The following is a 144,179-nucleotide window of genomic DNA, read 5'->3' as shown; positions in this document are numbered from 1 at the left end:
TTCCCATTGAGCCCTATGGGGGCTGAAATGGGAATGGGGAATGGTTTTTTCAATGGGGACTTACCAGTCCTTCCAAGGTTGGAATGGACTGGTAAATTCCCATTGAACCAGGTCAGACTCGGTACCGGTATGGGAGGTAGTCATGGCGCAAATAGCGCCATGATTACCTCCATACTCGGAATGAGGCCCTCTGTGTTACCATCATTGTATGATTTATTATTACAATCAATATCACAATCATATATATGAATAATTACAAATTGTATCAATATATTCTGTGGGGTACGTTTAATGCCCTAGACAGAAACCCCCTTCAAAACAAAAACCGCATTGAAATATTGCCACAAAAGCGGCTGTGCTTTTCTTTTCCTGGCACATGTGTGGTGAGCATTGTACACTGCCACCCAAAGAATGGCTCTTCATTTGCTTTACTTTTAAGTTGCATCATAAGGACAAGACCTGCATTCAGAATGGCTCTACATTTGCTGTTCTATCCTCTGAAATCCTAAAGCTGTGCCCTGCAATTTGTTATTTCATTTAAAACACCACAAAGTTGTGCACCCATTGAAACATACCCCTGCATGCTTTATTTCACCTGATTGCCAAAAAGTTAGGCAATACCTTTAAGAACCGCATTGTCTACTAAAAAATCAGACGAGAGGCAGAGAGTTCTGCTTTTCACTCAACACAGCTTTTTGGTTCCTTTTGCTGTGAACCATCGCGGTCAAATTGCAGTAAATGAAAGAAATAACGTGGTGTGTCTTTTTCTATGTCAACATCAAAGATATTCTGTGCAGCATGCTTTTGTGTCTATAAACCAACAGTATATGCAAGCCCCCCCAGAAGATTAATTGAAAGTCAATCTTGTGCCTGGCAGAAATCGCATTTGTTAACTTGAAATGAAAGGAAATGAACATACGTGTGAGTCTGCTCTTTTGAAAATACATAAAATGCTGTCTAAAACTTAAGTGTGAAATGACAGCTTTTGTGCGCCCAGAAATGTGATTGAATATGTGGGTGGGGGTTTGGGTTATATCATTTACATTATATTTGTCCCCAAAAGACTTGGTTGCTTAGAAAAGACTCAGAAACCCGGAAAGCTGGATTTTTGGCCCAGGCACTGAATTCAATGGCCAGCCCTGCCTCCCACTGAAAAAGAAGTCGCATCCATAAGTGAACCGGCCCACCATGACAAATGAAAAGGCACAGAGTGTGAGGATTCACTGCCCTGCTAGACTAGCAGGCAGCCCTGGGAGAAGGAACAATGAAAGACAGTATGGCTGGTGCAGCATAACCAAGAGGTGCAATTTCCTCCTGCACCCACCCTGAAGGAGGAACTGTCAAACTTCAAAGGGGATCATAAAAGTCCTTTGTTGTAAGCCAAGCCTGGCAGGGACAGTTTGCTGTGGGGGTCTGCAGCACCACCCACACATGTGACAAATCCACCCAATTGACATTAAAGAAAGCCTGTATTTTAAGATATATTTCCCAGCACCCTAAATAAGTAACAATTTTGTAGTATGCCAGTTTTCCATCTGATTTTTTGGTGAATGTAAAGAGACTAAGTACATGTTTCTAGCACTTGGTGAACTAAAATGGCCATGAAAGACGCATTTCGGGGTGGATTATAAATGGAATGAATATGAAACTAGGTGAGAAGATCTGGTTCGTTATTGGGAATACGTGTAGTCATTGGCAGAATTTTAAATATTATGCATTATATAAAAATTGTGAAAATGTGCCAAAGGGCGATGCAACCTCGCACAGAGTCAGCGATTGGATTGTCCAATTCCCTGTGACCCAGTGAATCCGCATATCTACTTCTCATGGTAGTGGCTAGTATAAATTTGCAGTTTTGATCTGTAACTCATTTTTGGTAAAAAGTAGGCTGGTGTGACAAGTTAGACTACAAATATGCAATTACCACTAACCTGAGCACAAGGCAAGTCCTTGACAGCATGAAAATCCCCCTGGGACCTTTACAAACCTCTGCCTGAAGAGAACAGGATTCAGATGTTTGCAAAATCCCCAGGGAAACCATCTGGGGGAAACAAATCCTATTCTGGATTAGCGATCGAAGATTCTGGAATTTCTTCTATGTTTGGACCTCTGGATGTAGTGTGCCGGACTAGTTTCTCCAATGGTGGGAGCAGGAACTAGCTTCTAGACTCTGACTTAAACAATCTCTATTCAGCAAATGCTGAGGCTATGAAGGTGCAGAACTTCTTTCCAATAAGAGATGGCTAAATGGAAACAGAAGATGTGTAAGAGAGCGGACTACCCTCACTCTGATCTATGGCTATTCACCCCTATTCTACTTACGGGTGTACTTCGGTAGAAAAGCTTGGCAGTTCAGCAGGGGCTGAGTGATGATTAGCGGAAAAGACACAGGCCTCTCCTATGAAGTGGCTGCGAGTAGAAATAGTTTAGCTTTTCGGCTCGATCAAGGATAGCAGGTAAGAATCGCATGTAAAGTTCCCTACCAGGATTTTTCGTTGCTGAGTTTGAAAGATGAGAGGAAATGGAAGCGGGACTTCCATGTTGGGGACATAGACTGGCAAGAGGTACTGCGCCAGTTGGAAGACTGAGAGGCTGAAGCGGACATGACCGTGAAGTCAAAAGAGCTGCAAACAAGAAAGCCAGATAAGCATAGGATGATGCAGGAAGTAGACATTGGAGGATTCCTACGAACGAACTTACAGTCAGATACGTCAGATACAAGAGTAGCAATGTGTCGATTCCCAGGAACTGGCGGAATATAAGACATCACATGATCCCAGATAGACAGAGTCCCTTCCGAAGCAAGAGTGGACCGAACCTCCGTACAGACCCGGCAGGGCCCAGTGGCCATGTTGGATTTCCATATGCTACCAGTGAATCGAATATGGCCTCGGCACCACCATGACCAGTGGCTGTAATGAGACATAACAGCTGGAGAGACAAAGAAAGGTCATAAATGCAAACACCCACATGATGTTATTTCCCCTGAACCAATCGGCTCAGGGGGAGGGAGAGGGCTGGTAGGCTGTCCTATCACAGGGTAGGAGTAAGTCCAGGGACTTCCCACCAGATTGTAAATGTGATGATGTAATTTTGGCTATATAAGGGGGAGACAGAGAAACACCAGGGACTCCCAAGACTGACTCACTCAAGAATAAAAATCCATTCCAGATCCAGGAAGCCAGATACATCCATCCAGGCAGATCTATCCATTTATCCAGATCCAGGGAGAAAGAAGAGGAGGCAGCTCATCCCCTCCTAGAGAGTGCAGTGACCAGACCATGCCTAGCTGTCCAGCATTCCATCCAAGAGAGTCCAGTGAGCAGATCCCTTGACCCAGCAGTGCCAGTGAGCAGATCTCTTGGCCCAGCCATGCAGAGTGACCAGATCCCATGTCCTAGCTGTCCAGAGACCTCACTGGCTTTCCGGAATCCCAAACTCAAGCTTACATTCTAAATAGCGCATAACCCCAGTTCGCCTAACTGCATATCCCACTCTATTGGCCCTTACATCCCATTGAAATCCCACCCTAGTCCCAAATTGCCAGTATAATCCGTTCACCTTTTCACAGACTAATCTGTATTAGCCTGTGTATGTTAGTGCATCCCTTTTCATAAATCTTTCAAAAGTCTGTATAAATGCCTAGCATTATTTGTAAGTACATTAATTAATTCCCCCATCAACAGATTCACGGTGGGTTGGTTGACATTCGAAATCAACCACCTCATGTCAAGTGCCTTTGTTTAATAATTATAGCCATTAAAATATAGTCTCAACAAAACTAGCTGTTGTCTAACAAAAACCGAATTTGCCAATGTATTGCGTGCCTTTCTACAATTTCCAATTTGCCTCTTTCCCATAGAAAAACCCAAACGGTAGTTCCAGTAAGAGTAACCGCTTTCTATCAGAATCCCATCTGTTATGTGCCTCTGCTCCTTGTCCTGAAAACGGATATTTGACTTTTGGTAGCCCAGCCGTTTCAGTGGCTGCCTGTCATCCCCACGCCTGTGTAGAAACAAATTATCTCCTTTAGATGCTAAGCATCCCTCTGCCTTTCTTTGTTTATTATATTTTGTTGTGCTCTTTTTATTCATATGCCATCGTATTGTCACTGGTTGTTTCCTTGGTACTATCAGTTTTTGTAGCTTTTATTTTTATTTTATGGCTTATAGCACAAACCTATCTGAAGAGCAGCAGAGTTCTTTACAACAGGATTGTGCCAGAATTGGTGTGGCATTTTATATATTAACATAGTACAGTAGGTGGAGGGATTGGTGTGGCATTTTATATATTAACACAATACAATAGGTGGTAGGAGAGAGGGATTTTTATTCATCCAGCAGGTATTGCTTAAAGAGCCATGTTTTCAGTGTTTTGTGGAAATGGAGGATCCTAGGGACATTTCGAGGCTCTACCGGGATTGAGTTCCAGATGGTCAGGGTGTGACAGGAGAACAATTGCTTACAAGTCTATTCTTTTTGCGTTAGCTTTGACTCCAAATGGTTGATCGTTTTTCTACATGAGGTGCGAGAGCCATAGAGGTGTGGAGTTTAGCTGCCAAGTATATTGATGTTCTATTTGAGACTCATTTGCAGGTGATACATGCAGTTTTCTTTATGATCCTGACTGGGAGGGAGAACCAGAGAAGCATGGGCAGTGTTGAAGAGATACAGTCGAATTTGCGAGCCCCTGTAATTAGGCAGGCTGCATTATAGTGTACTGCTTTGAGGGAGGCCAATTGTGCGATTGCAAGCCCAAAAAGGAGGGCATTTCCCCCATCGATGTGTGAGATAATGAGAGCTTGGACCAGCGTACGGAATTCGTTTGGGGGAATGTGAGCTTGATTTTGCGGGTGTTATCTGTAATCATGTGGTTTGTGCCATTTCGGCTATGTGCTTTTGTAAAGAAAAGCTACTATCAACAATGAAGATCAGGGATTTGGCCGAGTTGACATTTGAAGGGTGAATCCTTCAAAGCACATGCAGTCCTGTCACTGATGCACTAGTTGCTCTTTTGTCGAGGGGGGTGATGAGGACACATCCAGTCTTTGTCGGGTTCCATTTAAAGTAAGCATTTGACATCCATATTTGGATAGTAGCCAGACATTTGTGGAGGTGAGCAATGTCCTGTGGGCCACTGACCTTTAGTGTCATCAGCGTACTGATGGATGGGGTCATTAAAGATAATTCCCAAGGGTTCCATGTATAGATTGAAGATGATTCTCTTTCCATGGTGGCCATTTTGGAAAATGATTTTCCTTCCTACAGCGGGACGCTGCCGCTGTAGGAAGAAAAATCTATTTTTAGCACCCCGGGTTCTCGCTTTGGGAACCAGGGGTGCTAATGACCATTATGATATGATATGATATGGAATTTATAACGCTCTTTATAATGACCTTTATCCATTATTGCAGGGGCTGCAATGGAGGATAATGGTCCGGAGCCATTTTTCCTTTGAATTTCATAGGTTTTTATTAGTGCAACTTAACCATAACGTCCCCTTAACAACGTCTTTTCATTGAATTGTTTTATTGGTGCAACGTAACCATAATGTCTCTTTAACAAAGTTTTTCTCAGAGAATTCCATGGGTTTTTAACCAGTGCATGCTATTTTCCTACAACTTACTAATATCTTACTTACCCCAATATAGCAACGTTTGGGTACAATTTACACCATTTCACCTTGAAACTCTGGCATTTCTCATCCTTCTAGCGTCATTTTTAACACTTCTATACTTTTTCAACTGTGCTTCCGTCGACCTCTGTGAAAGTCTGACATCACCGTGGACCTTCCAGACAGTGCCACGTGACCATACTTAGACTCAATACATTTTTCCAACATTTCCATCGCGGTCAAATTGCAGTAAATGAAAGAAATAACGTGGTGTGTCTTTTTCTATGTCAACATCAAAGACATTCTGTCCAGCATGCTTTTGTGTCTATAAACCAACAGTATATGCAAAACCCCCCAGAAGATTAATTGAAAGTCAATCCTGTGCGTGGCAGAAATCGCATTTATTAACTTGAAATGAAAGGAAATGAACACACATGTGAGTCTGCTCTTTTGAAAATACATAAAATGCCGTCTAAAACTTAAGTGTGAAATGACAGCTTTTGTGCGCACAGAAATGTGATTGAATATGTGGGTGGGGGTTTGGGTTATATAATTTACATTATATTTGTCCTCAAAAGACTTGGTTTCTTAGAAAAGACTCAGAAACCAGGAAAGCTGGGTTTTTGGCCCAGGCACTGAATTCAATGGCCAGTGTTGCCTCCCACTGAAAAAGAAGTCGCATCTATAAATGAACCAGCCCACCATGACAAATGAAAAGGCACAGAGTGTGAGGATTCACTGCCCTGCTAGACTAGCAGGCAGCCCTGGGAGAAGGAACAATGAAAGCCAGTATGGCTGGTGCTTAACCAAGAGGTGCAATTTCCTCCTGCACCCACCCTGAAGGAGGAACTGTCAAACTTCAAAGGGCATCATAAAAGTCCTTTGTTGTAAGCCAAGCCTGGCAGGGACAGTTTGCTGTGGGGGTATGCAGCACCGCCCACACATGTGACAAATCCACCCAATTGACATTAAAGAACTCCTGTATTTTAAGATATTTTTCCCAGCACCCTAAATAAGTAATAATTTTGTAGTATGCCAGTTTTCCATCTGATTTTTTGGTGAATGTAAAGAGACTAAGTACATGTTTCTAGCACTTGGTTGAACTGAAACGGCCATGAAAGATGCATTTCGGGGTGGATTATAAATGGAATGAATATGAAACTAGGTGAGAAGATGCAGTTTGTTATTGGGAATACCTGTAGTCATTGGCAGAATTTTAAATATTATGCATTATATAAAAATTGTGAAAATGTGCCAAAGGGCGATGCAACCTCGTACAGAGTCAGCGATTGGATTGTCCAATTCCCTGTGACCTAGTGAATCTGCATATCTACTTCTGATGGTGGTGGCTAGTATAAGTTTGCAGTTTTGATGTGTAACTCATTTTTGGTAAAAAGTAGTCTGGTGTGACAAGTTGGACTACAAATATGCAGTTTCTGCTAACCTGAGCAGAAGCCAAGTCCTTGACGACAGGAAAATCTCCCTGGGACCTTTACAAACCTCCGCCTCAAGAGAACAGGATTCAGATGTTTGCAAAATCAACAGGGAAACCCTCTGGGGGAAAGAAATCCTATTCTGGATTAGCGATCGAAGATTGTGGAATTTCTTCTATGTTTGGACCTCTGGATGGAGTGTGCCGGACTAGTTTCTCCAATGGTGGGAGCAGGTACTAGCTTCTAGACTCTGACTTAAACAATCTCTATTCAGCAAATGCTGAGGCTATGAAGGTGCGGAACTTTCCATTTCCAATAAGAGATGGCTAAATGGAAACAGAAGATTTGTAAGAGATCAGACCTCCCTCACTCTGATCTATGGCTACTCACCCCTATTATACTTACGGGTGTACTTCGGTAGAAAGGCTAGGCAGTTCAGCAGGGGCTGAGTGATGATTAGCGGAAAAGGCACAGGCCTCTCCTATGAAGTGCCTGCGGATATAAATAGTTTAGCTTTTCGGCTCGATCAAGGATAGCAGGTAAGAATCGCATGTAAAGTTCCCTACCAGGATTTTGCGTCTCTGAGTTTGAAAGATGAGAGGAAATGGAAGCGGGACTTCCATGTTGGGGACATAGACTGGCAAGAGGTACTGCGCCAGTGGGAAGACTGAGAGTCTGAAGCGGACAAGAAAGTGAAGTCAAAAGAGCTGCAAACAAGAACGACAGATAAGCATATGATGATGCAGGAAGTAGAAATTGGAAGATTCCTACGAACAAACTTACAGAGCGTCAGATACAAGAGTAGCAATGTGCCAATTCCCAGGAACTGGCGGAATATAAGACATCACATGAGGGCTCGCGAGTACGAATACTGACCGACAATACAACGGCCATGTTTTATCTGAGGAAACAAGGAGGGACGCGATCAAGAACTCTTTCCATAGAAGCCCAGAAAACATGGCATTGGGCATTAAAGCACGAAATTTCCATCGTGGCTCATCACCTTCCAGGAGTGAGGAACTCCCAAGCAGACTCCCTCAGCAGAAGCATGGCCCAGGTACACGAGTGGGAAATGGACACAGGTCACCTGATGAAAGTGTTCGAGAAATGGGGTCACCCCCCTCTGGACGCCTTCGCGACCAAAGACAACAAGAAATGCGAGCAATTCGCAAGCAGATGGCCTCAAGAGGGCTCCAGGGGGGAGGCATTCTCCTTCCCATGGATGGACATGTTCCTCTATGCTTTTCCCCCGTTCCCCCTCATACGGAGGACAATACAGTGGATACGCAGATACAATTGCCGGGTAATTCTAGTGACACCATACTGGCCAAGGCAACCGTGGTTCTCCGACCTGCTTCACCTGTCGCTGGAACATCCCATAGGGTTTCCGAAAGCCCCGAACCTACTATCCCGGGACAAAGGCACGGTGTGGCATCACGACCCGGACAGTCTCAACCTTACAGCCTGGCTCCTGACTTTTCGGAGTTCGGTGCTTTAGACGTTTCGGAAGATTGTCAAAAAATTCTGCAGGCGGCTAGAGCCCCTTCTACAAACAAATCCTACTCCTATAAGTGGCGGAGGTTCTGCGAATGGTGTAGGGGACAACAGGGCCTACAACCGTTGTCGGTAACGGCGGAAAAAGTTCTACCTTACCTGCTCCTTTTGGCGGAGAGGGGATTATCCTTCGCATCGATAAAGGTGCACCTGGCGGCCATCTCGAGGTTCACAAGGAAAAGGCAGTCGTCTCCTCTATTTAGCGACAGACTTGTAAAACACTTCATGAGGGGTTTATTTCGAGTTTTTCCCCCGGAAAAACGCTTCCCCCCGACTTGGATTCTCAACACAGTGTTGGCAGGCTTAATGAAACCGCCTTTTGAGCCTGTGTCCACGTCCGACATAAAATTCAACTCGTGGAAGTTGGCATTCTTGATTGCTATCACATCAGCTAGAAGAATCTCGGAACTGCAAGCGCTGGTCGTAGACCCGCCATACCTAAGATTCTTTAAGGACAAAGTAGTCCTGGCAACTAATCCTATGTTCGTCCCAAAAGTTCTGACAGTGTATCACAAACACTCGTCCATTGTTCTCCCTACTTTCTTTGCCACATCATCATCGGCAGCAGAAAAAGCTCTTCATACCCTGGACGTTAAGAGGGCTCTGAAATTTTACCTACATCGTACACAGGAATTCAGGTCTACTAGACAACTGTTCGTCGCATATGGTCCGTCGACGAGAGGAAAAGCAATCTCTAAACAAGGATTGGCTCGATGGGTCTCATCGACGATTGCGTTTTGTCACTCTAAGGCCGGAAGGCCACTGCAAGGACATCCTAGAGCCCATTCTACAAGATCGATGTCCTCCTCAACAGCATTATGGGCAGGAATTCCGTTGACGGACATATGCCAAGCTGCGGCATGGTCAGTGCCCCACACGTTTACCCGCCACTACTGCCTTGCCAGGCAGCATGCGGACGAGGTGCAGATGGGAAGAGCTGTCCTGCGCCATCTCTTTCAATAAGGAAAGCTCCACGCTGTGGAGAATCTGTTGTCTACCTTTTTAATGATAGTTTGTTTTAGGTGGATAAGGTTATATGCGGTAACTTACTCCTACTATACATATGCATTGTGTAGTATGTTGAGGGTATATTACATTACATTCTCACCGCCGTCTCAAGTGTTACTGCTATACAATCTATTCTAAGCATGTGAATCCATGAAAGATCCAATGCTGGAGAAGGGAATAGTTTCTTACCTGTAACTCCATTTCTCCAGCATTGGTATCTTTCATGGATTCACATGTGCCCGCCAACCTCCTCGGAATGTAATGTATTTAATTGATAAATTTAACCCTTCCTACTTTGGAGGGGCCGAAATCTGAAGGGGAGCCGCGGGGGCGGGCCTCTTATACGGGGACGTCCTACGGAGCATGCGTAGGCGGGTCCTAAAAGGACGTAGATAGGACACAAAAGTGTCGGAAGTTTTCCTATTGGAAAAGGCTATATATGTGTACCGAGGGGTCCCAGTCTGACGACGGGGAATATTCTAAGCATGTGAATCCATGAAATCTAAGCATGTGAATCCATGAAAGATACCAATGCTGGAGAAATGGAGTTACAGATAAGAAAATATTCCCTTCTCCTGCCTGGTCCAGGTTTGGCTGAAAAATTTCGATGAAAATGTCTAATCAAACGCGGTGCATGAATGTTCTCACTAGGTTCCCAAGATCTGTCTTGAGGGCCGTAACCCTTCCAATCAACTAGATAGTATAGTTTGGATCTGGTATATTTAGAATCCACAATTTCCTCCACTTCGAATTCGGGTTCTCCATCGATCATTATGGGTTCAGGTGGTGGCTTAACTTTTGTACCCGGCTGTACTTGTTTCAGAAGTGAGACGTGGAATACTGGGTAAATAACATGTTGGCTGGTAATGCTAGTTTAACAGCTGCTGGGTTGATGATGGCTTGAACAGAATAAGGTCCCAAATAGCGAGGACGAAAAGTCTGGGTTCCTTTTAGAGGTATATATTTTGCGGCTTGCCAAACACTGTCTCCTACCTGATAGTCAGGGGCTTTTTTCCGATGTTGGTCAGGGCTGTCTAGTTCGGAAGTACATGGATGTCTGCCGTAGAGGGTGTAGAAAGGTGTTTGACCAGTACTGGAATGCAAGGAATTGTTGTAAGCATATTCGGCTATCCATAATAGATCTCTCCAGGTTCCTTGGACTTGGTGCAGCATGCACCGTAGGTATTGTTCGAGAGTCTGGTTGGTCCTCTCTATTTGACCATCCGTTTGGGGGTGATGGCTGGTGGATAGTCGGATGTCGATTTGAGCCATAGAGCAGCACTTTTTCCAGAAGCTAGATACGAATTTGCTGCCTCCATCAGAGACCAGGACTGAAGGGAATCCATGCAGTTTGATAATGTTTTCCAGGAACACTTTTGCTAGATGGGATGCATCCGGGAGTCCTTTGAAAGGGATAAAGTGTGCCATTTTCAAATACGTCTACTACTACTAAAATGGTGTTGAACCCTTGGCTGGGAGGTAAATCGGTAATAAAGTCGAGAGAAAGTGTGTGCCATGGTGCAGGAGCAATTTCTAATGGTTGCAGGAGGCCAGCTGGTTTTTGTTTTAGTGACTTGTTTTCTGCACACACCCCACAGGATTGAACATATTGGATGACTTCTCGACACCAAGTGGGCCACCAATAATTGCATTTCACTTTGGCTAGGGTTTTGGCAATTCTGGGATGACCTTCTATCAGAGAATCCTGATAGTCTGAAATGATTTGTTGTTGTAGCTCTGTTTTAGGCACATACAGGTGTTCATCAAAATATGGCAGTTGATTTTTAATGGTGTATTGTTTTCATTTGGTATGCCATTCCAGTAGTTCGTTAGGGGTTATTTCACGTTGGATCAAGTTTCTAAGCTCAGTTTGTGTTAAAGCTGTGGTGAGGCCTAAGAGCTTGTCCTCAGGAATAATGGATATTGGATCTGAGGTTGCATATACTTCCTCATCGATGCCCATGCGAGATAGTGCGTCAGTTTTTCCGTTTCTTACGCCTGGTCGATAAGTGATCACGTAGTCATACTCGGCGAAGAAAAGGGCCCATCGTAATTGGCGTGAGGATTGTGCTTTTGCTGTTTTTAAATATTGTAGGTTCCGATGATCTGTGATTACCGTGACCTGTGATTGCCTGGTCCCCAAGAGGTAATGTCGCCATGCCTTGAAGGCAGATTTTATAGCAAGCAGCTCCTTATCGGTGATGGCATAATTGAGTTCAGGGGGTGTGAATTTTCACAACCAGAAGGCCACGTGGTGCAGTTGGCCAGTTTCAGGGTCCCTCTGAGAAGCATCCGTTTCCACGATATGAGAAAGATTCAGACGAGGATGTCGTAACATCGGGGGCTGAAGTGAAAGTTCTTGGAAGGCCTTTTCAGCGTCTTCTGTCCACATTAATTTTTTATTGTTTTTTCGTAGAAGTAACGTGATCGGATGCACAATCTGAGAGAAGTCTGGAATGAACCGACAGTAGAAGTTTGCAAAGCTCAGCATGCTCTGTACCCTTTTAACAAGGTCGGAGAAGGCCATTTAAGAATGGCATCCACCTTGTGTACATCCATTCGGATGCCTTTCGGAGTAAGAATGAAACCAAGAAATTCTACTTCGGTTACGTGGAAAAAGCATTTTTCAAGTTTTGCATATAGTCGATGTTGGCGCAGTTTGGCAAGGACAGCGCGGACATGCTTGACATGGTCTTGTTTCGAGGTTGAATACACTAGGATGTTGTCTATGTAGACCAGGGCGCAAACATCGATCAATTCCCTTAGGATGTCGTTCATAAAGTATTGGAACACCGCCGGGGCATTACAAGGTCCGAAAGGCATTACCTGGTACTCAAACAACCCATATTTGGTACGGAAGGCCTTTTTCCATTTAGCTCCTTTTTTAACTCGGACCAGGTGGTACGCTCCTCTGAGGTCTAACTTAGTATAAATCTGGGCATCTTTGACTTAATCCAGCATTTCGGGAATAAGTGGCAGGGGGTAATGGTTCTTCACGGTGATCTGGTTCAATGCGCGATAGTCAATACAGGTTCTCAAGTCCCCTTCCTTCTTTGGTATGAAGAATAGGGGATTGGCTACCGGTGATTTAGATGGGCGAATGAACCCATTTGTCAAGTAATGGTCCAGATAGGATTTTAGATGCTGGTTTTCTGGTTCTGTGAGCGCATAGATTCTGCCACAAGGGATCTGTGCACCAGGTATGACGTCAATCTGACAGTCATAGGACCTGTGCGGTGGTAATGTATTAGCTTGTTCCTTCTGGAACACATTGTAGAAATCTTGGTATTCTTCAGGTAGAGTACTATTTGCGCCAAGTGTAGATATGCCAATTCTAGGTCTCGTGGGAACATTGAAACTGGATTTGTTTTCTTGGAAATAACAGGTGGAAGCGCAATCACAAGGAAAAGTCAATTTTCTTGCACGCCAATCTATCCGAGGGTTATGAGCAACTAACCATGGCATCCCTAATATTAGCTGAAACTCAGGTGCCTTGATGAGATCAAAGGAAATTGATTCCCAGTGTCCATCCTGGCACAGCAGGGTTATTCCTGCTGTACATTGGGTTACTGGTCTGGAAGCAATTTCTGTCTCATCCACCGTGGTTACCTTTTCTGTGTTCGGCTTAAAAAATAAGGGAAGCCCCATCTGTGCGGCCAGATCTCGATCAATGTAATTCCCAACTGCTCCGCTGTCTATGTAAGCTTCAATGATATGCATCCTTGAAGGTTGTTGGTGATTGATTAGGATCACTGATATTGCAAAATGTGAGGTCGGTGGCTCATTCTTCTCACTCGACAAACTGACCTCTACTTTTGTCGAGCTAGGCAGTTTTATGACTCCTTACTCTCATGCTTTTCTGTAGCTCCCACAATTCGCTTGGGGAGTTTTATCGGACAGTCTTTTAGGAAGTGCCCTTATTGTCCGCAGTAAAAACATAACTGCTGTTGCCTTCTTTTGTCTCTTTCAGCTTTTGTTAACAGTGGTCGTATGCCTCCGATTTGCATTGGCTCTGTAGTATTCTCTGACGTGCGTAGAGTTGCATCCTTGGTTCGAAGATACACGGCCCGTGTATCTGATCTGGACAATCTCCTTTCCAATCTTGTAGTCGATAATCTAGTTGCACCACCAGGTTGATAAATTCACTACAGTCTCTAGGTGGATCAACCACCTGAGCCAAGACATCCTTCAAGTCCCCTCGAAGGCCTCGGTGAAACAATGTGGTTCTCTTGTCTTCAGGCCACCTGGTTTCAGCCACTAACCTATTGAAGGTTGCTATGTATGTTAGTAAGTCTTGATTCCCCTGCCGGAGTGATAAGAGTTCGTTGTCTACAGCTTGTTCATGGTTGTGTCGAGCAAAGAGCTTTTCCATTTCCCTTTGGAAACCCCCAAAGTCACGTAATAACGGATCATCATAGCTCACAAGCGTCACTGACCAGTCTGCTGCACTACCGCTCAGATATGATAAAATAAATGCTACTCGTGCCTGATGGTTACGGAATGTGCCCGGTCTGCAGAGGAAGTGAAGACAACATTGATTCATAAATGCAGCATACTTCCTTGGGTCACCTGAAAACCGTTCTGGCGGTGCTCACGGTATTGCTCCGGGTAAGGTGATTTGTCCTGGAGCGGCAGATGACGTGGTTGCCTGTGCCAGTGGATTATTCCCGGGTAATGGAGCTTGTCCGGCCTGTGATATCAGTAATTGCCTGCTGATTTCTTCGGTGCAATACTTGGTGACGACAAGATCCCTTCACAGGGTATTAGTCTCTTGCCTAGCCGAATGAACTTTGGCACGTAATTGTCCTAATAACTGGGCCAGTTGGTCTATTTCTGAAGTCTCCATGGCGCCCAGGTGGATAATTTTATGGAGGCTTCGCGTTCTGTTATGCTCCCCTGGTATCCAGGGGGACGCCCTTTTGCCCTGGTTGCCGGATTGACCCTGGACCCTTCCCGATTCCAGATAGCGCCTTCTATGGAGGTCAGGCCTGAAAACACAGGAGGACTGGATTTAGGAACAGATTTCGTTTCCTCCCCCTTGCCCCCTGGATTCAATCTGAAGGCCCACTCCTCACCTTGTTGTGATGTCTGGCGTGCTCTCCGTCCTGCCTTCTGTGCAGGGGCACATAGTTCTCTGTGGGTTTGAGCGACCGAGTTAACTTCACTGGTGCTAACCCATTCAAGTGTCTTTAAGGAGGTAAGTCTGGTTATAGCAGTCTTAAAATGTCCTTGCTTTCCTTTATTGTGATTAATGTATTTTCCTTATTTATTCCCCCTTAGGTGCACAGAGGTTCAGTGGATGCGCAGCTTGGATCGGGCTCCTACCAGGATGATGGACGCAGGAGCGCATGATGGATGGTAGGTTAAGCGCGAAGTGCAGCGCGGTAATGTCTTCTTTTGCTAACTTGTATTCTTTATTCCTTTTCAGGTCGCAATGGTCTTTCTGGGCGTGTGAAGATTTCCGGAGCGGAGCGGCCAAGAAATGCCCAGCCAGGTGAGGTTCTCGTGATTACTGCCGTAAATGCCGAGAGTAACCTGTTTTAACGTTGCCCTTCTTTCTCTCTCCCTCCAGGTGCTTCGTTCTGATGCGTGCGTGGTATCCCGATGATGCTGCCGACTGGCTGGAAGACTGCAAGCAGCAGGAAGACGGATAATCGACGGATGGAAAGTTGCAGGTATGCTGAGGCTGCTAATGATGTTCTTTTGTCTCCTCTGCAGGTCTGCTGTTCAAGGATCACCGGATTCTGGTCTCTGGACACGATGAGCGTCACGCTGCTGGCTGCAGAATAACGCGAAGCACGTTTAGTAACTTGGGTGTGGTTTATATAGCCATCTAGTAAAGTAGTCCAGGTAAAGTAGTCTGGGCTACCACACCCAAAACACTGCACCTCACAGTTTGGTTCTAGGAACTAGGCTTTGTGGGTGCCTCCATGTTGGCTGCAGGCCTCCAATGAAAAAGTAGTAACTTCAAGACAATGTTCCAATCTGAACATGAGCCTGGTGCCAAAGGCGCCAGGACTGATTCCAGGAGAGTCCATAAGGATAGTACAAGGCCCTTGGGGCCCCAAACGAACCTTGAGTCTTAACCCTACCTGGCATGTGGCAATACATCATAAGGATTGACTTTAGAAGCAGCACTGATTGACATTAGTCACACAGTGTTTAAAGAAAGAATGTCATATGTTGCACTCTCACATGTAATAAATATTGAAGGTTTATTTTGATAAACTTTGACAAATGTAAAGTTACAGTTGACATTTCATGTATTGAAGAATATGATAGGTTACATTTACTGTATGCTCCTCACCTTGACCTTCTTGTTCTTGCAAAGCATATTACAAGAAAACATAAGCAACAGGTAAAGCTACATTCAAACAAAGAGGTTACTCCTAAGTCTACAAGAGAAGACAATCTACCAGTGTTGAAAAGTCAATCAAATATGACATACTCCCACTGTAGATATAGTAATAAAACAAGGGTTGAATGTTATTGCAATGTAGCTTTGAGCATGTTGTTTCAAATAACACCACCGATACATGCATAAAATAGCTTCAACGGTAGAGAAAAGGTACGCAGAGAACTTTCTATTCTTAAAGTATCAGTAGATGAAAGACCACACAAAACATACATTCGGCAATGCCAATCCAAAATGTAGTGGCTGCAGAAAGTGCAAGAGAACATTTCTGTATCTTCCAGCCCCAGATCAGAAATGTGTACATTTTTCTGATCTAGTAAAAAAAGCATACCATGAAATGAGATGCAGTGAGTGTGGTTGTTTATTTGATTATTTATTTATATGGTGCACCAAACCCGAGGGTATCTGGGCGCAAGAGGTTACAGGTATACATTAGGCTTGAGGTTACAGAAGTTTGCATGGAGAATGTACATAATGATACAGCAGAATATACAAAATTTGTATCGGTTACACACAAGTTGATACATGTACATGATGAGGTTAATATACAAAGTGCGAAGGATAATCAGTGAGAAGCAGGAAAAAGGGAACACACTTGGGCTGACAGAGGCAGAGGTTACAATGTTAGGGTCGAGTGTCAGCAGGTGAGCCGAGGAGTCATATGTTATTAGTTCTGAGCCAGTTTGGAGTACTGCGCCTAAAGCATTGGAATGATTGTTCCACTCTCAAGGCATGAGGTAGTGCTTTCCAAGTTTGCGCCGCCATAACTGTGAAACTGCTTTCACATGCTTTTTTAGTTAGAATCTGGGCACTACCAGACAAAAATAGTTGACTATTCTGGTAGGGCGTGATGTGGATTTTTTTACCATTCTCTCAGTGAGGTAAAGTGGTGCAGCATTGTTAAGGTATTTATGGGTTAATGAGACCGTTTTCATCAGAATTTTGTCATTGATGGACAGCCATTTGTTTTGTCTCCTCAGCACCAAGATGTGCTTTTTCCTAGATAGGCCAAGTGCAGTTCTAAGGGCATTATTCTGGAGGATTTGGATTTTGTTAACAATGTACTTACTTGCACCCAAGTACAAGGCATTGCAGTAGTCCAACTTCGAGAGGATGAGGGCACTGGCTAGGATGGCGCAAATTTCTTTTGATCGGAATGGCTTGAAGGCCCTAATTAAATTGCAAGTGTAAGCAGTGGTGGAGGCCATAGCGTTCACTTGTTTGCTTAGGGTTACAGCTGAATCTAAGTAAAAACCTAGAGTTTTTACCTCCTTTACAACTTTAATAATATTCCTGTTGATGTTAAATGATGCATATTTGGTGCTAAGTTTGTTCAGGTTAGCAACGGTACCAAGTATCAGGAGCTCCGTTTTATCATCATTCAGGCATAGCACATACCTGGATGATGAGATAAACGTTATTCACTAAGGACATGTCCTTGTCATAGTTTCCAGAGAGAGGTATGAGGATCTGGGTGTCATCTTCGTAATTGGTATAGATGACACTCAGATGGTCCAGATCATCAAATAATGGCTTTGTGAATATGTTGTACATTGTTGGTGAGATGCAGGATCCGTGCGGTACGCCACAGGTTGTTGGGATGGGGTCTGCAGCCGCTGTCAAAGAGAAGACTCCCATGGTCCTATTGTTTAGAAAGGATTGGATCCATGCTATGGCGTCCTGGGAGAAGTGGGTCGCAGAGGCCCAGTATTTACAGAGTACTTTATTATCCAACAAATCAAAGGTGGCCGACAGATCAAGGAGAAGTCGCATGGCCGTTTTCTCTTGATCCTTAAATTCATCTATCTGGGTCCTTAGATCGATCATTGTCGTTTCTGTACCATGTTGTGGCCTAAAGCCCGACTGGCTGGCACCTAGGAGGTGGTTAGTCTCTATATACTCCTGTATCTGATGGTAAAGTCACTTTATCTAGTATTTTAAGCAGACATGGTACAGTTGTAATCAGCCTGTAATTTGTAGGAATAGTTGTGTCCAGGGATTTTTTTTTAGAAGGGGTAAAACCCATGATTCTTTTAGGTTGCTAGGGACAGTACCTGATGAGAAGGATGCGTTAATTAGTCTAGAGATAAACAGCGCCAGGTCTCTGACAGCGTCTTTGATTATCTGAGTGGGACAGCAGTCTCCCTGACATCTAGTAGATTTGAGAGAGGTAATGATTTTTTCTAACTCGGGGATGGAGACTTGTGAGAATCTGAACTGTTGTGGTGGTTTTGTGGAGTGAGCTGGAGTTTTGGCGTGAATGTCTGGGTTGGGAAGGTTCACTTTTTTATCCACAATTTGGTTCTGTAGTAGGGCAATTGTATTTATTAAGACATTCTGGATAGTACACCAATGTTTGTCCTTCAAACAGTAGTCTGAAGGAGGGATATGAGTTTCCATTTCTCTTAAGATCACAAATAGCTCCTTGGTATTTAAGCTTGCTTTATTGATCCTCTTGTTAAAGGTATGCTCTTTAGTACGTATTGTTTCTGTAAGTGGTAGAAGTATTAAGCAGGTTTGTTTTGTTTTCCTCCGAGGGTAGCAGTCTCCAAGTGACTTCCAGTTTTCTTTTTTCAGCTCTAAGGCAGTGGTCGAAGTGAGCGGGAGCGTTTGGGAGCGGTGCTCCTCTACTTTTTTTAATTAAGTTTTGCCGCTCCTATACTTTTATTTTAAAAAGAAACCGTTCTGCAATGGTTTCATTTTAAAATAACAGTGTAGGAAGAAGTTGAAACGTGCACTTTCAGTGCACTGCACTCAGCATGCCCTTAAACAGCAGGCAAGCGTGTTTGGGGGTTTGTATTGTGTGTGGGAGAGGGCAGGGCAATGGGGTTTGCGAGGAGCAGGGCAGGCTAGCAGGGAAACATAGTTCCACTACTTCTTTTCTTACACTTCGACCACTGCTCTAAGGGATTTCAGTTGTGGAGTGAACCAGGTGGTCATGTGAGCTCTCGGTTTACTTTTAAGCATCTTTAGTGGGGCGATTAAGTCTAAGGCTTTAGTCATGGTGGCATTATAGGCATATACTTGGGTGTCTGGATCACAATGAGTCAAGAGTAGGGACAATATGAGGAATAATCTTATCCACCGTGATATTCTTTTTGTTCCTGGTGAGGAATGGCGGTGCAATTGGGTTTGTTTTAGTAGTCGGGCTGTTGGATGCTAAGGTAAAAGACAACAAGAAGTGATCTATCCATGATTGAGGGGTAATAGGTGTAATTGAGGTTTTGCAGTTTAGGTCAGCCACCCAGTCTAAGGTTCTGCCTTTGACATGGGTAGGCTGAGTCACTCTTTGTATGAGTCCAAATTCAGTGAGTGCATTCGACACTGCAAGAGCTTGTTGGTCTTTGCGATCATTAAAGCCAAGGTTGAAGTCCCCCAACAGTAGTATTTGAGAAGACTCTTTAGTATTTTCAGATAGTATTACAGAGATATCCTCCTCGAAAGAACCAATGGGCCCAGGTGGTCTGTACACTAGAGGTATTGTTAATGGCCGTGAACTGGAGATGGGTAGTTTAGCCATGAGGAGGTCACAGTATTTGACTAGTGGTGTGGGGGCTATTCTTATAGCTAAGTTAGATTTGGCGATGAGGTCACTGTCTCCGCCTCTAGAGTCAACTCTGCCTGCTCTTATGATATATGATATTGTAATTGTCATGTACTGCTAGAGGAAGGGCAGGGCCTGCAGCTGCATGTAACCAGGATTCTGTTATTGCTAAGAAGTCAAGGTTATCTGCCATGATCAGGTCCGCTATCTCTGAGGTGTGCGCCACCAGTGATCTGGCGTTAATTAGGACACCCTTAATGTTTGGGGTGTTAGTAGTTGTCTGACAGACAATATCTTTGCTCTGGCTTACTTTTTTACTCATGGTATTGTGTATTGTGGGATTCTGTGTGGTTGGAGTAGCGAAGTTGTTGTTTCTAGAGTTAGTTTTGGGTATGGGGTTGGTCCCTTTATTAGGATGGCGTGTGTTGGCTAGGGTACTGATTGGTGGCTCATATAGATGTGGTAGTCTGGCACGAAGAGTGTTATTTCTAGTGGATAAGGAGCATGGTCTGTGAGATTTGATGGGGCGGGGTTAGTCATGGGGTGGGAGGGTGAGGGGATGTTCGTATCGCTAGAGTGCTTGGAGAGGTTTAATATCTAGATGCAGCATGGGTAAGAATCTCGTGGGGTTAATAACCGGTGATTGAAGGTCAATTTCTAGCGGGGGAAGGAAAAGGGCAGGTCTAATCCCAGCAAAGGACGTTTTGTTTGTCATGGTCAGAAAATGTTGGCCTATGCAGTTGGCGCCTATGATTGTGGCTTGCTGTTGTACGGCTTTTACAGCACACAGTAGTATTAGCAGCAAATCTGTGGAGGCATGCATCGTTAAGGTGGAATGTTACGATGGTGGACTTAAGGATGATAGCATAGAAGAGGGAGCATTCAATAGTACGAAAATCCCATATCATGTTGTGAAAAGAGACATTATGCAGTAATGTGGGTTAAAACGCAATGCTGTCACAGTTCCATAGTGCAAGTAGCAGCAATAAACTCAATAGATGAAAAAGCAGGTTAACTCCAGTGTCCTAGAGGGGCCACGTTCTTGAGGACCCCGCGCAAGTGTAATGCAGCGCGAGTTAGCATGTGGATAGATTATATGCAGATGACACGAGTCAAAGATAAAAGAATGTACATCAAATCAAGATTAAATTACAACGTTAGTGCGGCACAACCAGCAGTTATGAGTTAAAATCAAGCTAGACAGTTACTTGCAGATGTGTAAGGCACATTCAGTTATATTGGGATTGCTGTTGTGGGATCGATCTATTGGCTGTGCGCTAGTTACCACTTACTAATTAGTAGTACTCGATTGCATTTACATAAATAATTATGGCACAGGTGGCTGCGAGTGGACTACTTCCCACAAACTTCCCACAGAGATTGGAGTCAATGAGTAACAGAAAATCAGGTTTGGGAAGGTAACTCGCGCTTTAAACACCCCCAAATGTTTTTGATAGTCAACTGATATAAAAATGATATCACTGCAATAATTCAGATAATTAGTAAATAGATGTTTTATTCTTCAGAATGTAGACAGCCGCCACGTGTTTTGACCCCCCATCGTTTTCAAGGCACACTAGTATCATTAATATTCCAGTCCCTTGATGGGAGTAACGTGTTGTCACTAGGTCTGGAGTGACCACCATATCCGAATGCTTCATATAGCAGTACTGATCTTTCCGTATAAAGTGATTCTGTAGTTTGGATTCAACAGGTCCGTTATGTATGGGAAACTTGTTGAATTGATGAATGGCTTCAATAATCTTGAGTTACGCGCTCAATGAAAGTGTTGCTTACAACAATTGAAATGTTTCAGTTGTCATTCCTACTCCTCAGATATTACAGGTTGGATTCCCTCTCATATTTTTAACGTGGCTGATGCCCGCAACGGAATGCCTGGCAGCACGTAATTTGAATCATTGAGCGCGTAACTCAAGATTATTTAAGCCACTTATCAATTCAACAACTTTTCCATACATAATGGAGCTGTTATAGGTCGCAGCAAGAGGCCAGTGTGGAGTACACATGAGCAGTTGGTAGTGGTCGAGAGTCGGCCGACCGTACCGCGTTTAAGCAAAATCATGGCACGCCAGTCTCAGAACGATTAGAAGGAACCAAAGGAATGCGTGTTGACTTTACACAGGCGTATAAGCCATGAGAGGGAGATAGGCAGTGAAGGTATATACATGTAGTAGGGGGGTGCCGCTTTCCGTTGCACAGATTAGTCAGGGATGATGAATGCATGGATAAGCTACTTAGAGTGTTTAGAATGCACAACAGTATAGTTGAAAACAAGTTCTAAGCAGAGGAAGCAGCGCTTACCGGCAGAGCTAATGATTTGGATGACAAAGCTGTAATAAGTCCAAGGATGACAGTGTTCATAGGTGGGCCTGCTAAAAACAGGGCGTTGTGGTGGCAATTGGAAAAAGGTCATGAGACGGGCAGAGTGCCTAGCTTTGGCGACTGGCAACTCTGGCCTTTGGAGGTGGCCCGGCTTCTCGCCTCCCGGCAAATAAGGGCAAAGTAAATAGTCCTGTGCAGCCAATCCGGACACAATGATGATGTGGCTGGCTGAATGTAGAGGGGATGGACAGCCTGGTATTAAACGGCGGCCATTTTTGAGAGTGAGTGCCCTCGTGTTTCCTCACACGCTGGGGCGAAGACAATGATCAGGGCAGGAGAGTGCAGCAAAAACAACGCTGCAGAATCAATATGCAAGATAGCAGATGCGTGTTTGTTAATAAGCATGCAATCTGCGATTTTTCAATAGTAATGGTTGTTGATGTTGAAGTCTGCTCCATAAAAGCCCACAGGCTTACCTTTGCAGGGACATGGACCCTGAGAGGATTTTATCCACTGCTCCTGCAGGGGTTGGGAGCTTCTGTTCCTGGGGCTGCTGCTTCTGGTAAATGTTTGTTATAACTTACAATTAACACTGCAAAAACAAGTTTATAATAAGTACCTTTTAATAATGTTTCAACAATATAGTATAGATGGTAAGAACATTATCCCTGCTCTGTTAAACGTTGTAAATAGTCAGGTTTCCATTTGCAAAAAATATTTAAAACATGTGCAATCATTTTTCATGAGGGGACATCCATTCACTGTGGACATGTTATAATATGGGAGTGTACAGAAATAGATGGCTTGTGTGCAATGACTCTATAGTAGCACACCAAGCTAGATTGCCAAAGGGTTTAAAGAATGCTTACTTAATGTTGCTAGAACCTAAGTTTTAAAGTATGTTGTATATTCATTGTGAATATAAATAGGACATTTAAAAAGGTAAAATAGGTAATAAGTAATTTCTAAAAATGAAAGAATAGACATTTAGTAGGTTGGAACATAAAATCATGGTAAAACAAATGTGTATTGTAGATAGTCGTATCACACTTGGATTCGAGTCACATTTATTCAATTATTACTTCTCTTCTGGAATTAATCCATAGTTATAAATTCCTGTATTTTGCCTTCAGGGTTTCACACATTTTGGTTTGTTTTCTGTGTTGTTTTCCAAATAAACATTCATTTTTTATTTGCGTTTTTTGGATTGCAACTAGTTAAAATGTAGAGGCTGTGTGTTTCAGAGTATTGGACCTGGACCGATGATAGACAGAATCTAATTAGTGTGTAAATAATACTTTTAGTAAGGAAAATCATGTATAGAAACTGGATGTATTAGCAGTAGTTTTTGTATATAGTAGTAATGTTTTTAAGGAAATGTTGAATGAAATCATGAGGATTAATAATATTGTTTTAGATAATTAATATTGGAAAAATAGAAAACAGATTTGATGTAAAAGTAAGATTTAACCACAGATTTTAGTGAGTCGAGGTGTTTTTCGCTCCAATGAGAAGATTCTTCCTTTTCAATCAAATAATGAATAGTCACAACCTTAATTGGTTGAGTACTAAAAATATATTCATTATGCATACAGAACTATTATTTAAAAAAGTTACTACTGTTTTTTTATACTTCCTTTGAGACATATATTCAATTTTCATTTACAGATGTCTTGGTGAGCAAGCTCACAAAATGGAGTAGAAAAAGAAAATGTTAGTTAAGAAATATTGTAAAACATAGGGCCTCATAACGGGTTTGGCGGTATAAAGGGCACGGCTACCGCCAAACTCGCTACTGGCCCCGGCGCCCGCGAATGGCCCATTACCAGCCCATCACGAGTTGAATGGGCCGTTAATTGTCCATTCGTGGGTGCCGGTATGGCCGGCCTCCCGATCCCCATTCTGCCCATAGGGCAGAATGCGGGTCGGGAGCATGGTTGCACCGGCACCGTTAATAACGCTGCCGGTGCAATCACGAGTTCTGCTCGCGGGTGCCGTTCTGCACGCCTGGTCAGACCACGCGTGCAGTCCGGCACCGGCAAGCAGAACTCATAATGTGGTGGAGGATGTCCGTGAAAAAAAGCAAAACCAAAAATCATCATCCAAAGTAATGGTGTCCAAAGTCACTGTCCACAAAAGAAAATCCAATGGGAAATAATAATTGAAAGCCATTGCTCCATGGGTAAATTGTGAAAGTGAAATAAAATCCAACAGTGAACTATGTACAGACGAACAAGCCAGGGTCCATTGTCCCAACCAAAGAAATGAAACCTATCTAACAACACTAACTAATAAAATAAACTATATACAAAAATGTGGCCAATGTCCAAACGGTCCAAAAAAATCAAAAAACAATGGAAACCTAACACTAACTACATAACTATTTACATGGGCAGCGGGCTAGTCCAACGGCTCACTGGATGTTGTCATGGGCCAGGGCATCATCGAACTCATCGAACTCCTGTTCAATGGCTTGGAGGCGGGCATGTTCCCTGGCCCCGAGGTCTCGCAGGGATAAAGCAGTGTCCAGCTCCAACTCCCTGCGAAGACCCTCGAGGCACTCAGCCCGCCTCAGCGCCCTCAGCATGGAGTTCTCCGCCCTGACCATTGTGAGCCGTTCCTCCTCTGCCCGCTGCCGCTCCGCACCTATCTGCTGGCCCAACCGCTCCCACACGGAAGCCACTCCCATTCCAGGGTTCTCCTGCCCTCCGGCCGATGCCTGCACCCCTGATGTTGATGGCCCCGAGCCATGATGCCTCCCACGTCGAGCCTGCCGCTGCCTCCGACGCAACTGCCTGTGCCAGCACAACGGCATCCAGGCTGATGGAATCCACCGACGCCGTCGTGCACGTGCCCTGCCCGATGATGCCGTCACATCCTCCATCTGCTGGGGTCCAGTTGCTGGTGTGTCCACCCCTGCTGGACCTCCGACTCCCGACTGTGGCAGTGATGGGATCCCCACCAAGCCGGCTGCATTGGTCGGGGCAGGTCCACAGGGGGCCCTGGTGGCATCTGGGCCGGAAGACGGCATGGAGAACGACTGGTGCATAGTCTCCACAGAGGAGGAGAGGGTCGCCAGATTGGCCGACACATGTAGGAAACCCCCGACCATGGCCGATCCCAACTGGGCCACGTCGGCACGGTGCTCTCCGACGTGATGACTTGCATACTCCTCCCGGGACTGGGATTCCATCGCTCCACAGCCCAGCCCCAGGACCCAGTTGCCCACCCACTCCTGCCTCTGGGGTTGTCATGTCGGGCACTGCAACATCTGGCACCACTGACAACCCCCGGCCAGAGAGGCAGAGGGGCACCAGCTTCAGTGCCACCGAAGTTGGTGTCCTGGTGGAGCAAGTCCTGGGGCAGTATGATGCCCTCTTCGGAAGTTCCCGTGCCGACAAGGAAGGACGGACTCGGATCTGGACTGACATTGTGACTGCCATCAACGCGGAGGGGGTGGCAGTCCGCGACTTCCAACATGTCAAGAAGCGCTGGGAGGACTTCAGGTCCAGGACCCTGAACAAGGCCCGGTGCCTCTTGAAGGCAGCGGATGCCAAGGGGCGCCGGGGCCACTTGTCAGAAGAGCAGATGAGGGTCCTGGAACGCATATCCCCAGCGCTCCACGTCCAGGTCCTTGAGAGGCAGACCCGTCTGGAGTTGAGCGGTAAGTGTACATGCATCCTGATTGTGAGCTGTGCACGTGGTGATGTTTCAGTAGTGTGCAGGTTGCACATCTGTTTGTATGGGGTCGAGTATGGGTGGGGGTGTACAGGGCTGTGGGGCTAACACATGCGAGAGCTGTAAAGTGAGAGACATGATGGTGCTTGTGTGTGTAGGCCTGCATGCCAAATGCAGTTGTGTGGGCACACATGTTTGGATGAATGTGTATGTAAGTAGACATGTCCGTGATGTCACGCATGTATGTTATTTTCAGCTGCATGTATCAGCACTGTGTACATGTGCATGTGTGTGTATTTGACAAGGGTGCAACAGTGATGCAACATGGATGTATGTGACAGCGGGATGTGGAAGCCTGATTGGCAGATGTGACATGGATGCCCATCTGAACACTGCGACACTTGGCAGAGGTGTACACATGCATGTAAGTGTGGTGGTGTGTGTACATGTGTGGTGCACTTCCTGTGTTGCATGTGATGTCTGGCTCAGCTTTGCCTGCTCATGCTGTTGTATGTGTATGGATGGTGCTGGCAGTTGCGATATGGCTGTGGTATGGCTCATGTGTGCGAGTTGAAATGACATGTGTGTTGGGGATTGTGATGGCATGTCTGAGGTTTGCCAATGCCACTCATGTACAACTGTCATGTGTGCATGTGTCCATTGTACAGTGCCCTGATGCCTGTGTTTTATTTCTCTCTGTCTGCAGCGTCAACTGATGAAGAGGGCGGAGAAGGTGCTGTGGAGCACAGCGGCGGGGATCCCACCGCCAGCCGGAGACGCAAGGCCCGGCTCCCCTGCCATGTTGTCATCTCGTCGGGGAGTGAGGAGTCCGGTGCCGCGTCCCAGGCCACAGCTGCCGGGGGGAGGTCCAAGAGGCGGAGGTTGGAGTTGGACTCCTCGGCAGCAGAAGGGGCAGCTGGGACCCCACGGGGCCCAACGGGGGAAGATGGCACGGAGTCATCCAGGTTGGTGGGGGGTTTGGTGGAGGTGCAAGCCACAGAGATGGGGTCTGGAGGTGGGGATCCCACTGGTGCTAGTGGTGCAGTGCAGGACCAGGGACAGGAGGCAGCACAGGCCGCCGCAGAGGTGCCTGTGTGCAATCCTGTCCCTGATCCTGTCCCTGCATCATCTTGCACCAGCAGGGATGCCTACGTCCAGACCCGTTTTCAGGCAGGGGATGAGCAAACGACAACTGGCCTTCCTCTGCCTGCGGACGTGGCTATCCGGGTCCGGGTTGAGCCTGTCCTGACTGGTGTGGCGTTGCGTCAACGGGCCGTGCGAGGTGACCTGCAGTCCTATCTCGAATGGCTCGTTGACCACGTCAGCCTGCTGGGACAGGTCACCCAGGCCGGATTCCTCCGTTTGATGGGGCTTGCTACAACCCCCTCCTCAACTGAACCCCCTACGCGCCAGTCGTCCTCCTTGCCATCTTCCCACCCATCAGTCACCTGGGTGCCCTGTGGAGCTGCCTCTGACGGTGCGGCCAGGCTGGTGGAGGAGGCATCCCTGCCACAGTTGGGAGTCGGACGTCCAGTTGGGTGACCACATCAACGACTGCACCCAAGCCGGCGGAGGATGTGCAGGCAGCAGGAGGCAGTGCACGGGCAGAGGCACAGCAGCAGCAGCAACGTGGTGGGAGCCATGAAGGCTCGGGGCCTTCAACATCGGAGGGGCAGGCATCGGCCGGAGGGCAGGGGGACCCAGGACAGAGAGTGTCTTCCGTGTGGCAGCGGTTGGGCCACGCCCTAGATGCGGAGCGGCAGCGGGCGGAAGAGGCACGGCTCACAATGGTCAGGGCGAAGAACTCCATGCGGAGGGCCCTGAGGCGGGCCGAGTGCCTCGAGGCAATCCGCAGGGGGTTGGAGGTGGACACGTCGACGGCCCTGCGGACCCTCGGGGCCATGGAGGAGGACCGCCTCCGGGACATTGAGCAGGAGTTCGATGATGCCCTGGGCCGGGACATCCAAAAGTGAGCCGTCAGACTAGCCCGCTGCCCTTGTACATAGTTATGTAGGTAGTGTTAGGTTTCCTTTGTTTTTTGATTTTTCTGGACCTTTTGGACATTGGCCACATTTTTGTATATAGTTTATTTTATTAGTTAGTGTTGTTGGATAGGTTTCATTTCTTTTGTTGGGATAATGGACCCTGGCTTGTTCGTCTGTACATAATTCACTGTTGGATTTTATTTTTCTTTCACAATTTACCCATGGAGCAATGGCTTTCAATTATTATTTCCCATTGGATTTTCTTTTGTGGACAGTGACTTTGGACACCATTACTTTGTATTATGATTTTTGGTTTTGCTTTTTTTCACGGACATGCTTCTTTTCATTTTTGTACATTCCCATTTCTGTTTCTTTATTTTTGAATCTATTTATGTTTCCTTTATTACATATTTTTTTATTGAACTTCAATGTGTAGTATCATCTCATTGCTTTCATGCATATCATGATATGGGTTTTGAGATTCACCGACACCCATTGGGTGTATGCGAGGGACATGTGTTTGTTTCGAAACTTGCAATTGGTGTTCTGTCATGTGATTGCCATTTCTGAGTGGGTGGATGCAATACTGGGGTGGGTGTTTTGCATTTGGAGGCTGACCATAGGGACCAGGGATCTAGATTGTGATGACATGTTGGCTGGGGAACATGAGTTGGGGCCTGCTGGCAGGTGCCCCACAGTGCTGGGGTGTGGGGGTGGTGGGAGACATGGGTGGGGGCCTGGTGGAGGGTGCCCCACAGTGCTGGGGGGTGGGGGTGGTGGGGAACATGAGTTGGACATGGGTGGGAGCCTGCTGGCAGGTGCCCCACAGTGCTGGGGGGTGGGGTGGTGGGGAACATGAGCTGGACATGGGTGGGGGCCTGCTGGCAGGTGCCCCACAGTGCTGGGGGTGGGGGTGGTGGGGACATGAGTTGGACATGGGCGGGGGCCTGCTGGCAGGTGCCCCACAGTGCTGGGGGGTGGGGGTGGTGGGAGACATGGGTGGGGGCCTGGTGGAGGGTGCCCCTGGTGGCTGGGGTTGCAGGGGGACATGCGTTGGTGGGCAGTAGTGCAAGTTGACATGTGGGTTGGCTGGGGGGCATGGCCATGGTGGATGGGGTGCCTGCAGGACATGTGCAGGGTAGGCCCCTGTGGTGTGAGCCACCTGCAGGGGCCGTGGAGGGTGTAGAGGGAACACCTGGGAGGACCCACACGTGCAATTCACGTGTGGTGCTCCCCGCGCACCCCTGTAATACACGTACCTTGATGGAATCGCATGTGATACTTTCCGCGCACCCCTGATATGCACGTACCCCGCTCAATCGCGTGTGTAACTTCCCACGCAACCCTGAAATACACGTACCCCGCTCAATCGCGTGTATAACTTCCCGCGCACCCCGAAATACACGTAGCCTGGACATTCGCGTGTGGAACTTCACGCGCACCCCTGTAATGCACGTACCCTGATGTAATCGCGTGTGATACTTTCCGCGCACCCCTGATATGCACGTACCCCGCTCAATCGCGTGTGTAACTTCCCGCGCACCCAGAAATACACGTAGCCTGGACATTCGCGTGTGGAACTTCCCGCGCACCCCTGTAATACACGTACCCTGATGGAATCGCGTGTGATACTTTCCGCGCACCCCTGATATGCACGTACCCCGCTCAATCGCGTGTGTAACTTCCCGCGCAACCCCGAAATACACGTACCCCGCTCAATCGCGTGTGTAACTTCCCGCGCACCCCCGAAATACACGTGCCCCGCTCAATTGCGTGTGTAACTTCCCGCGCACCCCTGAAATACACATACCCCGCTCAATCGCGTGTGTAACTTCCCGCGCACCCCCGAAATACACGTGCCCCACTCGCACAGGCCCAATTGCTGTATGTTGCCACTTTTGTAATGCACAGGGACGCTACCGCCTGCCTTCGTGTGGCGGACGTGTTTCGGCTTGTGCGTGTCTTTGGCTGTGTGTGGCTTTGCCCTATTCGATTCCATGAATACGTGTGGTTCGAGTGCGTGTGGGCGTTCCGTCTGCTTCCCTACAGTACATTGTAACGCTCACCTGATTCCCGCAGAGGCGCCAGTCTTGACTGTAACACACGGTTGGCTCTTTGGGCTGGACCTCTGTGCACTGTATGTCTGACTCGAAGAGTAAGATGTCTGCAGATAGAAAATATGGGATTAATGAACTGGGGTTATTGGATGCCTCTCTCCTCTTCCCTTTCTCTTCTCCTGTAGAACCCCAAAGGTTAACACCCTCACCTTAGGTAAGTGAACGCCGAGCTCTCCATCTGCCTCGGGGCAGGGTGCCGTAACCAGTTTCTTCACTGGATAAGGGTGCAGGCCTCTTGACCTCAGAGGACTGCTGTCCGTTGTTAACTGCACGAACGGTAAGTTCTGGGCACTTCAAATGTCTTAAAAGTCTTTTGTAATGATATCTCTTGTTTTGCAGGGTTCCGGCGAAGGCGGATGGCGGGCTGATGAGAGTTGAGGATCGAACCCGCGTGAGGAATAGAAGCGCCTGGAAGCACGTAAGTAAGCGCTTGTATCCTGCTTCACGATGCGCACTAACTGTCCCTTTTATCTTGCAGGTACAAGTTCGGAGCTTTAGAGAAGCTGAAGGGTGCTGGAATACCCACTGGATTCGGCGTGGGAAGGAGTAATGGCACGTGAGTAATAAAGTTGCCCAATGTCTTTAAACGCACCTTCTTTTGTCTTTCAGATGCGGGATGCTGCGCCGAAGGCCTCCGGAGCGTGCGAAGAGCTGGTAAGCTTTTGTCTTTCAGATGCCGGAATGCAGTGCGAAGACCTCCGGAGCATGCGAAGAGTAGGTAAGCCTTTGTCTTTCAGATGCCGGAATGCAGCGCGAGGCGTTGGTGACAGCCGATGGACCAGGTAAGAGATGCGCTGCCACTGAAGACCGTAGTGCTAACCTGTTCTTTCTTTGTCTTTACAGGTGCTGCTGAAGACTGGATTCCAGGATGGTAAGCCTTTGTTCCCTTAGGCCCAGGATCAGAAGCAGAAGACACAATGATCGTTCTGCTGCAGAGAATGCAGAATAACGCAAAGCAAGATTCATCCATCGGGTGTGGTTTAAATAGCCTCCTGTAGTGCTTAGTGTCTCCTTCCACAGCCACGCCTAGGTAAGAAAAGAGTTCCTGCTTTCCAGAAGAGTTCCAGTGTTCTGAACCTAGGGAGTGGCTCCTGCCCCACCCAACAGGAAAAGTAGTCCCAAACAGAAGAGGATCAGGGGTTCAACTGGCAGGTAAGTAAGCAGCAAGGTCTGCTGCAGGTAAGTCCACCCAAGCATTATGAGCCCAGCGCTTCCAGCGCTGGGACTGGGCATCTTTATGAGCCTGGTGCCACTGGCGCCAGGACAGGGTCCAAAAGGTCCCAATTGGGACTGGCTGGCACTCGGAACCGGGGTTATGGGTCTGCTTCCAAGAAAGTCGGGCAAATCCTGATCTTTTGGAAGCAGAGATCATGACAGCACCCCCCCTCAAGGCCCCTCCCAAACCGGGCCTCTCCGGGGGTTTAGGCTTGTTAGGAAATGTTCGATGAAATCTTTTGATTAGACGAGGCGCGTGGACATATTCTGCAGGTTCCCAGGATCTTTCTTGGGGACCGTAGCCTTTCCAGTCAATCAGGTAAAATAGTTTAAGTTTGGAGATCTTGGAATCCAGGATGCTTTTGACTTCAAACTCGAGTTCTCCATCAACTAGAATAGGTTTTGGAGATGTAGTTAGTCGGGTTTGAGGTTGCACGGGTTTTAATAGAGAGACGTGGAAGACCGGATGTATCTTCATGTGAGGGGGCAAGTCCAACTTGAACGCTACTGGATTTACTATGGTAGTGATGGAATAGGGACCAAGGTATCTTGGGTTGAATGTGCGTGGTCCTTTTAGAGGTAGATATTTGGTGGATAACCAGACTTGATCTCCTACTTGATATTGGGGGGCTTCCTTCCGATGTTGGTCTGCTCCTTTCTTGTATTGTTCTTTAGCCCTTTGAAGGTGAGAAACGGCTTCCTTAAAGGCTTGGGTGATTGTAGAATGCAGGTGGTCTACTGCTGGTGTTCCAAGATCTTGGAGTGGATCCAACTCCGAGGTTCGAGGGTGACTACCGTATAAAAGAAAAAACGGGGTCTTCCCAGTTCCCGAGTGGACAGAGTTATTGTAGGCATATTCGGCTATCCAAAGGATATCTTTCCAAGTTTTTTCAGTTTGTTGTAGCATGCAGCGCAAATACTGTTCCAGAGTTTGATTGGTCCTCTCGGTTTGTCCGTCGGTTTGAGGGTGGTGGCTGGTCGAAAGTCTCACATCAATTTGAGCCGACCGACAGCAACTTCGCCAAAAATGAGAAATAAATTGACTACCTCGATCCGAAATTAGAACTGAAGGAAAACCGTGCAGTCGGACGATGTTTTCGAGAAAATCTCGGGCCAGAGTTGCTGCCCTTGGTAAGCCTTTGAGTGGAATGAAATGCGCCATCTTGGAGAATAGGTCCACGATTACTAGGATCGTATTGTATCCGGAGCATGGAGGTAGATCGGTGATGAAGTCCATAGAAAGCGTATGCCAAGGGCGAGGCGGGATGTCAATAGGGCGTAAGAGGCCGGCTGGTTTTTCCTTTTGACTCTTGTTTTGGGCGCATACTCCACAGGACATTATAAAGTCTCTGATATCTTTTTTCCAAGACGGCCACCAGAAGTAGCGCTTGATCTTTTCCGAGGTCTTGGTCGTACCGGGATGTCCTTCCATTAAAGAATCGTGATAACAAGAGATTACCTTTTTCTGTAAATCTGTGCTGGGCAGGTATAACCGGTCTTGGAAATATAATAGGTTGTCCTTCACCGTAAAGTCCTTTCCCTGCAGATGCCAATTCTGTATGTCTGCTGGAGTTACCAGTAGCCTGGCTTTATCCTTAACTTCCTCTATGGATTGTGTGGCGATTACACCTAGAATTCTTTGTTCGGGAATGATAGGTACAGGTTTAGGATTGATCAAATGTTCTTCCACTCCCATCCGAGAAAGGGCATCAGCTTTACCGTTTTTTGTACCAGGTCGATAGGTAATTATGAAGTCAAACTCGGCAAAGAATAGTGCCCAACAGAGTTGCCTAGAGGATTGAGCTTTTGCGGTTTTCAAATATTGCAGGTTTCGGTGATCTGTAATCACAGTAACGGTGTGTCCGGCCCCCAGAAGATAATGCCGCCAAGCCTTAAAGGCAGACTTGATAGCTAGAAATTCCTTATCAGTAATAGTGTAATTGATTTCAGGAGGCGAGAATTTGCGGGACCAAAATGCCACGGGATGCAACTGATTGGTTACTGGGTCCTTTTGTGATAGAACTGCCCCCATGGCAAGGCTCGAAGCATCAGTTTCAACGATGTAGGGGAGTTCTGGGCGAGGATGTTTTAAGATCGGTGCAGAGATAAATCTAGTCTTCAAATTCTGGAAAGCTTGTTCCGCCTCGGTAGACCATTCAAAACGTTTGTTTTTCTTTAACAAGGCGGTGATGGGCTGGACTATTCGAGAGAATTCGGGGATAAACCTGCGGTAAAAGTTAGCGAAGCCTGACATGCTTTGAACACCTTTTACGGAGGATGGCGATGGCCATTTGAGAATTGCATCGACCTTTGAATCCATACGCACTCCGCTAGGTGATAATATGAATCCCAAGAATTCAACTTCAGTCACGTTGAAAACACATTTTTCCAACTTAGCGAAAAGTTTGTGTTGACGCAATCTCTCGAGGACCATTTTCACGTGTTTCCGATGTTCAGTTTCCGATGAAGAATAAACGAGGATGTCGTCAATGTAAACAACAACACACACATCTATGAGCTCTCTGAGGACATCGTTCATAAAATATTGAAAGGCGGCCGGGGCATTGCAAAGTCCGAAGGGCATGACCTGATATTCAAATAGCCCATACTTGGTGCGGAAGGCCGTCTTCCATTCATCGCCCTCTTTTACTCGTACCAAGTGGTAGGCTCCTCTAAGATCCAGCTTTGTATATATGCATGCTTTTCTGACTTGGTCCAGGAGTTCAGGGATCAAAGGTAACGGATATCTATTCTTAACGGTGATCTGGTTCAGGGCGCGATAATCTATACAAGTTCTAAGGTCCCCTTCTTTTTTTGGAACGAAGAACAAAGCTGAGGAAGCAGGGGACTTGGAAGGACGAATAAACCCATTCGCTAGGTATTGATCCAGGTATTGTCGGAGGTGAAGATTCTCAGGCTCGGTGAGGGCATAAATTCTACTACAAGGAGGAGTAGATCCAGGTATCAGGTCTATCTGGCAGTCATAAGACCTATAAGGAGGTAGAGAGTTAGCCTGATCCTTCCGGAAAACATCTTGGAATTCTAGGTATTCAGGAGGTAACTGAGGAGCCTCCGAGGAAATTGCTGCCAGTGCAACACCAGGTCGAGGGTGACAAGTAGAGACACATTCTGGAAACTGAACCGTTCTTGCTCACCAATCGATCTGAGGATTGTGCTTCTCTAACCAAGGAATTCCTAGAATAATCTGGAACTGAGGGGCCTTGATCACATCGAACACGATCTTCTCATGGTGTCCATCTTGACTTACTAGCGTCACTTCTTGGGTGGTATGTGTTGGGGAGAAGCTGGACCCCCCCCCACTCCAAGTGGCCCCCGAAGCCTTTAGCCGGTTACGCGTTCTCCGGTGGTCTTCAGGTGCAGGCGAGGGTCCCACAGCTTCCTTGAGTCGGCGGCAGGGAGCTCAGGTCAACGCAGGGCTTGCGCAGGCAGTGCTCATTTACCCATGTTACAATGAGCAATGAGCCTCACAGAGGGCACCAACTTGTTGGGGAGAAGCTGGACCCCCCCCCCAGGGCAGTGGGGGGCCAGCAGCCATACCCTCACCAGCTATGGGAGGCCCCAACACCTCCCATATGGCCCCCAGAAATGCAACAGAGTCCCAAGCAGGCAGCAGCATGTTTCAAACTGCATTTATTTCTGGGCAAAGAAAAAAAGGAAAAAAAAAAACACAAAGCATCGTGCACATCGCGAGTTCAGGCGCCGTCTTCCCCCCGGGGCTGGCTTACAAGCCAGCTTTATAATCACACTGCAGGCTGACCTCACAGAATTGGATCAGCTCCCAGAAACCTATCTCCTCCTGCTATTGGCTGCAAAGTGGTAGGTTACCTATGTAGCCCTTATAGAGAGCCTGATAATTGGATATTAACCTCTTGCGTCAGTGGGTTGATTTAGCTGTGCCAGCCCCCATTACCTAATTCTAACTTGTTGCAATGTGACTTTGTTCCCATAACTTTTTACCTGAACAAGCAGTTCGCACCAGGGCTCTGGGCGCTGGGCTGCGCCATTGTTGTTACAATTCATGTTTCAATGTTGTGCGAGTCCTTGAGAAAATGTCTTTCTTTCCCGGAAAGAAAAAAAAGCACACTGGGTTGCCGTGATTTATTCGCATTTGTGGCAGTCTTATCTTGAATGTGTGGCCTTGGCAGTTCGGGGGTTTTTGCGAGGAATGTTGATGAGGCTCCCGCAGCCAGTGTTCAGTGAGTGAAATGAACTTGGCTGTAATTTTCCTGAAACATGGCTTTACACTGTGCATTTAGACCATGTTAATTCATATAGGCATTTGCAAGCCTTTAAACAGGGATTTTTGTGTTTGTAGATTCTGATATTGCAGCATTGATTCTAATGTAGCATGGAAGTTGCACTGTTGGTGAAGTGGGTGTTTCAGCATATTTGTCACCCATGGGTGCGCTAGGGCCTGGTTCAAATGATAAGTGCGCTCCTTGTTCTTCCTGCTGTTCTTCTATATATGCGCTTGGGGTGAGGGGGCATGGGTTTGGTCTCGATTTTCCCTCTTCAGTCCCCCCTCTGGTCGACTTTGTCGACCACACCACCAAGCAACATTCACCTCCTTCCGGTCTGCATATCTTTGTCAATTCCTTGAAGTGTCCATAATTTTCTGCATTGTTGTTGATGAACAGTACATATATGAGTGTTCTCCTTCTGTGTTCCACCACACTCACTTCCCTTCGTACTTCCTCTGATCGCAGGGAGTGGCCACCTTTATTACTGCTGGAACCATGTTGCACACCGCTATCTTCTCCCTTAGTCCGGCTCTTGCTTTCACCATGTCTCTTATTTGCATTCCGATAACTTCTTCTGTTGTTCTCTTGTAATGTATCTCTATCTTGCACAATGGTGCTGTGCTCGGTACTAGTCCTTCCGTTATCACCTTCAATTAACCAGGCAGTCATGATGTCATCCCTTACCATGCAAGCACTAGCTAGTTCTTTGCTTTCTCTTTTCAGATGCAATTTTTGCTGATCATTCTTTGGTATGCTGGTACTTCACCCAATCATTCTTCTGTCTCGCTCGAGAAGTAATTCCCCCCTCTTTTTACTTCTCTGTCTGTTTCTCTTCTTCTGTTGTTTTCCATCTTTGTTAATGTGTCACTCTTCACATCTTCCTTGGTCATCACCAACAAGGGCATGCTGATGCGCACCAATGAACACTCTCCTCCCCAATTCAGTGGTAGTTTCTCTTGATCTTTGGATGCATGTGCTTAATAGTAGTCCATAAGCAGTGATGTTCCTGCTCTCATCTCGCAACTTCTCTCAACCTTCTCGCATCCAGAATTATTGTCCACTTCTTGTCACTGATGTGCTGGTAACATAACGTTGGTACCTTAACATTATACGTCCTTCTTCAGTGACCATCTTTGCTCCTTTCTCTCACTCCGTTAGGCACTTATCATATTTTTGTCTCTTTTATTTTATTTTTTTCTTCTCTCTTTTTGTTTTTCTTTCTTCTTTTATTATTTATTTAGTTATTTATTTATTTATTTTTTTCAATCTCAATGTTGCTGTCTTCCCTTGCAATCTTCTTCGCACATTGTCATACATGGGCGTCGTGCTCTGCTGTAGTAATTTCTGTTGTAATCAATTCTCTTCCGGCATATGTTAAAGAACAGTCAGGACAGCTCTCTCCAGTGGTGTCCCTACCAATTTTGTACATGTGTGCATGTTGTTGGTCACTTCTGATATGTGTGTTATGTGTATGTTTTACTCCCTTTGTGTCTGCCTTTAACTCTCCTTACTTTAGCAGCAGCTTTTCCTCACCTACTGACGCCGTAACTCTTCCTGCTTAGGTTAGGGAATGTTAGCGGGGGATACAGCGGTAATGCTCACTATTACATATAATTTTCAAAGTACCACCCCCATTATTTCGTTCATCATTAATAGTCCCATCGTGAAGGTAAAAGTCCTTATTTGCGTGCCCATAACCACTTACGCTGCTGGGTCCTTGCAGCTGATGAGATGATAAAGTTGCCCGCCTGAAAATCGCAAGAAAGGCGTTAATACGTTAGTACTTGTTAGTAACCTCAAGCTCCGCGAACTAAACAATCACTAAGGGCAAAAATCAAACCTCCCCCTGGACATTTCGTGTTTTCAGAATTTCTCAATATGGGTAGGGAAAATCTTGAGCTGTTTATTCAATGGAAGCAAAGAAATATACTTCAGGGAAACATGCTCTAAGGGGTCTGAGGTTCTTGATAGGGTGGGCAATTGAGTGGGGAATGCTACACAATGTTTTAATCAGTAGGCCTCACAGTTTCTAATGGAAGATAACATTAAGGAAATTTCCTACACATTTCTAACAGCATACATACGCAACAACCTGCATGTGCGGGGAAAAGAGAAGAAACAAAACAGTGTTACAGCTGTAGGTGCAAAAAATGTAATATGAAACTCAATTAAACTTTGGAAATGCGTGTGTAAGTCCCTATTCTAGTTGCTAGTGTGCGTTGGACCATAGGATGGCCATGTTTCCCTAACTCGGGAGTGTTCGTGCTATTTTGCAGTTCATGAAAATCTCTTGCGTTGGCCCTATTGATCGTTGCTCCCTCGTTGCCAGGGTGGCCACCGCTTTGTAGGGCTTGACGCCTTACACTTCTAACAAAGTCTGTCAGGAGGGGAAAATGTCCCACTGTAGTCCATAGCCATTGGGTGTTGGTTGTCCGTTGTCTTCAGGCCTGCCCTGGGTCCTTTATATCTAGCGAGAAATGAAATGGAAGCGCTTGAGACCTGAGAATTTACATATTCTTCAATTTCTTGACCTAACCTCTCTGCACTACTCTCACACTATTCAGTGTCCTAGTGGGAGGAGCCAATGGTACACCTATGCACCATCCTGTCACCACCTGGTGGCGTTCAATGGCGGTCTGACTGTAAATTATTACACAATTCGGAATGTGCCCAGAAAATGGGTAGGCACTTAATTTATGTGAAGATACTCATTACACACTTCAATCATATATATGCAATTTGGGTGCTAGTGTACAAATGGGCCTTTGGATCTTTATATTTACTGTGCTTTTGTTGTAAGCGATTTATAGTGCGTGCCTTTGTCCCGTGGGGCATCAGGCACTGACAAGCTAAATAGGGAAACATCAGGGTGGTAAATTTGTCATATAGGGTGGCTGTGTTTCTAAATTAAGTGCACCATGTTACTTAGTTAAGATAATCGCAGGGTTTTTAAATCCTTTTTTTTCTATGGCTCCTCTCTCACTTCTCAGGGCGTGCCTCGCAGTGAACTGCAGGCACTTTAAGCTGGTACTAATGAAATCCGCTACCAATTATTCGCTACCTGTCTCTCCCCCCTCTTTGTATTTATTTATTTATTTCCTCTTTTCTTCCAAACCCAACCCTCACAATTTACTCCCACTCTCTCTATCCCACCCCATGTCCACTTTTTAAACCCTACCTACTCTGTTAATTACTCATTTAGTCTAGTATTTTATTACTCCACTACTGTAATTACTGTTACATTTAAACAATATATTTCTCCCCCCAATATCTGCTCTCAAATTTTAATACAACCATCATTCTCCAGTTCGTGCAGCAATGACCTCTTTCCCTATGTGTGTTGGCTAATGCATTTGTGCCAGTGCTATTTTCAAAAGCGCTAGTGGCATTACCACTTGCACTGTCATTTTGTCGCCAAATTAATTCTGTTGGGAACATCGATCATCCACCCTTTACCCCTATTTCTCTCCTCCTGTGGTGAACTGTCAATGAAATGTAGGCCTCCCCCCTCAAGTGCACCTTCTTCCACCTTGTGTGTCTCATTTAATTGTTCTGTGTTAATCGTGTATTCATGAGCCCAGTCACCTCACTGAAAGATGTGTGCTCAAAATGTAGCTGAATGTACTCTCTTGTGATGCGCTATCATTATGCACCCCCCTCTGTACCGTGCACCCCCATTATGCTTAAACAATCTTCCTCACTTTCAACATGTGTATGTCTGGTGTTTAACAAGTTATGGATTTCTCTGTTAATAAGGTGGTCATATCCACATTGCTCATGATGTCACAAATCTTTCTTCCCTAATGCATGGCCTAGTCGCCCCACTGTCACCCAGGAAAGAAAATGTTTTGATACCTATCACCACCCCTATGCAATTGTCCTCTGCATTATTAAGTGTGCGTGAGTGTGTGTGTCAGCGCGCGTCTCGCCCGCTCTGTCGGGGAGGTGGAGCATGAGTGTGTGTGGCAGAGTGAGTCAAATCAAGTTTGCCTTGGGCTGTCCTATTAGCGGTATAATGTCAATCTATGTCCTTTGAAAAGTTTGTTCCCCATCAGGAAGACCCCTCCCAGTCATGTAACCGGTACCATTGCTATTGTGTCAGTGTTCTGTATGGGTGCTGGCTGCTGTGCAGTGCCCCTGTGTTGTGATTCTAGTCAGTCCTGGGGTAGTGGTGCTGTCATTTGTTGTGTCTGTACATGTAGTGGTAACAGTACCTGCGTTGGTGCTTGTGGTGTCTGCTGAAATGATCCCATCCTGCCCCATGTATCCTCCCCACATGGGCGGTGCATATTGTGGTGATTGTTGACACTACTATTGTTATTCTTGTGCGTGTGTGTTGAGGCTGTTTTTAACTGCCCCTCCCATTGCATACTTTAATAATTTATTTTGTGCCTACTTATCCTCATCTGCCTTTCTCTGCCCCTGTGTCATCAAATATTACACTCCCGGAGGTTCAGAAGGGTGAGTCCCCTCTTCCCTCTGCTCGCGCTGTTTCAGCATCAGCTGACCCCTCGCATCTTCCCTTTCCTTCGTGCACACAGTTCAACTGTAGCCATGTGCTTTTAAAGCTATTCCCGTGTAAGTGCTGTGTATGTGTGTCCGTAGCGATTGCTGCACGCTTCTGGAGAAGCCGCCTATGAGTAACCATGGTCTTTTTAATTTACCTTCAGTACTTTTGAATCTTTGCACACTATGTTTTACTGACTTATTTCGGCATGGAAGCTGTGTGCATGGAAGCTTCACAACAGGTGAAGGGGAATCGTTTCTGTATTGTGTGATACATTTTACCTCTATTCAATTCGAAAATTTCAATAGTCCGCTGTTCAGGGGGCAAAAGTTAGAAGATAATTGAACATTTTTCAACTTCTGTGAGCCTTCTTGGCTCCGCACCTTAGCCAGTGCACTCCACGTGCAGCCCATCTTCACCAAACCATTGCCTTCTCCGGCACACCCCCACAATCTTGCGCATGTGTCTTCCACACACCGCCTCTGGGTCACCTATTCTCCAAATCCAAAACCACACCACTATCTCCTCACCATCAAAACTTTGTGTCCTATGCATCAATCTGAAGGTGACGTCACCAAACTAAAAACACAGTGCAAATGAACAGACAAATGTGCATACACAGAACAATAACCCATTTCTCCCAACCCCACAAAAATCCCAACATAAAACCCCACAATCCCCACAGCTGTCTTCCTGTCTCAACTGGAACAAGGTAAACCACAATAAAACTCTTATAATTGGACTGCACACGCTGCGTCGCCTAGCGTGTGATACGCTCCTCACCAGGGGACCTTAACCAGCCAACTATCTTCCGCACTCGGGAACAATCTAGCTACCTCCTGCGGGGAAACATCATCCACTCACTGAACTAAAACGCTCAATTAGCAGGGAACCTCATCTACTCATTGATCTATAACGTCAATTCATAGGAAATCCAGACCCCGTACATGAAATCACCATCCAGACCAATCAGCGTGGCACTCCTGTTCTATATGTAGGGAGTCACTACCCCACCCAATAGGCTCAAAAACACAAGAAGGGACCACTGCCACAGCCCCAGTCCCAACTACAATTCACGTGCCGATCACCACCAATGCGCTGAATTTTGCGACAATGTACAATCACCCACCACCCAATTTACAATCCCTCCCTCAGTTTCTACCCAAACAAAAGAACTTAACATTTCTGCAACATACTGATCAACAATGCATCATAATACTTTAAACATTTCCCCCCCTCAAAGCCCATGTTGCTGGTTGACTTACATTTTCCTATGCTGCACTGGCAGTTGCACCGCTGCTGGACACCCCCTCAATGCGCTTCACCGGACCCCTTCTCCTGCAGGGCTCTCACCTGCCCTCAAGCGGGGTATTTCCAAGTGGCCCCCGAAGCCTTTAGCCGGTTACGCGTTTTCCGGTGGTCTTCAGGTGCAGGCGAGGGTCCCACAGCTTCCTTGAGTCGGCGGCAGGGAGCTCAGGTCAACGCAGGGCTTGCGCAGGCAGTGCTCATTTACCCATGTTACAATGAGCAATGAGCCTCACAGAGGGCACCAACTTGTTGGGGAGAAGCTGGACCCCCCCCCCAGGGCAGTGGGGGGCCAGCAGCCATACCCTCACCAGCTATGGGAGGCCCCAACACCTCCCATATGGCCCCCAGAAATGCAACAGAGTCCCAAGCAGGCAGCAGCATGTTTCAAACTGCATTTATTTCTGGGCAAAGAAAAAAAGGAAAAAAAAAAACACAAAGCATCGTGCACATCGCGAGTTCAGGCGCCGTCTTCCCCCCGGGGCTGGCTTGCAAGCCAGCTTTATAATCACACTGCAGGCTGACCTCACAGAATTGGATCAGCTCCCAGAAACCTATCTCCTCCTGCTATTGGTTGCAAAGTGGTAGGTTACCTATGTAGCCCTTATAGAGAGCCTGATAATTGGATATTAACCTCTTGCGTCAGTGGGTTGATTTAGCTGTGCCAGCCCCCATTACCTAATTCTAACTTGTTGCAATGTGACTTTGTTGCCATAACTTTTTAGCTGAACAAGCAGTTCGCACCTGGGCTCTGGGCGCTGGGCTGCACCATTGTTGTTACAATTCATGTTTCAATGTTGTGCGAGTCCTTGAGAAAATGTCTTTCTTTCACGGAAAGAAAAAAAAGCACACTGGGTTGCCGTGATTTATTCGCATTTGTGGCAGTCTTATCTTGAATGTGCGGCCTTGGCAGTTCGGGGGTTTTTGCGAGGAATGTTGATGAGGCTCCCGCAGCCAGTGTTCAGTGAGTGAAATGAACTTGGCTGTAATTTTCCTGAAACATGGCTTTACACTGTGCATTTAGACCATGTTAATTCATATAGGCATTTGCAAGCCTTTAAACAGGGATTTTTGTGTTTGTAGATTCTGATATTGCAGCATTGATTCTAATGTAGCATGGAAGTTGCACTGTTGGTGAAGTGGGTGTTTCAGCATATTTGTCACCCATGGGTGCGCTGGGGCCTGGTTCAAATGATAAGTGCGCTCCTTGTTCTTCCTGCTGTTCTTCTATATATGCGCTTGGGGTGAGGGGGCATGGGTTTGGTCTCGATTTTCCCTCTTCAGTCCCCCCTCTGGTCGACTTTGTCGACCACACCACCAAGCAACATTCACCTCCTTCCGGTCTGCATATCTTTGTCAATTCCTTGAAGTGTCCATAATTTTCTGCATTGTTGTTGATGAACAGTACATATATGAGTGTTCTCCTTCTGTGTTCCACCACACTCACTTCCCTTCGTACTTCCTCTGATCGCAGGGAGTGGCCACCTTTATTACTGCTGGAACCATGTTGCACACCGCTATCTTCTCCCTTAGTCCGGCTCTTGCTTTCACCATGTCTCTTATTTGCATTCCGATAACTTCTTCTGTTGTTCTCTTGTAATGTATCTCTATCTTGCACAATGGTGCTGTGCTCGGTACTAGTCCTTCCGTTATCACCTTCAATTAACCAGGCAGTCATGATGTCATCCCTTACCATGCAAGCACTAGCTAGTTCTTTGCTTTCTCTTTTCAGATGCATTTTTTGCTGATCATTCTTTGGTATGCTGGTACTTCACCCAATCATTCTTCTGTCTCGCTCGAGAAGTAATTCCCCCCTCTTTTTACTTCTCTGTCTGTTTCTCTTCTTCTGTTGTTTTCCATCTTTGTTAATGTGTCACTCTTCACATCTTCCTTGGTCATCACCAACAAGGGCATGCTGATGCGCACCAATGAACACTCTCCTCCCCAATTCAGTGGTAGTTTCTCTTGATCTTTGGATGCATGTGCTCAATAGTAGTCCATAAGCAGTGATGTTCCTGCTCTCATCTCGCAACTTCTCTCAACCTTCTCGCATCCAGAATTATTGTCCACTTCTTGTCACTGATGTGCTGGTAACATAACGTTGGTACCTTAACATTATACGTCCTTCTTCAGTGACCATCTTTGCTCCTTTCTCTCACTCCGTTAGGCACTTATCATATTTTTGTCTCTTTTATTTTATTTTTTTCTTCTCTCTTTTTGTTTTTCTTTCTTCTTTTATTATTTATTTAGTTATTTATTTATTTTTTTCAATCTCAATGTTGCTGTCTTCCCTTGCAATCTTCTTCGCACATTGTCATACATGGGCGTCGTGCTCTGCTGTAGTAATTTCTGTTGTAATCAATTCTCTTCCGGCATATGTTAAAGAACAGTCAGGACAGCTCTCTCCAGTGGTGTCCCTACCAATTTTGTACATGTGTGCATGTTGTTGGTCACTTCTGATATGTGTGTTATGTGTATGTTTTACTCCCTTTGTGTCTGCCTTTAACTCTCCTTACTTTAGCAGCAGCTTTTCCTCACCCACTGACGCCGTAACTCTTCCTGCTTAGGTTAGGGAATGTTAGCGGGGGATACAGCGGTAATGCTCACTATTACATATAATTTTCAAAGTACCACCCCCATTATTTCGTTCATCATTAATAGTCCCATCGTGAAGGTAAAAGCCCTTATTTGCGTGCCCATAACCACTTACGCTGCTGGGTCCTTGCAGCTGATGAGATGATAAAGTTGCCCGCCTGAAAATCGCAAGAAAGGCGTTAATACGTTAGTACTTGTTAGTAACCTCAAGCTCCGCGAACTAAACAATCACTAAGGGCAAAAATCAAACCTCCCCCTGGACATTTCGTGTTTTCAGAATTTCTCAATATGGGTAGGGAAAATCTTGAGCTGTTTATTCAATGGAAGCAAAGAAATATACTTCAGGGAAACATGCTCTAAGGGGTCTGAGGTTCTTGATAGGGTGGGCAATTGAGTGGGGAATGCTACACAATGTTTTAATCAGTAGGCCTCACAGTTTCTAATGGAAGATAACATTAAGGAAATTTCCTACACATTTCTAACAGCATACATACGCAACAACCTGCATGTGCGGGGAAAAGAGAAGAAACAAAACAGTGTTACAGCTGTAGGTGCAAAAAATGTAATATGAAACTCAATTAAACTTTGGAAATGCGTGTGTAAGTCCCTATTCTAGTTGCTAGTGTGCGTTGGACCATAGGATGGCCATGTTTCCCTAACTCGGGAGTGTTCGTGCTATTTTGCAGTTCATGAAAATCTCTTGCGTTGGCCCTATTGATCGTTGCTCCCTCGTTGCCAGGGTGGCCACCGCTTTGTAGGGCTTGACGCCTTACACTTCTAACAAAGTCTGTCAGGAGGGGAAAATGTCCCACTGTAGTCCATAGCCATTGGGTGTTGGTTGTCCGTTGTCTTCAGGCCTGCCCTGGGTCCTTTATATCTGGCGAGAAATGAAATGGAAGCGCTTGAGACCTGAGAATTTACATATTCTTCAATTTCTTGACCTAACCTCTCTGCACTACTCTCACACTATTCAGTGTCCTAGTGGGAGGAGCCAATGGTACACCTATGCACCATCCTGTCACCACCTGGTGGCGTTCAATGGCGGTCTGACTGTAAATTATTACACAATTCGGAATGTGCCCAGAAAATGGGTAGGCACTTAATTTATGTGAAGATACTCATTACACACTTCAATCATATATATGCAATTTGGGTGCTAGTGTACAAATGGGCCTTTGGATCTTTATATTTACTGTGCTTTTGTTGTAAGCGATTTATAGTGCGTGCCTTTGTCCCGTGGGGCATCAGGCACTGACAAGCTAAATAGGGAAACATCAGGGTGGTAAATTTGTCATATAGGGTGGCTGTGTTTCTAAATTAAGTGCACCATGTTACTTAGTTAAGATAATCGCAGGGTTTTTAAATCCTTTTTTTTCTATGGCTCCTCTCTCACTTCTCAGGGCGTGCCTCGCAGTGAACTGCAGGCACTTTAAGCTGGTACTAATGAAATCCGCTACCAATTATTCGCTACCTGTCTCTCCCCCCTCTTTGTATTTATTTATTTATTTCCTCTTTTCTTCCAAACCCAACCCTCACAATTTACTCCCACTCTCTCTATCCCACCCCATGTCCACTTTTTAAACCCTACCTACTCTGTTAATTACTCATTTAGTCTAGTATTTTATTACTCCACTACTGTAATTACTGTTACATTTAAACAATATATTTCTCCCCCCAATATCTGCTCTCAAATTTTAATACAACCATCATTCTCCAGTTCGTGCAGCAATGACCTCTTTCCCTATGTGTGTTGGCTAATGCATTTGTGCCAGTGCTATTTTCAAAAGCGCTAGTGTCATTACCACTTGCACTGTCATTTTGTCGCCAAATTAATTCTGTTGGGAACATCGATCATCCACCCTTTACCCCTATTTCTCTCCTCCTGTGGTGAACTGTCAATGAAATGTAGGCCTCCCCCCTCAAGTGCACCTTCTTCCACCTTGTCTGTCTCATTTAATTGTTCTGTGTTAATCGTGTATTCATGAGCCCAGTCTCCTCACTGAAAGATGTGTGCTCAAAATGTAGCTGAATGTACTCTCTTGTGATGCGCTATCATTATGCACCCCCCTCTGTACCGTGCACCCCCATTATGCTTAAACAATCTTCCTCACTTTCAACATGTGTATGTCTGGTGTTTAACAAGTTATGGATTTCTCTGTTAATAAGGTGGTCATATCCACATTGCTCATGATGTCACAAATCTCTCTTCCCTAATGCATGGCCTAGTCGCCCCACTGTCACCCAGGAAAGAAAATGTTTTGATACCTATCACCCCCCCTATGCAATTGTCCTCTGCATTATTAAGTGTGCGTGAGTGTGTGTGTCGGCGCGCGTCTCGCCCGCTCTGTCGGGGAGGTGGAGCATGAGTGTGTGTGGCAGAGTGAGTCAAATCAAGTTTGCCTTGGGCTGTCCTATTAGCGGTATAATGTCAATCTATGTCCTTTGAAAAGTTTGTTCCCCATCAGGAAGACCCCTCCCAGTCATGTAACCGGTACCATTGCTATTGTGTCAGTGTTCTGTATGGGTGCTGGCTGCTGTGCAGTGCCCCTGTGTTGTGATTCTAGTCAGTCCTGGGGTAGTGGTGCTGTCATTTGTTGTGTCTGTACATGTAGTGGTAACAGTACCTGCGTTGGTGCTTGTGGTGTCTGCTGAAATGATCCCATCCTGCCCCATGTATCCTCCCCAAATGGGCGGTGCATATTGTGGTGATTGTTGACACTACTATTGTTATTCTTGTGCGTGTGTGTTGGGGCTGTTTTTAACTGCCCCTCCCATTGCATACTTTAATAATTTATTTTGTGCCTACTTATCCTCATCTGCCTTTCTCTGCCCCTGTGTCATCAAATATTACACTCTCGGAGGTTCAGAAGGGTGAGTCCCCTCTTCCCTCTGCTCGCGCTGTTTCAGCATCAGCTGTCCCCTCGCATCTTCCCTTTCCTTCGTGCACACAGTTCAACTGTAGCCATGTGCTTTTAAAGCTATTCCCGTGTAAGTGCTGTGTATGTGTGTCCTTAGCGATTGCTGCACGCTTCTGGAGAAGCCGCCTATGAGTAACCATGGTCTTTTTAATTTACCTTCAGTACTTTTGAATCTTTGCACACTATGTTTTACTGACTTATTTCGGCATGGAAGCTGTGTGCATGGAAGCTTCACAACAGGTGAAGGGGAATCGTTTCTGTATTGTGTGATACATTTTACCTCTATTCAATTCAAAAATTTCAATAGTCCGCTGTTCAGGGGGCAAAAGTTAGAAGATAATTGAACATTTTTCAACTTCTGTGAGCCTTCTTGGCTCCGCACCTTAGCCAGTGCACTCCACGTGCAGCCCATCTTCACCAAACCATTGCCTTCTCCGGCACACCCCCACAATCTTGCGCATGTGTCTTCCACACACCGCCTCTGGGTCACCTATTCTCCAAATCCAAAACCACACCACTATCTCCTCACCATCAAAACTTTTTGTCCTATGCATCAATCTGAAGGTGACGTCACCAAACTAAAAACACAGTGCAAATGAACAGACAAATGTGCATACACAGAACAATAACCCATTTCTCCCAACCCCACAAAAATCCCAACATAAAACCCCACAATCCCCACAGCTGTCTTCCTGTCTCAACTGGAACAAGGTAAACCACAATAAAACTCTTATAATTGGACTGCACACGCTGCGTCGCCTAGCGTGTGATACGCTCCTCACCAGGGGACCTTAACCAGCCAACTATCTTCCGCACTCGGGAACAATCTAGCTACCTCCTGCGGGGAAACATCATCCACTCACTGAACTAAAACGCTCAATTAGCAGGGAACCTCATCTACTCATTGATCTATAACGTCAATTCATAGGAAATCCAGACCCCGTACATGAAATCACCATCCAGACCAATCAGCGCGGCACTCCTGTTCTATATGTAGGGAGTCACTACCCCACCCAATAGGCTCAAAAACACAAGAAGGGACCACTGCCACCGCCCCAGTCCCAACTACAATTCACGTGCCGATCACCACCAATGCGCTGAATTTTGCGACAATGTACAATCACCCACCACCCAATTTACAATCCCTCCCTCAGTTTCTACCCAAACAAAAGAACTTAACATTTCTGCAACATACTGATCAACAATGCATCATAATACTTTAAACATTTCCCCCCCTCAAAGCCCATGTTGCTGGTTGACTTACATTTTCCTATGCTGCACTGGCAGTTGCACCGCTGCTGGACACCCCCTCAATGCGCTTCACCGGACCCCTTCTCCTGCAGGGCTCTCACCTGCCCTCAAGCGGGGTATTTCCAAGTGGCCCCCGAAGCCTTTAGCCGGTTACGCGTTTTCCGGTGGTCTTCAGGTGCAGGCGAGGGTCCCACAGCTTCCTTGAGTCGGCGGCAGGGAGCTCAGGTCAACGCAGGGCTTGCGCAGGCAGTGCTCATTTACCCATGTTACAATGAGCAATGAGCCTCACAGAGGGCACCAACTTGTTGGGGAGAAGCTGGACCCCCCCCCAGGGCAGTGGGGGGCCAGCAGCCATACCCTCACCAGCTATGGGAGGCCCCAACACCTCCCATATGGCCCCCAGAAATGCAACAGAGTCCCAAGCAGGCAGCAGCATGTTTCAAACTGCATTTATTTCTGGGCAAAGAAAAAAAGGAAAAAAAAAACACAAAGCATCGTGCACATCGCGAGTTCAGGCGCCGTCTTCCCCCAGGGGCTGGCTTGCAAGCCAGCTTTATAATCACACTGCAGGCTGACCTCACAGAATTGGATCAGCTCCCAGAAACCTATCTCCTCCTGCTATTGGTTGCAAAGTGGTAGGTTACCTATGTAGCCCTTATAGAGAGCCTGATAATTGGATATTAACCTCTTGCGTCAGTGGGTTGATTTAGCTGTGCCAGCCCCCATTACCTAATTCTAACTTGTTGCAATGTGACTTTGTTCCCATAACTTTTTAGCTGAACAAGCAGTTCGCACCTGGGCTCTGGGCGCTGGGCTGCGCCATTGTTGTTACAATTCATGTTTCATTGTTGTGCGAGTCCTTGAGAAAATGTTTTTCTTTCACGGAAAGAAAAAAAAGCACACTGGGTTGCCGTGATTTATTCGCATTTGTGGCAGTCTTATCTTGAATGTGCGGCCTTGGCAGTTCGGGGGTTTTTGCGAGGAATGTTGATGAGGCTCCCGCAGCCAGTGTTCAGTGAGTGAAATGAACTTGGCTGTAATTTTCCTGAAACATGGCTTTACACTGTGCATTTAGACCATGTTAATTCATATAGGCATTTGCAAGCCTTTAAACAGGGATTTTTGTGTTTGTAGATTCTGATATTGCAGCATTGATTCTAATGTAGCATGGAAGTTGCACTGTTGGTGAAGTGGGTGTTTCAGCATATTTGTCACCCATGGGTGCGCTGGGGCCTGGTTCAAATGATAAGTGCGCTCCTTGTTCTTCCTGCTGTTCTTCTATATATGCGCTTGGGGTGAGGGGGCATGGGTTTGGTCTCGATTTTCCCTCTTCAGTCCCCCCTCTGGTCGACTTTGTCGACCACACCACCAAGCAACATTCACCTCCTTCCGGTCTGCATATCTTTGTCAATTCCTTGAAGTGTCCATAATTTTCTGCATTGTTGTTGATGAACAGTACATATATGAGTGTTCTCCTTCTGTGTTCCACCACACTCACTTCCCTTCGTACTTCCTCTGATCGCAGGGAGTGGCCACCTTTATTACTGCTGGAACCATGTTGCACACCGCTATCTTCTCCCTTAGTCCGGCTCTTGCTTTCACCATGTCTCTTATTTGCATTCCGATAACTTCTTCTGTTGTTCTCTTGTAATGTATCTCTATCTTGCACAATGGTGCTGTGCTCGGTACTAGTCCTTCCGTTATCACCTTCAATTAACCAGGCAGTCATGATGTCATCCCTTACCATGCAAGCACTAGCTAGTTCTTTGCTTTCTCTTTTCAGATGCATTTTTTGCTGATCATTCTTTGGTATGCTGGTACTTCACCCAATCATTCTTCTGTCTCGCTCGAGAAGTAATTCCCCCCTCTTTTTACTTCTCTGTCTGTTTCTCTTCTTCTGTTGTTTTCCATCTTTGTTAATGTGTCACTCTTCACATCTTCCTTGGTCATCACCAACAAGGGCATGCTGATGCGCACCAATGAACACTCTCCTCCCCAATTCAGTGGTAGTTTCTCTTGATCTTTGGATGCATGTGCTCAATAGTAGTCCATAAGCAGTGATGTTCCTGCTCTCATCTCGCAACTTCTCTCAACCTTCTCGCATCCAGAATTATTGTCCACTTCTTGTCACTGATGTGCTGGTAACATAACGTTGGTACCTTAACATTATACGTCCTTCTTCAGTGACCATCTTTGCTCCTTTCTCTCACTCCGTTAGGCACTTATCATATTTTTGTCTCTTTTATTTTATTTTTTTCTTCTCTCTTTTTGTTTTTCTTTCTTCTTTTATTATTTATTTAGTTATTTATTTATTTATTTTTTTCAATCTCAATGTTGCTGTCTTCCCTTGCAATCTTCTTCGCACATTGTCATACATGGGCGTCGTGCTCTGCTGTAGTAATTTCTGTTGTAATCAATTCTCTTCCGGCATATGTTAAAGAACAGTCAGGACAGCTCTCTCCAGTGGTGTCCCTACCAATTTTGTACATGTGTGCATGTTGTTGGTCACTTCTGATATGTGTGTTATGTGTATGTTTTACTCCCTTTGTGTCTGCCTTTAACTCTCCTTACTTTAGCAGCAGCTTTTCCTCACCCACTGACGCCGTAACTCTTCCTGCTTAGGTTAGGGAATGTTAGCGGGGGATACAGCGGTAATGCTCACTATTACATATAATTTTCAAAGTACCACCCCCATTATTTCGTTCATCATTAATAGTCCCATCGTGAAGGTAAAAGTCCTTATTTGCGTGCCCATAACCACTTATGCTGCTGGGTCCTTGCAGCTGATGAGATGATAAAGTTGCCCGCCTGAAAATCGCAAGAAAGGCGTTAATACGTTAGTACTTGTTAGTAACCTCAAGCTCCGCGAACTAAACAATCACTAAGGGCAAAAATCAAACCTCCCCCTGGACATTTCGTGTTTTCAGAATTTCTTAATATGGTTAGGGAAAATCTTGAGCTGTTTATTCAATGGAAGCAAAGAAATATACTTCAGGGAAACATGCTCTAAGGGGTCTGAGGTTCTTGATAGGGTGGGCAATTGAGTGGGGAATGCTACACAATGTTTTAATCAGTAGGCCTCACAGTTTCTAATGGAAGATAACATTAAGGAAATTTCCTACACATTTCTAACAGCATACATACGCAACAACCTGCATGTGCGGGGAAAAGAGAAGAAACAAAACAGTGTTACAGCTGTAGGTGCAAAAAATGTAATATGAAACTCAATTAAACTTTGGAAATGCGTGTGTAAGTCCCTATTCTAGTTGCTAGTGTGCGTTGGACCATAGGATGGCCATGTTTCCCTAACTCGGGAGTGTTCGTGCTATTTTGCAGTTCATGAAAATCTCTTGCGTTGGCCCTGTTGATCGTTGCTCCCTCGTTGCCAGGGTGGCCACCGCTTTGTAGGGCTTGACGCCTTACACTTCTAACAAAGTCTGTCAGGAGGGGAAAATGTCCCACTGTAGTCCATAGCCATTGGGTGTTGGTTGTCCATTGTCTTCAGGCCTGCCCTGGGTCCTTTATATCTGGCGAGAAATGAAATGGAAGCGCTTGAGACCTGAGAATTTACATATTCTTCAATTTCTTGACCTAACCTCTCTGCACTACTCTCACACTATTCAGTGTCCTAGTGGGAGGAGCCAATGGTACACCTATGCACCATCCTGTCACCACCTGGTGGCGTTCAATGGCGGTCTGACTGTAAATTATTACACAATTCGGAATGTGCCCAGAAAATGGGTAGGCACTTAATTTATGTGAAGATACTCATTACACACTTCAATCATATATATGCAATTTGGGTGCTAGTGTACAAATGGGCCTTTGGATCTTTATATTTACTGTGCTTTTGTTGTAAGCGATTTATAGTGCGTGCCTTTGTCCCGTGGGGCATCAGGCACTGACAAGCTAAATAGGGAAACATCAGGGTGGTAAATTTGTCATATAGGGTGGCTGTGTTTCTAAATTAAGTGCACCATGTTACTTAGTTAAGATAATCGCAGGGTTTTTAAATCCTTTTTTTTCTATGGCTCCTCTCTCACTTCTCAGGGCGTGCCTCGCAGTGAACTGCAGGCACTTTAAGCTGGTACTAATGAAATCCGCTACCAATTATTCGCTACCTGTCTCTCCCCCCTCTTTGTATTTATTTATTTATTTCCTCTTTTCTTCCAAACCCAACCCTCACAATTTACTCCCACTCTCTCTATCCCACCCCATGTCCACTTTTTAAACCCTACCTACTCTGTTAATTACTCATTTAGTCTAGTATTTTATTACTCCACTACTGTAATTACTGTTACATTTAAACAATATATTTCTCCCCCCAATATCTGCTCTCAAATTTTAATACAACCATCATTCTCCAGTTCGTGCAGCAATGACCTCTTTCCCTATGTGTGTTGGCTAATGCATTTGTGCCAGTGCTATTTTCAAAAGCGCTAGTGTCATTACCACTTGCACTGTCATTTTGTCGCCAAATTAATTCTGTTGGGAACATCGATCATCCACCCTTTACCCCTATTTCTCTCCTCCTGTGGTGAACTGTCAATGAAATGTAGGCCTCCCCCCTCAAGTGCACCTTCTTCCACCTTGTGTGTCTCATTTAATTGTTCTGTGTTAATCGTGTATTCATGAGCCCAGTCTCCTCACTGAAAGATGTGTGCTCAAAATGTAGCTGAATGTACTCTCTTGTGATGCGCTATCATTATGCACCCCCCTCTGTACCGTGCACCCCCATTATGCTTAAACAATCTTCCTCACTTTCAACATGTGTATGTCTGGTGTTTCACAAGTTATGGATTTCTCTGTTAATAAGGTGGTCATATCCACATTGCTCATGATGTCACAAATCTCTCTTCCCTAATGCATGGCCTAGTCGCCCCACTGTCACCCAGGAAAGAAAATGTTTTGATACCTATCACCACCCCTATGCAATTGTCCTCTGCATTATTAAGTGTGCGTGAGTGTGTGTGTCGGCGCGCGTCTCGCCCGCTCTGTCGGGGAGGTGGAGCATGAGTGTGTGTGGCAGAGTGAGTCAAATCAAGTTTGCCTTGGGCTGTCCTATTAGCGGTATAATGTCAATCTATGTCCTTTGAAAAGTTTGTTCCCCATCAGGAAGACCCCTCCCAGTCATGTAACCGGTACCATTGCTATTGTGTCAGTGTTCTGTATGGGTGCTGGCTGCTGTGCAGTGCCCCTGTGTTGTGATTCTAGTCAGTCCTGGGGTAGTGGTGCTGTCATTTGTTGTGTCTGTACATGTAGTGGTAACAGTACCTGCGTTGGTGCTTGTGGTGTCTGCAGAAATGATCCCATCCTGCCCCATGTATCCTCCCCACATGGGCGGTGCATATTGTGGTGATTGTTGACACTACTATTGTTATTCTTGTGCGTGTGTGTTGGGGCTGTTTTTAACTGCCCCTCCCATTGCATACTTTAATAATTTATTTTGTGCCTACTTATCCTCATCTGCCTTTCTCTGCCCCTGTGTCATCAAATATTACACTCTCGGAGGTTCAGAAGGGTGAGTCCCCTCTTCCCTCTGCTCGCGCTGTTTCAGCATCAGCTGACCCCTCGCATCTTCCCTTTCCTTCGTGCACACAGTTCAACTGTAGCCATGTGCTTTTAAAGCTATTCCCGTGTAAGTGCTGTGTATGTGTGTCCTTAGCGATTGCTGCACGCTTCTGGAGAAGCCGCCTATGAGTAACCATGGTCTTTTTAATTTACCTTCAGTACTTTTGAATCTTTGCACACTATGTTTTACTGACTTATTTCGGCATGGAAGCTGTGTGCATGGAAGCTTCACAACAGGTGAAGGGGAATCGTTTCTGTATTGTGTGATACATTTTACCTCTATTCAATTCGAAAATTTCAATAGTCCGCTGTTCAGGGGGCAAAAGTTAGAAGATAATTGAACATTTTTCAACTTCTGTGAGCCTTCTTGGCTCCGCACCTTAGCCAGTGCACTCCACGTGCAGCCCATCTTCACCAAACCATTGCCTTCTCCGGCACACCCCCACAATCTTGCGCATGTGTCTTCCACACACCGCCTCTGGGTCACCTATTCTCCAAATCCAAAACCACACCACTATCTCCTCACCATCAAAACTTTGTGTCCTATGCATCAATCTGAAGGTGACGTCACCAAACTAAAAACACAGTGCAAATGAACAGACAAATGTGCATACACAGAACAATAACCCATTTCTCCCAACCCCACAAAAATCCCAACATAAAACCCCACAATCCCCACAGCTGTCTTCCTGTCTCAACTGGAACAAGGTAAACCACAATAAAACTCTTATAATTGGACTGCACACGCTGCGTCGCCTAGCGTGTGATACGCTCCTCACCAGGGGACCTTAACCAGCCAACTATCTTCCGCACTCGGGAACAATCTAGCTACCTCCTGCGGGGAAACATCATCCACTCACTGAACTAAAACGCTCAATTAGCAGGGAACCTCATCTACTCATTGATCTATAACGTCAATTCATAGGAAATCCAGACCCCGTACATGAAATCACCATCCAGACCAATCAGCGCGGCACTCCTGTTCTATATGTAGGGAGTCACTACCCCACCCAATAGGCTCAAAAACACAAGAAGGGACCACTGCCACCGCCCCAGTCCCAACTACAATTCACGTGCCGATCACCACCAATGCGCTGAATTTTGCGACAATGTACAATCACCCACCACCCAATTTACAATCCCTCCCTCAGTTTCTACCCAAACAAAAGAACTTAACATTTCTGCAACATACTGATCAACAATGCATCATAATACTTTAAACATTTCCCCCCCTCAAAGCCCATGTTGCTGGTTGACTTACATTTTCCTATGCTGCACTGGCAGTTGCACCGCTGCTGGACACCCCCTCAATGCGCTTCACCGGACCCCTTCTCCTGCAGGGCTCTCACCTGCCCTCAAGCGGGGTATTTCCAAGTGGCCCCCGAAGCCTTTAGCCGGTTACGCGTTTTCCGGTGGTCTTCAGGTGCAGGCGAGGGTCCCACAGCTTCCTTGAGTCGGCGGCAGGGAGCTCAGGTCAACGCAGGGCTTGCGCAGGCAGTGCTCATTTACCCATGTTACAATGAGCAATGAGCCTCACAGAGGGCACCAACTTGTTGGGGAGAAGCTGGACCCCCCCCCAGGGCAGTGGGGGGCCAGCATCCATACCCTCACCAGCTATGGGAGGCCCCAACACCTCCCATATGGCCCCCAGAAATGCAACAGAGTCCCAAGCAGGCAGCAGCATGTTTCAAACTGCATTTATTTCTGGGCAAAGAAAAAAAGGAAAAAAAAAAACACAAAGCATCGTGCACATCGCGAGTTCAGGCGCCGTCTTCCCCCCGGGGCTGGCTTGCAAGCCAGCTTTATAATCACACTGCAGGCTGACCTCACAGAATTGGATCAGCTCCCAGAAACCTATCTCCTCCTGCTATTGGTTGCAAAGTGGTAGGTTACCTATGTAGCCCTTATAGAGAGCCTGATAATTGGATATTAACCTCTTGCGTCAGTGGGTTGATTTAGCTGTGCCAGCCCCCATTACCTAATTCTAACTTGTTGCAATGTGACTTTGTTCCCATAACTTTTTAGCTGAACAAGCAGTTCGCACCTGGGCTCTGGGCGCTGGGCTGCGCCATTGTTGTTACAATTCATGTTTCATTGTTGTGCGAGTCCTTGAGAAAATGTTTTTCTTTCACGGAAAGAAAAAAAAGCACACTGGGTTGCCGTGATTTATTCGCATTTGTGGCAGTCTTATCTTGAATGTGCGGCCTTGGCAGTTCGGGGGTTTTTGCGAGGAATGTTGATGAGGCTCCCGCAGCCAGTGTTCAGTGAGTGAAATGAACTTGGCTGTAATTTTCCTGAAACATGGCTTTACACTGTGCATTTAGACCATGTTAACTCATATAGGCATTTGCAAGCCTTTAAACAGGGATTTTTGTGTTTGTAGATTCTGATATTGCAGCATTGATTCTAATGTAGCATGGAAGTTGCACTGTTGGTGAAGTGGGTGTTTCAGCATATTTGTCACCCATGGGTGCGCTGGGGCCTGGTTCAAATGATAAGTGCGCTCCTTGTTCTTCCTGCTGTTCTTCTATATATGCGCTTGGGGTGAGGGGGCATGGGTTTGGTCTCGATTTTCCCTCTTCATATGCGTTACTGGTCCAGAGACTATCTCCATACCATCCACCGTAGTAATGACGTCCTTTACAGCCTTTGGACAAAGAGTCAGATTCATCCTCAAAACCATTTCATGATCCACATAATTGCCGATGGCACCGCTGTCGACGTAAGCTTCAATCGCATGTAATCGATCCGGATGTTCAGGGCTAATGAGGACCATAGGTATCACGAAATGCGAGGTCAAGGAACTGGTTTTAACGCTCGGCAAGAGGACCTCTATTCTTGTCGGGCGAGGTCGTTTCCCTGCTCAGAGTTTGTGACCCTGGTAACTGCAGCTCCTACTGCCTTCTTGGCTGGTTTCACCGGACAGTCTCGAAGAAAGTGCCCCGAGTTTCCGCAATAGAGGCATAATTGCAGCTGTTTTCTCCTTTCCCGCTACTTTTGTGTTAGTGGTCCTTTCAGGCCCCCTATTTGCATGGGTTCCCCGGAGTCTACTCCTTTGGTAGGATTTGGTGGTTTGGAAAATACTCGAGCATCAAACTTGGAACGATCGGCCTTCCTGTTCTGCAGTCTGTGGTCAATTTGAACGACTAAGTCAATATGGTCCGAACAGTCTTGTGGGGGATTCACTACTTGGGCTAACACATCTTTGAGCTCTCCACGTAGACCTCTATAAAACAGCGTAATCCTTTTGTCCTCAGGCCATCGAGTTTCCACTATCAGTCTGTTGAAAGACGCAATATAAGCCAAAAGGTCTTGATTACCCTGTCGCAATGAAAGGAGCTCATTGTCCAAGGCCTGCCCCTGTGAATGTCTTGCAAACAGTTTTTCCATACTGAGCTGAAAAGCTTGAAAATCATGGAGAACCGGATCATCTTGATTAACTAGAGGGATCGACCAGTCTGCCGCATTGCCACTAAGGTACGAAAGCACGAAAGCTACCTTAGCTTGATCAGTTGGAAAGGCTGCTGGCCGGCATAAGAAGTGCAACCGGCACTGATTAATAAATACTGCAAACCTCTTTGGGTCACCAGAAAATCGTTCGGGCGGAGCCAGAGGTACATTCCCAGGTAGGTTGATCTGCACTGGGTTCGTAGAGGATGTTGAAGGAAGATTTGCCCCTGATGCGGGTAACGGAGTTTGTCCGGCTTGTGACTGTAGCAATTGTCTAGCGAGATCGTCTGTTCGCTCCTTGGAAATAATCAGTTCCCTTCTTAGAGCATTCGTTTCCTGACGGGCTGCATGCACTTCTGCTCTTAGTTCCCCAAGTAACTGGGCTAGCTGGTCGGTATCCGAGGTTTCCATAGCGCCTGGGTGGGAGTTTTGCGATAGGCTTTGCGTTCTGTAACGCTCACCTGATTCCCGCAGAGGCGCCGGTCTTGACTGGGTGAATGCCGTATCTTCAAAGGTGATGTGTAACACACGGTTGGCTCTTTGGGCTGGACCTCTGTGCACTGTATGTCTGACTCGAAGAGTAAGATGTCTGCAGATAGAAAATATGGGATTAATGAACTGGGGTTATTGGATGCCTCTCTCCTCTTCCCTTTCTCTTCTCCTGTAGAACCCCAAAGGTTAACACCCTCACCTTAGGTAAGTGAACACCGAGCTCTCCATCTGCCTCGGGGCAGGATGCCGTAACCAGTTTCTTCACTGGATAAGGGTGCAGGCCTCTTGACCTCAGAGGACTGCTGTCCGTCGTTAACTGCACGAACGGTAAGTTCTGGGCACTTCAAATGTCTTAAAAGTCTTTTGTAATGATATCTCTTGTTTTGCAGGGTTCCGGCGAAGGCGGATGGCGGGCTGATGAGAGTTGAGGATCGAACCCGTGTGAGGAATAGAAGCGCCTGGAAGCACGTAAGTAAGCGCTTGTAGCCTGCTTCACGATGCGCACTAACTGTCCCTTTTATCTTGCAGGTAAAAGTTCGGAGCTTTAGAGAAGCTGAAGGGTGCTGGAATACCCACTGGATTCGGCGTGGGAAGGAGTAATGGCACGTGAGTAATAAAGTTGCCCAATGTCTTTAAACGCACCTTCTTTTGTCTTTCAGATGCGGGATGCAGCGCCGAAGGCCTCCGGAGCGTGCGAAGAGCTGGTAAGCTTTTGTCTTTCAGATGCCGGAATGCAGTGCGAAGACCTCCGGAGCATGCGAAGAGTAGGTAAGCCTTTTTCTTTCAGATGCCGGAATGCAGCGCGAGGCGTTGGTGACAGCCGATGGACCAGGTAAGAGATGCGCTGCCACTGAAGAACGTAGTGCTAACCTGTTCTTTCTTTGTCTTTACAGGTGCTGCTGAAGACTGGATTCCAGGATGGTAAGCCTTTGTTCCCTTAGGCCCAGGATCAGAAGCAGAAGACACGATGAGCGTTCTGCTGCAGAGAATGCAGAATAACGCAAAGCAAGATTCATCCATCGGATGTGGTTTAAATAGCCTCCTGTAGTGCTTAGGTGTCTCCTTCCACAGCCACGCCTAGGTAAGAAAAGAGTTCCTGCTTTCCAGAAGAGTTCCAGTGTTCTGAACCTAGGGAGTGGCTCCTGCCCCACCCAACAGGACAAGTAGTCCCAAACAGAAGAGGATCAGGGGTTCAACTGGCAGGTAAGTAAGCAGCATGGTCTGCTGCAGGTAAGTCCACCCAAGCATTATGAGCCCGGCGCTTCCAGCGCTGGGACTGGGCATCTTTATGAGCCTGGTGCCACTGGCGCCAGGACAGGGTCCAAAAGGTCCCAATTGGGACTGGCTGGCACTCGGAACCGGGGTTATGGGTCTGCTTCCAAGGGAGTCGGGCAAGTCCTGATCTTTTGGAAGCAGAGATCATGACATACATCCCCAGTTATGCCCTTATTTTCTTGTGTTGTTCCCCATTCCGCGCGTTACGCCCCGTGTTCTGCCCACTTTCTGGTGTATGCGCCGAGGTTGTGCGCTTTCACTGTGCGCTTCGCGCACGCCTTTCGGGATGTTGTAGTGGCGTGTGCACCATGCACGGGTTTGGCGCACATGCCGAGGGAAACACGCTTCCATGAATCGCATGCGTGCGCGTGCGCCTTTTTTTTGCGCTTGTGCCTGCTTGCGCAAAGATTTTCGGCGCACGTTTGTTCCATGAATCGGCCCCTAAGTGTTTCATTGTTTTCAAAGTATTTTTTAGTAAATATATAATAAAGTAAATATATTTGCTATGGCATAACAAAACTCTTGAAATTCCCAGGAAAAAACCTTAGGTGCAGGGACATTAAGGCGAGTAACACATAGTAACAAAACCCTTGAAATTGAGAGAAAAATCTATATTTGCAGGGATTTTAAGTTGAACATTATTTACAACAAAACGCCTGAAATTCAGCTCAAGCCCCCTTAACTTCGCTCTCCCAGTTGGGCAGCCTATGACCACAATGATGACATCACAGATGGAATCACTGATGACATCAATGGTGATATCACTGATATCATCTATGACATCACTGATGACATCACTGATGGTGTCACTGGTGACATCACTAATAACATCATGTATGACAACAGTGCTTACATTAGATATAAGCTAATTTTTCACTTAGCTAATTAAAGTTTTGAGTATATAAATGTCAATTCAAGTAGGTGGGAGTGTACCTGGTGACAATTCTGTATACAATAGAGCTGGCTATGAAGTTGATTAGTGCTTGTAATTGTAGTCGATGACATTTGATGAGGCAGTCACCAGTATGGAGGATGGCTTTCATAGCTGCTAGGCTGAAGGTGGACAGATCAGTGAGTTTCGCCTCTTTTGGTGAGATTGAACCCAGCCCTGTACGGTGGATTTGAAGCTGTTGTCTGGTAGAAAAGGCATGATTTCCTACAGAATGGTTAGTTGGTGCAATGCTATTGGTATCCAAGTGGACTGGTGTATCTAATTAATCAGAATTGGTGATTCCCTATGTAGCAATCGCTACTGCAGTCTTGATTCAATTAAAGCATAAGCTTATTGATACAATATATCTCTTTGGAACATAAGACATTTTTTCAAATTGAATTGCTCTGTTAACAGTCTTTTATTGGCATTTCATCTGCCTTCTTTTAAACCATTCACAGGTGCAAAACCCAAAAACCAATGCATTTTGGACTAGAACAGTCCATTCTCAGGGCTATGTCTGGTAATGGATACAACTCACATCAGCACAGACTTTGTGCTGGTAACTGAAGAACTAGATAATGTTGTGTGCCACATCCGTGGTAGAACAATTCCTCCAGATGATATTAGTTATTTCCCTGGAACAGTGCATTCCAGGTTTTGGTTGCCCCCAAATACTGTTTATGATTGATACACTTTGACAATAATTGTTTTTATTTTTGTTTAAAACTGTGGTGCCCGCTCACACTACTATGCACCATACTATCAGTATATCATTTGATATTTGTATTTTGTAGAAGTGGTTGTCTATGTGAAATCTTACGGACTTGACGCAGGGTGTAAGCTCCAAGGGTGTAAGCTTCAGGGTAAATTCCACAAAGTTGCTGGTGGACAACCTGGTCTGGATGTGGGGGCATTGGTGATTCAGTTAGAGCAGCGGTATTCAAACTGTGAGGCCGCTGCCGCATCTGTGGGGGACTGTGAGAGGCCAGCATGAAATGTAAAATAAATTTTAAAAAAAAATATATATATATATATTACATGGACGCTGTAGCGTCCATGTAGTTATGGTTAAGTTGGTGTTTCCATAGGAAGAGCATTTTTTGGGTGGCTTATAACTTCGCTCCCTCTGGACGAATCCTCACCAAACTTTGCAAAAAAATTATATGGCCCACTTCAAAGTTTCGAGAGGTTTGGTCCGGGGGGGCAAAGTTATAGGGGGGGTCGCAAAAATTTTGTTTCTTCCCATAGACATAATGGGGAAAAAACTTTGCGCACGCCTACAGCCCAAACCGCTGGACAGATTTACACCAAATTTGTGGTAGGAGCGGGGGCTTGCTCCCAAAAGCATGCTTTTGCAAATTTGGTGTAAATCCGTCCAGTAGTTTTTTAAAAATGACCAAAATGTAAGGCAAAAAAATTTGTGATAACTCTGTTCGCTTCGCGGACGGACTTCCCGGTTCGCTCCGCAGACAGTGCCCTGATTGGCCGGGCGGCTTGCGTGATGTCCGCGGACATGCGACGTGTTCGCTGATTGGACGGCATGGGGCGTGGAGCGTGTAAGATTTTTTGTGGCGCCCGCTATTTTGCATTCGCCGACGACCGCGGACAGAGTGGTGAAACTTGGATTAACAATTGTATTTAGTGGAGTGTGTTGGTGTGTAAGAGTGTTTGGGGAGGGTGGGAGAGTATGAGATAGGTTCAATGGTCTGTTTTTTTATGTGCTAGACGCTTTTGTTGTGTTCGATTTTTCTGTGGACAACACTGCTGTTCTGAAATGTTCGTAAATAAACAGAATGGATTCAGTGTCAAGTTGAAAGTGTTCTAAGAAGACTCGTGGGGTCCTGGAATGTTCGCAGGGGGTGTCCTGAAGACTTCTGTATTGTTCGTTGTCAAGCTGAAAGTGTTCTAAGAACACGCGCGGTGTCCTGAAATGTTCATACATAAAGAAAATGGGGGTGTTCTGAGGACGTTGTCTGTATTGTTCGCTGGCAAGTTGAATGTGTTCTAAGAACACTCGCGGTGTCCTGACATGTTCGAAAATAAACAAAATGGTGGTGTTCTGAGGATGTTCTCCGTATTGTGTGCCTGCTTAGCTGTATCCAATGAGGGAATGGCACAGAGAGTGAAGTGGAAATGGTAGAAGGGCTGTCTAAGAGTTACGCAGTCCACAGACAGGGCGTGCTACATCCAGGGTTGTCCAGCAAATCCAGCATGGAAAGAAGACTGTAGGGATCAGACAATCAGATGTTGGGGTTGTGGATTTGTGTTCAAAGAGACTGTGTGTAGTGGAGATGGCAGAAGTGGAGAAAGTCAGGGTGTTGGTGCTTGGAGATATGTTTGTGCATGGTTTACAACAGTATGCTCAATGCAGGCATGTTACAAAGAATGTTGATGTTAAAGGAGTGGAGGTGGTGTGGAGCACTGTGCCTGATTGCAATGTACAGGGAATTGTACAAGTTTGTGAAGATATGGGCAGGATGAACAGTCCCCATGTGGTAGTTTTGCACTATGTTGCTTTCCATTTGGGCTATGTCAGTGCCCTTACTTTGTTGGCAGATTTGGAACACTTGGTTCAAGCAGTAATGAACATCCTTCCAAATGCCAAAGTAATATTTTCTGGATTAGTACCTAGGGCAATATGGGACAATAGTTCAGTTTTTTGTCCTCAGCAAAACAATGCTAGGTGTGTAATCAACCGAGGCATGTGTGCCTTCTTGCTTAGAGCTGGTATGTTCTTCTGTAATAATGAGAATATTGATTCCAGTAATGCTGTTTATTTTAAAGAAGATGGCATTTTCTTATCTTTTATGGGAAATGCCATTCTGTTTTGGAATGTAAGGGTTGCTTTGGAGAAGGTTATGTGAAGATTTTAGGAGTAAAGTAAGAAAAATTAAAAAAAACAAATACAAAATAACAGGTGTCTGTCAAGCATCTGCAAAAAAAACAAAAAAAATGGCTCTTTTCAGAGCCAACCACAAAGGGGAAATGGGGCACACTATTTAAATTTACATTCACCACGCTCAGATTTTCGATATGTCTGCGGACATGGCGGTAGTCCGCGGACATCGAAATCACTAGCTAGGGGTTCAGTATGTTCTATGTTACATGTATATAAAGTCAGGGATATTATGGTTAAGTTGTGCTACTAAAAACATATGAAATTCAGTAATAAACTTTGTTAAAAGGGACGTTATGGTTAAGTTGCGCTACTAAAAACCTATCAAATTCAGTAAAAAAACTTTGTTAAAGGGACGTTATGGTTCAAAGTAAAACCGAAAAACCCCTGAAATTCGCCAGTTAAGGTAAGCTAAGCAACCATAACTCGCGCCACCATGCACTGCTAACACTAACACCCAGGACATCAAAGATGACATCACAAATGTCATTGATGACATCACTGATGACATCACATGTGCATTTACTTTTCATGAAAACTCTGTAGGAGGGATTCTTATAATGTTGACCAAAAAGTGTCAAGGATCATTTGAATAAATATCATGAGCTAATTAGTGAATTAAGCAATGCATTGATATAGATTGCATTCTATTATGAAGTTTTATCCAGTATACTAAGCAACTCATGCAGAAACTTAGGCAGTGTGTGCAGTATACATGATGAAGGTGCAATATTCATAATCTTGCCATGTAGAATAATGAAATGATAACTGCTTTCTTATTAGAGTTTTGCGTACTGTGAAACAAGTAATAAGTAGCTAATAAAACCCACTTAATACATAATTACATTATTACAGACAAAACACAAAGAGACAACACATACAAATATGAGTATATACAGGGACAGAGAAGTAAGCAAAAAAGAAGACGTAGTAGCAGAAAGAGTTCATAACCTAACTGATTATCTTTATGCAGAGAAATGATTGCTCTGTTTCAAAGCTGCTACTTACTGTATGTATGTGTATCAAATGATGTCAGTGAACCCTAAGGAAAGGAGTGTGAGTACAATGTATACAAATATGAGCATATACAGGGAAGGTATAGTAATAAAAATAAAACTATGAGAAAGTGCTGATAACTCTAATGATTATCTTCATGCACAGAAAGGATTGCTCTCTTTCAAGCCTGTGTCTTCTGCTATATATATGTTTCATTTGATATGACTTGACCCTAAGTCTACAAATATAGTACCTTTTCAATTTTTACTTCCTGACTGTTACTGAAGAAAACTATGTGGCTTAGATATGTCAGTAAAGGAAAAAAAGGGAGAGCCAGCCATGTGATGTCATCAGTGATGTCATCAATGACATTTGTGATGTCATCTTTGATGTCCTGGGTGTTAGTGTTAGCAGTGCAAAGTGGCGTGAGTTATGGTTGCTTAGCTTACCATAACTGGCGAATTTCAGGGGGTTTTCGGTTTTACTTTGAACCATAACGCCCCTTTAACAACGTTTTTTTACTGAATTTGATAGGTTTTTAGTAGCGCAACTTAACCATAACGTCCCTTTTAACAAAGTTTTTTCATTGAATATATATATATATATATATATATATATATATATATATATATATATATATATGTATATATATGTATATATATATATATTTATTTTTTTAAGATTGGAAGAAATGGGCAGGGGTGGCTCACATGGTCGGCTGAAGCATGAAACTGTCTCAGGCACGAATGAAAAAGTGGCCCGCAGATGTGAATGGATATACATTCCTTTAGTCACAGACTGTTTGAATAGTACGCAAGGGGGTGCTTTGTGTTAAAAGGTAAGTACATTGTGATATTTATAGAATAGTTATTCAGCAACAATGGTCAAAATGACTGACTGCATAGTGAAGTAACTCATCAAACTTGCCCACATTGGCCAGAAAGGTTGCCCATTTTGACTGTCCCACACTAGAATTTTGCATTTTTGGTACAGGCATTGCCCTATAGTCCAGTCTGAGCCTGGCTGCTCATCCATAATGGCGAGGGGACGCCCACCCAGTGGCCCCCTTACCCTTTATGGGGCAGCTAAGGAGCCAGCCCAGTGAAACAATGAACACTCCCTCAGCTGCTTTTTACAGCTGAGGGATTGTTCCTGGGCTGGCTGAACTGTCAAAGGGAAACCCGATTTCCCTTTGACAGTTCAGTTCCCCAGCGCACATGCTCACTGAGCCATGCAAGGCTGGGGCATTTTGCTTTGCCAGCATTACATAGCTCATTGGAAATGCTGGCTGGGGCACTGCATGTCTGTATGTGCGAGGGGGAGCTCCTGCGCCTCCTCGCACATACGGATAGAGCAGCCTGGAACAGGGCGTTTCAACAACCACATGGAGGCCAATGCAAAAGGTACGTATATGTTAATTTGTTTTTATTGAAACATGTGTATGGATGCGTGAATGCTTGTGCTATGAGTGAGCATATGGTGATCGATGCTCGTGTGAATGATGGTGTGATTGCTGTATTAATGTGTGTGTGTGTTAGTTTGTTTTGGTCCTTTGAGCTGATTTTGGCAAGTGGTGGATGGAGGGGGGAAGATAAGTTGAACAACAAAGGCATTTTAAAAATGCCTAAATGCCTTTGTTGCTCAATCCCCCTACCCACCGGCCAAAATCAGCTCTCCTTCTAAGGTGCTGAGGAGCCCAGGGGACAGGGATGGTATTTACTGGATTTCTATCATAGATATCCAGTCAAAAATACCATGCTTTCCCCCTTGGCACCCCAGTGCCTTGCATACACACATAATCATGTTGATTGTGTTAGGCCCAGTGGGGCCCGACATCTATCATAGATGTCCAGTAAAAATGTCATGCCTGCCCCAAGCCTCCCCCCCCAGCACCAATTGCAAAGTGTTTGGATATTTACCAATTTTTTTTAAAACTATGCTCTCCAATGCAACATTTTAACCCATTATTTTTAAAATAATTCACATGGAGAAAACCCTGCAAACCCCCCTTGATTGGTTCGGGCTCCCGCACTATGCTCGGTCTCTATGGCATTTTTGGGGGAAATAGTTATGCCCCTCCACTTAAAAAAATTAACCAGATGCCACTGGCCCTTGGACTGTGTTGGGAATGGGTTGGGGGGAGCCCAGGGACTGTGGTGGGTGCAGGATGGGCATGAACCATGGGATAATGGTGGGAGCAGGGTGGGGAGAGCCCAGGGAGTGTAATGGGGTGGGGAGAGGCCAGGGACTGGGTAGGAGTGGGATGAGGGAGCCCAGCAACTGTGATGGGAGCAGGTGGGGGAGCCCAGGGAATATACTGGGAGTAGGGTGTGGTGACGGTGCGCAATACATACTGTCCATTTGGCATTTTTGGGGGCCTTGGCCTGCCCAAATTTTGCTCAGGGAGTGCCAAGTCCAAAAAGTCTTGAAGACCACTGAGTTAGAGGAAGGCACTGGACTCTCATGTTAGCTTCTGTATTCATATATTAGTGAGCCTTAAAGTGGCAAAAATTAAAGATGTTACTATCAAGCAAAGGTATTTATTTTAAAGTGTAGTGAAGTATGAAAGGTCAAGGAGATCTGATCTGGTTCAAACCAGAGACCTTTCACGCTGTATTATGGTGGCCAACTTTAAAGAATTGTTTGGGAGGTCACTTCACACATAAAGCATATCAGAGACATTCTGTGGTACATGTGATTCCATATAGAATCCTTTGTGCCCCTCTTTTTCCCATATCAACCTTTTGGTAAAATTAGTGGGAAATTACATTTTACCACATACACAGCACAACAACAACAACATGAATCAGTATTAAGCGGATGTAGGTCCAAAGGTTGCACATGTAAGAGTAACATGGTGAAGGGGCTGCCCAATGAATGCTACCTCTCACAGGGCTACTCTCTGCCTCCTCCCGCCACACCACTTTCACTGGGCCACAACAACATGCCCCTTCATGCTGTGTGTGCCCTGCACATGACTCTGCCACGTCCCTTCCAGTTTCCCTGGTCTGGAACTTACCTGCTATGGGCCGGCCTTCCTGTCACCATGTCCTCTCAGGGAGAAGTGCAACACACTCCTTTGCTTCTACCTTTGCACAATGCTCATTTGTGAGTCCTGCTTCTCCATGGCAATCACTTGATTGGTCACGCTTTAATGAAAACAGAGCTGGTCCTTGGGCTTTTGAGGTCTAGCACAGTAAAAGGCATGCACAGCCTCAACTTACCTACATATGGACACCTTTAGAAGTCTCATCAGAGAAAAGGGCATTGCAAGGAGTGTTATCAGTATCTGATACTCAAGGGTATTATGGGAAGTGCCATTACATGAAGTTGCCCTAATCCTAGAGACAAAAACCTTTGGAGTGGGCAATATTAGAACGGCTACTACCATTGTTATATGTGAAACAACCTATAGTGAAGTAAACCATAGGTAAGGCTTTTATTTTCTTTAACATCATAAGCTACACAATAAATCACTTCTATTGACTCACTAGTTTTGCAGCAAAGAAACAGTGAGATTAAATAATTTGCCTATGATTCCTCAATTGTAATGAATGTATAAGGATTGTATATTTACCTTTGTTCATTTATTACAGAGAAATATCACCAATCCAATGCACCCACTGCAACAATCCCAACCCGTATATTAATAATATATTTGTTTAATTTAAAATAATAAATCAGAGAAGTACAGGCGATCCCCTACCTCACAATGTTGGGGAAGTCCCCTCAAAAGCTACATATTAATTCTATGTAAAATTATAATGAAATCACAGCGGCCTGCATATTTTGTCTCACTAACATGTTCATTTAACATAAATGGTCCCGTTTACCTTATATATTCACACAAACATTCATACATAAGAAAATATATAAATGATTATTATAGAAAATGTGCTCAGATTTTTATAAAATTCTCACTTGAATACTGTTTTCAAAGAGGAACTCATATTATACAAAAGAAGTAATTTGGAATTATGATCTCAAACAAGCAGTTGAAGAAATGAGTGAAGTATTCTATTGGGCTGTGCAAAAGAAATGCTATCAGTAAATACTTATACCATATTCAGGACCAAAACAAAAATTCACATGGCTTCATTATATCTTTGAGGAATGAAGGGGTCATTTTCAATGGTCTTTCTTTCTTTTAAAAGGGAAGCTTGCATGGAATACGATACACTGAGTACCAGGTGAATTTTAATCAGATTTCCTATCAGAATCCCCAATACTCTGCATTATTTATGAATTATTCTACTGCACAACACTTCATTTTAAAAATGAGAGTTTCACATAGGATGGTTTTATTTATTTGCCAAATTTCTGAAATTGGACCAAGAAACCAGGGATTCCGGAAGGTGCTGCACGTTTTGAAAAAAGACCTGGGAATTCGGTATTTTATTTCATTTTGGTCAAGAAATAACCCCCTTCAGATTTCTGGTGCAAAGGGAATTATATTTAAATACGGAGTGGCCAGATATTCAATTGCATTTTTGACTTGTTGAATTAAACCACATGTACAGGAATAAGGTATCTGGGAAGTATCAGGGCCCCTATGTGGCTGGTGATGTCCCCTGGTTGAAATTGGAAAGTCACTGGTTATCCAGGTCATCGAATTCTCTTTAGCCCCTTAAGATCCAGATAAGAAGATCATCCCCTGCTCTTGTTCCCATTTGGTTCAATTGGAAATCCGTTCTGGGTTCTGTCCTGTTCGAAATTTAAAAGTTACAGTTGAAAATCTGCTTTTCATTGTTCATGGATTCGACATATACTATGCATCGGCTAAGTTTCATATATTTGGCTTCATCATGATCAATAGCAGCCAACTGATGCTTAGAACCATATGTAATTTGCCACAAGAATGATTTAATGATCTAGTCTGCATTGACCAAATCCTAACAAACAAGTGCACATTCTTTGTGGGGCTTCTGTTTCTGAAAATGAAGCAAATTTCTCAATGAAATTGTATTTTTTCAATTTAATAATTTTCTGGGGCTCAGCATACTATATACAAGCCTGTGTTTTGGACTTATTTTAGGTATAATGCTTGTATTGTCAAGTAATTTTTCTAGCTTCTAAAAAAGACATTAACTTTAAACACATAGCTCCTTTGCTTATCTTTAATGCGATGATCTATATAGGTGAATTGGTGTCTGAACATTCTCATATAGGGAAATCTGACTGATGGATGCTTTGCACAACACACTGTTTCAGTTCAATTGAAGTGCATAGTGTCCAAATTCACAGGGTATCAAGGCTGCATGGGGTGCATTATGTTACATTTATAAGAGGAAAGGTTTGATGTATGTATGTAATTCATCTAATAATAATTGAGCAAACTGTTGGTCTATCAACAGAGAACTAAAATTCCTTTGTGATTTCGAATGGCTGTTCTGATTTAATAAATCTTCACCTTTTTATTCCCTTTGTAATGGCACTGAACTTATAATAAAATGTTCTTTGGTTTGCATCCTCAATGATATCACACATGTCGAATCATCAGAATGATGCTGTATTTGCAATCCGTTTAGCAAACTTTGGTTAAGCGGTGAAGCTAGAATTTCTGTTAAGTCTCCAACTCAGGCACTTGATCACATATCTTCCCAGCTCTCACTTAAACAAATATTTGTTATGGTGTTGGTTACAATCCTCACTTAGGTAATTGATGCATTGAAGAGTACACAAACCACATGCAGAACTGACCTTATAATATATACATTCTTACAGATAAATGTTGGGCAAAAGAATTCTGACCACAGTTTTTTCTCTCTATACTGAATTTCAGATTACAGTAGCAACATTCAAAGTCTTGTAAGACTGAATAATTAATTTGTGTTGTAACGCTATTATCAAGGTCAACAGACAGAGTTAAAGAAAATAGAAGATTCTGTATGATATTCCTCCTTGCCCTTTGTCTATCCATCTAATTGAAGTCCTTACTAAATGAAGCCCCCCTGCCTTCCAGGCGAAAACCAAAAAAGTTGGCAAACATTTCTGGAATTTTTCCCTACTCACTAATGGGAGTATAAAATATATGCCCTCATTAACCGTTGCCTGTGCTTTATCAATGTTAGACAAGGAGGCAGACAAACCTAGAAGAAATAGAAGCGTGGGGCTTTAGGACTGTGAGGAGAAGGTTGGATCTGGATTAATGAGGACTGCCTTTACCTCCCATTCATTCTAGTCTCAACAAAGTTCTTACTACATGAAGACGTAGCAAGAAGTGTCTTATATGCTTTTGCCGAGTTACAAGAAAACTCAGTACACAAGTGTACTCTGCCAATGATCCGAATGATGAATGCCTGATTAAGTATTGAAGAAGGATTCATTTAATTATGGCTCCACTGTTGGCTATCAAATACCTATTTACGAGAGTACTCTGTTATAATGTTGTAGATATACAAGGACCCATATAGCTCCAACTGGTAGGTAAGACTGGAGAGGAATGATAATGGGACCTTTAGAATGATGAATGGACAGGAATTTCCACCTTGGCACATCGAATCAGGTCGAGACAAATACATTCACCTGTATTCCTCTGGGTTGATGTACAGAGTAAACTGTTGCCAGGTTTCATGAATAAACTGTACCTATGAATAGCCTGAGGCCCCCAAACCACTGACTGTTTTAGCAACAATAGGCAGGACATGTAAAAACCTGCAATGATCTAATCTGGCGTCCTGGACCTGCCACTTGTCGCCACTAGGAAGCCGTTTTTGTGAAATTAAATATTAAGCTGGATTGTACCTGAATGTGGAACACGAATGCACTAGATGAATAAGACATGAGTGTATTTCAAAATTCACCAAACACAAATCATTGGAACGCTATTGTCATCCACAATTCTACACTACAAAAAATGTGTAATAAGACCATACAAAAACGAAATTGGAAAATGAGGCATTAGACCAATACCCCTAGACAGCGTCAGTGAGCCATCCTGCTGCCTAAGGAAATTTGCTGGATCTATGAGGCTTTGTCAATTTTCTTTGTCAAATAGTCAACTTTGTTGAATTTTTTGCCTCTGTTTTTTCCTCTTTTTTACCACAGAAAGCAGGGGGGCCTACAGCCACCACTTCTACCATCCACTCCCTTATATACCGTACCCATACTTAACATCTATGGTAAGTCATTACCTTGTCTTGCAGTATATGTTGATACAATTGGGTGCCTCCTCGGCTTGCAATTGTAGTGCCTAAGTAGGTGTAGTAGTGCACAGTTTGCAATTGAGTGCCCCCAAGAGTCCAATTGAAAGATTTCCTAATGTGCGTTTTGGCTGGATGAAATTGCATAATCTTTGTCTAAATTTATTGACAAAAGATTCTCTTCAGTGTACATTGATTGAAGTGAGGGTGAAAAGGTTTACACAGATACCCCATATCTGGAATAAATCCAATCTGAAAGGGGTCTCTCTTGTAATGGTGTAGAGTCCTTTTATTGAAATCCCTCATGATGAACTTGGAGAAGAGCTTACCAGGGGCGTCCAACAGCGCAATCAGTCTGTAATTGCCTGGACACGCGCGATCGCCCTTCTTAAAGATGGGAACTATCACAGACGAGCGCCATGTCTGAGGCAATTCATTGGTTGTTATTATTTGATTAAATACAGTGCACAGAATCTTCGACCAGAGGATTGGGTTCTGTTTGTCCATTAGATCCCATAACCCATACGGGCCAGGGGCCCGCGAGTTATTTCATCTTTTAATAAAAAATAAGATGTCTTCCTCTAGGATCTGTAAGTCCTCATAGTTGTAATCCTTAGTAATAATCTTGTCTTTATAACATGGCGCTCTCATGTATAGATATGTAAAGAAAAGAAAATCACCCAATCTTTCTCATTCACCCCATTCAAGTGCACCGGCTTTTGAGCAGCACCATTTGCAATGTTAAGGAGAGACCATATTTGAGCAGTGTTTTTTTGGGAAATAGTGCGCAGCATGGCCTCCCCATCAGATGGCATCATGATCATTCGATGTGAGCGAAGCCAATTTTTATATTGGCATTGGAGTGATTTTAACTTTTCGCTCTTATTCGGGCTATTTCAGGCGGCGACAAGCTGATTCTGCTTGCACAGAATAGATTTTTTACTCTGTACCAATGGATCAAATTCATGCCTTGCTTTGTGAAATATCATAGATTTCGTTTGAACTTGTGTGTGATACAAATGAAGAAAGGATGTATAGTCTCTCTTTGTTGCAAAGCCATCGTGATAGCTGTTCTCTACGTTGTTGTTGAAGGAGGCTAGAGCGTGAATATTCAAAGTAAAACGTGTTCTGTCATTATTTACAGTCATTGCTTGTGGAAAGATTTTACAGACTAAATCTGTCAACACACGCTTTTCATTCCAAATTAAATTCAACATCTCATGATCACTACGGGTCTGAGTAATCACTTTGAAGCTTGTGGCCGCATCAAACGTGCATGGATCGACATATACATAATCAGTTATTGATTCACTGCACCCTCTTCGCCAAGTGGCCTGGGCAGGGGTGTCAAGAGGTAGTGCCCCGCTACACATCAACATCCCTCTATCTTGTAATAATGATGTCCATCTCAAACAAGGGAGATACTACAGGTTATTTCCGGTGACTCAACAATAATATTCATCACATTTTCCAAGTCCGCAAAGAATGCATCCTCAGTGATCCCGCTCGGATTCCAATACATATTAACAATGGCAATCTCGCCCCCAAGATAAGATATTTTTGCCATAAGTAAATCGAGATTGAGAGCTGCCCAGTAGGATAAGTGCCAATTCATAAAGAAACTGCATGAGTACCATTCTTCGCTATTAGTTATAAATCGGAGCCATGCGTCCTCCCAGGCGACTCAGTGCGTGTGCCTTGATTCATGTTACATGTGTTCACATGAGATGTATTTACGTTTTGTTTTTCAGATGCAGTTGAGGTATGCATACTTGCTAATCGTTGGACACCATTATAACCCATCATGACAGGATCACGTGCCAACACAAACCCCAGGGCAAAGATATCCATACGCGCCTGCCAAAGAGCATTCCTGACTAGGTTGGAATGTAGCTATATTCTTACAATTAAATTGTAATGGCTCTCTGTGAGCTGCTATAATGGTAGGTGTCACTGTCGTTGCCTGCTTGTGCTGTTTGAGATATTTAGGCCCAGTTTAATGATGACTCCCAGTACAAGTACATTCAATTCCCTGCTCCTAAACTTCACCAGTATTTCACTCTATTTATAATCAATGAGGTCTTCAATGATAGCAATCCTTGCACTGCATTCTTGAGAGCTGTCTGTCTTGAGTTGAACAAGCTATGTATAGAAAAGGGCTACCCTATAAGACACAGACACTTTTCTCACATGGAGAAAACCTGTATACTTTTCACCTAATTTGCATACACTCAATTAATTCCTTAGTGGTTCAGCAGTGGAGGTGAACTTCCAGCGATGGGCACTGGATGGCTGTGGCATGTATGCTTGTTAGCTGAAATGAACTTTTCTACTCTCACACGTGACGTAGAAGGTTTTGTTTATATATTTTTGAAACCCACTATAACTTTGATGGTGTTGTTTAAACATGCCCAATTCTCTAATCACCTACCCCACATTGACAACACCCAGTGAGATTGATATGCGTATGTGGGGTTTTGTTGCTTGAATTGATAAAACTATGCATCAAATACTTTTTTCCATATGAGAAAAAGACACTTGGAGCAAAAATATATACCCACAACGAATTGCTCAGTGGTTGAGATTAAGAACAGCAGGTAAACTTCCAGTAATGTCTGTGGCTTGGGTACTTGTTAGCTGAAATGTCTTATAATTCCACTTTAACATCTCAAGTAGAAGTGTCTTTTTCATACATTGTTAAACCCGCCATAACTTTGATGGTGTTTGGTGATCTCTACACAGTAAGGTATTTTGTAATTCTGATCTTCCGTTTGAGGCTGGCCTTCGAATGTTGACCTACATCTTTCCAGAAGATGCAACTAGGTTTTATACAGTTGGACCAGTGGATCGAGAGACTAATAATTCCATTGCAAGTATCTCGCTTGTCATGAAGGCCACAGGTCTGAGACCCAGCGGGTCCTCTTGGCGAAGTCAATGTTTTAAATGATAGGGCGATTTAAACATTTGACTGTTTTAAGAGACACGCCTATCCGATTTTACAGCATGTGCATGAATATTACTTTACATAACGTTGTTGTTTGTGATTTACCAAGGGCTGTGTGTCCTGGTGCTGTCAACAGTGAACATACCGTGTTAAATGTTGCTCATTAATGTTCTATTTACTGCATGTCAATAGCAAGAGTGTGCGGTATGACATTGGTGAATTTTAGTTCACTTGAACACTGGTGCCATTGCGGTCACCTCCTCTGCCTCCTCTTGGTGGTTTGCGTTCCTTTATTCAATGTCTTTATTACTCTACAGTTGCCATTGTCATCGAAATAGTGCCGGGGCAATAACAATTAGGGTTCCTCCTCTATTTCATGATCAACTGTCAGTTGCTATTGTTGAGCATGAAACGGATTGGAATATTGACTGACTGTGCATACAATGTACACATATATGAGGCTGTATAAACGAGGGGTGGCTGTGACCGTTACACCACCCCTTCGCTGGTCATGGTATATAAGTTCAGCTCAATTAATTTTGCTAGGCACACTTAGCCTGCCAGCAGGTACTTCTGTCCCATGTTAGAATGTCATCTCCTTATATTCAGTAATTCAAACAGTATTCACAATGTCACCTGGCCATCTACCACTAATCAAGCTAGTTGTAATCCTCTACAGAAACTAAGGTACTTGTTAATAAGATATCATTGGATCACAGGGGGGAGCCGCTGTGCCTCCCTTCACTTGTAATATGGCATGAAAACAACAGCTCATTCACTCAAGCCTCACAACACTGGGCAGGCCATGAACACAGATTGTGATGTGCTCAACGTGAGCTGAGAGCAGCCTTGCACAACAAGGCAACTGTGCCACCTGGCCTCCGACATGAAATGGACTGACCTTAAACTGTACCATATCAAGCACTCATGGGAACCAGCACACGTGATAGGGCGTGAACGGAATGCCTTCAATCTGCTATTCATGCAGCAACCAGCCCCATTTGTATTAAAGACATGATTGGAAAAGACCCTTGATAACTCTCTACAACCTGTGTGAAAAATCATTCTACTTTGAATATCTTTATTGATTTGATGTATTGCCTTGATAAAGCCCAGAAGGTGCGAAACTAGTGGCCATGCTTTTGGCATTCTTTTTATTTTCTCTTGTCTGTTAATAAAGTCAGTTGTATGGAAATTTTGAATGACTTAGTAAATTATATGTAGTTGACGCCAAGTCTTTACTAACACTCACACTTAAAGTGTTTGTGCCTATGTAAATTGGGACAATTGTTCTGGTTAATGATGTCAATAGACTCGTACAATTTTAAAACAATTTATTTAACCATGGAGAGCACGTTTTTGGGTGAATCTCCAAACACTGACTTTTAGGTACACATAGCGCTTGGTTGAACGCTACTCACCCCACAGCTGCTGCTCCATAACAAGTTCAATCATTTGGACAGACGCAGCTATATGGTCTGAGAACCACCTTCATGTGCTTTGCTGATTGCGATGGACTTGTCTAGACTTTCCCCAATCCTGAAAAAATTGGTACCGGGACACGAACACAGAGCATTAATCCGGGACAGTCCCACAAAATACTCGACGGTTGGTCACCATAGTACTGAACCCTCTGTGACAGGAGCATTAACCCACTGAACTACCTCAACAACTATGCTGAAACACCATTGAACCTTTGCACGTGACCTCTAATATTATGGATTTTTATAGATGTTTTTATTAAAGAAATAAGAACCAATATATGACTTTGTGGCGATAAATATTATAAATCACCTTAGAAGCACCCTGTATGTGTGTTTACTGTTTACACGGTTGGACACACAACCTTTAGTCACCAGCTGTAAAGCATATGGTTCAGATATAGGGCAATCTAAAAAAAAAAAAAACATACCTGATTTGTTGGGCTGGCCTACTTCTTGTCATCATTGTTCCTATACTTTAAGGTCGAGAAGTTATCTCTGGGCGCTGGGTGGTTTAAAATGGCCTTCCATTACACTCCTCTCGAATGAAGGAACCCAACAAATCAAACGGCCAGTCCGTCACTGGAACAAACAACGCGGGCCCTGCTGCGCGGCAGGCTGCCGTAGTGTGGCCTAATTCTGAAATTCAGACAAAAAAAGGTAACATTATTGATTCTGCAGCGCAGGTGAAAGATGTCCCCGTGTTATTGGAGATCAGAAAGCGCATGATTGGTGATACCTTCCTAGAATGTGCTGACGCCATAATTCAATAAGCTGCTTATCACTTCCAGTAAATTTCCACCATTTAGAACCCTGCCGAGAGCATTAAATCACCGCTGGTGCAGTAGTGGATGTGTCCCCTGATAAAGGAATAACGTATCCGAGAGTTCAAGGTGGCTGAAAAGTGGCTCACGTACACAGCTGCTATTAATTGCCGCCTTCCGGTTGGGCTCGACTTACAAACACGTTTTCAAAAGGGCGCGCTCCCCCCTTAAAGGGTTAACTCGTGCCACAGTTTCGAAGCGAGAGCCGGGCAAACAAATGTATTTTAATGCACACACCCCTGCTTTGAATTCAAGCTCTGAGTTCATAATTATGCATTTCAGATGAAAGGCCAAGCACGTTTACAACACTTCATGCGTTTCTATGGACGAACATTTTAACTGAAGGATATGTAAATATTGCACTAATCAGAGGTTCTGGGATTCCAAATGCCACTAAAGGTCATGACCGGAAGCCCTGCTAATACATGGCTGAGGGCGGTGACTAAGTAGTCATGATTGACAGCTACCAGAGGGTGTTTTGCATGAAAAGTAACCTCTGTTACGCGACCTCTGTTTTTTTCCTTTTCACATTTATGACAGTAATGAATGTAAACAGGGGGTGGGGGGAGCTTTCTACACATATAAATGCCATTTACACCGAAACAGAGGCGAAACTGCGCGTCCACAACTGGCTGCACAGACACAGGTTCTTTCACATTTCGGCAAATTGGTAGGTGCTGCTGTTGATTATAAAATTAATGTGTTTTGTATAAAAAGGAGTTAATGAAACCTTCACAACAATATGATTCTCCCTACAAATAAACAGTAAGTGAACCAGTTTTCTTCCCATTTGTCCCTTGTGCTTTTGAAATAAATGTTCCCAACGAAAAAAAGAAACAAAGAGGTTCATATAATGAACGGCTTAAGTGTAATGAATGTTTCTAATATGCGTGGGTAGGTTGGTAGACACAAACTTGACTTTTAAATCAAATCTTTCTTGCATTACCGCAGCATACGTCACACTTAAGTTCATAGTTGTAGGAAAACACACACACGTGGAATTTGAAAATCAGGTACCTCAGCACCAGCCGGCATAACCTCCAAGTGTGCGGCTCCTGGTCCTTTACATTCTAAACAACGCCGGCTCTCACCCAAGGCTCTTCCATAGAAGGGCTCCTTTTACGCTTAAATTGCCATTGCTCGGTGCCCTCGATAACCCACCCCGGGATATGAAAGCAATCATCAGCATCGTTCTGCTTCTTTGGCTGACCTGCAGCATTTACGTAGCCCCAGGGCCTGTTGCGGCTCTTCTGGGCTTGGTGCAGTGGATCAGGATGCGTGGTGTGCCTCAGGTAATGCTCGAGCATAGGGATACTGGGCTGGGCCTTGGGACCTCACTTCAAGGGGCTCCCCAGGCGTGGGCCATGGCCAGGTAGCTGGGCGGGCTTTACCGACGACTGTATGGGCCAGGAAAGACTTCAGGAAGGTGGGGCCTCTTTCCAAGTCCTGGTGCAGAAGGAAACGGTTCGAAAGGGTTGTCCTCCCTGGATTGGGGGCTTGAAAAGGCATCAGGTAAGAGCACTGGAGGACATGTGGATGCTGGTGTTGAGTTGGCCTTCTGATTCTCCATACCAGCATGGGCTTCCATAAGAAAGCGAAACAATGATGTAGAGAGTCTTCCCCATTGTCTTTCCCTTCCTCCTCTTCCCAGTCATCTCCCAGTTGGAGAGAGGGCTCCAAATCAAAACTCAAGGCCCTAATCAGGGAAACACTGCAGAAGGAGCAAATGGACAAAAAACGAGCAACATTAAGCAACAGCGCAGGAGGGATTCCTCCTCTTCTTCTTCTTCTACTTCTTTTGTCTCCTCAGCCTCAAGTCCTTCAGCAGAGGAAGAGAAGACTCCAAAGGAAAAAAATGCCTGGATCAGGAGGCTTTAGTGAAGATGATTGTGGTATAATAAATGAGGAATCAGCCAGATGTAGTTGACAACTTTATTTGTCAAGGAAATAGCTTGCAATGAACTGAGAACAAGGTTCCTTGAATGTCCATAAACAAGGAAGTTACTATGGTGCTGGACAACAGTATCCTGGGCTCCCCTCAGGCACAGGGGCAGTCTTGGGTCTCTGGTAAGGAGGAGTGCCGGGAGCTCCACCTGCTGGCGCCATCAGGAGCTTTACTTCATGACTTTCGCAGCTCTTCTAGGCTGCCGCTCGAAATCTCGCGAGACTATACCATTGCGTAATCTCGTGAGGTCCCTACAGTGATGGAAGATGTTGCTCCCAGAGTTCTTGGAAGCAGAGTCTTCCTGTAAGCTTAGGCCAACAGGCTTCAAGATAACGGTCCAGAAGTGTCAATCTGCAATTTTCTATGGTTTATTTAGCATGGCCTAATCCATTAATTATTCATTAATGTATAGGTGCATTCATTTGGATCCATTTTAGTATAGGCCATGTTTAAGCACTATAAGTTTGTTGTAAGATATCATGGTTCAATATTTGCTGAGAGCCATGTAATTATGTACACTTGTTATGTATATCACATTGTTGTGTGCTTCTTGGTGCTAGAGATCTGCTTTGTGTTTCTGTCCATTATGAATCTGGCTCATTCTGAGCGTGGAAAGAAATGCCGAACACAGTGTAAATGTTTTCATAACAAAAGTGGTTCTCGGCAGACTGTTAGGGAAGACCTTGCTAGTTGCAGAGAAATGCTTGTTTATGTTTCCGCATGAGACAGTCTCGAGGTGAGAGAGACTGTTAGCGATTGCTTGTTCTGTTCTTAGAATAATGCAGGGACATGTCACCATGAACTAGTACAGTACTGTTATGCTTGCTACGCTGAAAATGATAGAATACGCACACGTAGCCATAGAAATGTAAATGTGTCATAGCCACAATGCTAATGTATAACAGTGGCTGTCCTGTTCATTAGATTCAGTATAATTCAATAGGGGATGCAGAGATAGACTTAGAGGGCTAAGCCTAGCAGAGGCGGAGTGGGCTGTCTCATTAGCAGGTTGAGAGAGAAGGGAGCAGTCTCACAGTCCTATGGCAGAGAGCTGGCTGTGAAGGGGTGTAGCGCAAAAGCTGAGAGCTAGTAGGGGTTTTGCTATTTGCTAATGCTGGGAGGGTTGGGGTAGTTGCACTCATAGCTAAAGAGTGATGATTGCTTGCTTGTATAGAGATTAGTGACATTTTTGCATTGCATCCAATAAAGTTGCATTTTGCTTTGAAACAACCTATTCCTGTGTCTTTGTGATTCTCTCTGTTTGGTTTACATATCACAGCACATAATTAGGATTCACAGAAGGATTTCCCTCACATCGAAGATATAAAGGAAAAAGTGCTGACCGAAGGGAAGGAACCAGCCCGAATTCCAATTCCTAGATTCATGGGAAAATTGGATCGCTCTCAGGGGTGAGGATTTGTTATTTCCCACAGCAACAGAGACTGGCATTGTGCTATGGCATCTGACAGCTCATTTGCCAATATCTCCTGAGCAGGCAGCAATATGGCATTCAACTGATAAGCTGGAGAACTAATGCAGCTGCTCCTCGTTCACTGTGTTCCTCAACCTACACACCCTACACCAGGCAGGACCTCACTGATGAGTTCCAGGAATTGTACTGACGGATCGAGGAACGGCCGGAATGTTCAGCATTATTACTGGCCTCACCAGGTTGAATTTTGCCAGACCTTGTTTACAATGGTGTCAGGACAGCTTCTATTTCCATGGGGACTGTAATAACTGTAACTGGAACATTGCAATAGAAGGGAATGGGGAGAAGGTGGGTGTCCTTCCAAATGCAAAGGACTGGGACGAGGAGGCACAGATGTGGAACAGTCACAGCAGAAAGAACTCTGCAGAAATGTCAAAAATTGAAAATGAAATGGTAAAATATGTTTTACTAAAAACAACTAAGGTAAACATGAACACAAGAAAAACACCCCACATTTAATATTAAGGGGCTGATTCATGGAACAAACGTGCGCCGAAAATCCATGGGCAAGCAGGCGCAAGGTAGCGCAAGCGCGAGAAACGCAGCGCACGCGCACGTGTGCGATTCAAGGAAGACGCTGCGCGTGTTTCCCGCTGTCCGTGCGCCCAATCCAGCCATGGCACACGCAGGCATACACGGCGTGCGCTACGCGCACAGCAAAAGCGCACATAGCGCGGCGCACACAACCAAAGTGGGCGGAACAGTGGGTGTAACACGCGGAATGGGGAATAACACGTGAAAAAGGGGGCGTAACTGGGGAAGTACTGCAGGGAACTACACGGAACGCCCACACGCACGCGAACAACCCGTATTCATGGATCCGAATATGGGAAACCCGCGCACGGCAAAAGACGCACACAGGCGTCAACGCGTCCGCCACACAAAGGCAGGCGGAAGCGTCCATGCGCACAGTACAAAAGTGTGCGCAAACAACAAACATGTATATACAGCTACGATGAATGCCCCATTTGTCGCAGCACTGATCGTGGGACACCGCAGGAGGAGGAGAATAGCCAGGGCACTCATTTTCGCACCACGGACAAGCCTTTCTGGGATGCCTGACGACCAGGTCTATGGCAGGTATAGGTTTCCACCCCACATCATCCTAGACCTGGTCAGGGAGTGGGAAGATGACCTTACATCCCCCACCCTTTGCTCCCAAGCATTGAGCCCCTTGGAGAAGCTGCTCAATGTCCTGCATTTTTTGGCCACTGGGTCATTTCAGCGGACTACTGCCATAGTGGGGGGGGTCCCACAGGCCACGCAGTCACGCTGCCTACACCAGGTACTGGCAATCATGACAGCGCGCCCCTCAGTCCGCAGGCACATATACATGCCCAGAACACCCGCAGAAAGGCAGGCCGTTGTCCTGGATTTTTTCAGGGTGGCACACTTCCCCAAAGTGCTCGGTGCCATAGATTGCACCCATGTGGCCCTAAGTCCACCTAGGGCAACTGAGCACATCTACCGAAACCGCAAGCACTGGCATTCCATCAATGTACAGGTGGTATGCAATGCAAAGGGAATCATCACCTCTGTCTATGCAAACTACCCTGGCTCCACCCATGACAGTTTCATATACAGAATGTCCTCCCTGAGCCGGGCCCTGGAAGCTGGGCAGCATGGCGACACCTGGCTCCTAGGTGAGTACAAATGCCCTTGCACATGCATGCAAGTCACACACAGACAAATACCCAAACCCTAATAATCTCAACTATTATCACCTCCCCAGGGGACAGTGCCTACCCTCTGAGCAACCACATGATGACGCCAATCCGGAACCCCACCACACCACCCCAGGTAAGATACAACGCCGCCCATATTGCAACCAGGGCCATAGTGGAGCGCACATTCGGAGTGCTCAAGTCACGTTTCCGCTCCCTTGACCGCTCTGGCGGGCAGCTACTCTATGCACCACCAGTAGTGTGTAGGATCATTGTGGCAGCATGTGTCCTGCACAATGTTGCAACACGGCAGGGCGTCCCGGTGGACATGGTGGTGCCCCCACATCCCCAACCACAGGCACAGGCGCTGCCCATGGGAGGGGACAGGGCACGTGGCGAGGAAGCCCGGACCCAGCTTGTGGACACATTTTTCACCTAAACTCCCACCCCTGCGGAGTGCACACAGGCCTGGCACATACCAGGTGACAATCAATGATGACAAAGAGACAGTCAACTGTCACAACCCTACCACCCTGAGATAGTTGCCATGGAAGTGCCACATTGTCTGCATCCCTAGCTACTTAAACACAAGCTCTCCTGTGTGACCAAAAGGCACACATATGACATGACATGATATGGCCTATACACAAGTATTTCAAGGTGCGATGAGGCAGGGAGGGGGGAACAAGGGAAGACAGACAACGGTACTACTAGGCCAGGTGTCATTTAGATTGTGCAAGTGCAGGGGTAGGGGGAAGGGAAAAGTGCAAGGGGAAGGGGAGGGGGGGAGTGCAGTACAGGGGAAGTAGACCAAAAAACAAATACATAGGTCAGCTGGTGGCAGCTGCAAAGGTAAGGGCAGACAAGTGCTGGGAAGGGGGGGGCTGTAGGGATTGAGAGACAGTACCGCAGTGCACGGGTTGCCAGGGAGGCAGTGCAAGTGGAGAGTGGCTGGGCCAGGGACCGAGGTCGGTGAGAGTGGCCCAGTTGCAGATCCAGTGCAGTTCCAGTGAAGAATTTCGCAAGGGAGAGGCAGAGAGAAAGCAGAAGCAAAGAGGAAGGTCTTGAGGTGCTTCCCGAACCGGAGATGGTTCCCCTCAAGTTCAAGTGAGGCAGGAAGGCTGTTCCAGAGGGAGGGCCCTGCCGCGGAGAGAGATCTACCCCCAGCTAGTTGCTCTGAGAAGCGGATGACCCTGACATGCAAGGTGTGCATCACACACACCTGCAAAACAGGCCATGGTCATCACTGTTATGTCACTCAAACCCTCCCAAACCACAACATGACATGGCAAGCAATACCCACACACCAACACAGTAACAATAAGGTACACATTGCCATGTCCAAAATGTACAGTGGCATCAGACAATGATGCCTGACCTGGAATCAGATGAAATGACAGACCAACAACCTCCCACCCAAAATAAGTCATTTCCAAATGCATTACAAGAGTTGTAGACGTAACATAACAATGAATGCCTGTCTACATGCACATTGTGCACTGCAAAATCAACACTGCAGCTTCTGTGTGCTGTGTCCTACTCCTGCAACACCCTGCTCAGCGCACAGCACGGTGAACAGCCATTGTGTGTGATGCACACCCTGAGCATTACATCGAAGTGACAGACCACATCAAAAAGCAAATTAGGCATGTGCAGGATCCATAATTGGTCACAGAACATGTGCTTCAGGGACACAGTGGGCACCAGAAGGCAAACAGTGTACACGTGGATATGCAAGAGTGGGAGTACGTGTAGTGCATCAGAGTGCAAGTGTGTGGGTCTGCAAGGACATGCACTCAACATATGCATGTGCAATCAAGTGACCATCAGTGTTCTCTACACATAACATGTGAACATTCACCATGTGTACACCCCAGCATGTCAAACCACAACTATCCCCTCGCACCTGAAAGGTAAACACAACACATGAACAGGCATTGATCAGCAGAAAACAACATGTACATAGGATACCACCAGTACAATGTCAGAGTTCCCATCACACTGCAGGGCAAGGCAACTATCAACAACAACCCCCCCCCTCACAAATGACCATGACCCACTGAACTGCACATGGGTCATGGAGCCTTCAACCCACAATTCCACCTGGCCGCAGGATCACCTTTACCCTTCGTCACCATCTCCCACCTTGTGTGTAAAAAGGTGCCTGCACCCTCAGAATCCACACTCATTTCCAAAATCACAAAATCCAAGGCATAAAAACAAACCAGAACACCCTCCAGTAGATGACTTGACGTAGCAGTACCTCACAAACGCCAAGTACTACCACAATGATGCAACAACCAAGGTAGCACAGTAAAACAATGTCACAACAGGATGTGAACCATGTGTGGTACATAACATAGGATGATGCACCATGAACGGATGTGTACTGTCACAGGTCCCGTGTACAGGCGCGGGAGTGTCACGAAACAACCACCCCCACTGTGTCCCGGGTGCCTGCAAGGTCAAACTCAAACAGGCCCCCGAGACCCTGGTGGGGAAGGAGGGTCAGGCATATGCAGTTGGGATAGGTGTTGGCACACTGGATAACTGGAATGAGTGGCAGGAGAGGGGAGGAGGAATGACACATGAAAGTAGGGAATGCACGAAAATGTACTACCTGCATGAACACATACACAATCCAAACAAACTTGGACATCATTGTCATGGCCTTCTGTAGTCCAGGCTTAGGAGTGGTACGAACCAACCACCCCCTCTAGGGTTTTGGCGCCTGCAAGTTCGGGGCTTACACAGGCATCCGCAACCCCAGCGGGGAAAGAGGGTTAGGGAACGTTGCTTGGATAGGTACAGGAAGCAGGAACACCGGGTAGAGGGTACAGGGTTCAAAATTGCATAGGATTCTGGGTGATTAGGGGGGAAAAAACATACCAAATTGAATCACACATACATCCATGCATTAGTGCACCCCCCAGCAAGCCTATGCAGAGCAGTTTGAAAGAAAAACAACAAGACACTTAGCTCTGGTTTTGAGTGCTGGCCTCCTGCCTGCGCACTCTCAGGTCCGGTTACAGGAGCACTGCAATGCTGCAAAGAGAGCCACAGTCAACAACCTGTACGTGCCAATTACACAAAAACACACCACCAAACATGCCCCATAGCAACAAACTACTCTACAAACAGACAATCTGGTGTAGATGCTTCGTACCCATATATAACATTACCCCTGTGACGGGTCATACACAGTCAATGCAGTAAGTCAGCTGCCGGTGGGTGCGTGGCAAATGGAACACCAATGTGTCACAATTCACACAACATGCAATGTTCCCTGGGTAAGCAGACAGACCCATATAGCAAGCCATGACTTCAGAGCAAGTTGCATACCACCATGACCGAAACAAAGTTGGCAGTGCAGGCAGTGCATTCATCATAAAGTACATGGAAATGAAATGCACTGCACCCGAGCATGTCCCTTGCTGTATGTCCCTGTGAGCTGCCCCTTCCCATGTCTCGGAAGGCCACATGGTTGATACAAGTGCCTCGATGGACCTTGGTGTACCGGAGGGTATGTGCCACTGTCCCTGCAGGTTTCCCAGACAACCTTACAATCAACAGCCATCAGTCCACCAACACATCTGAGCTGCATTGTGTGCTTCAACACCAATATCCGTCCAAGCTCACCCTCAGTGCTGTGACTAAGCCTGCATGTGCAACTCGCCTGGTGCAAGCTTTGCTGTGTTGTGGCCCCCCTGTGCTGCTCACCTTGCCTGGAGTTCCTTGGAACACGTCAGCAGTTCTAGGATGTAGGTCTGCAATCCCTGTGCCTCTGCTTGTGCACACATGTGCATGTGGGCACCAACAAACATGTCCAGAATTCCGTCGTCCAATGGGCCATGTCTGCTGGCAAAGGTGCTCTGGAGGCTCATCCCCCTGCAGAAAGGGCATGAAACACATGATAAATGCTTCAAAGTCATCTGTGTGTGTCTCTTCAGGCATCTCATTACTTGACCATGTCAGAGAGTCACAGCATAAATCACACCATCAGTCCGTCTTTCACATCCAAAGTGTGGAACACTATCTACAGCATGAATTGCAACAAGCACATGTACAGTAAAGATAAGAAACATACTACGCAATGCATAGAAATTAATGTACACATTAATCATGAAACACCCCATCTAGCAAAAGCTTAACAGTGGACAATAACACCAAAATCATCCCCACTAGGGGTGTAAACACAAGTCACACAGCACCAGACATGCCACAGATATGACAGTCCAAAGCCCTTGTGTAAAAGTTTGTGACACCGAACCATCCTTGCGAGCCCATGGATAAGGGAGGCAGGAGTGGCATATGTGAGTCAAGGAGTCCAAGCACCAAACACATACACAAGACAAGCCTGAAGGGCCCAACTGGAACAGACAGTGGATGCCTTCAAAAGCCACAAAGCACCGCACAGTCACATGAAAGCACAATAGACAAGCAATTTTAAACTATATTAATTAATTACACTAACTATGGAAAACCTACATTACCTAATTAAACTAACTATCAAACAGAAACTTAACTAACTAAGCTAAAAGAAAAATCAAAAATGGCCACATACGACCCGGGGGGAGGGGAGGCACCCAGGAGGGGGGAGGTACAGGGTGCTGCTCAACATCCACATGCGATGATGCTGAGCCAAAAAAAAAAAACCTCCATGGGCTCAACGCCTGCACAGCCCGACCTTTGTGGGAGATAGATGGTCGTCCGAGTCTGGCTCATCCTGGAAAGGAGGACGTGGCACAGTAGCCTGGCCACGCCTAGCCGCAGCTTGCCCCTCGTCAGCAGCAAGTCTGCCGGACGGGTGAGCCTGGTTCTGTGTGGCGAAGTGACGTAGGTCTGCATGCAGAACCTCACGTGATACACGTGCTTCCTCTTGCAAGGTAGCACGTGTAACACGGAGTTCCTCCTGCAAGGCCTGGCTGGACAACCGCTGCACCTCCCGGCAAGCCTGTAGCTCAGCCGAGATGGTACGCTCAAGGTGTGCAAACCACTCCTCTGCCTGCTGCCTCTGGGACATCATAAGGACACCCAGAGTGGATTTTAGGGAAGCATACTCCTCTTTCAGGGCATCCATTTGCGCCTCTGCGTGAGCAGCAATTGCTTGACGCAGAGACGACATTTCAGCCTGGCGTGCCCTGTCTGAGGCCGCCATGCCCAGCCTGAGCGAGCGGGCCATGGACAGTGCCGCCTGCTGCTGGAGAAGCACCTGCCTAGCAGGGGGGAGCACAGATCGGGCCACACGCTCCATGCTCTCAGCGATGTTCTCCATTGCTGCCCCCTGCCGTTCTGAATTGGCAGTCATGTCTTGCTCCCACTCAGTATACTGCGGTTGCGCGCGGCGACCGCGTTGCCGGGCTTGACCCCTGCGGGACCCAAGGACCGGGGGTCCTCGCTGTGTTGGCACCGCCCGCGGCTGCACGACTACATGCCCCCGTCGACGTGATGTCCCAGGCACATCAGTGACTGGTGTGGAGGGTGACCCTGTGTCCCGATCCACCACAGGCGGAGGAACCAAGACTGTCTGATCCCTCAGTGCAGGTGTCGCAGACAGAGGAGTGTCCACATCAGAATCACTCACCCCTGACACATGGACTTGATGCTCATCCAACTCAACATGGACGTCAGAGTCGTCATCAAGGCTGGACTCATAGGCAGCCAGAGACAAGATGGACTGTAGCACTTGGGGGTTTTCGTGGCCTACCACCCCACGACCCCCACTATTGCCGGGTTGATGTAGTGGTAACAACCCTGTGTCTGGCATGACAACACCATCCTCCGCCTCCATTGCGTCATCACCTGAAAAATAGAGAGAAAAAAGGTCACTACACATGTCAGAAGCACACAACACACACACACACACACCGACAGCAAACGCATCAGGCAGACATGTGACACACAACATATAACATGGCATGCATGCTGGGTCAACTTTGAATTGCTTCTGTGATCAGACCTGTTGAAACGTGGCAGTTTCCATGGAAGTGGGTCTATGCAGTGCAGAAAATGTGTACGCCACTCACTACCTACATGTACAAGGACTCCATGGTGTGTGCCAGGAAATGTGAAGGCAGTGCAATGTCAAATTCAGACATCACGTGCATTGTGCTTTCAATGTGTACCATATCTAGAAGCCAAGCACCCCTCCACCCCAGTACCAAAGCAGGGATGCCTAGCATGGTATCAAAAGGCTGACCATACACCTGTGTATTGACAGGCAGTGTTGACTGGCATCAACAGCGTAATGTGATTCAAGTGACAACACTGCAAATGATGCTGGGACAGTAAGCAGGACACATGATGAAAACTCTGGATTCCGCCCATGTGTGAAGAAGACACAACAACAGTTGGACTGAGTCATTGGCCATTGAACAGGCTTAGGCCTGTGAGCCACACAGATTGTCAGACCCTAAACATGTGTGCAACGCAGGACTGAGCCACAGTTGACATGGGAAGGCTGATGAGATGGCAGGTAATGTATGTAACCAAGGACTTGTATTATAGTGATCATCCAGTCAAGGACACATAGGGGCATGCGTGCAATGCACATGGAGCATGAATGGGCACTCATGTCCCTGCGGGACATCTGACCTATGCACAGTACAAGTGAGATACCCTGCATCAAGTACTAAGGCTGTACCACACGGCATATGTTTGGCAGATTCTACGCTGGCAGTGAGCATCTACACAGGACGCATGAACAAGAAAGTACACATTGGCAAGATTGAAGAACACCAGTGCAAAGGTGGAACTGGGGCGCAGAGTGGCGGAGGAGGGGCAAAGGAGCATGCCTACATGGAGTCCCTGCATGCAGGCAGAGGAGACATGCATGACGGAAGCATTACATTACTTACACATCAGAACCATGTACACGTCACATGTAGCGGCAATCATGCACAACACATCCCACAAGTGAAACACACACGTCCTCAACAAACACGCATCAAAACTCACTGGACTGGGCATCAAAGTCCAGCATCTCTCCCACTCCTTCGACCAATTCAGGTGGTATGAACTCCGCAACGAGTGCCTCATGCGGAGTGAGCTCTTCCTCCTCTGGTGCAGGCCCACCGCCAGTCTCCAGAGTCAAGTTGTAATTAGAGGCACGCTTAGTCTTAGTGCTGCGTTTGATGTCATTCCAACGCTTTTTGAACTCTTGCGCCGTGCGCACCTCATGGCCGAATGAACTGACATGTTCCGCAACATGCTTCCAGTGGGTGTCACGTTGGGCAGCCGTAGTCTGACTATTTGCACCCACTAGCATGTCATGGCTGTGGCTCGGCACGTAGTCCACGAGGAAGTCCAGTTCCTGCTTACAGAAAGGCTTCTTCCTCGACGTGCAGGAGGTCGTGGCTGTGTGTGGGGTCCCAGCCTGTGCTGCAGGTGCAACCTTCCTCCTCTTGGACTGTGGCACAGACCCTGGCTGGATAATGCCGCCCTGACCAGTATGGCCAGTGGGTACGGTTGATTGAGCCAAGGGAGTGGCAGGTGGAGGGATGACCAAAGGCCTGACTTGTGTCAGTGGCAGCTGGGTGCCCACTAATGGACCCTGCGCAGCAACATCAGCTGTGGCAGGGTCATTGACCGCAACGGTCCTGGTTGGCAGACTCACAACCGGGGTGCTGTTGGGTGCATCTGCCCCTGCACTTGCCAACACCCGGCTGTTCGGGGCAGCAGATGACATGACTGCCCCAGGGACACTTGTCTTGGTCTGAGCAGCCCGGCCGGCCCCTATGGTTTCCCCCCTCGCCTGTTGGAGATCTACCAAGGTCTCCTCAAGTGCCAACGCAGCCTGCGCTGGCAGACCCCGAGCCTGGGTGGCGGTGTCCACAGCTGCACCTGCAGCTACCACTACCCTTGGGCCCGTGGCAGTCGATGGAACGGACTGCCGGGTCACACGGGCGCCAGTGCCAGATGCAGAAGGTGCATCCCCCGGAACCACAGGCGGTGGTGGCATGACTGCACCGACACATGGCACAACATTGTGCTCAAGTGGCGCACCCCTGCCTCTTCCCCCTCTGTGGCTGCCCTGGACACCCTGGAGTCCCCCTACTCCCTGGTCACCACGGCCACGTCCCCGACCACGCCCGCCACGAGGAGTACACCCAGCTGAGGCGCCCCTCACCTTTGGTGGCCTCCCAACCATGGCACAGATGTAATAGTGCCGGCACAGATGGAGTGGTGTCAATGGGAGGTGTACACCACTATTGACCTGGGCAATTGGGATGAAGGGGGTAGGAAGCAAGATGTTAACAGCCCCCCTGCACCTGCAAGGCTGTATGTGACCCCGGTGATGTAGTGACGGGTCACGCAACGTTCAGGCACCCCAAAACTGCAGTAAAACCGTGCACGCAACCCTGCAGCCTATGTGCGTGGATTCAAACTCCCGCAGTACGCGGAGGCACCCAGTAACACGAATTACGCGTACACGTGGGACACGCAGGCTACTATGACATCGGAAATGGGTGCGATTACAGGGGCACCCGCAGTGGGAAAAAGAGTGTTTGCGACTCACCGTCTGACTAGCGCGATGCAGAAAAACACGCGTAGCCAATACCCCTGCCAAAAGAAGAGATACATCCTTGATAGCTGTGAAGTTGTGATGGCGCGCGAAACAACAGGAAGCAGCAACACACATCGGTCTCCACGAAAGGCACGTACAGCGAACTGCTGGGCCCGCTCACCTTTAACCCCTGCTGAGGGAAACGCCCGCGTGCGTCACATCACTTACACGCATGGGCCCTTTCCTCGTATTACACGCGGACGTGCAGTTTTTCACGCGCGCTGAAATGCCCATGCACGCCTGTGCGCGTCACGTCACAGGGGCGCTTGCGCTTGAGGGGCCTTCTGTCCAATGAAATTGCGTATGCGTGCAGACGCACTTACGCGCTAAGGGCCTTTCCTCGAATTACACGCTGACGTGCAGAATTTTCACGTGCCAAATCACTCCGTATCAAGCTGGCCACGCGTAAGCACACGGAAGACCACGCTCCTGCCCAGAAGGCCGAATTACTGCCCCCCAGAGCCCCGAGCACGATCCCACCTGCCATCTGCTGCTGCCTGACTGCCTGCTGCCCACGTGCCCTGCCATTTGCTGCCTGCACATCAGCCAGGGGTGCTGTTGCTGTGACCACCCCTCCTGGAACCAAAGACTCCCGACTGGGATTCCATCGCTCCACAGCCCAGCCCCAGGACCCAGTTGCCCACCCACTCCTGCCTCTGGGGTTGTCATGTCGGGCACTGCAACATCTGGCACCACTGACAACCCCCGGCCAGAGAGGCAGAGGGCCACCAGCTTCAGTGCCAGGGAAGTTGGTGTCCTGGTGGAGCAAGTCCTGGGGCAGAATGATGCCCTCTTCGGAAGTTCCCGCGCCGACGAGGAAGGACGGACTCGGATCTGGACTGACATCGTGACTGCCATCAACGCGGAGGGGGTGGCAGTCCGCGACTTACAACATGTCAAGAAGCGCTGGGAGGACTTCAGGTCCAGGACCCTGAAAAAGGCCCTGCGCCTCTTGAAGGCAGCGGATGCTAAGGGGCGCCGGGGCCACTTGTCAGAAGATCAGATGAGGGTCCTGGAACGCATATCCCCAGCACTCCACGTCCAGGTCCTTGAGAGGCAGACCCGTCTGGAGTCGAGCGATAAGTGTACATGCGTCATGATTGTGAGCTGTGCGTGTGGTGATGTTTCAGTAGTGTGCAGGTTGCACATCTGTTTGTATGGGGTCGAGTATGGGTGGGGGTGTATAGAGCCGTGAGGCTAACACATGCGAGGGCTGTAATGTGTGAGACATGGATGATGCTTGAGTGTGTAGGCTTGCATGCCAAATGCAGTTGTGTGGGCACACATGTTTGGATGAATGTGTATGTAAGTAGACATGTTCGTGATGTCACGCATGTATGTTGTTTTCAGCTGCATGTATCAGCACTGTGTACATGTGCATTTGTGTGTATTTGACAAGGGTGCAGCAGTGATGCAACATGGATGCATGTGACAGCGGGATGTGGAAGCCTGATTGGCAGATGTGACATGGATGCCCATCTGAACACTGCGACACTTGGCAGAGGTGTACACATGCATGCAAGTGTGGTGGTGTGTGTACATGTGTAGTGCACTTCCTGTGTTGCATGTGATGTCTGGCTCAGCTTTGCCTGCTCATGCTGTTGTATGTGTATGGATGGTGCTGGCAGTTGCGATATGGCTGTGGTATGGCTCATGTGTGCGAGTTGAAATGACATGTGTGTTGGGAATTGTGATGGCATGTCTGAGGTTTGCCAATGCCACTCATGTACAACTGTCATGTGTGTATGTGTCCATTGTACAGTGCCCTGATGCCTGTGTTTTATTTTTCCCTGTCTGCAGCGTCAACTGATGAAGAGGGCGGAGAAGGTGCTGTGGAGCACAGCGGCGGGGATCCCACCACCAGCCGGAGACGCAAGGCCCGGCTCCCCTCCCATGTTGTCATCTCGTCGGGGAGTGAGGAGTCCGGTGCCGCGTCCCAGGCCGCAGCTGCCAGGGGGAGGTCCAAGAGGCGGAGGTTGGAGTTGGACTCCTCGGCAGCAGAAGGGGCAGCTGGGACCCCACAGGGCCCAACGGGGGAAGATGGCACAGAGTCATCCAGGTTGGTGGGGGGTTTGGTGGAGGAGGAGGCCAAGCAACAGAGACGGGGTCTGGAGGTGGGGATCCCACCGGTGCTAGTGGTGCAGTGCAGGACCAGGGACAGGAGGCAGCACAGGCCGCCGCGGAGGTGCCTGCGTGCAATCCTGTCCCTGACCCTGTCCCTGCATCATCTTGCACCAGTAGGGATGCCTATGTCCAGACCCGTTTTCAGGCAGGGGATGAGCTAACGACAACTGGCCTTCCTCTGCCTGCGGACGTGGCTATCCGGGTCCGGGTTGAGCCTGTCCTGACTGGTGTGGCGTTGCGTCAACAGGCCATGCAAGGTGACCTGCAGTCTTTTCATGAGGAGACTGCACGTCATCTCGAATGGCTCGTTGACTGCGTCAGCCTACTGGGACAGGTCACCCAGGCCGGATTCCTCCGTTTGATGGGGCTTGCTACGACCCCCTCCTCAACTGAACCCCCTACGCGCCAGTTGTCCTCCGTGCCATCTTCCCACCCATCAGTCACCTGGGTGCCCTGTGGAGCTGCCTCTGACGGTGCGGCCAGGCTGGTGGAGGAGGCATCCCTGCCACAGTCGGGAGTCGGACGTCCAGCAGGGGTGGCCACATCAACGACTGCACCCCAGCCGGCGGAGGATGTGCAGGCAGCAGGAGGCAGTGCACGGGCAGAGGCACAGCAGCAGCAGCAACGTGGTGGGAGCCATGAAGGCTCGGGGCCTTCAACATCGGAGGGGCAGGCATCGGCCGGAGGGCAGGAGGATCCAGGACAGAGAGTGTCTTCCGTGTGGCAGCGGTTGGGCCACGCCATAGATGCGGAGCGGCAGCGGGCGGAAGAGGCACGGCTCACAATGGTCAGGGCGGAGAACTCCATACGGAGGGCCCTGAGGCGGGCCGAGTGCCTCGAGGCAATCCGCAGGGGGTTGGAGGTGGACACGTCGACGGCCCTGCGGACCCTCGGGGCCATGGAGGAGGACCGCCTCTGGGACATTGAGCAGGAGTTCGATGATGCCCTGGCCCGGGACATCCAAAAGTGAGCCGTCAGACTAGCCCGCTGCCCTTGTACATAATTATGTAGTTAGTGTTAGGTTTCCTATGTTTTTTAATTTATTTTGGACCTTTTGGACAACGGGCCACATTTTTGTATATAGTTTTTTTTATTAGTTAGTGTTGTTAGATAGGTTTCATTTCTTTTGTTGGGATAATGGACCCTGGCTTGTTCGTCTGTACATAGTTCACTGTTGGATTTTCTTTTTCTTTCACAATTTACCCATGGAGCAATGGCTTTTAATTATAATTTTCCATTGGATTTTCTTTTGTGGACTGTGACTTTGGACACCATTCCTTTGGATTATGATTTTTGGTTTTGCTTTTTTTCACGGACATGCTTCTTTTCATTTTTGTACATTCCCATTTCGTTTCTTTATTTTTGAATCTATTTATGTTTCCTTTAATACATATTTTTTGATCGAACTTCAATGTGTAGTATCATCTCAGTGGTTTCATACATATCATGATATGGGTTTTGAGATTCACTGACACCCATTGGGTGTATGTGAGGAACATGTGTTTGTTTCGAAACTTGCAATTGGTGTTCTGTCATGTAATTGCCATTTCTGAGTGGGTGGATGCAATACTCGGGTGGGTGTTTTGCATTTGGAGGCTGACCATAGGGACCAGGGATCTAGATTGTGATGACATGTTGGCTGGGGAACATGAGTTGGGGCCTGCTGGCAGGTACCCCTCAGTGCTGGGGGGTGGGGGTGGTGGGGAACATGAGTTGGACATGGGTGGGGGCCTGCTGGCAGGTGCTCCACAGTGCTGGGGGTGGGGGTGGTGGGGAACATGAGTTGGACATGGGTGGGGGCCTGCTGGCAGGTGCCCCACAGTGCTGGGGGGTGGGTGTGGTGGGGAACATGAGTTGGACATGGGTGGGGGCCTGCTGGCAGGTGCCCCACTGTGCTGGGGGTGGGGGTGGTGGGGAACATGAGTTGGACATGGGTGGGGGCCTGGTGGAGGCTGCCCCTGCACTGCTGGGGGGTGGGGGTGATGGGAGACATGGGTGGGGGCCTGGTGGAGGCTGCCCCTGCACTGCTGGAGGGTGGGGGTGGTGGGAGACATGGGTGGGGGCCTGGTGGAGGCTGCCCCTGCACTGCTGGGGGGTGGGGGTGATGGGAGAAATGGGTGGGGGCCTGGTGGAGGCTGCTCCTGCACTGCTGGGGGGTGGGGGTGGTGGGAGACATGGGTGGGGGCCTGGTGGAGGCTGCTCCTGGTGGCTGGGGGTGCAGGGGGACATGCGTTGGTGGGCAGGAGTGCAAGTTGACATATGGGTTGGCTGTGGGGCATGGCCATGGTGGATGGGGTGCCTGCAGGACATGTGCAGGGTAGGCCCCTGTGGTGTGAGCCACCTGCAGGGGCCGTGGAGGGTGTAGAGGGAACACCTGGGAGGACCCACACGTGCAATTCACGTGTGGTGCTCCCCACGCACCCCTGTAATACACGTACCCTGATGGAATCGCGTGTGATACTTTCCGCACACCCCTGAAATACACGTACCTTGCTGACTTCGCGTGTGAAACTTCCCATGCACCCCAAGATACACGTAGCCAGGAGATTCGCGTGTGTAACTTCCCGCACACCCCGAAATACACGTAGCCAGGAGATTCGCGTGTGGAACTTCCCGGGCACCCCGAAATACACGTAGCCAGGACATTCGCGTGTGGAACTTCCCGCGCACCCCTGATATACATGTACCCTGCTGACTTCGCGTGTGATTCTTCCCACGCACCCCAAGATACACGTAGCCAGGAGATTTGCGTGTGTAACTTCCCGCGCACCCCGAAATACACGTAGCCAGGAGATTCGCGTGTGGAACTTCCCGCGCACCCCGAAATACACGTAGCCAGGACATTCGAGTGTGGAACTTCCCGCGCACCCCTGATATACATGTACCCTGCTGACTTCGCGTGTGAAACGTCCCACGCACTCCAAGATACACGTAGCCAGGAGATTTGCGTGTGGAACTTCCCGCGCACCCCGAAATACACGTAGCCAGGACATTCGCGTGTGGAACTTCCCGCGCACCCCGAAATACACGTAGCCAGGACATTCGCGTGTGGAACTTCCCGCGCACCCCTGGAATACACGTACCCTGCTGATATCGCGTGTGAAACTTCCCGCGCACCCCGAAATACACGTAGCCAGGACATTCGCGTGTGGAACTTTCCGCGCACCCCTGATATACACGTACCCTGCTGGATTCAATTCTGAAAATTCCCGCGCACCCCTGATGTACACATACCCTGATGGAATCGCGTGTGGAACTTCAAGCGCACCCCTGAAATACACGTACCCAGCTGAAATGATGTGAGGTACTTCCCGCGCACCCCAGTGATACACGTAGCCCGCTTGCCGTGCTGGTACAGGGTTAGCACAGCCCTTTTTTCCCTGCGCGAGAGGCGTTCTTGGGGGCGTAACTGGCGCTGCTGCAGGGTCGCTGCGCCACTGTGCGCCACGGCTGGTTTTGGTAGCTGGAATCCATGAATACGCTGTGCGCGGAAATGGGTTTTGGTGCACGCGGCTGACGCAGGGATTCGCACGCGCACACTGTGCGCCAGCCGCACGTGCCACTTGTGCGCTAAATTCTATGAATTACCCCCTTAATTAAAATGCTCATAAAATAGGTCCAAACAAAAATAAAAGAACTCCAGGCTTGAATCAGTGTGAATTATGCCTGGTAACAAGGTTAGAGAAGGGGTGAAATGGTTTCAGGGAGGAATGGAGGATGTTCCCCAATTTTGACAGTATACCACCATAGCTGTAAACAGGCAAATAATGGGTTGATGGATTTGGGTAGGAGTGATATGCTGGGTGTTCTCTGTTACTGCTAAATCAATCAGAAATCAAAGACATATTTTTTAACAGAAGCCTAATGCAAATAATTAGCTTTTTTTTAGAAAAAAAGTACATACATACATTTAGCCATTTTTACTGAGTTAATTTCAAATTTGTTTTTTTACCTTTTTTTAAAATGAAACTTAAGTTACCTTTACCTCTTCATCATTTCTAATGCTTCATTTTCAGTGCTGCTCCTTTCTTTGGGATATTATAACATAGAACAGTGATGACAGCTTCCTTTATGCATTATTTCTCGCTCAATGAACATGAATAGAAAGTGCACACATGCACAGCAACATGAATGCACATATCTAATGTGTTAATCATGCCCCTAAAGATATATAAGGAAGAGACAGAAAGTAAAAAAACAAACAGACACAACAACATTAACACTTGCAGATGTCACCTACACATGACCAAAATTGATAGCGTGATGAAAAGATTCTCCAAAAATTAAACGTCAAAAAGAAAGGAAGGAAGCTGAGAAGCCACCATCACATATCAATAAAATTCAAATGCACAAACATAAGACCACTGCCACACTCATACAACTAAGTGCACACCGACTGCTAAAACACGTCCTTGCTTGGGTGTAGTGCAAGAACCTATTGTAGAGAGAGGGACATCAAATAGTCAACATAGAATCCAAAGGTAAAAAGCAATCGTGGTCATTTTGCGAAGATCACAAGAAAACTTGAACGTTTTTATATAAAAATTATAGGATATTTAAAAGCAAAACAACTTTAACATTCATCTAAAAACCTGAAAAAATCAAGGAAAAAGGTTCGTAAAAGGTCCCTTCAAAAAGACTGTTCACTATTGTTTTAGTTTATGGTCAATCATGTAGAGTCCGATAAAAGTGTCATGCATTGGTACGGTGACAGGTGACTACCAACAAATTAACATTACACTTACACCAAGCAGCTACACCTGCAATCAGGGAACAAGGAAGTGTTGGAGAATGAGTTATCATAAATGAGTTCTTGTAATGAGACTGTTGATTGCATTGTGCAGTAATTACAGGAATGATTGTTGGCCTTTCGGTGTCTGACAACACTTATGAGAAGCAGCAGAGGTTAGGATGTGAGAGGATGGATGCTTGAGTGGTAATTAAGGGGCGATTAGGGGTGAAGTTTATTTTACAGAGGAGTGAGAGGGTGGCTGACAAAGCCCCCACTCCTTCTCAACCATTGCCACTCCATGTTTGGTTGTTAAGTGGAAGGATACAGAACTCCTGGTCTTTCAAAACCACACAGTCCCTCTGCAATCTCTCATCGAGGGAGTTCACTGCAGAGTTCAGGCTGGAGTAGAAAATGTAAGCATGTCTAGTAAACTATCTATAATCTGCCTATCTTTGATGAGTTATCTATTGGTGCCCAATAAATTCATCATCAATGGGCAGCAATTGTGATGACCCAATACGATCTTTTGAATAATTCCCCATGCAACTTTGTAGCAAAGTTGTATTTGGAGATATAAAGACAAGTTTACATTTTACTCACAGGTATTTAATTCCAGGTAAACCTAAATTGCAAAAATCTAATACCTTATTTCGATTACACTAAACACTATGCATGTTTCATCTGTGTCTAAGGTGAATTCCCCAGTGTTGCAGCGGTCAAGCACTACATTGATGTGATATGATATGCCATTTGTAACGCGCCTATACACAAGTGTTTCAAGGCGCGACGAGGCAGGGAGGGGGGAACAAGGGGAGACAGACAACGATCCTACTAGGCCAGGTGTCATTCAGATCGTGCAAGTGCATGGGTAGGGGGGACGGGAACGTGCAAGGGGGAAAGGGAGAGGGGAAAGTGCAGTACAGGGTTAGTAATGAACAAGATAAATGATAAGGGCCAGCTGGTGGCAAGTGCAAGATAAGTGCAGTCAAGTGCTGGGAAGGGGGGCTGTAGGCATACAGAGACAGTCCCGCAAGTGCAAGGGTTGCCAGGAAGGCAGTGCAGGGGAGAGTGGCTGGGCCAAGGACCGAGATTGGTGAGTGGCCCAGTTGCTGATTCAGTACAGTTTCAGTGATTTAGCAGGGGAGAGGGAGAGAGAAAGCAGAAGCAAAGAGGAAAGTTTTGAGGTGCTTCCGGAACCGGAGATGGTTCTCCTCAAGTCTCAGGGAGGCAGGAAGGCTGTTCCAGAGGGAGGCCCCAGCTGCGGAGAGAGATCACCCCCAACTCGTTGCTTGAAGAAGCGGCTGACCTGGAGGGAGTTGAAGGCGGAAGAGCGAAGTGCTTGGGAAGGAAGATATTTAGGAAGGGAGAGTTGAAGGTAATTTGGCCCCAGGCCTCAGAAGGTCTCGTGGACAATGCAGAGGGTTTTGAACTTAATCCTCGCAGCCACAGGGAGCCAGTGTAGCGATTTCAGTCCTGGAGAGATACGGTCCCTGGGCTTGAGGCCAAGGACAAGTCTCGCAGTCCTGTTCTGGATGAGTTGCAGAGGGGGGAGAGTAGAGGCAGAGAGATTTAGATAGAGGCTGTTACAGTAGTCCAGCTTCGAGAGAACATTATTGTCTTTCTCATGATTTGCCCTTGTGCCCAGGTATTTTTGGATATCAGACGCGTGCATTCCATAAACTATGCAAAATCTTTGAGAATACAAATGATCAAGTGGGATCGGAGATAACGTTCACTAATTGCACAGGTGAAAATACAGAAATTCAGTCGGTTTGCTTTTTTTTGACAATTCATCTTGACAGCCTAATTGTGGCAAGGGCGTGGTTTAATGTGCAGCCAATAGTGATCATTTCAAGTTCTTGCTGGACTAGACACTGCAGCAGGGTAATGATCAGGAAAAAGAATGCCCACCCCGAGCCACGGCCGTAAATATCCAAACAAGGCAGCTTCAGAACCAGGCACACATAGACCACAGACCTCACAGTGCAGTATGGTGCCGTACTGCCATGCCCAGTGAAGTCCAGATGTTGCACCACACAACCAAGTGCAAGTTTGGAGCAAATGACAATGGTGAATTCAGGGTGGGCATGGGTAGCTGGGCAGAGATAGCAAGCATAGCTAAGATATGAAGGTTGTAATATGAAACCACCTCTGAAGGATACGGATATCACTGACCATGGTGTCAGGGTGGGTGTCGTGTTCTTGCAAGGCTAGAGAGTGTAGCGGGTCCTTAGGAGTCAACTAAAAGCTGCAATGTTAGTTACGCCTCTGTTTTCCATGTGCTTCCACCATTCTATTACCACTGAACAATAAAACAGAAACAGGGGAAGAAGGCAGGGATACGTGGGGGTCCTCTGGTCAATGGGACTACTGGACCAGGCTGTTCCTGGAAAACCCTTACTCCCACCAATAACTCCACCAGGAATTCTCCTGTGCAAAGGACAGCATGCCGGTATGCAGTCAAATTCCAAGGCTACATCTTCCAAGGATAAAAGAAAAGTAAGAATGTCCACAGTCTGCAACTGCCCTCAGTATAAAACCCACTAACGCTGCATACCTTCACCCAGCTCTGCAAGAGAAATTAGACTTCATAACTTGATCTGAGTAGAAACATATCTGAAAAAAGATGTTAAGGAGGGCAAATAAAAAAGAACTGCCCAGTCTCAGTGACATACATTTGATGAGAGCAGTGGTGGATTATTTACTGTGCAAGTCCATCTGAAAAAGAAAAGTATACATTGGAAAGACATGTGCTCGAATTGGGTAATTCAAATGTATATCTGCATATGCGTTTAATGATGTATTCATGAATAAATGTAACAAATGTGAACACATGAAAAATAAAAAAAGAACACAATGAAGACGATCACAGTCTGTCTTGCGTTGCCAGTGTAATTAATTCCTGTCCATTCAAGACCTGCAGAAACTAAACAGGGCAGGGAATAAAGGTCGGCTCATGCTTTACCCTGAGATCTAGGATCAAGATTTACAGCCCCCCATTTTAAGGTCTTTGTTAAATAAATAATAAATATAGAAGTAAAATGGGCGATTTCTGTCTGCCGGGGCTTAAGAAATCTGAACAGTCCCTGATTAGGCCCCAGGGCTTGATATTTGCACTTAACATGGCACTCAATGAAACAGTTCAAACAGCAGGCATGTATGCACCGGATTTACCCCTCCACCAACCTTTCTACACTATTTAAAGTAGCAACTTCCTGCAGGCGACCTTACAGTAATTAATTGCAGAATGCTTATTTAAACAGGCACAAAACAAAAAAACAGCAACAGTGGCTTGTGTAGCAATGATACCTTTATTAGGCAAGCTCTGTATTTTAGTCTGATAGCTTTTAAGGCAGCATGGGTCTTTTCCTCAGGTGGGAGCAGTAATTGTACAACTGAAACAGAACCTTCATTTATAGGGAAGCTTGTGTACAGGCTGGCGCAGGAAAAGAAGACTTGTTTTGCATTTGATGGTGCGTAGAAGGGTAGTGTGACTTTGGCGAATAAATTAAAAAAAAACGTTCTGATTGCTGTTTGACCCATCCATCTAAAATGCATATTGCAGTGTGTGTGAAGAAGCTACCGATTTAATATACATTAGCACAATGATGTCAAATGCAACTGTCCCCAGACATAACTCCCTGGAACAGTGAGCTAGTGAAGTGCAAATTCTATGTCTGGGGACGAGCAGGTTCATAGCGCGTGGACACCGATAAGGAAGAGACAGGTTTGCATATCAGAGCACATTGCAGGGGAATGAATATGTAGTTAAAAAGGGAGGACTTGCTACTGTCCTGCAGTTAAGCTTCACACATCCAAGAGGATAGTGAGGTGTTAATTGTCCTATGATTGATGTCATGTCCTGGGTCAGAAACATTTTCCCCAACAGGAAGGTCTTTATTCAAGCGGGTAATTCTCTAGTAATGTGTATTCATCTTTTGTCTGAGTGTCTGCCCAGTTTAGCCAACATAGAAAATCCCAGCTGGGCACTTTGTGCATGTTGTATGTTGATTCTGTTCAATGTTTCAATGTGTGCAGGTTTTGCATTGTTTTGTTTGACAGGACTGCATGGTCTGTTTTGTTGTTTGGTTTCCAAGTGTGCTAATGAGAATAATTTGTTTCAATTTCTTAGGCTGTTTTAAGACGAATAATGCGTTTCTGGGAATAGTTCTCACAACCTTTAATAATCCTGTAGGATTAGCTGACAGTTGCTGGTCATCTTGGGAGGGCTTCCAGTTGTGGATGTTGTCATGGATTGCAAATAATCACTCCAACGCTCTTAGCTGGTTCAGGTTTTATATTGAGCCTTCAATGGGCCCTAGGGTTGTCCATCCCCCCTCGTCTTATTGCAAGCTTCTTCCTTAACCCAGGAGCACTTAACCGCAGGTTGGTGCTATAGCATATTATCCCATACTGTAAAGAAGCTGACTTACACTAGAGGTGATGTTCTAAATGTCGTCTACATAAACCCCCTGAGGGACTTCCCAACTATCCCACTCTATCCAGTTGTTAGTGTTCTACAGGGAATAGGGAATTGTGTCTTACAGATGCTCAGTTGGACTCTATCATGCTCACTCTACTGTCTTTTTGCTATTCCCCATCTCCAGCATTCACCCTCTCCTCACTTTCTTTCCTCCTATTGCTTGTTCCTCTGATGTCTCTCACTTCGATGTTGATCCCCCCTTCTACACACTGCCACTCACTCTACTCTCTCCTCCTCCCACTACTTCTTCATCCTCCACACGACTACCTCCTCTACTCATCTACTCCCACCTATACATTTCTACTACCTCCTCCACTCTACTATTACTTCTCTTCTCTGCTACTCCCCCATACACCCATTGCTCCCTCCTCCCACTACTACTTCCTCTTTCACTCTATAGTACTCCCTCCTCCACTATATTAGTACTCAGACACCCTTCTTGCACTCTGCACCATTCACTTCACAGTCACTTTTTACACAAACTCTACTTATCACACTTGCCACACAAACACACACACTGGCATTGCAGTATCACTTCCATTCAACAACCAAAATCTCACCTGTTTCAAACATCTTCACACACCTTCGCTCCTTCCTCCCTCCTGTTGGTGTGTTGGCCATCCACCTCCACCCCCTCTGACCTCACCTGAGTAACTCACACTTCCTGCTTCCTGTGGTCCCATTATGTAGCCCAGTTTCTCTGTGGGTTGGCTCTCTCAACCCCTGGCCAATCCGGCCCTGTCTCACCACCTTCTGATGGTTTGGATTCAGAAAACATTTATAAAATTGATAAGGCCTGCCACTTCCTCCGTGCAGCTTTACTATGGAGTAACAACGATGGTGGCCTGGGATAGGCAATGTTATAGTTTGTGTTCCAGGGCATGAGTCGTTCCCTGGTTGTTAGTCGAATCAGCAGTGCAGGTGTGCTCAGGTGTTGCAGATTATTTTGTGCCTTTTTGATTATTTTCTGGTACATACATGGGCTGAAGCACTGCTCGCATGTGCATGGTGTCAGGCACTGGCTCAGGATACATTTGACAATCTTTCCGATGGGTTTCTCAATCAGATTACTTTTATCTGCAAACATAAGAGAAAGACTGACAAGCATCTTGTAGTGGAGGCATAGTTTGATTTCAGTGTAGACTGTAAAAACACATACTGGCAAAAAATGGTGCTGGAACTGGCACCCTTTTAGTATCAATTGTCCTCAGGATTAAGACTGGCTTTGGATGTCTCCCAAGGGTTCTTGATTCTGGTTGATGGGGGTTCCCACACCTTACCCTTGTCACAATGTTAGGTAGAAATCAAAGGGACACGGTAATTGTGTGCTTTTTGCTTTTATCCCTGCAGATCATTGTGGGATATCACTGTAGCTCTGGGGAACTGGTCTTGTGCAATTCTATGCTTCTCTAGTCACAAATTATGAACTCCCACTTTAGAACAGGTATTGTCAGCTATCTGCTTTTTAAGAACATATCTAATTGTACCAATTAATTTAACTAAAGATGGTAGCAATTTTCATTTGTTTTGGGTGGAAGCTTTCACTCTAGGTAACAGGTGGGTTTGCAATATATTGATGTCTGTATTTTTCTGTCCTTTATTCTGATAGTTGTCTAAAAGGTGAACCGCTTTTGGGGAGTGTGAGAGTGAGTTTAAGGTTTTTAGTTGGATGGAATTCAGTAAAGCTGTAAAATGTCCTGTTCACTCAAAGTTCAAAGTAGGAGAGGGACAAATATGTAGTGTAGCCAAATGAGAGGTTTTATGTGGCTGGTTGTAAGGCAACTTGTTTCCAGTTATACCCTAAAAATATTGGCATACTGTGGTGATATTTTAGTACCCAGAGGAATTTTTGTTTTTTGACGGCGGATGTAACTATTTTTGTAGAAATATTTTGGGTCAGTTTAACTTATTTTCATTTGCTTACTCTATCTGCGGGTTCATCGTGTTGTTCCAGGAATTTCCTCTAGGCTGCCATTCCATCTTGATAGGGGATATAGGTACAGAGCAACTCAACATCCATGGTTGCATGGATGGCTCTTTCTGGAAAAGGTCCATTGGCCTATAATTTGTTGAGGACACTTGTCATATTGTGTATTGTTAAATGTGGGCAGGGTTTCTATCCTTCACCCCGATTAATTGCAGAGAACACTTGGACACATCAAAACTTACCCTGCCACAAGAACAGAAGACTCAGCTATGGAGCAAAGTTACTGGCCCTCATTACGACCCTGGCGGATTTTTTCCGCCATCGGCGGACTTTTCCGCCATGGCGCAAAGTCCCTTTACGCCATGGCGGATGGCGGACTTACCGCCCCATTCCGAGGTCGGCGGGGCGGTAAGTCCCCATTGACCCATTTACCCTTCCCCATTCCCATTTCGGCCCCATAGGGCTCAATGGGAGTGGGGAAGGAGTTAATTACGCCACCGTAAAGTACGGTGGCGTAATTAACACCAAGGTCCCAGAGCGCCATGGATTTTTCCGCCCGCAAAAAGCGGGCGGAAAAATGACCATGGCGCTCCGGGAACTCGTAGTTGGCGGTAAGGGGTCCGCGCAGCTAACGCTGGCGCAGACCCCTTAGCGCCAGGGTCGTAATGAGGCCCACTGTCTTTTATTAGCCATCAGAAATAGACAGGGATCGCACCTGAAAACAAGTATCCTGCAGAGCTCTCGACTTTCGTGCCTACCTTGCATAGTTTTGTACAGCTATGACGTTACAAACTCAGGTTTTGTCCCACAAACCAATCAGCCTACTACATTGGTCAGCTTGAGCTGGTTACATATGGAAAGGCTATAGGTTAGTACTATGATTGAATAGCCATGTCTAGGAGTGCCTAATGAGACCGTCCCTGCTAGTGCTAGTCTACAATGTTGTAGGGTTGCAGAGATATCTTTGGCTCTTGCAACAAATTATTCCCCCTGTGAGAGCTACATCGAGATTGATCAGTGTGTGTCCTCCCATGCCTGGAATCCTGGACAGTTACCAGACTGATTGTGCCTTTTTAAGTCAAAGGGAATGGGAACGTGGGTGCAAAATGTTCCTAATGTTGCCATTCTCTGATCACCTAGGCCTGTGAGAGTGCATTCAGTTGAACACCCAGCTGCAGCACTTGTAACGTCTTCTCTCCTTAGTCGATGGGAATGGCTCCCCTTGTCCGCCTTGGTTGAATGGGCATTGTCTCCTTCAGATGGGTCACATGTGTTGAGACCACAAAATGAAGCCCTTTCGCCTGTGATTGTGAGGATTTTAGTCTAACATTCTGCAGGAAGCTTATTGTCTTTGTAACTGGAACTTTTCTGTCTCCATTTGTCCTTTGCTGAGTGCCTTGGTTCTGCTCGCCTCTGGCTGCGGCAATTGTGTCAGCCGCTCCATGTGCTCGAAGCCTATCTCCTCTCTGTCATCCCTCTCACAGACCTATAGCTTCTATACTACTCTTTATGGCTTCTCCATGTTAGTAGCAGTCAAGCATCTTTAATGAAAGAAATTAACTCAGCAATATATATTTGTATCTGCCCTCTTACCTACAGGGGTCATAAGCATGTGCTTCATGTCTCTATGCAATAAACTAATGGATGTTTGTGTAACTTCATGAATCGATGCGTATGTTCTTTGTGTATAGTAGGGCTACATTGTGATGTCAGTTGTTTCTGGCCTTGTATTCAGTCGACTTGCACGATCGAGGTCAATTCTATATCGTCCAGATCATCGACTGGGTATGGTCTGAAAGGTTGTCAGAGTGAGTAACGTTTCTCACACTTGCGATACATTGAAATTTGTGGTGATGGGCCTAAAAGTGAGGCTCATCTTTTGTTTATCTGCCTACGTGCTGAGGATCGCGTGGGGGGCATGAGGGTCAGATTCAGTCCCCCATCTACAATCCCCCCTCTGGTTGACCTGACGACCACACTATCCACACCAATCTCTGTGTTTATCTGTAGTTGTGGGAGCCAGACCTTTGTTACCCCTCCAAGATGTCCATAAAACTTGCCATGGTCATCCAGGCTCCATGTCACGTAGCTGCAGTTTACATCCCAATTGCACCAGACCCATCTCCCACAGCAGTCATGGGTGTTGTATGGCCACTGGAATGATATTTCTGCCAGCAACAGATGACACTGTGCCAGCTGCGTCTTCAGTGCATTCTGTGTCCTGGTTTCTTCATTTTCTTCATCTCAATTTCTACAAGCACCTTCATTCCTAAAGTCTTCTCAGTCATCTTTTTACACTGTCTAATTATTATCTTGACGAAACAAACTGTTAACAACAGCAGTATTAAGGCTGCTACCAGCACCTTCAGTCCATTTGCCATCCATGTTGGTATCCATGAGAATATGTAAGAGTGCCAACCTTCATCCTTCCCAACACCTTTTGCTTCCCACTCCATCTTTGTGTGAAGCTAAGAGAGCCTGATGATGGCCTCTGTCAACTGCCCATTGCCCTCATCATTGGCAGGAATTAATGTACAGCAGGAAGACCCGATTTCAGCACAAATGCCTCCCAGCATGGCTGTGAGGAGATCCAGAACATACCCGTTAAGGAGGGCCATCCATCTCACTGCTCTCAGCTCCTCCTTGGTTGAGTTGAACCATTTCACGGTTGAGTTTATCATCTGCATTAGGTCCCACCTCATGATCTGGAGCCACTTGGCATTCATGTTTGTTTGTCTGCTGGAACAATGGATGCAAAGAACATTTCACTTCTGCTGAACAGCCTGTGTTCTGATGGTATTGCATCTAATGTCTTTTCCCTTTCTATCGAAGTGTAGTGTCCTCTCTTTACTCTGCTCAGTTCGCAGATCTTTTCTTCCTCTTGTTACTATGCATTTTAGGGAACCATTCGAAATTGTATGTTCTTCTGTGGCACTGCCAATGCTGGAGTATTCATAAGTACCAGCAAGCTTATTCCTCCCAAGAAAGGTGGCAGCTGGAGAAATATCTTCAATCCACAAGGCCAATAGTGATCCATGAATACCGCTGTTCCAACCTTCATATGTGGTATTCTCAAAATATTACACCCTTGATTCCCTCCAACCTCTACTTCTCCACTATTCTGGAAACTTAGGGCTGCACCCTTGAGCGGTATGAGGGGCATGGGCCCTGCTTTTTTTCTACTTATGTGAGTAATTATGCACTTGCTTCCCACTCTTTGGATCACTTATCACTTTCCCGCTTTATTACTTTCACTGGAACCGTTAGGAGCATATGGGCTTTGCTCCCGACAACTCCTTCTTTCCATCCGTCTGTTGTGTATACTTCTCCATACACCAGCATCTGCAGTCTTTCCCAGCACCCTGGCATTCTTCCTATTTCTGCAGGTTTTGTCTTGGGACACTGTAACTCCTTCTGTGTCACAGTCTGCCCCTCTGCTTTATGTGCACCCCCCATTATATACTCTATGCTTTTATCTGTGTTCCAGTAATCATCTAACATTTCCTGGGTCTTTATGTAATTATGTTTGTATGATTATCTTCGTATGGGAACGTTTTCTTGGACATCCACCTTAGTTTACCACGCTTCCCTTGAAATCTTCCTCTCGTCGTGCATAGTGATGAATGCATGAGGCATTGTGCTCTTGCCACTGGGATTTCAGTTGCTAAAACTGTCCTGGATGCACTCATAGCATAGAGCACGAGAGCCCAGACATGACAGCTCTATTTGGTGGCTTGTTTCCCCATTTTGGCCATCTGGCTGTACCATATGTCATTCAATACCTGGGCCGAACCAGTTATGTAGAAATGTACACTGATTGAAATCTTTTCATGCACCGTGCCTAACTCTCTTTGTCTTTTTAGCAGTGTTTGCTGTCTGCCCAGACATGGCCTCCGAGACTGAATGGATCGGGGGCACGTTAGTAAGGTTCAGAGCTTGAGCAGTTGCAAGAAATAATCTTCTTAAAATAAGGAGCTTAAAGAGGTAGATACAGCAGAAGGCACAATATATTATTACAATAGTACGTATTATAATCCCCATGTTGAACTCTCAGGTGCTCTTTTGCGTTGATACTAGTACTTGTGCAACCCGCCTGAAAATGCTAAGAAATGCATTATTATCGTGTTAATGTATGTTAGATTAAGCCCTACACCAATAATATTGAGCAAGTGCTGCAAAAAAATGACCTTTCCCACACCATAATTATTCTGGTACACATTTGCTCCCTCTGTCTTTGTGATACAAATTAATTGATCCTGGAAAGTATAAGGTCCATTAAAGATGGCCTGGTTCAGACAGTCCTTACTTACTTGACGAATGCCTAGTGTAGGAGCAGACCGTGTGCCTAGTCTAAGTGTCTGCAATGTCCATCCCTAATTCTCTTAGTCTAGCTCGAGTTATTCTCGGTTGCGGTTCTTCTCCTTTGTCTTCTTCTTGCATCAAATGGTCATCTCTCAAACAGGAAGAGGTCTCACCTTGACATGGCTTGATGTCGCCGATGTACTTCCAGATATTTCCCCTACCAGTTGGACTGCATGTTCTGTAGCGTGCTCTATGGTTTATGGCCCTTCGAACATAGCTAAAACCAGGGGTGAACAAAGTTTCTAAGTAGAACACTGTCTCCAGGATAAAGTAACAGTTGCTTAAGTCTGTCGTTTGAGCTTATGGCCCTTAAATAAGTAGAATATTGTGTAATAGGTGGGATGCAGACTAACTCTTACACCAAATAATGAAACCAACTCAGGAAAAAGACAATGGGCCTCATTACGAGGTATGCCGGTAGCCATGCCGCTATTTGCGGCATGGCTGCCGGCAAAACCGCATCCGTGTCTGAATCCTCGGAATGAGGACTTACCGGACCATTCCGAGTTCGGATGGCCCGGTAATTCCTCACTCGAGGACACAGACACGGTTCATCCCCATTCCCATTTCAGCCCCCATAGGGCTGAATGGGAATGGGAGAGGGAGCAAACAATGGGCCATAACGAGATGGCCCGTTGTTTGCTCCCTCTTCCCCTCGCGGGACCCGGTGTGCACGCCTAGTTTTCCCAGGTGTGCTTAACGTGTCCCGCGAGGGGACCTCGTAATGTGGCGGAACGGGTTGAACGGCGGCGCAGCCTTTTACGGCGCCGTTTAACCCGTTCCGCCAGGGTCGTAATGAGGCCCAAAGTCTGTTTACTGTTTTAATATGAATTGTCTAAACCATGGAGTTACAATGGCCATCAATGGACGTCGCACAGCATAATCTCACTCGAAGCATTTCATAAAAAAGTATACCTATATAGTAAAAACTCATCAAACGTGATGTCACACTACGTGGTAAATAAGCAAAAGTTGTTGGCTTAAGGGGAAGATCTAAGTATACTTCCTATACAGGAACGGCTTGTGTTTGGGTCTCTAGAGTCAGGTGGACAATCATGCCCACCCCTAATGCAAGTCATCTTCACTAGTAAATAGATACTTTGTTCATCATTGGCTATCAGACTATAAGGCTCTTCATTATATGGCCTTCTACAATTGGTTGGCATGCTTGTGCTCTTCTGAAACATTTAGTTGACTAGCAGCAAGTGAGCTAGTACCTCTGGTGTCAGTGGATGAACTTTGACCACATCTCCCCACCCAATTAGCCCAACATCTCTCATTACCCATGCCTTCTGCCATGCAGATTGTCTTTGAAGTTGGCCTTGCAAAGTATCCTTGCCCCTGGGAATATATAGGAGCGCGAGCATGTGCTATCATAAGTCTGGAGCTGCATGCCCACTTCTATTTCCATCCTTAGCCCACGTGGCAGGACACCGTAATTCGGCCTATTTTCTAGCATTTAATTGTATTAAATGAATAAACTTGGCACTCATGGTGTTCATTCTTTGCACCTTAACAAGGGATGATTCAGCGTCTCACGCTCACTGTTCTTCAAAGATAGATAACCAGTTCTTGGCTACTTCAGCCTTGACACTAGGCTATGCAGCTGTTCTCAGCCTTTCCACGATCTCAGTATTTGTTTGCTGCAACACAGCTTTAGTCTTTCTCCATGGGCTTGAGCTTACTAAAGTTGTAACACCAAAATCCCTATTCTATATAATGGCAGCTCGCCGCAGTCTATTCACTACATATAGCCAGCTCCTAATATTAATTAGTCTACTTGTGTTGCTGCATCTGTAGCTATATAGTTATATAATACTGTGTGCATTTTCTTCAGTGCTTTTCACACATGCAATCTTCATCTCGCATATGAAAGGTTATGTGATTCTTTACTTCGTCAATAGTTTCTATAAGGTCCATACATTTTTTTCTTCAGCCAGTCTTCTCAATGCATCACGCTCATCTTTTGTGATGTCACCAACTTCTCTTTCTTTCATTCTCCTATTCCTTCGGGGACCTCCTCCATGAGATTTTCATCTCTTCAGGGATACATCAGATAGAATTTTCTTAGTGGATACCTTTGCTCGAAGGCTCTTTGCAGAACAGTCACTGTTGTTAAGCATGGCACGACGTCTGGCTTCCAGCATATAGGTAGTAGGGGGCGGGACTTACTGCAGGGGCATTCGGCTTCTTCTATACAATCCCCTTCTGGTTGATTCATCGACCACTCCTTCACCAATCTCCACATTTGGGTTCCTTCTTTTGAAGAAGTGCTTCTACGGGGTCCATATCTTCATTACTCCCTTCAGGGATCCTGCTTATTTCACATGTTCATCTACACTCCAGGTCATGTAGCTGCACTGTCCATTCGGATTACATTACACCCATCATCCCACATACTTCTTGTGATTATTTGGATGCAGGAACTTCATTCACTGAGGTGCTAAGATGCTGGCCTCTACATATTTTCTGATATCTTCATCTGTCAACTCCTTGCATCTAAACCCTGATTCGACATTGATAATGACCTTCATTCCCACTGCCTTCTTTTCGTTTTTCTTGCACTGTGTAATCATTATTTTGATCACACAGAATCCAAACATCACCATCACTAATACTGCTCCAAGAAACCTAAAGATGTTTGCCATCCATTGTGGAATCCATGAAAAGATAGCCGCAAACCAACTGTCATCTGCAATGGCTTCTGTCTCATCTTCGAACTGATTGTGCATTTTTGTCAGTAACGATATAGCCTCTGTCAAGGTCCCATTCTCACCATCGTGCAAATGTATGAACGTGGAACATGATGGCCCGATTTTGGTGCAAACTCATCCATCCATCACTGTGATCATATCAAAGACATATCTATTCTGTAGGGTCACCAGTCTTATTGCCCTCAATTCTTCCTTGATAGCATTGAATCCCTTTATGGTGGTGTTGATCGTCTACAGAAGCTCCTATCTGGTTATTTGTAACCATTTAGCATTTGTCATCATCTGGATCCCTGGCATAAAGATAGTTGTGCATACTGCAGCTGTTTGGCTAAACCATCTGTGCTCATATGGAATAGCATCAAAGGCTTATATTGATTTAGCTGAGAAATAGTTCTGCCTGTTTGTTCGATTAAGAAATTCGAGCGCTCTTCTCCGTCTCAAATGGGCATCTACTTTCGGGAATTCTCCAATGTTCAGGTCACTCTGTGGAATCACTAACGCTGGAACATGGATGAGCACCAAGGAAAACATCCCTCCCCAGTTCTCGGGCAACTTCATGTAGGCTCTGGGACCACAGGCCCAATATCGATCCATCAGGACGCTGTCCCTGCTCCCATTCCAGTAAAGTCAATTGAAGTCTTACAGCTTCTATTATTTCACACATAATTCTTTCCTTTTCTTTGAAAGCATAATGTTGCATTCGTCCATGAGATCACAACCATATGACCTGATTCATCTTCTGCCGATGTCAATAGTTTGGCATGGTGGGCCCATGACTTTAAACAGGCATGGTTCACTTTCTGCACCTCTGGTAAATATTATGACTTTGATAAATGAGCTGTGCAAGACATCAGTCCTTCTTCCCATCCCTTCTTGGATTTAACTCATCCATAGACCAAGACCTCTGTTTGTTCCCAACATCCAGGCCATCCAGCCACTTCTTTCTTTATCAGGGCAGTTCACTCGCTTCATCTCTGCAACTACTACCTCTATCTGTCCTGTCAATGGATACGTACGCATCTTGCTTTTCTCACAGGTTCCTTTTCCATCTGTGTAGTCGTGATATAGTCATCCTGGAATGGATATGAAAATTCCATCTCCATTGCAAAGTGGCCAAACTTCCTTGAAATTGGCCCTTTGTCATGCATGCTGCAAGATGAATGAGGCATCTGGCATTGTGTTCTGGGATTTCACTGGAAATGAAAGTATGTGCTGTACTCATCGCATAAGGTATGAGTGCACAGATGTAGCAATTCTCCTTAGATGTTTTCTCTCCCACTTTTCTCATGTGCTGATACCACAGTATTACCTAAGTGTGCTGTTTTATCTAGATATGTGTTTATCCTTTCATTATGTTCTTCTGCAATTCTCTTACTTCTCACCACTACTATGTCAGTACTTGCATAGTAATCATGGAATGTATCAAAAAGAGTTATCCTTGTCGGAAGGACCATAGGGGCCTCTACCTTAGAGGAAGTAAACAAATCAAGAGCAGTTCCTGTATTGGGGTGAACCATAGTAGTCTCTATCTGAACAGGAACATCAACATAATAGGAAATGGTAAACAGGAGAAACGGAAAGACACAAAGTATAGTCACACATACGTATATCACAAACCAACTTTTTTTTAATTATTGTATTTAGTTAATTAATTAACTTTTACAATACCAGCTTATTAGCCCCCACCACTTGCAGCATTCTGGAATTGGTTGGCCTTGCTCATTCCCTAAAATCATACCAGCTTCACATTCCTCATTTTTACTTCAATTTGTTTAAGGAACGAAAACACTTCTACTCCGGCAACTGATATAGCTCTGGTAACTGCAATATTTCCTCTACTATTGCTATGAGCAGTCTTCTGATTATAAGGCCATTCTTTCAATTTTGTAAAAAAGTGCATATATCAACGTCTCTTCTGGTAAGAGTAGGATAAGCTTGAAGGATAAATATAAACACAACAAGTATATATCTGTGGACATCTCTGTTTGTTAAAACCATAGAGCTAACCAAATAGATACTCAGTGAGAAACAAGTCTGGATGCTGCTCTCGTTTCCAGTCTTCAAATTCAAAATCGGGCTCAGGCATATTTGTATTACATCAATACTTTTCTAAAGTTCATTTTTCAAAAGATTCCTGTGACTCTCAGCAAGGGTTTGCACTCCCGCTATAATATCTATAAGGAGTGTCCACAAGAGTCACAGCCCATATACAAAATGTGCATTAATCAACTAATCGCTTTATCATCCCTCTTCGTCATCGATCGAGTCTGCACACGCTGAAATTCTTCTTCATGTCTTGCTTCTGAATCGACAGCTGGGGGTAGTGCGGTCTCGCAGGTGTACAACTTCACGTCGTTCAAATGAAGCCAAGCTTGTCTGCATTGGACGTATAATGCTGAGGGAGTGATATTTTCAACACAAAAGGCTAAATTTGTGGCTGGAGGTGTAAGAGGCAATCTTATTCACCTCCCAATTACTAGTTCATGGGGGTTGAGTTGGTGGTCCGAACCAGGCTGATTCCTTAGGGCATATAAAGCTGAGGGCAAGCAATATAGACATTGCTTTCTCAACATTAGCTTGAGCTTGGGAATCCTTTCTTTAAGGAGGCCATTGAGTCTCTCACATATCCCATTCACTTGCAGGTAATAAGCAGAAGAAAACATGTGCTTAATGCTCAACAACAGTCCTATCTGTTCAAATACTTCATTGACAAAATGAGGCCCATTATCGGATCTCAGCACTTCACACACACCCTATCTTGGTAAGACTTTACATACTAAAAACTTTGCTGCGCAAGTGGCGTCAGGGTGTGTACACAGACCTGCTTAGATCCATCTAGAGAAGGGATACACCACCACTATCAGATACCTGTATCCATTACAGACCTGCAGCATATCAATATAACCGATATGTAAATGCTGAAAAGGACCATTCGGTCGAGGAATAACTCCCCTAATTGTTCTTAGTGTAGGCCCAGCTGTACATTTCTGACACACGATGCATTTCACTACATAGAATGCAACGTGCTCTAACAGATTCGGATTGAACCAGTCTTCTGCAATCATTGAGCAAGAGTCTCCCTAATCACATGTGTGGGGTAATGCAGCTGTTCATAACGCTACTGGCATTACTGGCTTTCGAGTGCTATTCTGTAGCCATAATGCTTCTTTGGGGGATAGAGAACACCCCCTTTGTTTCCATAATTCCTGCTCTTCCTGCAGTGCACTTCCTTGAATCTCCATTAATTGGGTCTTTGGCAAATGATTAAACCCTTCCCACATCAACATGGTCGTGGTTACTCACTTTCTTATAATTGGAGTATCAAAACTCGATATATATGAAGAATATGCAACCCTTTTGGCTTCTACATCTGCGTCTTCATTCCCGAAAGAGATCAAATCTGTTTGTTTAGTATATGCTGCGCATTTAACTATGGCTATTGCTGCTGGGAGCTTTAGTGCCTTAATAAGCCTGTCCAATAAGGATGCGTGTTTCACTGGAGTGCCGTCCGCACAGAGGTAGCCCCTCCTTTCCCAACGTGCTGCCCTACATGTACGGTTGATGTCTCATAGGCGGAGTCACTGTACACTGTCACTTTCTGCCGTCGTGTTTCTCAATCATGACAAGAAGCACCACTGATTCTGCTGCTTGTGCTGAAAGTGAGATGGTAGCCTTATGCTCACAACAATCTCAAATTCCCCATTCACTTAATGATTTACTACAGCTGCGCCAGAATGTCTTTCTCCACTCGTCTGATCAAGTTTACAAGAACCATCAACAAAGAGAATTTCCCCTCCTGACAATGCATTCTCTTTTACACGTGGTATATCATCATGGAATTCAACATTATTCACACAGTCATGCACATGCTCACCCTCTGCCACTGGCTCAGCTACTCATGTGGCATTATTCACTATTTTACATCTGACAATTTTGATCGTTGGATTCAAAATCATGACTTCATAAGCAGAAGCTCTCTGAGATGTCAACGTACAATGGGGTTCTCTAAAATAGCAAACAAAGCATGTTCCACAAAAAGCTGAACCCATAGACCTAGGGCTCTTTATTACGAGGTGGCAGTACTTAGAGATGAATTGGGATGCAGAATTTACTCAAATATCAATAATCAAACCGACTCAGGAAGTTGGCAAAAACGTAGTACTGTTTTATTTGCAATTATCTAAAACAGGGAGTTACAACGGACGTTTGCTCGATTTCTCACAATGCGCTCTATAAAAAAAAAAAAACTTTTATAGTCAAAACACAGCATCAGTGATGTCACACTACGTGGCAAACCTACTTGAGGATGTGATAGGCTTACAGGGAACATTTAAGTATACACTCCATACTAACATCAGGTGGACAATTAAGCCCTCCTTTTGTGCAAGTCATCTTCATTGTCACAAAATATACAACGCTCCATTGGTTACACAAACTATAGGGCTCTTTAATACATGTCCCTCTACAATTGGTTGGCACACTGGTACCCTTCTGGAATATTCCACACGCTAGCAGCACGCAAGCTGGTACCCCAAGTGCTTCGGGGGGTCTGCGTGATCATGCCTCCCTTCCCATTTAGCCAACATTTATCATCACTCTTGCAGTCTGCCAGTCAATTAAGGATTTGAACATGGCCTTGGAGAAGCTCTCTGTGCCTGAGAATAAAAGGGAATTTAGGCATAGTTTTGGTGTAGCTCGACCTAATGTCTATTTTGATCTGACCATGTGACTGGAGACCGTGTTTTCAAACTCTTTGCTGCATTTAATACTATTAAATGATAAACTCTTGATGCCTTGAGTGTTTTTCCATTCAACCACAAACAGAAGTTTGTTTCTTTCTCACGTTCATGGAAGTACTGGATGGACAACCAGGCTCACGGTGGCCTTGACTTCTTGGTGCTGGGCCAGCCAAGCCTTTCTTGAATTTCTCCTTCGGCATCAGCTATTTTCCAACTGCGCCATGCTGAAAACCCTTTCCACACTCACTCAGGGTTTTAAGCATTTGCTAAAGTGCATAGTGGAACATCCAGATTCTATACATTCCTATGTATATACATTGGGGCATCGCCGCAAACTAATCACTATGCAGCCAGCCTTAAAATCACTTTGTGTACTTGCGTTACTGCATCTGTACAAATGTAAACTGATTTTGCATTTTCTTCAGTGTTTCTGTAGCATGAGCATCTTCATCTCGAGCCCGAAATGTTGCTTATCTTTGGCACCTCCTCTTCAGATCTTATAGAATACTTATGTTCTTTTGCCTCGTATATCTTTTCTGGGTGTGTCAGTTCTGCTCTGCTTTTTCACTCATTCTCACACTTCTTCCAGGATTTTATCCAAAAGACCATCATATCTTTGTGAATGCATTAAGGTTTTCTCAATGGATATCTTGTTTCAAGGATTCTTTGTGGTACAGACATCCTCACTTGTACTGCATGTGTCGCTAATTCCGGCTCCCAACATATAGGCAACATGGGGGCAGAGATTTTGGCGGGGGTACTTGACTCGTCCTCTACACTCCCCCTCTGGGCAATTCATCAACCACTATCTCATCAGTCTTCACATCAAGACATCCTCATGTGAAGAAGTGCTTCTCTGGGACCCATATCTTTGTGACTCCTTTCAGGCATCCTGCTGATTTCACATGCTCATCAAAGCTCTGATCATAAGCATGCATCGTCCATAGGCACTGCAGTAGATCCATCTTCCCACATACTTCTTGTGGTTTTTCGGGTACAGGAACTTCATTCCCTCAGGTGCATGAATGCTGGCCTTTACGCAGTATCTGATTTCTTCATCTGTCAGCTCTTTAGGTTCAAATCCTGATTTGACATCATTCACAATCTTCATTTCCATTGCTTTCCTTGCAGTCTACTTGCATTGTGTGATTATTATCCTGATCACACAAAATACAAACATGATCTTCACCAACAGGGCTCCAAGTAACTTGAAAATGTTCGCCATCCATTGTGGAACCCATGAGAAGATTGATGCAAACCAATTGTCATCAGCAATGTCTTCCACTTCGTCCTCCATTTTGATGTGTAGGTTTGTCAGCATCGTTATGGCCTCCATCAAGGTGCCATTCTCGTTGTCATGAGAAAGTGTGAATGTGCAACATGATTCTCCGATTCTGGCACAAACACCTCCATCCATCACTGTAATCATGTCCAGGACATATCTATTCTGAAGAGTCATCAGTCTTATGGTTCTCCACTCCTCCTTGATAGCATTGAATCCCTTTATGGTGGTGTTAATCGTATGCAGAAGCTCCCATTTGGTTATTTGTAACCATTTGGAATTCATCATCACCTTGATCCTAGGCATAAAGATTGTTGTGAATATTGCTGAAGTCTTACTGAACAATCGTTGCTCGTATGGAATGGCATCAAAAGCTTTTATCGATTTAGCTGAGAAATAGTTCTCCCTCTTTATTCGATTCAAGAGCTCAGCAGATCTCTTCTTCCTCTGGTGAGCATCTGCTTTTGAAAACTCGCCAATGTTCATGTCACTTTTAGGAATCACCAATGCTGGAACATCCACAATTACTATTGAACACAGCCCTCCCCAATCTCTTTGCAGCTTTGTGTAAGCTCTGGATCCACAGGCCCAATAGTGATCCATTATCACTAATGTCCCATCCTTCATTCCTGGTACATCAAGGACTTGTCAGCACTGTTGATTCACTCCAACTTTTCTCGTGCCATTGTTTCTGAAACATAGTTCTGCACTCATTGCTCTATGCATTATGCAAATTGTTTTGAAGGTGATGCAATGTTTTACTGGGAGCCAGTGTAGTGTTTTTAGGGCAGGCGTGATGTGGTATCTTCTGGATAGTTTGAGGAGTAGTCTGGCTGCTGAATTTTTAATCCGTTGTAGTTTCTTCAGGAGGTATTCTGGTATTCCGAGGTAGAGGCTGTTTGCATAGTCGATTCTTGTCATGATAAGGGCGACGATCGTGAGTGTTTTTTGCATGAAGGAGAGGAAAGGTAGGATTATTCTTGCCGTGTGGAGGAGGAAGATGCCTTTCTTGACTGTTGCATTTATTTGTGGTTCTAAGGTTAGGGTGTTGTCCATCAGGACTCCCAGGTTTTTTACTATCATAGATGGTGATGGTGAGGTTCCCATTTCCATTGGCCACGGGATGGCGGTTTCGTTCTCTTGGTCTTTGGATATGATCATGATTTCTGTCTTTCCTGGCTTGATTTTCAGATTGTTGGCATTCATCCAGTTGAAGACTTCTTTTAGACACTCGATTAGGATTGAGTGATCGGCTTGGGTGTCTTCGATTTTGTAGATGATTAGAGTATCGTCTGCGTAGTTGTAGCATGTAATATTGTATTTTTTGAAGATTCTGATAACTTGAGTCTGGTAGATGTTGAAATACAGTGGTGATAGTGAGGATCCTTGTGGCACTTCACAGATGTTAACTTTTGGGGTGGATTTGAAGGGGTTAATCCATACGGTTTCTGTTCTGTCTGCTAGGAATGATTTAGTCCAGAGTAGTGCTGTGTCTGTTATGCCTATGTCTTCTAGTCTTTTGGTTAAGGTGTCATGGCTAACTGTGTCGAAGGCTGCAGAAAGGTCGAGCAGAATAAGGGCTGAAGTTGTATTTGAGTCTATGTTAGATTTCAGGTCATCCCAGACGGATAGTAGGGCTGTTTCTGTTCTCCTTGAGCTTGGTCTAGCAGGTTGTGTTTTTCTACGTGTTCTTGGGTTAGTTTGTATACGTAGGTTTCAAGGAGTTTTGCAGGGTAGGGAATGTTTGAATTCAGCCTGTAGTTGGAGAGGTCTTCTACGTCACCACTTGTCTTTTTTAAGTGGTTTGATATATGCTGATTTAAAGGTCCTTTGTGCTGTTCCTGTTGCTAGTGATAGATTATGAAGGTTTCTGTGATATTCTGCTGGTGTTCCTTGTGCTAGGATTGATTTGTAGATGTCCCGGAGACAGGGGTCCATGGTTGATCCTGCTTTCTTGCTGTGTTTTACCAACATGGCGAATGCCCTGCTAATATTTTAGGAACGTTTTGGAGTTTGTGCTGTGGTTCTGTGTTGGGTTCATTTAGTTGTGTGTTGTTGTTGGTTGGTCTGTTTTGTATGATTTGTCGGATGTAATTGATTTTTTTCTTGAAGTGGTCTGCCAGGTCCTTGCATAGTTTCTCTGAGGGGGTTGAGGTGTTGTCGCAGCCTGGTGGGTTTATCATCTCTTTAATGATGTTGAACATTTCTTTTTGTATGTTGGTGGCATTGGTGATTCTGTCATCATAATGTCTTCCCTTCGCCTTCTGAATTTCCTTCTTGTATGCGGACCACAAGACATCTCGCATATCCTCTGACCTTTACGATCTGGTTGCAGGAGAGGATGAATACATAGACGAGGATAACCCTCATTATGAGGACATCGGCATTGACAATGTCGATGCAAGGGAAGATTAGGATGACAGAGTCAGTTGTCTTTGCTTTGGACTCTCCACCCCCGCAAGACCCTACCCTACCCGATTCCCTGGTGGACAACCAGCACGTAGTCAATGATATACTTCTCAGGACTGCTGAACACTTTGGGTTTGAAACACAGGAAACCCAACAAGATAAGGATTTCACAGAAAACATCTTGGGGTATAAGAAACTGACTTCTCAGTTTATACCCCTACTCAAGCCTGTACAAAGAAGGATTCCGCCATCTCTAGAGATGCCTAAACAGGCCAGGGCAGTAAACCCCAGAATCGAAAAACCTTTTTGATCAGCGCCATCCGACCCTTTGTATTAGACCAGAGTCTCTGGTAGTTACTACTACCTGCAAGAGAGCCGGTACCCCCTTGGCCTCGTCCGAAGCTCCTCCAGACAAGTAAAGTAAGAAACTGTATAATATGGGAAGGAAGATAGCCTCTTCAGCGGCCGACCAAGCATGTATTGCTAATAATTCTACATTACTAGCAAGCTACTACTGCACAAAGTGGGACGAGGTTCCAGCCCTTGCTGAATCAGCAGCATAACCACTTAAGTCCAAGCTCTCCCCTGTGGCTGCCGAAGGCAGAGCAACAGCTGGCGTCCTACTAAAGAAAAACTTTGACGCAGCGGATAACGCAGGGTGAGTTATTGCTGAGGGCACTATCCTGAAACATCACGCCTGGCTTTGACAGTCGGGATTTAAACTAGAATCTCAGGCTACCCTGCTCATGCCTGTTGAGCCAAATGTTTTGTTTGGGAAAACAGTTGAGGATACCCTTAAATCCGCCAAGGAGGATTACGAGACACTTAAATCCCTTGGCCAGCTGACAAACAGACCAGCCAGAGGGGTGGCAATATTTTTCTGCGTTTTCGTGGCCAAAATGTGCAAAGAGGCACCGGAAACAGTCAGAGCCAGGGTGCCTCATGGAACAATAGTCAACCGGCGTCCCAGGGTTACCCCAGGGGTCAGCTCAGAGATCGCAGAAGAGGGAGAGGCTCCCTCACCAGAGGTGGAGGAACACCCTCCAAACAATGATGCCCCGCTACAGGTCCCCTCCCATGCCTCCCCAGTCGGGGGACGAATATCACATTTCACCCAGGCATGGGAGGGGATAACATCAGACAAGTGGGTGTTGTCGACGGTAACAGGAGGTTACTGCATAGAACTCCAAGGTAGACCTTCAAACCTCCCCCCGCACCAGAAAAGACCATCACAAGAAGAACAACTCATCCTGGTAGAGAAGGTCAAGGCTCTACTCCTCAAAGACACCATCGAGGTTGTGTCGTACAACGAGGTAAACAAGACCAGCACTACCAGTTCAAGGTGCTGCCCTTCGGGATAGCCTCAGCTCCATGGGTGTTCACCAAGGTACTGGCAGTGGTGGCAGTGCACCTACGCCGGTAGTCAATCCCAGTGTACCCTTACCTGGGTGACTGGTTGATCATGGGAGAAACCTACCAATTTTGCAAGCTAAACACGCAGAGAACAATAGACCTTCTCTTCCAATTGGGCTTCTCAATAAACAAGAAAAAGTCAAGTCTAGTACCAAACAGATCCAAACAGTTCCTAGGAGCTATATTAGATACAAAGACAGGCTTAGCCTTCCCATCCATGGAAAGAGTACAAAACATGCTTCGGCAAATGCCCCAGTATCAAGCCGGTCTCCGGATAAGCATATGCAAAGAAATTTGTCTGCTAGGTATGATGGCCTTGTGCATTTACTTGGTCCCCCACACGCGCCTGCGCATGCGGCCAATGCAGGAGTGGTTGGCAAAACAATGGCCTCAGGCAAGTGATCAGTGGAACAATCTAGTGATTGTTTCGCCTACACTGGTTCAGAACTTACGCTGGTGATCAAGGGAAAATCTGCTCAATGGGAAACCCTTTCACGAATTGGAAGTGCAAGCGTTGTCACAACAGATGCATCACTTTCTGGGTGGGGGCCCACTACCTTCACCACACAGCACAAGGCCTGTGGTCACAAGTGACAGCACAGAAACACATCAATGTACTGGAACTATTGTCATTTTTCAAGGTACTTCAAGCCTTCAAGAACCACCTGACAAACCAGTCGGTACAAGTCCTAACAGACAGCACCACTGCAATGTTCTGTTTCAACAAGCAGGGAGGTACACACTCTCCAAATCTGTCCAAACTGGCTCAGAAAATATGGAAGTGGGCACTCAGACGAGGGATGTCCCTGTCCTCCCAACATGTTCCAGGGGTACTCCACACTCTAGCGGACTCTCTCAGCTGAGATCCTTTGCCAGAAGAACACGAGTGGCAGCTACACACAGACGTGGTAGACCACATCTTCTCTCTCTGGGGCTACCTTTCTCTAGACTTGTTTGCTACAAGTGAAAACAAAGTATGTCCAGATGTCGCGTCCAGGTTCCCACAACCAGACTCCAAGGGGAATGTCCTATGGATGAACTGGTCAGGGAAATTTGCTTATGCTTTTCCCTTGACTCCATTAATCAGCAGAATAGTGAACAAGCTACACAAGGATCAAATAATATTCATCCTAGTTTCTCCTATGTGGGCGAGACAAGCATGGTATCTACATCTGCGCAAACTGGCGATGTGTGATCCCATCAAGCTCCCGTACTAGGTCAACCTATTGACTCAGCACGGGGGGACAATGATAGACTGACAACCTCACTCTTTGAACCTAGCAGCATGGCTCCTGTAGTCATAGAATTTGGTCACCTTAATCTTCCATCCTGAAAGAAGCACGTAAACCTAACACCAGACACTGCTATTTCCACAAGTGGAAAAGATTTGTCATTGTGCCCACATTGGATTATTTTGTTTAGAAAGTGTCCCCAGTACCCTTTGCCATTCCTTTCCTCCCTGTACCCTCTTCCTGGTCTCCCTCCCTCCTCCCGCCTCCTGACCCACCCCCCTGCTCTGATTGGGCCCGTGCCCCATGTTGCATTGGTCTAGCAACCCCAGTGTGCACCGGCTCCTTCACTACATCTAGGAAGCCAGCGCGGTGAGTCCCTCTATCTGTGCGCCCACATTGGATTATTTTGTTTAGAAAGTGCCCCCAGCACCCCTTGCCATTCCTTTTCCTCTCTGCACCCTCTTCCTGGACTCCCTCCCTCCTCCTATCCTGCCCCCCGCTCTGATTGAGCCCACGGCCCATGTTGCATGGGTCTAGTGACCCCAGTGTGCACCGGCACCTTCATTACATCGAGGAAGTCGGCGTGGTGAGTCTTCCCATCCGTGTGCCCACATTGGATTATTTTGTTTGAAAAAGTGCCCCCAGGACCCCTTGCCATTCCTTTTACTCACTGCACCCTCTTCCTGGTCACCCTCCCTCCTCCCGCATCCCGACCCACCTCCCCTGCTCTGATTGGGCCCGCAGCCCATGTTGCATGAGTCTAGCGACCCCAGTGTGCACCGGCTCCTTCACTACATCGAGGAAGCCGGCGCAGTGAGTCTCCCCATCCGTGTGCCCACATTGGATTATTTTGTTTGAAAAAGTGCCCCCAGCATCCCTTACTGTTCCTTTCCCTCCTCGCACCCTCTTCCTGGTCTCCCTCCCTCCTCCCGACCCGCCCCCCCTGCTCTGATTGGGCCTGCAGCCCGTGTTGCATGGGTCTAGCGACCCAAGTGTGCACCGGCTCCTTCAGTACATCGAGGTAGCCGGCATGGTGAGTCTCCCCATCCGTGTGCCCACAGTGGATTATTTTGTTTGAAAAAGTTCCCCCAGCACCCCTTGCCGTTCCTTTTCCTCCCTGCGTCCTCTTCCTGATCTCCCTCCCTCCTCCCACCTCCCGACCCACCCCCCTGCTCTGATTGGGCCCATGGCCCGTGTTGCACAAGCCATAACCGACCCTCCCAGGCCAGCCATCTGCCCGGGCAGCCATCTGCCCAGGCAGCCCCTGCGGAGAAGGGCCCCAAGGCAAAGGGCGGCTCCAACAGAGGCAGCTCCAGGAAGTGTCAGCAGGTGTCCACAGGGGAAGCCAATGAAGCCAGCAGTAAACATACACCAACAAGAACTGTAAGTGTGGCATGGGTGGGGTGTAGAGCAATTACTCTACTCCAAAAAGCCCCCCCCCACTCTTCCTTACCATCCTGAACACAGACTGCCATAGACTTACCCTATGCATACTTAGAGAGATTTGTAACCACCAGCCTCCATTAACTAGAGAAACTGTGAAGTCGGGCCTGTGTTGCATCTAGATAGAAATGTGAATGATAGCATGTGCCACGCTTAGATGAATTTGTGAATTCTAGCCTCTGCCACATCTAGATGCATTTACTAATGTTAGCCACACTTAGCTGGAATTCTTAACTTTCCTTGGGCCGAATGTGAACAGAGCCGTGAATGACAGCATGTACCACACTTTGATGAAACTGTACAGTCTGAAAGTGTGACAAATAGCGTCACTATACCAAAATTGAATTAAGAGCGTGTACCCATCTTCATTGAGTGTGCCTAATAGCATCACTGGGCCTCATTCCGACCCTGGCGTTAATCAAGGCGCTATTAGCGCCTTGGTTGACACCGTTATTTTTCCGACTCCGCCATGGTGAATGGCGGAATTACCGCCCCATTCCAAGGTTGGCGGGGTCGGTAATTCCCCATTCACCAAGGGCCCTTCCCCATCCCATTTTTGCCCCATAGGGCTCAATGGGAATGGGGAAGGCGCTAATTACGGCACCGTAAATTACTGTGCCGTAATTAGCTCCTAGGTCCCTTTGCGGGTTGGTTTTTTAATGCCTGCAAAAAGCAGGCGTTAAGTACCAACCCACAAAGGGAACTCGGAATAGGGCGGTAAGGGTTTAACGGCACCGGTCTCGTTAACGGTGACCGTTAACCCTTACCGCCCTACTCGGAATGACCCCCACTGTGTTAAGGTTGAATTAGAAAATGTGCCTCATAATGTCACTTTGTTAAAGTTGAATTTAGAAAGTGCTCCCAACAACATTGAGTGTGCCTAATAGCCTCACTGTGCTAAAATTGAATTTAGAGTGTTTCCATCTTCATTGAGTGTGCCTAATAGCGTCACTGTTCTAATGTTGAATTTAAAAAGTGTTCCCATCTTCATTGAGTGTGCCTAATAGCATCACTGTGCTAAAATTGAATTTAGAACGTGTTCCCATCTTCATTGAGTGTGCCTAATAGCGTCACTGTACTAGAGTTGAACTTAGAACGTTTTCCCATCTTCATTGAGTGTGCATAATAGCATCACTGTACTAGAATTGAATTTAGAAAGTGTTCCCATCTTCACTGATTGTGCATAATAGCGTCACTGTGCTAAAGTTGAATTTAGAACGTGTTCCCATCTTCACTGAGTGTGCCTAATAGCATCACTGTGCTAAAATTGATTTAGAAAATGTGCCTCATAGCATCACTGTGTTAGAGTCAAATTTAGAAAGTGCTCCCAACATTGTGTGCCTAATAGAGTCACTGTGCTAAAGTTGAATCTAGAAAGTGTTCCCATCTTCATTGAGTGTGCCTAATAGCATCACTCTGCTAAAGTTGAATTTAGAAAGTGTTCCCATCTTCATTGAGTGTACCTAATAGCGTCATTGTCCTAAACTTGAATTCAGCAAGTGTTCCCATCTTCAATGACTGTGCCTAATAGCATCACTGTGCTAAAGTTGAATTTAGAAAGGTTTCCCATCTTCATTGAGTGTGACTAATAGCGTCACTGTGCTAAATTGAATTTAGAAAGTGTTCCCATCTTCATTGAGTGTGCCTAATAGTGTCACTGTGCTAAAGTTGAATTTGGAGAGTGTTCCCATCTTCATTGAGTGTACCTAATAGCGTCACTGTGCTAACATTGAATTTAGAAAGTGTTCCCATCTTCATTGACTGTGCCTAATAGCGTCACTGTACTCGAGTGAATTAGAAAGTGTTCCCATCTTTACTGAATGTGCCTAATAGCATCAATGTGCTAAAGGTTTGAATTTAAAAAGTGCTCTTAACAACATCGAGTGTGCCTAATAGCGTCATTGTGCTAAAGTTGAATTAGATACAAGTAGGATGGAGTAGATGGAATAGATGAAGAGAATGGAACGGATGCATTGGATGAATCGGACGAAGTGGATGGAACGGATGGAGTAAATGGAACGGATGGAATGGATGGAACGGATGGAGTGGATGGAGTGGATGGAGCGGATGGAGTGGATGAAGTGGATGGAACGGATGAAGTGGATGGAACGGTTGGAGCGGATGGAACGGTTGGAGTGAATGGAACGGTTGGAAAGGATGGAGTGGATGGAAAGAATGGAACGGATGGAGTGGATGTCACTTTAAATATGTATGCGGCTATGTACACCCAATGTCCTGCTCTAGTGCTTGATTGCAGGCACTTTACTGAGAACCACAATATCACACTACTATGCTTACTCTCGCCTATACACCATCATTCAACTAGAACACAGCTGTACTATGACACATTTGGTCTAGCTGTTCTCATACTAACATGACCCCACGAACACCACATCATTCTAATAAAACACAGCTAGCTGAGCACACACCGGCTAGCTTAGGCGTCTCCTCAGGCCTAACACAGCCAGAACTCAGGCTGGGTGTACACCCTCCAGACTGAACACATCCAACTGATTTCCTCAGCACCACATCTACCGCTAAGAAGCAGCTAACATGCAACAACCACACCAGCTGCACACATATCCGGTGCGCCCATACACCATACCACACTCTATCTCTCTACTGACTGAACTGCGGTTCCCGAGTGTGTTCAACCTACCAGTGCTTTGTGATCATACCAATGATACATAAGGCGCTATATAAATGCCAAGTAACATCACATAACATAACATATCATAACATAACATAACTATCCAGAGGCACTATCTGCAAGGGACCTCCTTTGTCTTCAACCCACATCAGAAGTTTTGCAACCCCAGCCATAGAGGTTTGCATCCTTTTTCCACTCGCTCAATGACTGGCTTCTGATGAGCAGTTACTGCCACACCTCTGCATATGACTACACTTTCTTCCCAACTGTCTTTTCAAAGCACTGTTCCCCAGATTTGCATCTGGCCTCTTTATTTGCAGCTTCAAATTTCTTCTTCAGTCTTCCATTGACAATTTAGTCTTCTGTTTACTTCCCATCTAATTCCAGCTCCTTTCATACCAGGGTGTTCATATCTTATCACATGATTTTTGGCGTGTGCTCTCGTTCTTGTCTTCAAATGCTGGACATAATCATCTTCATCTGGTGCTGTCCATTCTGTCACCCATATGAATATGTCGTTCGGCCTTGAAACTGAACACTTGTAGGTGAGGGTGCAAGGCGATTAGGGCAATGAGCTGTTTGAATAGCTATTTCAATAGCTATGAATATTTTAGACTTACCCATAGCATATGTCAGGAGTGCACAAATATAGCAATCCTCCTCAGAAGAGACTCTTTCCCACCTCTTTCATGTGCTGATACCATATGTTGTTCCCCAAATGTGCTGTACTGTCTAAATAATTATTTCATTCATAATCATCCTCTCTTGCACTTCTCTTAGGTCTCTTTCTTGCCAGATTATTCTTTCTATAATGACCGTAAAGTAAATCAAAAACTGACCTCCCTCCAAAGGGAAGCCTAGGGTCACTTGTCACACATATAAGTATGTCTATGTGAGCTACTGGAGTAGGGACAATCACATAAGTCCTTGGCCATCTCACAATGTCTAGTTCAGCCACAGTGACTGGAGTGGGAAGGATCAAAGGGACCACTGCTTTCTTGGGACCAATGAAATTCACAGTGTGGATTAGCAAAATCAGAAAAACAATGATAAACGTAGAACAGGCATATGTTATGCTCAAATACATGAGGCTCCACCATCAATATCTTTCCGCACATCGTTGACCTTGCTGACTTTCTGGACCGGCAATACGCTCTATGGACCACATGATTGCCTGTAATAACTTTTAAGGAAGGAAAATCTCAATTTTTATTCAGGCAAACTCATCAGATGCTCCGGTAGTTGTTGAATTTGCTCTAGGATCTGCCGAAGTAAATGGCTGATTGCTGGATGATTTATAGGATCTCGCATAAACACAAAAGTATTGGTGTCTCGCCAAACAAGATAAGGATGAACTTGAAGCAAATAGTAAAAGATCATAACAAGTAGTTTGGGGGCATCGTCGTTAGATAGGACCATCTGTGTGTCCGGAAAGATGTTCAGGCAATAGTCTAATCTGTTCTATAATTGCTGCCAATAAACATATAATAGTCGGGCCATTCTTAGGATCCTGGATACAAGTACGTATGTCAGTGATCCTTCCAACAGGAACAGAGTAAACTCTGAGTTTGAATATGAAGACAGCAAGAAGTAGTCTGTGTATATCAACATCGCAGCGCAAGTGGCATCAGGGTGTGTGCATAGACCAGCCTCAATCCACCTTGAGAAGGGGCACACTACCGCTATCATATACCTATACCCATTACAGATCTGCAGCATATCAACATAATCGATATGCAAATGGTGAAAAGGACCATTTGGTCGAGAAATTTTCTCTTTCACATCAAGCGTATCAAAATTAAAAGTATCAGAAGAATAAGCAAATTGTTGGCCCTCTTTGTCTGTGGCTTGGTTTCCGCATGAAATAAAGCATGTTCTCTTAGTGTGCGCTGCACACTTAACTATGGCGATGGCTACTCGGAGTTGTAGTGCTTGAATAAGTCTGTCCAATAATGCAGCATGTTGCACTGGAGTGCCGTTTTCTCAGAGGTAGCCTCTCCTTTTCCAACGTCCTGGCCCTGCGTGCACGGTTGACGTCACATAGGCGGAGACACTGTACACTGTTACTTCCTGGTCTGCATGATTCTCGAGCGCGACAATAAGCGGCACCAATTCTGCAGCCTCTGCTGACAAATGAGACAGAAGTCTTGCACTTGGTACTACCTCAAATTCCCCATTAGCTCTGTGTCTCACCACAGCTGAGCCTTAATGCCGTTCTCCATCAGTTTGATTGATCTTTGAAGAACCATCAATAAAGAGAATCTCCCCAGGTGCTAGAGCATTTTCCTTCACTCTCGTGATCTCGTCATAGAATTCCTCATAATTTGAGCAATCATGCACTTGTTCATACCCTGCCAGTGGTTCAGCTACACACGTAGCAGAATTCACCATTTTACACCTGATTATTATGATCACTGTATTAGATATAACTACCTCATAAGCATAAGCTCTTTGAGACGTCAGTGTACCCTTGGGTTTCTTCAAAACAGCAAACACAGCATGCTCAACAAATACATCATGGAAGACCCCATCACTATGCTGGCAGACTTCTCAGTAGCGAACCAGCTGCTGCCAATGATTGTTCGCAAAGGGAAGTGACCCCTCATTACTGGGTCCCGAATTCCACTGTAATATGCTAAGGGTTTGTTCCCCAATGTAGTTCTCTGTGCGAGTACTGCTATCATGACTGTCGCATTCGTATGTGAGAATAAAAATAACTCCTCAGAATGATTGGGAATCCCTCAAACTGGAGCTGTGCAAATCACCTTTTTTAGTTAATTAAACCACTCCTCCATTTCCTCAGTCCATTCAATGTTTTCCTGATTCACCTGTGCCTTTTTCAGTGTCTGCAACAAGGGCCTTGTGTGTGAACTATAATCAAATACCCATGCTCTAACATGATTGCATAGTCCTAAAAACTGTTGCATTTGCTTTATCGTGTGCGGTTTTGATGTTTTCAAAATCGCCTCAGCTCTTCAGGTGTAACCTTCTTCCCTTCATGTGAGATTACCTGACCTATGTACAACACCTCTGCTTGGCAATACTGCAATTTCTCTTTGTCCACCTTATATCCTTTTTCTGCTAAAATAATCATTAGCTGAATTGAGTCTCGTCTGCACCCTTCTTCTGATGTGCTGCAGACCAAAATATCATCTACGTATTGCAGCACAACCCTTGGCATATCAATATTGCTTCGGTCCATCTGCAGGACTCTATTGAAAATTGATGGTGACTCGCAGTACCCCTGGGGCAAACGTGTACTTTTCAGCTTAGTCTGATGAAACGTCAACAACGTTAGATCTTGGGAGTCCTTTTCTTTTTTTTTTTACATTTTTTAAAGCGCTCACACAGCCCACAGGCATCGAGGCGCTGTTACAGGAATTGTTTTTGTTTATTTAGTTGCGTAATAGTTTTTGTCTTAGTTGCATATTTATAACGCGCTTAAACACACAGAGGTTTCTAAGCGCGGACCCGGGGATTGAACCTGTGTTTGTTTGTGTCGTCTTGCTTCCAAGGCACGCACGTTGCCGCTGAGCTATCCTCCCGGGATGCAACTGGATTGATAAAAATGCATTTTTCAAATCAATCACCTTGAAATACCGCGCCTCATCCGGGATACTACATAGTATCGACGCTGGATTCAGACCTAGAGGAAACTCTGCCTCTACAATCTGGTTAATCGGCCTCATGTCCTGAATTAAACGCCACAACCCCCCTTTTGATTTTGTGATGAGATACACCGCAATATTGCATGGAGACTCTGACATCACTAAGATGCCTTGATCCATCATAGCTGATATAGGGGGTCATTCCGAGGTTGGAGGTAAGGGATTACCGGCGCCTGTAAGGGCACCGATGGCGGTAATCCCTTACCTCCGTATTCCGAGTTCCCTTTGCGGGTCCCTCTTTACCTCCTACTTTTAGCAAGAGTAAATTACGGGACCCGCAAAGTGACCTTGGAGTAAATTACGGCACCGTAATTTACGGTGCCGTAATTACCTCCTTCCCCATTCCCATTGAGCCCTATGGGGGCAGAAATGGGGATGGGCTATGGTGAATGGGGAATTACTGGTCCATCCAACCTTGGAATGGACCGGTAATTACTCCATTCACCATGCCGGTATTCCATGGAGTAAATAGCTCCATGGTTGCCAACCATTGAGCTATTTACTCCATGCTAAAGTCCTAACTCGGAATGAGGGCCATAGTCTTAAAAATACCTTCATCTGTCTCTCGAAACATGGGATACTGTCTTGCTCGAGGTAAAATTGCTCCTGGTATTAGCTTAATCTTAACTTCTCCCACTCTTCTTAACAGGCCTGCGTCATAGGGGCCCGGAGTCCAAAGAGAAATTGGCACTTTCTCCATGTATTCATAAAAAAATGCGGGATGCTGCCACACTATCATCATTTACTGTGGGACCTCTCGTCTTTAGGTCCTGATCCAAATCGTAAGGCTCATTTTGAACACTACTTTGTCATCAGATGGGTCATCTCTAAACATATCGTCATCAGTGACATCAGTCAACCTACATCCTTCCCCAATAGCAATCACTGTTCTCCATGGCCTGCCCTTATACCAACCTCCGAGCATTGCCAATTCCCCTTGCACTATGGCTGCTTGTGACTCCAAGGGAAAAACCGAACCCATCCCCTCTCTTCATCCATAGGTATCTGTGGCCTGAACAGGAATTCATCAGGTATTCTCAGAATCTTGCCCACTAAACCGGGTAGCCACATTAACAAAATGCGTACCCAATAGTGAAAGACTTCGGGCTCTAACAGCGTTCCCCGCAGAGCTATTTGCCCAGAAAATGCCATGATAAATTTGCTAACGTTTAAATAATGTATTCCTGTCGTTGAACACACTATGCCTTCATCAGTAAAAGAAGTCATCACATTTAACTTTGTCATTAAATCTCGGACCAGTATATTAACAGGGGTCTGCCTTGAATACAAAAATGGGACAGACATATCACATTCTCCTATAGAGACTGGCAATCTTTCAGTAAAAGGAACTCTACTTCTAGCTCCAGAGAACCCATGAGCATTCATGGCATTTCCTGTTAACAAAAATGTTCCCTCTCGTATACATGAGCGAGTTGCCCATGTGTTTACTAGAAAAGAAAAGCATTTGCCTCCTATGGTAATGTCAACCCTCTGTTCCTCTTAAGGATTGGGCGTCACCGCTAGTACTGAACACATCAAGTCACCCTGTGATCTTTCCTATTGTGGGTGCAACTTATTCCCGTAACTGTAAATGGATTCCCTCTCACGACAGTGACACACCCTACTCTAGGAGTCAATATCTGTCCTGTGTTTGCACTCTGCTGTATTTGCATGGGTGCATGCTATGACTGACTTTGCGGTGGATTCAATGGTGCTTGCTGTGGTTGCAAAGCCTGTTGTGTTTGGGGCACTTGTGCTTGATCCACTGTCTGATCTTGGCCGAATCTGTCCCTATACTTTGTGAGCTATATGCTGGAGGATAAGCTGTTCCCCCTCTTGAGAATTGCCCATTCTGCACATATCCTTGGCTCCCCCATGTTTGCGCAGTCTGTCCTGCCATTCCACATGTCCAACACGCAGGAGGGAATCTCCTCACCTGCCCTTCCTTCATGCATGTATTACCACCTTTGTTATTCTGAAAGTTTCCATGATTATTCTAAAAGCATCCTTGATTATTCTGGAAGCCTCCTCTTCCACAGAAGCCTCTTCTGCCTCTCGGCATAAATCTGTTTCCTCCTTGATCCGACTTGCGTTGATTATTCACCTGCGGTATACCTGTTACCTGCTGTGATCCTGCCCCTTCTCCACTAGTCAGCATTGCCCCTTATTTAGCATACTTCGACAGCTACTATTGAACTTACTTAGCTTCCTCAATCTTTCTAGCATCTTCTCTTTTTATTTTTCTCTTGCCACAATCGGCAATGGTGCGCAATGGTCAGCTGTATTTCTGGCCATGGCTTTGCATCCATACCCACCAGCTTCCTGAGCTGTCTCTGTACCTGGTCTGACAATCCCTGACATAGAATATGATAGAATGCAGGTATCAATTGTCCCAACGTTTCCTGTGTTTCCAAAGACCACTGCTCTTGAAAATTCTGAATGTAAGCAAGCAGATCTTCGCCCTTCCTGCATTTTACGTGCCATAATTGCACCCATATCTGACATATCAGGATACTGTACTCTAAGCGGTTTCCAGACCGCCGCTCTACAATTATTAAACGGCGCTCCATCATGTTCTGTGTTGTGTGCTGTGACACTTGCGTATCCTGCTCTCGTCCAAATGTCGTCTGCCCTTTCCCCAAGAATAGCTTCTAGAAGACCCTTGATGTCCCCTATAGCTATCGTGTTTCCTCCTGTCATTTTCTCCAATTCATAGATCCATTTCCCAGCGCCCGAAGTCAAACTCGGGAGCTTACACGTTAAATTATCCTTATCCATCTGGGGTCACAGGATATACTGTGGTCTGACCCCTCCCTTTTCTAACAAGGGAAACTGCGAAATCCCAAAATTGCAATCGTCTTCCTTTGTCTGACTGTTCATAGCAGGGACAATGGTTCCTGATCACCTTCTTCCTGGTAATGACCTCAGCCTGCTCACATATTGTGGCGATTCCCCCCTCTCACTAAGAGGTTGCCATTTAGGTCGCTGTGGTCACGATATAGGGTCTGGCATCTTTTCTTTGGGCAGTTCCAAATCTGACCATCTCACTTCCTTGTCTATCTGAAAGCATCCCTTGGGACCGCATGCACTAACTCCCTCCTCCCCACGGAAGGTTTCCCTGTCTTCGTCTGACATGTCCTGTCCTCAACTTGTATGACTGTCCTCCTTCTCATCTCTGTTTAAAGTTAGCCTGATAAAGGACAGGGGGCCTCATTACGACCCAGGCATTAAGGGTTAACGCCGTCGTTAACCCTTAACGCCTATTCTGATTTTAATGGCTGCTTTTAGCAGCCGTTAAAATCCATGACGCTAACCTGCCATGATGCTAATTACGCCACCGTAATTTACAGTGGCGTAATTAGCGCCTTCCCCCCTCCCATTATGCCCTATGGGGCAAAAATGGGAATGGGGAAGGGAAAATGGGAAATGGGGATTTACCGCCCCACTCACCTTGGAATGGGGCGGTAAATCCGCCATCCACCATGGTGTAAACGTAGTTTACACCATGGTGGTAAAGTTGGCGCAATTAGCGCCTGGGTTGTAATGACCCCAGGGTTCTATGGTTGATGCTAAACAGGCCCCCCTCCTTGTCTTGTGACTGGGCACTTTCAGACCAATCAACTTTCCCTTTATTTCTTGATTCACTTTTTGTTCTCATCTCCTGATAAGCCTTCTCGATTCTGTCTCTGATGCTTCCTATCTCAAAATCCTCCTCTAGTTTTACTCTAGATGGTCCTGGCATAGGTTCTGGATTTGGTTCCATGAATTCTCTTTCAATGCGATCAATGTTGCGTGTCCTTTGCCTTCTCTTTCATTCCTTTTCCTCATCAAATTCTCTTTGTTTCTTCACTTTCTCCCGAATCCATTCCTCTTCTTGTCTTTTTGTGCTTCCCTTCTTTCATTTGCTCTACGCACCTCGTCATCTTTGCGTCTTTGTATTGTTGTATCTCTTAATTTCTGTTCTTCCTCTTCTTCCATTTTCTTTTCAAGCCTGTCTCGTTCTTCAATTGCTGTCTGCCTATTGTCATATTTTCTTTGCTCTTCCGATCTTTCTTCCTTTCTTAACTGCTCTTCCTGATACATTTGTTCCCGTCTTTGGGCCTCATTACAACCCAGGCGGTAAGTTCCCTACTTTACCACCATGGTGTAAACTCTGTTTACACCATGGTGGATGGCGGATTTACCGCCCCATTCCAAGGTGAGTGGGGTGGTAAAAATCCCCATTCCCCATTTACCCTTCCCCATTCCCATTTTTGCCCCATAGGGCATAATGGGAGTGGGGAAGGCGCTAATTACGGCACCGTAAATTATGGTGCCGTAATTAGCACCAAGGCGGGTTAGCACCTTGCATTTTAACGCCTGGTAAAAGCAGGCGTTAAAATGGTAATCAGGCGTTAAGGGTTAACGGCGCAGGCGGCGCCGTTAAACCCTTAATGCCCGGGTTGTAATGAGGCCCCTTGTCTACTCTTTCTTTTAGCCTCGTCTTCTTACAATCACTTCTCTCGTTCCCTGTCTTATTTATCTTGCTCGTCTTGATCTTCCCCATGCCGTACTTCCTCGTTGCTCTTCCCATCAAGTTTCAGCAATATCTGACCACCCATCCATTCGTTCTGTACGAGCGCTATCTCGTCAGCTTTGTCCTTTTCTCCTTTCCATCCCTTAAGTTCTCATTCTATATCTAGAGTCATACTCGGTCGTTCACTTCTCTCTTTGTCCCGCAAGACTTTAGAGATCACATCCCTTTCTGGAGTTTTTTCTGGACTCTCGTTGCTTCTATACACAGGCGGCTAATGCGTCAGATTACTGTATCCTGCTGCTGCTTTAAGCTCCCTTAATGGATACACTCATTCGTCTTTTGTACTATCACCATTTGCTTCATGCACAGTATATGGAGCACAAGGCTCAACACCCCTCTCTTTACACTGGTTAAGGATCCAGTCTTCAGGTGGTGGGTCTTCCCATTCCTCATGGTACATCTTCCAAAGCTATAGGCTCGCTAACCTTTTTTCTAACTTCTTTCCCGTGTACACAGCGTGCAAGTATGTGGTCATGTGTTGCAAAACTGCTTTTGACAGTGATCCCCCTTGTGGCCATGGCATGAACATTTTATCTGCCGTGCCTTTAACCCATTCTGTACTATACTGCTTAAGCTTGGGTGCATGTTTTGGCAGCTGTTTGCACAGGTGCATGAGCGGAGTAACATCCTCCATCATGACAAGTCGCAATCGACTGTCAATATTTACTGTTATTTTACACAGAAAAATATTTTTCTGAAAAACAACACAATATGAGCATGCACCAATCGCTGCCGCTCCAAACCTCTATGTCTCACTTTATTTCAGTCTACCTGTTTAGTCAAGTAAATAAATAATCTACTCTCAGCCCTTTACCACAATCTATTAATTGTCACTCTTCGTCATTTCATCATTCCCTTAATACATACAATAGACAAACAGACAGACTGGCCGGCCCCAAAATATATCTCTGCCAACGCTCCTCGTGGCTACTCTCACCCCAACAATTACTCAGATCAGAGTGTGAATTGTTTTCTTTAACAGATCTATATTCTGGGCTTGTCTTATGGATCGCTCCTCATCCATATATCTTTATTTGACGCTCTTCTTCATGAACTAAATACCCCACCAACCCTCTGTTACTTTCTCCCCATCATCACTTTCCCCACTTAATAAAAAATTATTTTTGCCAACTTTCTCATTCTACTCACCATTCACTTTTCAGCTCCTGACCCTCGAGATCGTTTCCTCCTCAACCGGCCACCTTAGTCTACAGTCTGCTCAGCTGCCTGTAGAAACCGGGAAGAAATTCCGTTAGAGAGGGACCCGTCCCACCTGCTTCCTCTGTCTTGCAAGATCTTGTTTCGGCCACTATCCACAGGAAGCCTTGCGGTCCTGCAGCTAAATGGCGGAGGACATCCGATATTTCCGAGACCCTTAAAAGCATACTTGGTTGACAGATCTTGAACCATCCTCTGCTACCATGTGAACCCTGAGGCCTATGGCCCTTTAAGACAAGGTAGCAATACTTACTGATGGATGGGGGTGCAGTATGTCCTCAAACATCAATGAATTCAACTGACTCAGAAAGTTGGCAAAACTTAGTACTGTTTTATTTGCAATTATCTGAAACAGGGAGTTACAACGTACATCAATGGATGTTTGCTTGATTTCTCTCAATGCATTCTATAAAAAACATAACTTTTATAGTCAAAACTCATCATCGGTGAAGTGACACTACGTGGCAAACTACTAAAACCTACTTAGGGATGTGATAGGCTTACCGGGAACATCTAAGTATACGTTCCATATTAACGGCGGAAGTGATTTAGTCAATAACATCAGGTGGACAACTAAGCCCTCCTCTTAGCAAGTCACAAAATATACAACACTCCATTGGTTATACAGACTATAGGGCTCTTTAATACGTGGCCCTCTGTAATTGGTTGGCACTCTGGTATCCTTCTGGAATATTCCACACGCTAGCAGCATGCAGGCTACCACTCCAGGTGCAGGGAGGGTCAGCATGGTCATGCCTCCCCTCCCAATGAGCCCAAAATCTATCATCACTCATGAAGTCTGCCAGTCAACTAAGGCTTTGAACTTGTCTTGGAGAAGCTCTCTGTGCCTGAGAATAAAAGGGTGTATGCCATAGTTTGGGTGTAGCTTGACCCAATGTCTAATTTGATCTGACCATGTGACTGGAGACTCCATTTCACCTCAAACAGAAGTTTGTTTCTTTTTCACATTCATGTAACTACTGGATGGACAACCAGGCTCACGGTGGCCTTGACTTCTTGGTGCTGGGCCAGCCAAGCCTTTCTTGAATTTCTCCTTCGCCATCAGCTTTTTTCCAACTGCGCCACACTGAAAACCCTTTCGACTCCCAGGGTTAAAGCCTTGCTAAAGTACATTGTGGAGCATCCAGATTCTATACATTCCTATGTGTATACGTTGGCGCATCGCTGCAAACTATTCACTACATAGCCAGCCTTAAGATCACTTTGTCTACTTTCTTTACTGCATCTGTACAAGTGTAAACTGATTTAGCATTTTCTCCAGCGTTTCTGTAGCATAAGCATCTTCATCTCGAGACAGAAATGTTGCTTATCTTTGGTACCTCTTCTTCAGATCTCATAGAATGCGTATGTTCTTTTGCCTCATGTATCTTTTCTGGGTGCGTCAGTTCTGCTCCACATGACATCACCATTCTTCTTTTTCACTCATTCTCACACTTCTTCCAGGACTTTATCCAAAAGACCATCATATCTCCGTGAATGCATATCGGGTTTTCTCAATGCATAACTTGTTTCAAGGATTCTTTGCGGTACAGGCATCCTCACTGGTATGGCACGTGTCACAATTTCCAGCTACCAACATATACGCAACATGGGGGCTGTTAGGGAGAATTCTCCAGAATGGCTAACTTCCCTTACCTGTTGAGTCCCTCAGCAGCTTTGTTGGATTTCTAGGATTTATTTATTTCCCCTGGTAAGAGTGTGAGCCTTTTTTCCCACTCTTACATGTGTTTTTGCTGTGTGTTGTACATTTGGTGCTCATGGACTATGGAGTCTCACCCACTCCATAGGCATCATCTTTTTACTGTGTGTCTCATAGCACATTTAGTGCAGTGACACAGGGTTGTCTTTTTAGACTTAGACTTCCCACTGTTAAACTCCATTTTCAGGGACTGACTCCTGTCTCCCATAACATGTAAAGTTGCCATTGACTTTACTAGCCTTTTTAAATTTACAGACCCAGTACAAACTATCTTCCATAGAGTACTGGAAGGGTTAATAGTTATCCCTTTTTGTCTGTTCTCATGGAACATTATTTTGTTCCCCTTTCTCTAAGATTTGGCTGGTGCCAGTGGTATCTACCATTCTTATTCTACAGCAAGCTATGAAAATAGCCTCAGTACTGTTAGAGGCTATGGTGGTAGCCTCAAACTGTAACCCGCAGGACCCCACTGATGTTATTTTGGTTCCGGTCGAGTTTATTCACCATCTATCTGTGCGCCAACCAGGTTTGGTTCTTTTGTTCACCGTCCTTTGGTGGGCTTCTGCACAGAAGTCCTCCTTAGGTACCTGAGTGTCTGGGTGGACATGATGTGAGGGAGGGGTTATAGGCCCCCTACACAGGGTCTCCTTGGAGACCCACATCACACTCTAGTTTGATTGGCTAGGAGGCTGTCCTGCAAGGACAGCCACCCTGCTGTGTGATTGACAGCCCGGCTGTGTGAATGGGGAAAAACTGCTTAAAAGTAAGTCTCTGGGACTTGGAAGGCAAAGTCACCACTGGAACGAGAGAACCAATGAGGAGCTGAAGGAAGACGACTGCTGCAACTTCTAGACATCCCGGTGAAGCCCTGCTGCAGGTCCAAATCTCCCGAAACTCCGATGACAGAAAAGATCTGCAAGGCATCTTCTTCCCTTGAGCTTGGTGGGACCAACCAGCTTGCCAAACACCAAATGCCGGCCTTCCTCTCTTGGTCGAATTAGCTGTGCATCGCTGCAGTGAACTGGATAGCCAGGAGGAACGGAATCTGTTTGGGTTTTAAGGAGCGCACCTTTTATTCGACTCTTAGCTCTGCTGCTGGCTTCTTCCCTGGGTAGTGCAGGACCCTCCAGTCTTCCTCCTTCTTGTCACCACGACAGTCACTTCAGGAACAGTGAGCCTGCAGGAACTTCCAGGAACAACCGCCTCAGCTACAGCATTCTTCTTCATTTAAGGTGCTGTTCAAATCCGGTCGTTCATTCCGTCCGACCGTGGTGAAAGTGTTTGAAATCTTTCACCTCTCTGAACGCTTCTCCTTTGAATAACTTTTCCTCCGACCAACTTTGTTTTGAACTCTTGGCAAAGACTTAACCGCAAACTACTCTGAACTGTGTGATCCTCTGCAAAGACTCTGAACCATTAACATTGGCCCAGGCCTATTGATTTGAATCCTAGGTGTAGTAAGCCTTTTCTAGATTGCCCTGCTTATCATTTGTTGGTGTTGTTGATTTTGGATAACCTTGTCTTGTCCTCCCTTTTAAATTGCTGGAGTGCCATTTTGCTCACACTTCATTTTAAGCCTAACCTGTCCAGAATTGATTGGGGGTTATTGTAGTGTATTAAGATTGTGATTTTCTGCTGCTTTACATAAGTGAACTTGTATAACTGATGGTGTAAATAAATGTATATTCTTTTACTCAGAAACCTTGAATCAGTGTTTGCTTGAACCATAGTAATTACTGTCCTTTGTGTAACTTCTGATACTGCTCACTTTACTCTTGAGATAGGTCTGGCTGCACAGCCATCGGTACCACTTTACTGTTTAGTACAGACTTCTATTAAAGGTGAATTTGTACTTGCACCTGTAGACTTAATTGTGTATGGTGTTCCCAAAGGGTACTGCCTAACAGGGGCAGAGCTTTTGGTGGGGGTACTTGACTCCTCCTCTTCAAAGTGTCATAGAGCAGCCCATTACAATACTTGGAGATGTCTCAATTGCGAATGCGGCTGCTGCCAATGACTGTCTGTATGGAAAGTGTACTCTCATAACTGGGTCTAGAATCCCACTGTAATACTCTAGAGGTTTGTACCCTAATGTAGTCCTCTGTGTAAGCACCGCTGTCATGACTGTCCCATTTGTGTGAGAGAATAAGAAAACTCCTCGGCATAATTGGGGATTCCCAAAACAGGAGCTGTGCAAGTCCTCTTTTTCAACTTCCCAAACCTTTCTTCCATCTCCTCAGTCCATTCTATTGTAACTTAATTTACCTGTACTTTTTTCAAATCCTGTAAAAGGGGCCTTGTGAACAAAATTTAGTCAAACACCAAGGCTCTAACATAATTACATATCCCCAAAGATTGTTGCATCTGCTTCGCCGTGTGCGGTTTTGCAGTTTTCATAATCATCTCAGCCCTCTCAGGTGTCACCTTCTTTTCCCCATGTGAAATCAACTGTCCTATGCATAACACCTCTTTTTGATAATACTGTAACTTCTCTTTGTCTACTTGTATCCCTTGTCTGCTAGGATAGTCATTAACTGAATCGAGTCTTGCCTGCACTCATCTTCTGTAGTGCTACAAATTAAAATGTCATCTACATACTGTATCACCGCACTTTTCAAATCAATATTGCCTAAATCCATCTGTAGGACTCTGTTAAAGATAGATGGAGTCTCATAGAACCCTTGAGGCAGCCTAGTATGTTTCAGATGAGTCTAGCAGAATGTAAATGAAGTCAAGTCTTATGAGTCTTTGTGCAACGGGATTGAGAAAAACACATTTTTTCAAATCAATTACTGTGAAATATCGTGCATCTAATGGGATACTGCATTGTATCATTGCCGGGTTAGGAACTAAAGGAAACTCTGCCTTGACAATCTGGTAAATCGGTCTCATGTCCTGTATGAATCTCCACAACCGTCACTTTGATTTTTTCACAGGATACACTGCAGTGTTGCACAATGTTTCTGATGGCACCAGAATACCTTGTTTCATCAGTGCTGAGATAGTCTTGAATATACCCTTATCGGCCTCTCGAGATATGGGGGTACTGTTTTGCTTGAGGAAAAATCACCCCTGGCTTCAGCTTTACTTTGACTTCCCCTTTTCCCTTCAATAGGCCTGCATCATAAGGGTCTGCAGTCCATAGGACACTTCGCACCTTTTCCAAGTCTTCGTCAAGGAATGCTGGGCGCTGCAGCATTATTACCATTTGTGTGGGAATTCCCTTCTCTCTATTTCTATCCAGTATGCAATGCTCATAAAGAACACTACTTCATCATCTGTTGGATCATCTCTAAACATGTCATCATCAGTAATGTCAGTCAGCCTGCACCCTTCTTCGAGAGCTATTACTGTTCTCCATGGTCTAAGCTCATCATCTGTTCCTTCAAGCATCGCCATTTCACTTCATACTATGGCTGCTTCTAATTCTAGGGGATAGTCTGTCCCTGTCCCCCCTCTTTGTCCATAGGTATCTGCGTTCTAAACAAGAATTTGTCAGCTATCCTCATGGTTCTTCCCATTAAGCCAGGTAACCATGTCAATAGAATGCTCGCCCCATAAAGAAAAATCTCTGGCTCTATTGGTACATCTTGCTGAGCCACTTGCCCTGTGAATGCCAGTATAAATTCAACCACATTCAACTAGTGTATTCCGGGAGTGGAACACACTCTCCCTTTGCCAGGAAATGAAATCGTCATGTTACGTTTTGTCATCAAGTCTCTTCCCAAAATGTTAACTGTAATCTATCCTGAATACAACAATGGAACACCCTCCGATAGCGACTGGTAATTCATCAGTAAAAGGAACTCGACTCGTAGCTCCTGGGAACCATGGACATTCAGGGCAATTCCCGACATTGGATATTTTCACTCTTGTATACATGAACGAATAGCCCCAGTGTCTACTAGAAAAGAAAAAGATTTGCCTCCTATCGTCACATCAACCCTTGGTTCCTCTTGGTGGTCTGGTGTCACTGATAGTACTGAACACATGAAGTCACCCTTTGAGCTAACCTATTGTTTCATGCGGCAGCCCTGGCGGTTTTGGCACACATGGAGAATGCATTGTATCACACGTCCCAAATCAGGTTTTGGGAACAACTATCCGGAAAAGACTGCACGCAGTCTAGTCCTCTTCCACCATGGGTGCCACATTGCAGTGTTGCTATAACAACGCGCCGTAGCCACAGCTCGGTGCATTGTATCGTACTTCCTGCTACCCACTGCAGCTCTCTTAGCTGTTCTGTCCTGCTCCTGAGCGTGCGTGTGTCAAGTAAGACTTGCCTTACTAGTCTCCGGTCTCCTCCTTCCACCTCTTGTTCATGAGGCTTCCATTTCACCCGAGTCCTGACTCGGCTGGTACCCGCACTACAAGATACGCTCTCTCTCTTTACTTTCATCGGCTCTTCTGCTAACCTCTCCTTTCTGTATTTTCTCTACGGAAAGGTGTTTATTTCATCGTCCGTGAATGTTCGTACCTTTCTGGTGCTTCTGCACTTTCTGCAGCCGTTCTGGTGTTCCTTTTCAATATATCCTTAATTTCCGCTCTATTACCCAATATTCTCCTTGCTCAGTCCGCATCCCTATGGTCTGCCCAAGCCCTTGAATCTGCTACCCATCCTCTGCTGTTAGAACTCAACAGTCTGAAGCTGTTAGAATCGTCCTGCCTCCACAATCAGAACAATTTGCTGTAACAAGAGGATCATCATTCGTGAATCACCAGACACCTAACAGCAGGGTTTGTTGGTGCTAAGAGCTTTTTCCCTGCTCCGGAGGCTGGCTCCCTGGGGTCCCCTTTGGCCAGGGTTTTACCCTCTGCCAAGGTGGCCTCCGGTGGAGCTTGTCCTTATTTGCGCAAAAAGAAAGTCAAGACCCAGAAGAGCCAAGGAGAAAAGAAGTTCCGAAGAAAGGAGACAACGGAGACCCCGACCAACTCTTCGGAAGAAAGAGGTGAAGAGGGGTCACAGGAGAGTTCCACAGTATTGGCCAGGCGTGACAGTATACAATGCCTAGAAATACCCATGGCTTCGTTGGAACAATACCAGGAGTTGGTGGCCGCCATTGAAGGCCTGACCACTCAGATGCAAAATCTACAAGCTGAAAACGTAGCACTTAGACAACAGGCTACAGCACGGAACGAAGAAAAAGGGGATTTACCTCCCATGCCTTTATCCTTTGGTAAATAAGATGGTAGTGCCAAATCCTGGAAAGAATTTATGGATGCCTGTCGGGTCTATTTCAAGTTCAGACCAAGAACTTTTGAGACTGATAGGGCCCGAGTCGAGTTCCTTATTTCAAACCTAGTGGGAAACGCTTTGGCCTGGACCACTCCTCTGGTGACGAATGATGACCTGGCCTTACAGAATTTTGACCAATTTGTCCAGCTATTCCGGAACAGATTTGACCGACCAGAGGTACTGTTTACCTCATGTGAAGCTGTGTTAGACATCCGGCAGGGCAGTTCTGATGTCCAGACCTACGTGTCCAGATTCCAGAAGGTTGCCACAGATTCAGGTTGGCCGGATTTGGTTTAGCAGACAATTTTCAGAAGAGGTCTTCATGAAGACCTCAAGGATGACTGGCTCGGGTTGCACGCCCAGGTACCTTTCAAGAACTAATTACCCTGACCTTACAGATTGAATACCGTATGATGGAAAGGCGTCAGGAAAGAAGAACACAATGGGCCTACTCCCCTGTGGCAGACCTCTCGCCTCCTACTAAAGACTCTTCGAGATCCAAACACCCTCCGGATGAGCCGATGCAGATAGGGGCAGCACGGGGACCCCTCACTCCAGACAAAAGGAACAGAAGAGGAGATCTAGGTCTCTGTATGTATTGTGGATCCTTGAAACATCTGCTACGCAACTGTACAGAGGTCGCCCTAGGAAACAGGTAACACCTCCCCACGAGTCAACACACGGGTGATACTGGGGGATCTAGCAGAAGACCCTGCAACCATGCTCAAGCAGTAAATCTCACAGAAGACTCCAGTTTGATGGTGTTCCTTTTACAGCTACAATTGAACCCTGAGAGGACTGGAGAGGTGTTGGCTATGCTAGACAGTGGGGCAGCCAGCAATTTTAAAGACATTAATGGGTGCAGGAGAAAGGTTCAATGGTGTTGAACAAGCACCGATCTATTCCGGTTGAAGGGGTTATTGGTACCCCCCTTTCTTCAGGTCCCATTGTGATGGAGACAGGATCCATACAAGTACAGATGGGTAGGTATCAGGAAACCATCACATTTGATGTGATCAGAGTCACCCACTTCCCAGTTATACTGGGAATTCCTTGGCTAAGGAGACATAATCCTCATATAGATTGGGCCCAGAACACTTTGAGCTTTGCTTCAGACTTTTGTCAGGAACACTGTCTTCAGCATCCGTCTCAATAAGAAAAGGTAAAGCACGAGATCGTACTCTCGACACCTGTGGTGTCTAGCATCCTTGTGCAATACAAACAGTACTCAGAAGTATTCGAAGACAAGCTACCCAGGCTTCTACCCCCCCAACAGACCTGAAGATTGTTCCCTGAAGCTACAAGAAGGGGCCTCTGTTCCTTTTGGCAGGATTTTCCCGCTCTCCCTTCTGGAAAGAAAGGCGTTCAAAGAGCACCTAGATGCAAACTTACAGAATGGATTAATCCAAGAGTCCAAAACTTCAGGCAGGGCTTCCTTATTCTTCATCCCTAAAAAGGGGACCTCAGAATTACGCCCATGTATTGATTATCAAGGACTGAATTGGGTCACTCTATGTGACCGTTATCCCATGCCTTCGATCCGGGACATCCTGGAAGCTGTGCAAGGTTCCACCATTTTTGCTAAGCTAGATCTGAGGGGAGCGTATCAACTCCTCAGAGTTCGGAAAGGCGACAAATGGAAAACCGCCTTCCGAACACCTTTAGGGTTATTTGAATACAAGGTCATGCCCTTTGGCCTGGTGAATGCCCTGGCCATTTTCCAAAGGTTAATCAACAAGCTTTTTTCTGATCGCCTGTTTCTGTCTGTTGTCGTATACCTTGACGACATCTTGGTATTCTCGTCTAGTCCTCAGAGCATCTCATCTATGTCAAGGAAGTACTCAGTCGCCTCCAAAAGAATCAGCTCTTCGTTAAACCAGGAAAATGCCAGTTCAGTGTGGAACGGTATCAGGATGGACCCAAGCAAGGTGGAAGTGATATTAAGGTGGCTCGAACCAAAGAACGTGAAGGATGTCCAGAGATTTTTGTGTTTGGCCAATTTTTATCGCTGCTTTATTCCCCATTTCTCGAACATGGTTCTCCCCATCACCACCTTGTTAAAGAAGGGGGTCAAGTTCGACATGTACCCTATGGTATTACAAGCTTTTTAGCGATTGAAGGAGTTGTTCACTACAGCCCCAGTCCTCGTGCAACCAGACCAGACCGGTCAGTTCATACTAGAAACCGACGCCTCAGATTTAGCCATTGGGGCGGCTCTCCTTCAAAGGTGTGTTGATGATCTCGAGCACCCGGTGGCCTATTATCCCAGGTCTCTCACTAACAGTGAAAGAAACTACTCTGTACTGGAGAAGGAGCTCTTGGTATCAAACAGGCCTCTGAAGAATGAAGGCACCTGCTACAAGGTTCCTTATAACCATTCATAGTGAGGACCGATCATCGCAACCTTAGGGTCCTCCAACAAATGGAATGCTCCAATTCTCGCCATGCCAGATGGGCGTATTACCTTTCTCAATTCGACTTCCTTCTCACTTATCTCCCGGGCTCTCAGAACACATTGGCCGACGTTCTCTCTAGGAGTTGGGAAATAGATCCAAGCTCTCTCCAAGGAAGAGAACTGCTCTCATCAGGTAAGAGGTTCATTTCCATGGTAACAGGATTTCTACAGGCGATCCAAGAAGGGATTCGGTCAGAAGAAGAGAGTAATTCTGACCTTCTCCTGAAAGATGGACTGTTGTATCATGACACGGCACTATACATACCTACACCCGATCTAAGGGCCCAAGTGCTAGCCTGATGTCATGATCTTCCACTGGCAGGACACAAGGGTTTGAAGAACACTTTAGACTGTTTTGGTGGCCCACTTTACACATGGATG

The sequence above is a fragment of the Ambystoma mexicanum genome, chromosome 5q (genome assembly GCF_040938575.1).
Source record: "Ambystoma mexicanum isolate Mex_15411 chromosome 5q, UKY_AmexF1_1, whole genome shotgun sequence".
NCBI classification, from domain to species: Eukaryota; Metazoa; Chordata; class Amphibia; order Caudata; family Ambystomatidae; genus Ambystoma; species Ambystoma mexicanum.
The sequence above is the reverse complement of the archived record's forward strand: the minus strand, read 5'-3'. Positions refer to the sequence as shown.